We start from the raw sequence: 144179 nt of genomic DNA, 5'->3' as shown, positions 1-144179 counted from the left end.
TTACTCACTGTTCCTTGTTTGGTTGTGGGTTTAGAGTTAGGGTCACTAATTCGAAGGTCTATCATGTTTTGAATACATATAACTGGTATGCACTATGCAAGTATTGAAGTAACTGATAAATATTTTATTATAATTATCTTGAGCAGTATGTCTATATGTATAAGATTCTTATACCCCTTTTCTCGCATAGATATCATGGCTGGATTCCATCCTCCTGGCGACCCGTACTTCCCAAATCAAGGCAATGCTGGATGGCTTGACTATGAGCCGGAAGATGACCATCCAATCCCTTTGGATGATCACCTCGCAGAAGGCTTCTCAGATGGTTCCGACTCCGAGCCAGAAGTCAACAACCTACCCCAAGAGGGTGGCTCAGCTGACCGAGTCTTGCCTGTCATGGTCCGCAGGATTGCTCGGAATATCGAGCAAGGTCGAGCAGCCATCGGCCGAATCGTGGAGATTGATTCCAACTCTGGTGTCAACACGCTCCGTGTCCGCTGTCTTGAAGAAGATATGGATAGGACCAGGAAAACCAATGAGACTCTGTAGCAATAGCTGGCTGCTTCCCGAGCTGAAGTCATAGAACTTCGAGTTCGCCAGAGGGCTCATGAGCGACACCTTCAAGAAGTGGTTCGCCAACTGGCAGATCTGAGGGTTCGCCCGAGGAATTCCCATGGCCATTAGAAGATGTTTAGTACATCTTTTCTTTTGACTCAAGGAATAGCCTTCTTAACTATGCTTTATGAAGCTTTTGTCTGTAAAATATTCCAACTTTCCAAGTACTCTAACTAGGAATCTAAGAACTGTCAACCTGTTCCCTTATGGTATGATGTAAGACCTATTGTTAGGTCATTTTTCCCCCCGAACTTGTTACATCAATAATACCAGTAATATTGACAGTTATCTAATCTGTTGGAAAAATTTGTACTCTTGCGTTTCCTCTACTTTTCTACTGTGTTTTTATTTCAAAACAGACACTCATTTAACTGTTGGACTATATCAATTTAGCCCATGGATCACACTCACTATGCTTACAATTGATTCTTACTATCATGTTCATCTTTTAAACTTATAGTTAAAGGATGCCTCCTCACAAATCAACAAGGCGTAATCCTCCGATTACTCCAAATCCAATACCACCACCACCTCCTCCGTAATTCGATGCGCGCAACTCTAAATGTTGCAGTGGCTGTGGCTGTGGCAACATCCATGGCTCAATATCACTCTACTGATGCCAGCAGAGGTGGAACCCTTGTTAACTCTACTCAAAGTGAACTCCTTGTGCGCTCGAGAGAGTGATACTACAAGGACTTCACTAACTGTAAGTCGAAGCCCTTCAAGGGGACTGGCGGAGTCATTGCCCTCTCGCAATGGTTCGAGAAGACGGAGTCGATCTTCGAGATTTGCTCTTGCCCTGCCGCGAGTAAGGTCAAGTTTGTCGCTTGCACCTTTGAGGAGAAAGCCCTGACATGGTGGAACAGCCATGTCAAGTCACTCACTCTTGTAGTGGCTAACGACATGGGCTGGGAAACTCTAAAAGACCTCATGATCGAGGAATACTGCCCGAGGGGCGAGATCCAGAAGTTGGAACAGGAGCTGTGGAGCCTAACCATGAAGGGCTCCGACATAGTTTCTTATACCGCCAGATTCAGCGAGCTGGTGGCCCTCTGTCCCAACATGGTTCCCACGGAGGGAAAGAAGATAGAGAGGTATATCTGAGGGCTGTTGCCTCCAGTTCAGGGGAATGTTTTGACCTCAAACCCCACTACCTTCGATAGTGCCAAACGATTGGCACAACGTCTCATTGACCATGGCGTCCTTACCCCGTCTGCAACAACAACCCTAGCCATCCTCGAATTAACTGTAGATACAAAATATGAATATGATTTTGTAGAATGATCAAAGCTTAGCAACAACAACAACCCCAACAACAACAACAACCCTAACCACCTGGATTAACTGTAGATACAAAATATGAATCCGATTTTGTAGAATGATCCATTTGTTGTAAAACTAAGCTTCGATTTCATTTGATTTAGGAATGTTGATGCTTGAGAACTTAATCCAATTTTAGAATCAAAATAACAATGTTGAAAATTCGAATCAGAACGAAGCAGAAGATGTTGATGATCGAGATTGAATAAGACAAATTTTGGTATTCGTATCGAGGTTACTTAGGGTTATCCCGATCAGAATGAAGAAGATTAAAGAGGATATAAAATGTTTTGCGACCTGAATGAAATAGACAATAAAATCCCCTTACTGCCCCTCCGCGCCCTTATTCTAACTCTGAAGTTCCATTTAATTGCAAAAATGTCACCGTCTCCTTGTGCTTCCTTATGGTGTAATCTGATTTAATTCCAGCCTGAAATTATTCAAGACGAGTGGTCGAGATTTTGGTTCCGTTGTTTCACAAAACATTATTGTCTCAAATGAACCTAACCATATATATATATATATATATATATATATATATATATATATATATATATATATATATATATATATATATATATATATATATATAGGGGAGGGTTCAATTGAGAAAAAAAAAGGTTGAGAATGGGGGAATCATTCTCAGCCAATCATTTATTTTTGCCACAAAAGCCTCCAACGTACCGACGAAAATGGGAAACGAATGCACATGTTTTTCCAACATAACATATTTCCTTAAACGATGCTAATCATTACCTTAATATATACAAAAACATAGTTTTTTTCGTTTTTTTTTTAATTTTTATAAGCTATTTTTATCAAAAAATGATTTTAAATATATCAAAATTCATTATTTTTTATTCTCTACAAATAGACATCCATATTGATATAGTTTTAAGATAAAATAAAAAATTTATTTTTTTATATTCTCAGCTATCGTTATTCATAAATGAATAACAATGCATCAGGTTTTATAACAATACATTCGTTATTCACTTATGAATAAAAAGTATATTTTTTTTTTTACAATTTAAGTATCATTCATATATGAATATAGCATATAATAAACATAGTATATTCATATTTTAATATTGGACGATGAATTCACTTGTGAATATTAACATAATATATTCACTTGTGAATATTAGATGGTATATTCACTTATGAGTATTAAATGATATTTCATATGTGAATATTACATAGTATTACATGATATATCACATGTGAATATTACAGAGTATATTCACTTGTGAATATTATATGATATGTTCACTTATGAATATTACACAATATATTCACATATGAATATTACAAGGTATATTCACTTATGAATATTGAAGGTGTTTTGACAAATATATATAATTTTTATATGTTATTCACATATGAATAACATACAAACTTGCATATTTGTTTTGTGTTTTTAATAATCATATACAGATTCAGGTGAGAAAACATATTCATATCTGAATATAACGTGGTAATTTAGTTTATGCATTTCATCAAACAATTGGAGTGCAAACAAGTTAACTATTTTAAAAATGTTAAAATATCAAGTTATCAAATCCAAATCATCATATACTTCCGATTTCGACTTCAGATGCGACATCATATCTCTGTTCGATTTCTCAATTTGATTTTGATTTCCGAAAATCCGATTGGGAACCTGTGAGTACCGATTCCAAGTCCCTCAATGTCGACTGTGACTGCGAGTCCAGAACTCCGATTCCAATTTCATGAACAACGAAGAAATTCCGGTTTAGTTGAAGAAATCTGGATGATTATTGAAGGTTGGAGGAAAAATTTTGATGATGAACGAACAGTTATCGAATTCTCTATAGTTACGTATTTGAGATTGAAGGTTATTACGATATTTACAAGTTTGTCACCGTGTCTTTTATGCTTAGATTAAATGAGTGGCTGAGAATGATTCCCTCATTCTCAATCTTTTTTATTTTCTCAATTGAACCCCCATATATATATATATATATATATATATATATATATATATATATATATATATATATATATATATATATACACACACACACGCGCGCGCCTAAAAAACAAAACATACAAAAAAAAAACAATTGAGCTTATTTACAAATAGTCTAATTACTATTAAATTTCTCATAATTACAATATATATATATATATATATATATATATATATATATATATATATATATATATATATATATATATATATATATATATATATATATATATATTGTAATTATTTTGATATGGATATTAAGCGGTATGAGAAATTTAAAAGTAATTAGACTATTTGTAAATAAGCCTAATTGTTTTTTTTTGTATGTTTTGTTTTTTAGGCGTGCGCGTGTGTGTGTGTATATATATATATATATATATATATATGTGTGTGTGTGTGTGTGTGGGTTCAATTGAGAAAATAAAAAAGATTGAGAATGAGGGAATCATTCTCAGCCACTCATTTAATCTAAGCATAAAAGACACGGTGACAAACTTGTAAATATCGTAATAACCTTCAATCTCAAATACGTAACTATAGAGAATTCGATAACTGTTCGTTCATCATCAAAATTTTTCCTCCAACCTTCAATAATCATCCAGATTTCTTCAACTAAACCAGAATTTCTTCGTTGTTCATGAAATTGGAATCGGAGTTCTGGACTCGCAGTCACAGTCGACATTGAGGGACTTGGAATCGGTACTCACAGGTTCCCAATCGGATTTTCGGAAATCAAAATCAAATTGAGAAATCGATCAGAGATATGATGTCGCATCTGAAGTCGAAATCGGAAGTATATGATGATTTGGAATTGATAACTTGATATTTTAACATTTTTAAAATAGTTAACTTGTTTGCACTCCAACTGTTTGATGAAATGCATAAACTAAATTACGACGTTATATTCAGATATTAATATGTTTTCTCACCTGAATCAGTATATGATTATTAAAAACACAAAACAAATATGCAAGTTTGTATGTTATTCATATGTGAATAACATATAAAAATTATATATATTTGTCAAAACACCTTCAATATTCATTATATATATATATATATATATATATATATATATATATATATATATATATATATATATATATATACACACACACACACACGCGCGCCTAAAAGACAAAACATACAAAAAAAAAAAACAATTGGGCTTATTTACAAATAGTCTAATTACTATTAAATTTCTCATACCGCTTAATATCCATATCAAAATAATTACAACATGTAATTAAAAAACAAACAATTTTAAAAATACAAAATATTTAGATAATTGATTTTATCCATCATTTTCCAAAATTTTGTCTGAATCCAAATCTAAAATTTCTATTTGTAAACAACCCTAATTTATTAAATAACTAGATGTAAGACCCATGTATTACATGAGTTAATTAATAAAAATTAAATATAAATATTTAAATATTTATGAACTTTGTATTTATAAGAAAATAAGAAAAATAATGAATTATTAAATTTTTTTATTTTTTAAATTTAAATAAATAAACAAAATAACTAACGGACTTTAATTTGAGAATTTTGAAATAAAAAGGTAAATCCATTAATGAAATTGATATTCATTTATTACTATATTTATTGTAATTATTACATTAAAGTATTATATGCAATGTATTAAACTAGAAAAACTCATAAAATAACACGTGAAAAAGAAATTAATTTAAAATAACCACAAAATGATATTTAACAAATTGAATAAGAATATAACACATAGTAAAAAACCTTTAGTTATTAGAATAGATCTCTATTTTATAATTACGTATAATAACAATATCTTATAAAATATATACAAAAGTTTAGATAGATGTCGTATGAATTTATAATTAAATAAACATAAACATAAACGTAAATAAATATATTTTTTTTACTTTTTTTCCTATTAATCCTCTTATATAATGAATATAATAAAATATCATTCATATTTATTAACATATTTCATTATTTAATTAAATAATTGTATATGAGGATTTATAACAACAACAAATAAGATATTTAATTTTTATATCGATATTCTTAGATTTTATTTTTAGAGTGTGATTAACTATTTCATTTTCTCCTCTCAACAAACTGCTGTTGTAACCTAAAATATCGTGAGCCCCACCACACCAGAACAAGATCAAGACCCTCCCTATATATAAATATTACCCTGCTTTACTCTTCCTAACACACTTTTACATTAACACTTCCCACTTTGTATCCATACCTTCATCTTCAACCATTTAGGTTAACATATACCACCATCAGCGGCGCACGTTAACCATGGATCGCAACGCCGTCTTCCTCACGGCTTTCATCTGCATTGTCATCTCCTCCGTCGGCGGTCAATCTCCCTCTTCCTCCCCCACCACTTCCCCACCACAAGTCGTCGCATCTCCTCCTCCTACCACCACCGCTCCCCCACCTCAAGTCGCATCTCCACCAACCTCCACTCCTCCCCCTGTAGCCGCACCTCCCACCGTTGCCTCACCACCACCAACTACTCCTCCTCCTGTTGCTTCACCACCACCGGCTACCCCTCCTCCTGTTGCATCACCACCTCCTGCTACTCCTCCTCCTGTTGCATCACCGCCACCAGCTACTCCTCCTCCTGTCGCCTCACCACCACCTGCTCCACTCGCTTCCCCCCCTGCTCCTGTCCCCGTTTCATCTCCCACTCCTAGTGTGACTCCGACGGTTGCTCCTTCTCCTTTACTTTCAAGCCCACCGGCACCTCCCACCGGTGCTCCTTCTCCTTCTCTAGCCACCGATCTATCTCCGGCACCATCTGCTACCGATGTGGTACGTACACTTTCCCTTATACTGGCTAGATCTGGTTCTACACTATTTTAACCACAAAATCTTTATTAATATTACTTCCCTTATAATAATGTCTCAACACTCTAAGTAAACCGCGTATATTAGTTAAAATCCACTTGTTATCGTGCGCTAGCATTAGATCTGAGCTAATTTTTTTTTTTAAAATTTCGATTCTCCTTTGATTATTTTGTTAACAACCGTGAACTTACTGAAGTCAACTTCAACTTCAAATCAGTATGTACTGGATCTATAGTGTATAGTGTGTGAGATTCTTGATTTGTGCATGCTCACGGTAGCCATGGGTGGCAAAATTGTGTATCTGGCTAACATGAGCCGGGTGTTGGCATATCGTATCTTGGGCTTTTTGTCTTTGAGGTAGTGATCACGTGTGTCTTGTTTTTTAGGCATCCGAGAATACTTACAAATGACATTAATGAACGGTGTATTGTCTTATTGCACTTGGGCCCCTAAAAAAAGGCTGGTGTAATTACACAAATCAAGAAAAATAAAGTTAAAGCGTGTTGGGAGAAATAAAATTAGCTGTTAGAATTATTTCCCAATACAATAACTATTTAGATATAGTTCATGGATTTGTACACAATTCTACAATCATTTTTTTCTCAAAAGATTTTTATTTAATAAAATAGAGCAAGTGAGATCTAAAACAAAAGGATCATAGATCTCCTTCATATATGTCTTTGTTTCTCTCTCCTGAAGGATAACCATGGGAGATCTTAAGCCAAAAGGATTTCAAATGTTAGTATTAATTAATGTGTACAAACAACAAACATCCAAATTTAATAATCCCTAAAAAGATTTAAAAGCTTTGAGATTAGCCCATAAAGGACAACAAGAACCAATGCTAGATCCCAACTAATTTATTTATTTATTTATTGATAATGTACTATCATAAGTTAAGCAGTTGGAACTTTGTGTACCATTTGATTTTAATGGTATTTTGTAAAAAAAAACGTGTAGTTCGTTAACCAAATATGGTACTTTTTAAAACAATAATGTTTTATAAAAAACAAATAGTTTGTTATGCGTTTATGATATTAACTCTTTTGATCACTTTGGTGCATGATTATGAACAAAAAACGGTGAGATTGGTCATATTTTTGTGATCTGACTTTTGGCATTGATATTGCAGAGTGGCGTAGAAAAGATGGGTTCAATGGTTGGGAGCATTGTTTTTGGATGTGCTCTTGTTTACTCGTTATTCTAGAGATTGATGGATATTTTTATGGAATTGAGATGGGTTCTATATAGTTTTCGGGGAGTATGGTTGAATGCCTTTGCATTGTATTTGGAGTAGCTATATACATTCTTTTGGGGGGATGATGATGTTTCTTGTAATTTTGATTCTGATATTATTGTGGACGACTTATATTGTTTTCATTTTTGCTACTTTATGATCTATTTTGGAAAGGAATTGTCATATGAGTTGTGTGGGTTGAGTACTTGAGTTGCTCGTACATGTTTCTTAAAGTTGCAATCTACATCATACACGACAGTTTTAAATAAGTTCTTTAAAATAATTGTGTTTGTGAAAAGTTGCTCGAAAAGAAACTGAGAGTTTCTGGTTAGAAACGTAGGATCGAATATCAAAACTAATTTGTATAATCTTAGTGCTTGTGTATCAAAATATTTTCCAAAATCTGTAATTCCAACTCTAATACATGTAGTATTATGAAAGCAGATTTGCGATGATTAAAAAAAAACACAATTTGGATTTTGCAAAGTACAAAATATATTACTTTTGTTTTATGTGAAAAAGTGTCTCCGTGAGAGCTAAAAAACCGAGATTAAAATACAGAATACCTTGTAGAGTAACTTTATGTGAAGAAGTTTATCATGAATTTATACAAAGACCGATAGTTACTTTTGGTTATCTAGCGGGAAAAGTTGGTTAGACTTTGGTGTACAGATCTTGTTTTGTGAGCCCCGCACAATGTATCACCGTTTTGATCATGCCTATCTCTACCATTGGACACTGTCATGGATGATGCCACTTGGAACAACATGGGGGTGCTACCATGGATCGTTGTGTTCCCTGTGGTCATTTTAGCTTATGTGAGCATGATTTTGTGCCTCTCAAGCTCACAACACAACTAAAGCTAACATAAACTTGTCTCGCGCAATTTAGAGATTGTTCCGTAGAGACAACATCAACTTGGAGCAAAATATAGATTGTTCCATAGCCGATAAGTGGTTTGATGGTTGTACTTGGTCTTGGCATCCGTGAGCAAAAACCGTACCGCAACTAAAACTAACCGTATAAACCGCAACCGATAAACCACAACCGCAATAAAAACCGATGGTGAAGTTTTCTGTTTTTTAAAAACCACAAATTTGCGGTGCGGTGCGGTTATTAGTTTTCAAAAACTGCAAAAAAACCGCACCGCACCGCATATATTATATACAATTTTTTTTATTAATTATTAATATATTAAATATTAAAAATAAGACAAGTTTCATCGATAAAAGATGAAAAAAATATTAGAAGACAAAAGTGTTGGTTTTTTGTTATGTTTAACTTTGAAAAATAGTGAAGTTAGACAATTTTAAGATATTTATTGTTAATAACTATTATTTTGACGTTTTTAAGATATTAGTTGTTTGTGATTTAAGTTAATTGTCTTATACCTTATGGTTTTTTTTATTATTACAAGTAAATATGTTAAACTCTTAAAACCGTTTGAGCTCTAAATTGTGGTTAAAAACCACAAAAAATAACTGCACCAAATCTATGTGGTTAATAACCACAACACAAAAAAATAAACCGCACCGCAAAAAAACCGCCTAACCGCACTGCAAAAATAACCGCACCGCAAAAATAACCGCACCAAACGGTTTTGAAAATGGATTAACCGCATTTACGGTTAGTGGTGAGGTTTTGACTAATAACCGCACCGAACCGCACCGCGCTCACCCCTAGGTCTTGGTGTCGTTTTATTCATGGAGGGGTTGATGAAAGGGAGACTGAAGAGTTTATTCAACTTCTTGGTAGTTTCTAACCCTCTATTGACAACGATGAGAGCTGGAAAGTGTTGTTGGCTTTATGGTGAATGAGGTTCCCCAATTTATTGATAATGTTAAGTCTCAAGTTTTTACGATTCGTGACGAGTCATGTTGTCTGTAAGGCGTGACTTAAGGCGACAATTTTATATATAATTAGTAATTATATATATATATATATATATATATATATATATATATATATATATATATATATATATGCTTATGTTATTTTATTTTAACTAATTATTGTGTAATTATATGCATCAATATAGACCAATCATTTTTCTTATTTTAAAAAGTAATTTACCTATATTATTACATAAAAGAAAAATAGAATAAGGCCATTTAACTAAAAGAAAGCAATATTGTATATTTGCATTGCCTTAAAATTAGGAAACCCAAATTTAAAAAAAAAAAGAAATTTACAAATTTTAACTGATCTTTGATTATCTTAATTTTTGAATTTTGATTTTTTTAAATTAATTTAGTTAAAATAATTCTAACATAATTTTTAATCATATCCGGTTTTATTCTGACAGAATGATATTCTTTTTAAATGATATTCTATGATAATGCAAACCATAAACTAATAAAGAGTCTTACTTCTAGCAGAATAAACAAGTTTTTAGATACAAGATAAATTTTTTCTATCACATCCTTGAAAAAAATAAAAACTTTATATTTTATTCTGTAATAATGAAGCACTCCCTAATAACAAACAAATATAATATGTAGATTATGCTATTGGAATATACTATTACATATGACAATGAGTAGTGCATTTTTGTGGAAGATCGGTGACCATTGATGATTGTTCACGTCTATCCCACACACATTCATCCAACCTTCGGGCCATTGATCATCATGTACTTCATTCATTCTATGAGAATAATTGTCATGAAATTGAATTATATAAGAATAAAACTATGTGCGAATGCTTTTATACAACAAAAATAAAACAAATTTTAGTAATTCTAAGAGAACTCATGCTACATGTTAAGATCAAGTAACACAAATAACGAACTTATAAATTATTTTTGTGTTCTTCAAGAATTTGAACATCAAGTTCACTTTCAGGCATTTCTACAAACACCTGGTGTGCAATATTCTCAAAGAATTATTTTTGTGTTCTTCAATATGTTAGCTTTGCTACTGGTGGTAAGCTCAGGTCACCTGCTCGGTCATATATCTCCAGTTTAAAAACCTAATAAGAGTTTCCTTTTCACTTCCTAGAGCATAATTTCAAGCTTCTATTCTTCCCAACTATGTTTACACCATTTAAAGACTCAAACAACATCTTACAAAATGGAAAAAGATCATAAATCGGTAAGTAAATCATATATAAAATGCTAGGGGTTTGATTTGTAAAACGAAAAAATAAAGAAAGGGGGATAGAAACCAAACCTGTTATCGATACAGGGGTGTGTAATCGATTGGTTCGATTGAACCCTAAACGACACACCTGATCACTAAAATTTAAACTTCGAAGAAGCAGGGTCAGTCTGCAGGTCCGACCTGCAGCTGAAAGTGTTAACGAACCAACAAAGGGGATGGATAGAGGATCAAACCTGTTAAGAAGGAGAATATTTGATGAACATTGCAACATACATCACTTGCTCTGTAGAGATCACAGAGCTAATTTTCAACCATATGTTGACAACTAAAATTCTTACTTGCAATTTGTAATAGAGATGACGCCCTACGATTATTTATGTTCTGAAAACCCCTATTTAACCTCAAATTAATCGATTCTTATTGAAAAAAGCGCAGAAATCGAGAGAGCCAGAGTTTACCTGTATAGGCGCTTGGGCATGGTACCGTTGGTCGACCGCCTTCTTCTACCACCGACGTCAATGATCGGAACGTCGTGAAAAAATATCGATATAGTAGAACCGTAGACGATGGGGGAAGAAATCGACATTCGAAGTAAGGAAGAAGGACGTGATGATCAGTAAGGAAGAAAGGGAGAAGAAGAAGAAGAAACCTAGGTTTCTTGATGGGTGGAGATCAGAAGTAGATAATGGTGGTGGGTGGACACTCATGTGGAATCTTGAAGAAAAAAAACGATGATTATCGATGGAGGAGGCTGTGGTGAAGTAATCGATGATCTAATTTCATGTACAGATGAGAGGGAGATGAGAAGGAAAAGGTTGGGGGCGACGATGAATAGAAAAGAAGAGGGAAGAGGCGGACGTGAGGATATATATACTAGAAATTGGGTTTTAATTAAAACTGATATTCCTAAATTAAAGGGATATTAATTGATTTATATATTTACCATAATTAATTAAATGTAAGATTACATATTTACCCTTTTGAAATGATTGGCCTACATTGATGCATACAATAACACAATAATTACTTTGAATACATGAACCTAGCTCTCTCTCTCTCTCTATATATATATATATATATATATATATATATATATATATATATATATATATATATATATATACACACACACACTACTATAATTCACTTTTATATACATATATAACTTAAGATGACTTATACATAGTTTTTCATTCAGTTACAAACGAGTCTTTATGGTGGATCCATAATACCGAAATGGGAGGCATCGATACACTCCTTCTAACTGTACCATCATATAGTGATTCGTGTATACATGTGTAAATATAAGGACACAATGATTTTTAAACTCTATGGGACTTCTCAAGAGAGGGAAAAAATTTAAAGAGCCTAATGTGGTTTAAAATTGGACGATCACACCAAATTTGTAGGGTATTAGGATACCCGTCTCAGGCATAATGTGACATCCTCTATTTTCCAGAACATAATTTTTTTAAGCTTTCAAATTCATAATATCTTCATTTGCAGAAAATCCCAGTAAATTACAGCATTTTGAATACAAATGATTGTTTAAAAATATCAAAACTCTAAGGATTCCATAACCAATATATAACATATGTTACAGCGTAAAGACCTAACAGTCCTGAATATAATTGGAGGTTAACTCTTTAATCACTCTGCATCCTATGCAAGTCCTCAACAGTCTTAACACTGCTACTGTAACATCTTGGCATTAAGGTATTTCATTTCAAACCCTAAGGATGAGAATTTATTTCATTTTATACCTTGGATGTGAATTAATTGCTAAATCAAACCCAAATGGCATTTTTGTAGATTATGGGAGTTGGGCACGAACGATGGGCATTCCATGGGAATGGTAGGCGTAGGTTGCCAGAGTGCAAACCCTAATTTTTAGGGTTTGGCCAATATTTAAGCATCCTTAAGTCCCAAAGCTACCTTCTTTCATCAGCCTCCAACCCACCTTCGTCCCCAAGCAAACCCTAATCCACTTTTAGAGCCTTCTTGAGCATTTTTTGTGTGTGTTTTGGTGACCTTGAAGGAGTGAGGAAGAAGAGAAGATCATCTTGGAGGAGTAGGAATCTTTGGATCTAGAGTAGCAACACCATTTAACATCAGTTGGAGGTAAAAAAAACTTTAAACTTGATGAAGTTATGCTTAGATCTAGTCTAGCCATGAAGTTTGTGTTCTTTTGGTCCCATTAGTTTGGTATTTTGAGTATGAGCTACTCCAATCCATTTAAGTTATCCTTTCAGATGTTTGAGGTGTTTAGAAGCATAAAAATGTGGTCTTGATCATTATTCCCTTCCATGCATGAGTTACAAGGTCTTAATGGGTTAAGTAGTTAGGGTTTTTGTGTTTGGGCACTTAATGGCCATGCAAGACCATAATGTTGGAAACTTTTTGGATAAGGACGTTATTTTAGGGTTGTATCTGGATTTTGGGACAAAATATTTTAACGATTAAGCTCTTAATGGATAGGAAAGGACTTAGACACGAACGTTGGGTGTTCCCCAAGAGCGTTGGGTGTTCGTGGTCAACCAGTCCATTTTTCTAGTCAAGCTGTGTACGCTTAGTGTACAAGCTGAGTACACTGGTCGTACTCAACATTGTTGACCAAGTTTGACTTTTGACTTTTTGGACGCTGACTAGGATTTGACCAAATTTAACCAAAGGGTATTTTGGGTATTTTGATATTAAGTTAAGTTAGGCCATGATTTGATTAATTGGTGATAGGTAGAGTCAGTACTCGGAGAAGAGATTTATTCAACTATTTGTTTGGACTGAGAGATGAGTTTTTCCTCACTGTACTTGTGGTTCGAAGGCACCAATGTCGTCCCACTAGATTGTGTACCCTATTTTATAAGATGTTGATATGTTATAGTGATCTGTAGATTGGTATCCTGGTATATAGGATGTAGTATGCGTCGTGGTCTGTGAATCTGCTTGTTTTCCGATAACTGGTTATATATTTATATGTTGTTGGATATATGTTATATGTTATGTATATGTCAACATAGTATGGTTGGATTGAGGTAGTATTGCTTTGTGTGGTAGCTAACAAACCCGGGAGCAAGCCATACATAAGCTGTGGGCCCGGAGGGCAAGCCAAACTTATGTTGTGGGCTCGGGAGCAAGTCAAATATGAGCTTTGGGCCCGTTAGTCAAGCCAGACTCATACTGTAGACTCATGGGTAATCTAGTCTTTTAGCTGTGGACCCAATATATGCTGTTATTTGTGTGTGTGTTGGTACTTTGGGGGAACTCACTAAGTTTTGGCTTACAATTTCAGTTTATTATTTTAGGTACTTTAGAGGATCATGGGAAAGTAAAGGTATGATCATGCACATCTTCCTGTTTTTATGACATTGGATCTTGTGATACTATGATTTTGAATAATACTTTTGAAATAATGGTTTTGTAAACACTTTATGGATGAAATGAGTTGCTTTTGAAAAGTTAAAATTTATTGTGATTTTTGGGATATTACATTGTCTGTGATGCATATAACATGAGTGGGTCAGGTTAGGAAACCTTGTGAAATACATAGGGTTTTCAATCCCACAATATCATTATGATAATAATCCATAATCAACAAACTTGGAAAAGCAACTGTTATCCATAATACACATATATCATATCTATAAACAATCTACTCTATCTCATTTCTCACACACTGATCCTATAATGATATTACAAGATTTATTTAGATGGATCACTGTAAACAAAAAATTGCCTATACAGCTTTGGGGATTCCTTGACAACAAGAAAAGATTAATAAAGGCAACAAATGAGAGGAATGGAGTACTCGAATGAGCCACTGTTCATAAACAACACAAAACAGTTAAGTCAAGGGTGGTCATCTATACTTTGCTAGATAACTTAGACATGCCTAGTAGTGGTCTGATCACAAGTATTATTGAATAGAGTTCTACCCTCCGACGCACCCTATCTGGCTGACTAGAAGATGAGTCAGACATACCTAACAGTGGTATTATACAGATACACTCTATCAAATAGTCTAAAAGATTACTCACGATGCTCTTCTGATCACTTCGTAAATGGAAAATATGACTCACGAAACTCATCTGATCACTTCGTAAATGGATATGATAACCCACAAAGCTCATCCGAAAGGAAAAAGGAGGGGATACTAATTATAGTACTCATGTATGTAAAATGTACCCCACCGGCCATCAATATCATCGAATAAAGTTCTATTATCTGTTCCTCGTTCTCTGATATGTTTCATGTGAGGTATGTTCCATTGGTGGAGAGGGAGAGGCTGGCTCAGGAGTATCTGGATCTAGGACATAGGACTGAGAAGGTGACAGAGATCACCAAGATGTTTACTGAGAGGGATCTCTTATGCCCTGAGTTTGCTGCTTCTGATCAAGCTCAGATTCCGATGCACCCTATCTGGCTGACTAGAAGATGAGTCAGACATACCTAACAGTGGTATTATATAGATACACCCTATCAAATAGTCTAAAAGATTACTCACGATGCTCTTCTGATCACTTCGTAAATGGAAAATATGACTCACGAAACTCATCTGATCACTTTGTAAATGGAAATGATAACCCACAAAGCTCACCCGAAAGGAAAAAGGAGGGGATACTAATATAGTACTCAGGTATGTAAAATGTACCCCACCGATCATCAATATCATCGAATAAAGTTCTACTATTTGTTCCTCGTTCTCTAATATGTTTCGCGTGAGGTATGTTCCATTGGTGGAGAGGGAGAGGCTGGCTCAGGAGTATTTGGATCTGGGACATAGGACTGAGACGGTGATGGAGATCACCAAGATGTTTAATGAGAGGGATCTCTTTTGCCCTGAGTTTGCTGCTTCTGATCAAGCTCAGATTCCGACGCACCCTATCTGGTTGACTAGAAGATGAGTCAGACATACCTAACAGTGGTATTATATAGATACACCCTATCAAATAGTCTAAAAGATTACTCACGATGCTTTTCTGATCAGTTCGTAAATGGAAAATATGACTCACGAAACTCATCTGATCACTTCGTAAATGGAAATGATAACCCACAAAGCTCACCCGAAAGGAAAAAGGAGGGGATACTAACATAGTACTCATGTATGTAAAACGTACCCCACCGGTCATCAATATCATCGAATAAAGTTCTACTATTTGTTCCTCGTTCTCTAATATGTTTCGCGTGAGGTATGTTCCATTGGTGGAGAGGGAGAGGCTGGCTCAGGAGTATTTGGATCTGGGACATAGGACTGAGACGGTGACGGAGATCACCAAGATGTTTACTGAGAGGGATCTCTTCTGCCCTGAGTTTGCTGCATCTGATCAAGCTCAGATGACCCGATACTTGAGCATGCTCAAGACGGATACCAGTCAAGTTGTGTCCACCCAACGTTATGGTACCCTTGTTGAGCTACAGGAGGCCATGAGGAGGAGGTAGATTAAGATAAAGCTACAGGTGAGGGAGCTGAGGCAGGATCCTATGCAGTCACAACCTATGGCAAAGCGGTTCAAGCCCGTTGATTCGAAATCTGGAGGACAGAGGGGCTGCATTTCTGGCATGTGTGGCAAGGTTCATGATGGTGTTTTCCGATCTTCATCTGGATGCGGAAAATATGGAAAGGAAGGGAATTATGCTAAGGATTGTCTTCAACAGGTCCCAGTATCAAGTACCCAGATTTGTTACCATTGCGAGCAAGTTGGGCATATTAAGGCCAAGTATCCCTTGCTCGCTACGAGGCCGGCGCAGGCTCCAACACTGACTACATTGAGGATCACTGATGGATGGCAGGGTAGGATGAAGCCCCTGAGGGCTCGAGGTCATGCTTTCTTGCTCATAAAAGAGGAGGCTAGGGTGGCATCGAACGTTGTTACTGGTATGTTTCTATTTCTCATTCTATCAATTATTTTATGATATGCTTATTTTTATAATTCTGCTAGGTACCTTCTTAGTGAATTCCTTGCCTGCTCTTGTTCTATTCGACTCGGGTGCGAGTCGGTCCTTTGTATCTCAGTCTTTTAGTAGGGTTTTTGATATGACTCTTGGGGAGCTGGAGTGTCCATTGCGCGTTTCTATCGCCAATGAACACACAATTTTTGCATCGAGTGTTTTTCAGGGTTGTGTCTTGGAGATTTTTTGGGTGAATTACCTGATTGATCTGATCTCTATTCCCATGGGAGATGTGTGTGTGATCGTAGGGATGGACTGGTTGAGTATATTTAGGGCTATGATCGATTGCGAGGGTCAGTGGGTAGTAGTCTGAACCCCAAATGGGGGAGAACTGGTTATTTATGGAGAGGGTACAAGATTAGGATCAACCTTTTGTTTTGCCGCCTAGGCTCGACAGTATATTCAACATGATTGTATGGGTTATCTTGCTTATGTGGTTGATACTCAAGTTGGGAAGCAGGTTTCGGTTTCAGATGTGCATGTTGTTAGAGAGTTTTCTGATGTGTTCCCGGAGGAGCTACCGGCGTGCCTCCATAGAGGCTGATTGAGTTCAGGATTGATTTGGTTCCAAGTGTGGCTGTAATTGGCACCACCCGATATGTAAGAGTTATCCTCCAAGCTTCAGGAGCTATTGGGCAAGTAGTTTATTAGATCGAGCAGTTTGCCGTGGGGAGCACCAATTTTGTTCGTTAAGAAGAAGGATGCTTCACACCGGATGTGCATTGATTACCAGAAGTTGAACAAGTTGACAATGAAGAACCTTTATCCCCTCCTGCGGATTGATGACATCTTTGATCAGTTGCACGGTGCATCTTGGTTCTCCAAGATCAATTTGAGGTCATGGTATCATCAGATGAGGGTTAGAGAGGAAGACGTGGAGAAGACCGTGTTTTGGACTCGTTATGGTCATTACGAGTTTGTGGTGATGCCATTTGGGCTCACCAATACGCATGCGACATTTATAGATTTGATGAATCGGGTATGCAGGCCGATGCTCGATTGATCAGTTATTGTATTCATTGATGATATCTTGGTGTATTCCAAGACCAGGGAGCAGCACGAGGAGCACCTTCAAGAGCTTATAGGACTTTTGAGGCGAGAATGGTTGTATGCCAAGTTCTTAAAGTGTGAGTTTTGGTTATGAGAGGTCCAGTTATTGGTACATCTCATTAAATAAAACGGGATTTTGGTTGATCCGCCAAGATTGAGGCCGTGATGTAGTAGGAGGTTCCAAAGTCTCCCTCGGAGATTAGGAGTTTCTTGGGATTGGCATGGTATTATCAGAGATTTATTCAGGACTTCTCCAAGATTACGGTACCCCTCACTCATTTGATGAGGAAGGGTGTGGATTTCTGTTGGGAGCCTGATCAGCAGGCTGCATTGGAGGCAATGAGTCAGAAGTTGTGTGAGGCCCAGTGTTGACCTTACCCGAGGGTGTTGAGTATTTTATGGTATTTTGTGATGCATCTATCACTGGTTTGGGAGCAATGCTTATGCAACATGTGAGAGTTATTTCTTATGCTTCTCGGCAGCTGAAGCCGCATGAGTTCCGTTACCTGACTCATGATTTGGAGTTGGGAGCAGTGGTGTTTGCTCTCAAGGTCTGGCAACATTACTTGTATGGGGTCTGATGTACTATCTACACAGATCACAAAAGCTTGATATATCTCATGGATCAGCTGAATCTGAATACGAGACAGCGTAGGTGGCTTGACGTGGTCAATGATTACAACTGCGAGATTTTGTATCGCCCCAGGAATGCGAATGTGGTCTCTGATGCTTTGAGTTGCAAGGCAGATAGTTCTGCTATTGAGAGTCTATGTATGAGGATAACGATTTATTCTCCCCTTCTTTATCTGATTAGGGAGGCTCAAGCCGAGGGAGCCAATAAGGAGAATTGGAAACAGGAGTAACTTAAGGGGTGAGATTGACAGGTTTGCTACTGACAGTCATGGATTACTGACCCGATATTGATGGGTTTGGGTGCCAGATTTTTTTTTGGGATAAGGGAGAATATACCGGAGGAGGCACACAAGTCCAGGTTTTCGATACACCCCTTTAGCCACCAAGATGTATCAGGATTTGCTGCTTAGTTATTGGTGGTCGTGCATGAAGAGAGAAATAGCCTGGTATGTCGAGAGGTGCTTGACCTGTCGAATGGTCAAGGCTGAGCACCAGAGGCCGCATGGCAAGTTGTAGCCATTGGAGGTTCCTATGTGGAAATGGGAACATATAGCTATGTATTTCATCACCAAGATACCTCCGACGGCTAAGGGATTCGACACGATATCGGTTATCGTGGAGCGTCTAACCAAGAGCGCCTACTTTCTAGCCATTCGGGAGAGTTCTTAGGCCGAGAAATTGGCCAATTTATATATACACGAGATTATTGCTTGGCATGGTATTCCAGTCTCCATTGTAACTGATCAAGATGTTTGATTTACATCTCATTTTTGGCAGAAGTTCTGTAACATCCCAAAAATGCGACCAAAAAATTTCAATTTTAAAGTTACTCAACCCATAAACGAAAACATAATCATTTTCAAAATTCATATCAATGTACTGAAACCATATCAAGAAATCCAAAACAAGTCATAAGAAAATGTTATCAGAGTACAAGTCCCTCCTAGAAGCTATACTGCTGAAAATCATAGTGTGATGCGATGCGATCATGCCGACCCTTTTCCCTTCAAGCTGGAAGTACCTGAAACACAAAATGAAACTGTAAACACAAAGCTTAGTGGTTTCCCCCCATCATACCACATACAACAACATAATGCCGAACATATTTGGTTGTTCGACCTACCCTGCCGAGCATATCTGGGTGCTCGACCTACCTTTCGGTCTATTATAATCGAATACCAGGTCTATTTCACCCCTACCACCACCACATAATATCATAAGAAATTATTCACAGAAACATCAACAAATACTTGCATACCAGACAATTATCACAAAGACAATCATCTAACTATATCATAACTAGTGGGCCGGCCTTGGTGCCTTCGACCCACGAATTCTACGAAGGGGTACTCACCTCACAAGCGAATGTCAACTACTGTTACACACTCTATCAGCTACACCGGGCTACTCCACACCTAGGTAATCATGCAATGCAACCCTTAGACGTACCCTCTTAATCGAGAGTTAACCAAAAGTAAACTCAAGTCAAAAGTCAACATCTAGGGTCAATGGTCAACTATCCTTATTACTCTATCCTCACGTCGTGACCATTCAAGGCTCACGTCGTGAGATCCAACTCGACTCAGACCTACTCAATGAGTCAACTCAGCCTCACTCACCACAGGGTTACAGATCGGGACAAATGCTATGCTTACGTTGTGAGGCCTTATGCCTCACGTCGTGAGACATGTTTTGTCAGCATTAAGCTCTTATTCCTTTAAGATGTGCGTTGGGACTTTCCAAAATACCAAATCTAGTCTCAAGGACCATAAAAATCACAAATTTTCAGTCAAGCATGTCCAATGCATGACTTAAACACTAGCTTGGTCCAAAGGTGGGTATAAACATCAATATTTAAACTTGGAGTCCATAACTTGCACCAAAATCTAGATCCAAGGATTCTAACACAACAAATGACTCAATGGTCCATAAAGTTGCCAACTTTATGGATCCCATGCATGATAAACCAACATCCCATGCAAAGGAGGGTGCCAAAACCTTGATCTAGCAAGCTTAAATGAAAAAATATAGGATCTTTAAGACTTACAGAAGCTCACAAGATCAACAAGTCCACAAAGAAGGGCTTATTTCCCTAAAAGGAGCCACCACAAGAGCTTCTTCTTCTTCAAAGAAATCAAAAACACTAATAAACACACCAATATCACTAATAATGGCTCAAGGGCTCAAGTTGGCTAAATTTAGGGTTTTTAGTGTCTTGGGAGTGAAAGAGGCTGAGGATGGGTGACCCTATCCTCCTCATTCTGTTTTATACTTGATTTTTAGGGTTTGGGACCATCAGGCCTGGCTCATGTCGCGAGGCATTATGTCTCATGTCGTGAGGTTCGAGAAAATGGGTCAAACAGTCAATGATCCTACTCACAACGTGACCACTATGGTTCATGTCGTGAGCCTCTTCCAAGTGCAAAATTAAGATTTATTACCTCAAGGGTTCGGATGCTACAATTAGGTGGGTTGCACCTGATCCCATATCAGCTTGGAAGGAGAACTAAGCATTCCTTATAAGGGGTGTGGATACCTTCCTTGTCACAACGTGTTTTAAAGCCGTGAGGGAATCCGATCCCATAAAAAATCTGCAATTAAGCATGCTAGGGTGAGAACAATTCAGGGATGGGTGACTCGCTGGGAAGTTTTCGTACCAGGTGCCCAAAGCGGACAATATTGTGATACATGTCAGAGGGGGATGTTATAAATGATATCAGACTTGGGGCACAGGTCGATGTGTTCGACGAGGATGTCGAACCCTATAATGGGGTGAAGGTGGGTTGCACCTGATCCCATATCAGCTTGGAAGGAGAACTAATCATTCCTTATAAGGGGTGTGGATACCTTGTCACAATACGTTTTAAATCTGCGAGGGCATTAGATCCCATAAGAACTCTGCAGTTAAGTGTGATCGGGCGAGAACAATTCAGGGATGGGTGTCCCCCAGGGAAGTTTTCGTGCCGGGTGCCCAAAGCGGACATTATTGTGGTATGTGCCAGAGGGGGATGTTACAAGTTCCATGAGGAACTTGGTATGAGGCTACATCTTAGCACCGCTTATCATCCACAGACTAATGGTCAGAGTGAGCGGACCATTTAGAAACTTGAGGACATGTTGTGAGCCTATGTCATAGAATCCAGTAGGAGTTGGGACTCCTACCTTCCCCTAGCAGGGTTTTCTTACACCAACAGTTACCACTACAGTATTGACGTTCCGCCATTCGACCTTTTCTATGGGAGGAAGTGTTGTACCCCAGTTTGTTGGGGAGAGGATAGTCATAGAGTCATGGGAAGGATTGAGGCAGTTGATATGCGTATTTTTATACATTATATCTTAATATTTTAGCATTTATTATTCTCTTTTAGAACTAAAAAGTACTTATAATGCTTTGAATTATGATTTGCAGCTATTCATTGTCGATAGAGCATAAAAGAAAAGACTGAAGCGGAAATCGGGCTTAGAAGCTATAAGAAAAGAAAAATGCTGGAGGAGCCGTTTACGCCCCGCGTAGTGGACATGTACGCCAAGCGTAACAGCCAAATACGAGTTACGCCCGGCGTAATCTTTATGTACGCCCCGCGTAACGGCTGGCATCCGGATAACCTCATCGCGCATTGATCCTCAGTACGCCCATCGTAATCCAACTTATGCCCAACGTATGTAAGTCGGTTACAAGGGTTATAAAAGGCAATTATCAGCTAACCAGAAGGGGGGATTCGACTTCTAACCTAATTTAGTCGATAATTAACTTCTGTTAAGCCGTTTTGAGGGTCTAAAAGGCGGCCGAAAGGCCATTAAGCTAACGGGAGCGAAGATAGGAAGGATTGGAGAGCGGATACATGTCGGTAATCATATGGGTTGTAAAAGTGACCATGTTTTGGATTCCATTGTGATACTATTACGTGTTTAGTTTTTGATTTAGGTGTAAAAACCTTTTACTTTTTGTTTATGATTGAATGAAATCTTGATTAGTAGACTAATTGCTATATTGAATTGTTTATTTATGTTTAATTTATCTTGCCAAGCTTGTTAAAAGATCCTTACGTGTTAATGATAATTATTTGCTGTTAATTATTAAGTAAATTGAGTTGTATGAACATCTGATTGATTGCTTGTCTCTTATGATTTTGATGACCATCGAGATTATAAGTCTAGGAATAACGAATGTGAAACTAGGATTAACTTGGGAATAAGTAAGTTAATGTGTAAGCCTTGTTTGATGACCATCAACAAGAGGTTAATTGAACGACCAATTTGATTAACTACATTTACAAGTCTTGCTTGATACGAACTGAACACTAAGAAGCATGTTAGTTTAATCAACTGATCACTATTTGAATTGACTTGTTTGCTAAAGGATTAGTTATAGTGAACGCGAATCTAATCATTTTAGGAATCGGTGAACATGAATAAATGAATTTGTGTATGCAATTGTCTATGTTTTTAAGGTGTAATTTATCTAAACCAAAGTACCTGAAGAGATTTGCTTTCCTGTTAGTTTATCGAGAGTTGTCAATTAATTGTTCGTTTGAGATTTATTAAACTACTTCTTTACTCTTTTCGTGTGTCTTATAACCTATAATCAAATATTTTAAATTAATTCACCATCGTTCCCTGCGATTGGCACCCGACTTACCTAAGCTATACTGTAATCTGACTAGGTACACTGCCTATAAGTGCATAGTTAGTCTAAGTTTGTTAGGTTATAAATATTAAAATTAGTGGGTACTTTCGTGCACATCAAGTTTTTGGCGCTGTTGTCGGGGAATGGCTTGTCATTAATTTAGTTTATTTGATTATTCGTTATTTGTTTATAGTTAGTTTAGTTAGTTTTTATTTTTTTAGTTTTATTTTCGTTGATATCATTTCCCTTGTTGGGAAGGTTCTTGTTGCTATTTGCAGGAATTTGGGATCGTACACATTGTTTGACTTTACCTTTTGCATGGGTTTCGAGAATGCAAGCGATTAGGGAATTCTTGACCTGCTTAGCCTACTACTTTGTTGATTTGTCCAACTCAATCCATGATGTGTAGTATAGCAAGACGTATTGCGGTGGTTAAGTGGAAGACCGAGCTCTTGCTGTTCTTGACTAGTTAGGTCACTTCTTGTTCTACTTTTAGTTAAAGGTGTGAAGAAAACAAAGGAAATATTCTAACGGGTCCCAAAAGTGGTTGTTTTCACAAACCATTTCTTGCGTGCAAGGGTTTTAATCAACCGTTGTTGTTTGATCTCGACAAAGACAAGTGATCATGACGTCTCATTCTTTTTGTCACTCATCGGAAAGTCATGGCTGTTGTTGAAGCAATTAAAAAAAGAGAAAAAATAATAATAAGCCCCAAATTAATTAGTTAAAAGAAAGGAATTTCAAATAAGGAAAAGGAAATATTTCAGTTCAATTACGCCCAACGTAAGTGTATTTACGCCAAGCGTAATGAACCATTGATCGCGGATGGCTTTTTCTCAAAGTTGGGGTTACGCCCAGCGTAAATCGGCGACAGGTTATATCTGTTTACCTTTGACTTTTTTGTTATTCTTTCAAACTCTCTTCTACTTCGCCGCACTAAGACGATCGCGTATCCCACGAGATTTTCAATTGTGCTTCTTTTCTTGTAGAAATCGACACTAAGGTATGTCATTCGGAAGCCATATCACGTTAATTTGTGTTTTAATTAGTGGCATTAGCTTCATTTAGCATAATTAGAATTCTAGGGTTTATACCCTTCGTCAATTGGGGTCGATTTCATGCATCTGATGTTTGATTATGTCTTAATACACTGATTCGGACCTATACACTAAACCCTGAACTCGATTTGACCTTTAAACTTGTGTATGAACATTCGATTCGAGGATATTGAGCGAACATATAGCATGCTGAATGAATAGCCGTGTATGAACCCATGTGTTTGACCCCTGGACTGTTTATTGCTTGCGTATGTGCTTAATCTGAAAATTTTGATATGGGTTATGACTTTAGAATAAACTGGGGCGAGTGAAAAGTTTACGCATTCTTCGACATATGCCGTGGAAAATACCCCATATTTTTTAAATGTCTTGTAGAATACTCTTGCTGATATACTTGCGTATTGTATGGCCTTTGAGCAAGCAGAAGACAAATTTGCAAAACTGGACGTACGCCCAACATATGCTGGATGTACGCCCAGCGTACATACCATGACCAGGACCATTATTTCATCTGTTAATGCTGTGAATTTTTTTTGGTTTTGTGTTGGTGTTTATTTGTGCAGATTATGGCCCGAAGAACTCAAAGGACCAACCCACCCGAGGATGTGACCGATCACCGTTTCTTACAATTTCCGCAAACTCTAAACGATGCAACCCGGGCACGATATGTCAACAATCTGAGTCTACTTTTCACTAAGGAGATCGACATAGCATCTTCATTTGACTGGGAATTGGTGACCCAAACTGGACTTGCTGCGCTGATCCAGGATTTTTTGCAATACACGCACTCGGACGCGAGTGGCGTGCGTTTGTTCGTATGTCAGGGATGGGCAATATTGTTCAGGATCCAGGAGCCGGTTTATCGGGAATTTTTGATGGAGTTTTACGCTACAGTTTCCTATAACCCTAGGAAGACACCCGATGATAGGACAAACTTTTCCTTCAGACTGGGGGTGTGAGCCAGGAGTGCAGTGTGATAGAGCTTGCCACTCGAGTGGGGATATATATAGTAGATGAGACGAGGAGTGTCCACTACCCAGCATTCCTTGCTAATTGTCTCACGGACCGGCCAGATGACTATAATGAAAACACTTTTTGGGCCGAGATTACAGTGGGAGTATACACGCCATCTACTGCACGGTTGAGGATGATTTGGTCTACTACATACAGACTGCTTCACCGTTTGATTTCCATATCTCTCACGCACCATAAGAACAGTGAGAGAGTGCCTTCGACAGACTTGTATTTCTTATGGGCACTTGTTACTCCAGGGAGGCACCTGAACCTTCCAGTTGCTTTAGCCGCGTATTTGGGTAGGAGGGCCAGGGGACTTCAGGAGGATAGCCCGATTTGCGGGGGGGGGGGATTTTATCACACAATTAGCTCGATCATATCAGTTGTTGACGCATGAGATCATGAGATCGATGATGTTTCATGATATGAGGCCGATGAGCCTTCAGTTATTAGAGTCGATGCTTGTACTTGAGCGGGGCGGATATGGTGTCTTGCGGGTACGACCAGATGACGTGGCGGACGAGGAGGGTGCCGTCGAGCCACAGCTGAGACGGGTCCAGCGGCGTAGACCTGCTCCTTGGGGAGCGCAGCAGGGACCTGAGCCGGAGATTGATATGCGTTACTTAGCTCAGCGCATTGACCGTATTGACATGAGGGTTCAGAACCTTGGTGAGTATGCTGCACACATGGAGAGACAATAGCAGTGGTATGGGGATGCGTTGACCGCATTCTTTGCCCACCAGGGGTTTCAGTACTCGGTTCCTTTCCCTCCACCATTCCAGTCACGACATGATGGAGCCGGTACTTCTGGGACACAGCAGCATGATGACGGGGATGATGAGTGATTTAGTTATCCTTTTTATTTTTTGTGTTATTTTTTGTTGCTTAGTATTAGTATTTTTATTTGGTATGTAATTAAGTTTAATTTAGGGTGTTTTACTTTTGTTTTCCATGTTGATGCTCTTTGGTTGTTTAGATCTCTGCAGAATTTTCGCCCTTAGAAAGCTGGCAGTAAGTTCAGCAGCTAGGTCTGACTGTTGCTAGAGAGAGTCATGTGAGAGTTCGAAGATTATAGTCAAGACCCACAATTTGTCATAAGTGTGGGTGTATATTGATTTCGTGAGCGATTATTTAGAAGATTGGAATTTTTACGATATTTTGACTATTATGATATGGATGAGCTGTTCCCACACCATAGAGTTTTATTTCGACGTGAGGAAGAAGTATCATCCCGGCTGCCACGACATGGTTGACACTTTCCTATGTTGTGGGGGATTTTTCATCGTGAGAAGAGGATGTCATTCTTGACGAGATGACGTGGTTGACACTTTCCCACGTCATGGTTATTACACATTGCATTTGTTTGCAATCTTTTGCACCACATTTTCAAAGTCGGTAGTCTTGATTTTATCGACAAATTCAGAAGCAACAGTTCCAGTTTTCAGTCTTTCAGCAATATTTGAAGCAACTTGTAGCAGCCCCATTCGATCTCGCCACAACTACCCCAGGGGAGTCTGTTCCTTTTTCTCCCTTTTTATGTGCTTAATTAGTTTTATGCATACAATGAGGACATTGTATGAAATAAGTGTGGGGTAGGGGGTTGGTAAAAGTAAACTTTAAAAAAAATGTAATAGTTTGGAAATTGCTAGATTTAGGGAAATTTAAAAATTTAAAAACTTGAAATAATAGTTTAATTTAGAAAAATCTAGTGATAATTAATTTTTTTTGTTAATATTGTATGAGATGATCCGATGAGAACTCAAATGTTTAGTTGAGCCAATACACGTTATAGTGCATTGGTGGCCTCCCTTGTTTTAGTGAAATCATGAAACAAAAACACAACCTCGCTTAGTTTGAGGGATGCAATATGTTTAGCATCATGTACCAGAAATGTATCTAGGAAAATTATTATCGTTAACCAATAAAGGTTGAAGTTGAGCGCCCCTGCTTAAGCATGTAGGTTTTGAGTGAAAAAAGTGAGGTACATGTAAAAAAAAGAGAGAATTGCAAGAAAAGTTTGAAGAATTTTGGAGCAACTAAAATGAAGATCAAAAGATCAAAATTCCAAGAGTTCAAAAATTGAAGATACCAGAAATCAAATCAAACAAGGTGGTGAATTCAAAGAAATCAAAGATCAAATTATCAAGAAAGTGAAGAATTCAAAAAAAGCTCCATAGTGGTATCATAAATTGTAATTCTAGATTATGTATGCTTGGGTTTGTAACACCGAAAATTTGAAACAATTTTTTTCATTTAAAAATAATCATTTAATTCTTAGAAACACTTGTTTAAAATCTCATTCATAATCGAATTACAAAAACATGACTCCATTTCAATTGTATAGAAAACCAGGATCCTCAAACATGACTCTTTCTCTGGTGTGTACAATCAAGCCGGTGCCGTCCCGTGATACTGAAAGAAACCTGCAACACAACATAAAACAAAACACTGTAAGCACGAAGCTTAGTGAGTTCCCCAAAATACCACACACATAACATATATTAGCCGCTCGAGGCTATATCTCTATGGGTCCGTGCACCCAAACTCTATGAACCTTCAGGTTCTAACTCTGTGAACCTTCCGGTTCTAACTCTAGGAACCCTTCGGTTCCAACTCTGTAAACATGCACAGCATAAATCACATAGAAATAATGCAGTACAACACATAACATACATAGCATACGAATACTCTGTCACATAACTCTGGTTACCTACTCAAGGTAAGGTATAATGAGAAGGCTCACCTGGCAAGCAGAAAGCAGATATCCCCACACTTAAATCTCGAACTCGCCACCGCCTAACACGTAAGGCAAATACTCTCATGAATATAACTCTCGAGACTAGAATCAAGCCTCTCATGGCACCCTCTTAAGGGTAAAACACTATTTTACCCCTCTCTTGGCCCAAAGGCCACATCGCTGACCAAACCCTAAAAGTCAACGGTCAACCCTTGGTCAAAATCAAAGTCCTCAGTCAAAGTCAACCCCTGACTGACCCTACTCGCCGAGTCAATCCTATGACTCGCCGAGTTCTCATAATCAGAACTTCACTCAATCCGCGACCCAACTCGCCGAGTCACCCCGAGACTCGCCGAGTCCAACAACTCTAAGTCCACTCGCACACAACTCACCGAGTCATCCCTTGACTCACCGATTCTCGACTCAACCTGGGAATATCGGGACCCTTCGACAAGACTCGCCGAGTCTAAGGCTATCATTAACCTACTCGCCGAGTTGTTCTTCCAACTCGCCGAGTCCCAGCTCATCTTCAAGCAACTCGTCGAGTACACCCATGTGACTCGCCGCGTACCACCGGTCTGAATCCATTCAGAAGCATTCCAGGCCATGCAATTGCTCCAAAACATAGATCTAGCCTCCTACCACTCATCCATCACGTAAAGTGGCAAACTTTACGTGAATCCAAAGAGATCTAGGCCATTTGCACATTGGGCTAGGGTTTGGGGACATGATGGCTCCACAAAACACTCCAACACAGGGACTTTCATGCTCTCTGATCCTTCTCCATTCCAGATCTGAGGTAGCAACCTCAGATCTAACCTCTAGACTTCCAATTACATCCATAGACAAGTTCCCACAATTCCCAAAATGAAGAAACAACATAATAACAGCCCAAGAACGAGATATTACCTCCAAGAGATGCCCCAACTGCAATGTAATTCGAACCCAAGCAAAGCCCCTTGCTCCAAGCCTTCAATCTCCCAAAAATTCCTTCAACAATTACTTCTCCAAGCTCCAATCCACTCAACAATGGTGCTTCTCCGCGATTTAGGGTTTTCTGAGGCTCAAGGGGTGATAAGGAGGTTGGGAGGAAAACATAATGTTCTTTATATAGGGCTCAACCCCGAGAATTAGGGTTTTCTCCAATCAGCGCCTACTCGCCGAGTCCTCCTCACTGACTCGCCGAGTTGGCTACTTAGCACGCGACCCAGTCGCAACTCTACTCGCCGAGTCCATCCATGGACTCGCCGAGTCACTCTTTCACAACTTACTCTTTTAGCCCTTCAACTCTAGTCTTGATATTTCGGGATGTTACAGGGTTGCTCAACCAAAAATACCTTGAGGTTAGGAGGTTTTCTGCAGATGGATTTGGAGGGATGCATAAAATGAGCATTGTTTGAAAGAAGTGGGCGAGTGTTTATGAAGATTGTGAGTATTTAAAGTATGGGGGGGGGGTGCTTTAGGAAAATTTTAGACACAAATGCATGCGTTGCGGTCTTGACATAATGGCTGAGTTTTAAATGGATTGTTTAGTGTGATATTGGTAAAATAAAAGTAAATTTGCTTGGGGGCATGCAAAGGCTAAGTGTGGGGTATTTTGATATATGTGTGTGTATATATATATATATATATATATATATATATGTATATATATATATATATATATATATTTATACATTATATCTTAATATTTTAGCCTTTATTATTCTCTTTTAGAACTAAAAAGTACATATAATGCTTTGAATTATGATTTGCAGCTATTCGTTGTCGGTAGAGCATAAAAGAAAAGACTAAAGCGGAAATCAGGCTTAGAAGCTATAAGAAAGGAAAAATGCTGGAGGAGCCGTTTACGCCCCGCGTAGTGGACATGTACGCCAAGCGTAACAGCCAAATACGAGTTACGCCCGGCGTAATCTTTATGTACGCCCTGCGTAACGGCTGGCATTCGGATAACCTCATCGCGCATTGATCCTCAGTACGCCCAGCGTAATCCAACTTATGCCCAACGTATGTAAGTCGGTTACAAGGGTTATAAAAGGCAATTATCAGCTAACCAGAAGGGGGGATTCGACTTCTAACCCAATTTAGTCGATAATTAACTTCTGTTAAGCCGTTTTGAGGGTCTAAAAGGCGGCCGGAAGGCCATTAAGCTAACGGGAGCGAAGATAGGAAGGATTGGAGAGCGGATACATGTCGGTAATCATATGGGTTGTAAAAGTGACCATGTTTTGGATTCCATTGTGATACTATTACGTGTTTAGTTTTTGATTTAGGTGTAAAAACCTTTTACTTTTTGTTTATGATTGAATGAAATCTTGATTAGTAGACTAATTGCTATATTGAATTGTTTATTTATGTTTAATTTATCTTGCCAAGCTTGTTAAAAGATCCTTACGTGTTAATGATAATTATTTGCTGTTAATTATTAAGTAAATTGAGTTGTATGAACATCTGATTGATTGCTTGTCTCTTATGATTTTGATGACCATCGAGATTATAAGTCTAGGAATAACGAATGTGAAACTAGGATTAACTTGGGAATAAGTAAGTTAGTGTGTAAGCCTTGTTTGATGACCATCAACAAGAGGTTAATTGAACGACCAATTTGATTAACTACATTTACAAGTCTTGCTTGATACGAACTGAACACTAAGAAGCATGTTAGTTTAATCAACTGATCACTATTTGAATTGACTTGTTTGCTAAAGGATTAGTTATAGTGAACGCGAATCTAATCATTTTAGGAATCGGTGAACATGAATAAATGAATTTGTGTATGCAATTGTCTATGTTTTTAAGGTGTAATTTATCTAAACCAAAGTACCTGAAGAGATTTGCTTTCCTGTTAGTTTATCGAGAGTTGTCAATTAATTGTTCGTTTGAGATTTATTAAACTACTTCTTTACTCTTTTCGTGTGTCTTATAACCTATAATCAAATATTTTAAATTAATTCACCACCGTTCCCTGCGATCGACACCCGACTTACCTAAGCTATACTGTAATCTGACCAGGTACACTGCCTATAAGTTCATAGTTAGTCTAAGTTTGTTAGGTTATAAATATTAAAATTAGTGGGTACTTTAGTGCACATCAGTAGTCCTTCATACGACAGAGCTTATTCAATAGATTAGGCAGAGATTTCAGACAGTTCAGAGTCGGTAGAAGAGTTATGTCGACAAGCGTCGATATGAGTTGAATTTTCAGGTCAGTGACATGGTTTTACTGAAGCTACCTCCCTAAAAGGGTGTAATATGCTTCAGGAAGAGGGGCAAGTTGGGGCCCTAATATATTGGACCATTTCACGTGATCACCAGGGTTGGAAATGTAGTTTACAAATTGGATTTTCCTGAGGAGGTCAGTCGGATTCACTACACCTTCCATGTGTCTCAGCTTCGAAAGTGTGTGGCTGATGCTTTAGCAGTTGTTCCCGTGGATGATATTCTGGTTGATGCTCGCCTGAACTAGGCTAAGAGACCAGTGATGATTTTGGATCCAAAGACGAAGGCCTTGAGCAAAAAGGTGGTGTCCTTGGTCAATGTTCAGCGGCAACATCAGAAAGGTTCCGAATTGATGTGGGAACTCGAGTCGAATATGAGGGAGCATTACCCTGAGTTGTTCATAGCAGCGGACTTCGAGGACAAAATCTAGTTCAAGTGGGAGGAGAATTGTAACATCTTAACATTGAGATATTTCATTTTAACCATAAGTATTAGAATTTATTTCATTTTAGACATTGGATGTGAATTAATTGCCAATTTGGTCCCAAATAACATTTTCGTAACTTATGGGAGCTTGGCACGAACGTTGGGCGTAGGTTGCTAGAATGTAAACCGTAATTTTTTTGGTTTTGGACCGTATTTATGAATCCTTAAGTCCCAAACCTACCTTCTTTCATCAGCCTCCAACCTACCTTTGTCCCCATGCAAACCCTAATCCACTTTTAGAGCCTTCTTGAGCATTTTGTGTGTGTGTTTTGGTGGCCTTGAAAGAGAGAGGAAGAAGAGAAGATCATATCGTAGGAATGGGACACTTTGGATCCAAAATAACAACACCATTTGGCATCATTTGGAGGTAAAAAACTTTGAACTTGATGAAGTTATGGTTAGATCTAGTTTAGCCATGAAGTTTGTGTTCTTTTGGTCCCATTAGTTTCGTATTTTGAGTACGAGCTACTCCAATCCATTTAAGCTGTCCGTTCAGACGTTTTGGGGTGTTTATAAGCATAAAAATGTGGTCTTGATCATTATTTCCCTTCGATGCATGAGTTACAAGGTCTTAATGGGTTAAGTAGTTAGGGTTTTTGTGTTTAGGCACTTAATGGCCATTCATAGGGGTGGCAATTGATGACACGACACGACAAAAATACACGTCACGAAACGACATTGAGACAAAATTGAAATTCGAATTCGTGTTCGTGTCGTGTTCGTGTCAAGTGCACAAAACACAACGTCGTGTCGTGTTCGTGTTCAAAAATTGACACGAAATTGACACGAAATTGACACGATTTAACATTTTTTTTCGTGTTTGTCGTGTTATGTATGAATAGATATTAATTAAATAGATTAATTTTTATCTCATGTTATCTTTGTCGTGTCGTGTTTGTCGTTTTTAATCAGTTCGTTTTCGTGTTAGTTAAAAAAAACCCGGGATCGTGTTGTGTCGTGTTCGTGTTACATAAAACATTGTCGTGTCGTGTCGTTTCAAAAAAAAACACGACACGATGGAAAGGAAAGGACATAAACATGAACTCTAGGCGTTCCCTAGGAGCGATGGGTGTTCATGGTCAATCAACCCGTTTTTCTGGTCAAGTTGTGTACACCTAGCGTTCAAGCTGAGTACGATAGGCGTATTCAACACTATTGACCAAGTTTGGCTTTTAACTTTTTGGACTTTGACCAGGATTTGACCAATTTTGACCAAAGGTTATTTTGGGTATTTTGATATTAAGTTAAGCTGGGCCATGATTTGAATAATAGGTGATGGGTAGAGTCAGTACTCGGAGTAGAGATTTATTCAACTATTTGTTTGGATTAAAAGGTGAGTTTTTCCTTACTGTACTTGTGGGTCGAAGGCACCAATTCCGGCCCACTAGATTATGTATCATGGTTTAGAGGATGTTGATATGTTATAGTGATCTGTAGATCAGTATCTTGGTATATTGGATGTAGTATGCGGTAGTGGTTTGTGAATCTGCCTGTTGTCCGATAACTGGTTATATATTTATCTGTTGCTGGATATATGTTATCTGTTATGTATATGTCAACATAGTATGGTTGGGTTGAGGTATTATTGCTTTGTGTGGTAGCCAACAAACCCGGGAGCAAGCCATACATAAGTTGTAGGCCCGGAAGGCAAGCTAGACTTATGGTGTGGGCTCGGGAGAAAGCTATATATGAGCTATAAGACCGGTAGGCAAGCCGGAATCATATTGTGGGCTCAGGGGTCATTCATTTTTTTTGCTGTGGACCCAATATATGTTGTTATTTGTTGTGTGTTAGTACTTTAGGGGACTTCACTAAGCTTTGGCTTACAGTTTCAGTTTATTGTTTCAGGTACTTAGAGGATTTGTAACACCGTAAATTTCAAAACAAGTTTTCGCATTTTATACAAAACACAATTCATTCAATATTCATAAAAACACCATTGTTTGAAACTTGAATTAGTAGCATATAAAAATCCCAAGATCTCATAACATAAAAATCCCGTGTGTGTACTGATCAGGCCGGCGCCTTTCCGCGATCCTCACTAGTACCTGAAACAAATAACACCAAACACTGTAAGCACAAAGCTTAGTGAATTCCCCAAAATACCACACATAACACATATTAGCCACTCGAGGCTATAACTTTGTGGGTCCGTGGACCCTACTCTGTGAACCCTCTGGTTCTAACTCTGTGAACCTTCCGGTTCCAACTCTATAAACATGCACAACATAAATCACATAGAAATAATGCAGTACAACACATAACATACATATAACATACAAATACTCTATCACATAACTCTGATTACCTACTCAAGGTAAGGTATAGTGAGAAGACTCACCTTGCGTATCTCGGTAACTCGTAAATCCCTGAAATCACTAGTGCTCGATCTCCCGAGCTATAGTCCTCCTATAACACAATACATCTCTAATTAACACTTTCCCAACTAAGGTTGACTAACCCTATCAAGTCAACACCGGTCAACTCTGGTCACTGGTCAATGGTCAACTCAACTCGCCGAGTCTGGCGTGGACTCGCCGAGTCTCTACGGGGACCCGATTCCTCTGAGTCCCTTCCGACTCACCGAGTCACTCACCCGACTCGGTTACTCAATCCCTAGATAGAAATCACTGAACAACCCGCACCAACTCGTCGAGTCTGGAAGTAGACTCGGCGAGTGCATTCCATGCACAACCCCAAATGACCTTCTGAGGTCAGATCTGCTCCACTAACTCATATATCCAGTCCTTCCAAGCTTATTTATCACGTAAAGTTCATGTCTTGGCGCTCATAACACACCTAATGACTCATAAATGGTGTTTTGACCTCAAGTACAAAGATCCAAAACCTCCATGGATTCATAAAAATCTTGGACAAAGGGACACTCTGGACCTCCAAGGGTCCAGATCCATAACCTGACTCGCTTAAGAGACCAAGGAAGCACTAGATCTAGCCACAAAAGGGCTCAATAAGCCCTAAATCAACATGAACATCACTTTAACAAAAAATGGTTCGAAAATAGTACCTCAAACGTGATGTTCTGGACCTCAGATCTTCAGGTGGTTGATCCTCTTGATTCCCCTTGGCTATAGCTTCCTTTCCCTTGCTAGATAACACCTCCAAGGTCAACAATGGCTCCTTCTCTCACTCCAAACGCTCAAGCTCACTAGGGTTTTGCTCTGGGGACTGGTGAGCACAAATGACGGCCATAAGGCCCTTTAAATAGGCCCCAAACCCGAGAAATTAGGGTTTCATTAAACAGCGCAGACTCGCCGAGTCTACCAATGCGACTCGTCGAGTCCGGTCATTAATCCGGGTGAGAAATCACGTCTCTACTCGGCGAGTCTACGCACCAACTCGCCGAGTTCTTCCACAAAACTCAAAATAAAAATGAATAAATATAATACCTGAAATTCCAGATGTTACAATTCTCCCCCACTTGAATCTGACTTCGCCCTCGAAGTATCATTCCTGAAATAGCTCCGGATGCTGCTCTCGCATCTCACGCTCTGGCTCCCAGGTTAACTTGGATCCCTTCCGATGTTGCCACTAAACCTATACCAGAGGCAGCTCCTTGTTCCTCAGAATCTTGATCTTCCGATCCACAATCGCAACTGGTCTCTCCGCGTAGTTCAGGCTCGCATCCACCTGAATGTCCTCTAACGGCACTACCGCCGACTCGTCGGCTATACACTTCCTCAACTGAGACACATGGAAGGTATTATGAATCCGCTCCAATTCCGCAGGTAGCTGCAAGCGATACGCTACCCTGCCCACCCTCGCGATCACTCTGAACGGCCCAATATACCGAGGCCCTAGCTTGCCCGTCTTCCTGAATCGGATCACTCCTTTCCAAGGAGATACCTTCAGGAGAACATAATCACCGACCTGGAACTCGATCTCGGATCGACGTCTATCCGCATAACTCTTCTGGCGGCTCAGAGCAGTCAACAATCTCTGCTTGACCCGCTGTATCTGCTCTGTCGTCTGAAGCACAATCTCTCTGCTACCCATAACACGCTGCCCGACCTCTCCCCAGTAAATGGGGGTCCGACACCTCCTCCCATACAACAGCTCAAAGGGTGACATACCAATGCTCGAATGATGGCTGTTGTTGTAGGAAAACTCCGCCAAGGGCAAATACGTGTCCCAACTCCCCCAAAGTCCAACACACATGCCCGGAGCATGTCTTCGAGCGTCTGAATCGTCCGCTCACTCTGCCCGTCAGTCTGGGGGTGATATGCGGTACTAAAATGCAGCCTAGTACCCAACTCCTCGTGAAACTTCTTCCAGAATCTGGAAGTGAAACGCACATCTCGGTCTGAAACAATCGAGATCGGCACTCCATGCCATGATACCACTTCCCTCACGTACATCTCTGCTAATTTCTCTGCGGAAGAACTCTCACTGATAGCAAGGAAGTGGGCGCTCTTTGTAAACCTGTCCACAATCACCCAAATTGCATCGACTCCCCTAGCAGTCCTTGGCAATTTGGTGATAAAATCCATGGTAATCTGTTCCCACTTCCATTCAGGAACCTCCAACGGCTGCAACTTACCATGCGGTCTTTGGTGCTCGGCCTTAACCCTACGGCAGGTTAAGCACCTCTCAACAAACCATGCAACATCCCTCTTCATACAGGGCCACCAATACTCTCTCCTCAGGTCCAAATACATCTTAGTGGCCCCAGGATGGATCGAGAATTTCGACCGATGAGCCTCTTCCATCAAAATGGTACGCGTACCTCCCACAAACGGTACCCATATACGCCCCTGAAATGTCATAAGCCCCCGACCATCGGTAACGAACTCCGATACCAACCTAACAACTCGTTCTCTCTTCTGGTTCTCCGATCTCACGGCCTCAGCCTGTGCTCCACGAATGGTGTCCAACACCGGATCCATCACGGTCAATCGCAAACATACATCTCGCAATGGGACGCTCTCCGCCCTGCGACTCAGGGCGTCGGCTACCACATTAGCCTTGCCCGGATGATACAGGATCTCACAATCATAATCCTTGACCACATCCAACCACCTCCTCTGCCGTATTTTTAGGTTAGGCTGATCCATCAAATACTTCAGGCTCTTATGGTCCGTGTATATCGTACACCGAACCCCATACAGATAGTGACGCCAAATTTTGAGGGCGAACACCACTGTCCCCAACTCTAGATCATGGGTGGGATACCTCGTCTCATGAGGCTTCAGCTGCCTCGATGCGTATGCTATCACATGTCCTCTCTGCATCAGCACCGCTCCCAACCTCAAGATTGATGCATCACAGTATACCACAAAGTCCTCCATCCCCTCTGGGAGGGCTAACACCGGGGCTTCGCATAACCTTTGGCGAAGCGTCACAAAGGAGGCCTGCTGCTCAGGGCCCCATGAAAAAGCGACACCCTTCCAGGTCAACCTAGTGAGTGGCACTGCGATCTTAGAGAAATCCCTGATAAATCTCCGATAATAACTTGCCAACCCTAAGAAACTCCTGATCTCGGAGGGTGACCTTGGCACCTCCCAACTCATCACTGCCTTAACTTTGGCCGGGTCGACCAATATCCCTTTCTGGTTAACGAGATGCCCTAGGAACTGGACCTCTCGCAACCAGAAATCACACTTGGAGAATTTGGCATAAAGCCTCTCCGATCTCAGAACTCCGAGGATCTCCCTTAAATGTTCCTCATGTTGCTCTCTAGATCTCGAATATACCAAAATTTCGTCGATGAATACAATCACCGACCGATCCAACATCGGCCTGCACACTCGGTTCATGAGATCCATGAACACTGCCGGGGCATTGGTGAGCCCGAAAGGCATCACCACAAACTCATAATGCCCATAAAGCGTCCTGAACGCTGTCTTCTGGATGTCCTCATCTCACACCCTCACCTGATGATATCCAAACCTCAAATCGATCTTGGAGAACCAAGATGCTCCTTGTAACTGGTCGAACAAATCGTCGATCCTCGGCAACGGGTAACGGTTCTTGACCGTTAGCTTGTTCAGCTCCCGGTAATCAATGCACATCCGGTGTGAACCGTCTTTCTTCTTGACAAAAAGGATAGGCGCTCCCCACGGCGAGCTGCTCGGCCGAATACATCCCTTTCCCAGCAGCTCCTGAAGCTGCGAGGATAACTCTTGCATATCTGGAGGTGCAAGGCGATAAGGCACCTTGGCGATAGGCGCGGCCCCCAAAACCAAATCGATACTGAACTCCACTTGCCTCACGGGAGGCACACCCAGCAACTCCTCTGGAAATACATCCGGGAACTCACGCACTATCGGAACCTCCTCAACTGACCTCGGCCTCTCTGAATCAACCCGCATATCCATCACATACGCCACAAAGCCCTTACAGCCCTGCTGTAGACACTGCCTCACCCTAGCGGCCGAACAAAACGCTGACCAAGAACGTGTACCCTCGCCGTACACCCTAAGAACTCCCCCACTAGGGTCTCGTGTGGTCACCAGCTGCCGCTCGCAGTCGATAACCGCACCGAATCTGCTCAACCAGTCCATGCCAACAATGACACAGACATCACCCATCGCAATAGGAACCAATTCAATCGGAAACTCAACACCGAAAATCTCGAATACGCACCCACGGATCACCTCCGTGGCATATATCACCCTCTCGTCAGCTATGGAAACTATCAGAGGCCGACTCAACGCCTCACGACTAATACTGATATGCTGACTAAAAGCCAAAGATACAAAAGACCGACTCGCACCCGAGTCAAATAACACCAAGGCAGGTACAGAATTCACAAGAAAAGTACCTACGCATAACATAATATAAGCATAATATCTCAACATCAAAATAAATACATGAAAGAATACATACCAGCCACGACATTGGGCGCTGCGCGGACCTCCTCCGCGGTCAACTGAAAGGCTCTCCCTCGTGCCCTCGGCGCCTCGGCCTTCACTGGCCGACTCTCGGTAGCTCTGATGGCGGCAGGGGTAGATCCCTGAGGTGCTCCTTGAGCCGATCCCCGCAACTGTGGACACTCTGCCTTCCGGTGTCCGGTCTGGTTGCAGTGAAAACACACTGCAAACCCCTTGGGGAAGTCCTGGGCCATATGCCCCTCCTTGCCACACTTGTAGCAAGATCCATCTCTACAAACTCCATCATGACCCTTGCTGCACTTTCCACAAGTGCGGCCCTTCTGGCTCCCTGATTTGGGATCAGCGGGCTTGGCCCGCTTGGCTGCCGGCTGGGACTATGTCGGTCGCCGATCCCTCCCCTGAGCCTCCGCCTCCTCCCTAGCCTGAGTCTCTAGCTCGATCTCCCTCTTCCGGGCATTTTCCTGAAGCTCGGAAACTGTCCGGTACGAGGAGTTCTCCACGAACTACCGAATGTCTCTCCTCAAGATACTCAAATATCGGCTCATACGTGCCTGCTCAGTGGACACGTGCTCAGGGCAGAACATCGCCCTCTCATGGAACATCCTGGTAATCACCGTAACAGACTCAGTACCCTGCTTGAGGGTCATAAACTCCTGGTCCAAACGCTCCCTATCCACCTGGGGAATGTACTCATCTCAGAACATGGCAGTGAACCTCTCCCAGGTCACTGCCGCAAGCTCAGTAGGCGTATAGTGCGCCTTCACAAACTTCCACCAGTCCTTCGCTCCCAAGCAAAGCTGGTTCAGCGCGAACCGGACTCTCAAATGCTCAGGAGATGAGCAAGTAAAGAAACACCCATCTATGTCTGAAATCCATCTCATAGCAGCCACTGGGTCCTAGGTCCCGTCAAACTCCGGCGGTTTTGTGTTGCTGAACTCTCGGAACAGCAACGCATCACCACCCTATGGCCTCGCAGCAGCAACAACTGCGGTGGCTGCTGCAACAGCAGCCTCAGAAAGAGCAGCATAATGCTTGTCGAAAGTCTCAATCAACGTGGTCTTAATAGACCCGAACATCTCTAGTATCTCTGCCCTGATGGCCGCTGCCACCTCCTCCTGGATGATCCGGCGGATCTCCTCATCACTAGCCCCACTGCTCTCTGGCATAAGACGTGTCCTCACCATGATCCACCTCTGAAAAACAACATACGGTATATTAGAAACTCTCTCGAGCATACTCGCACTCGATAACTCATCCCTCCTTGATCCTTGGCATCCCGAAGATTCTTACTTGGACTGTACACCGCCCCGGTGCTTCCAGTAGTATGGGCCCAATACTACTGTCCGCACCGTTTCAGTGTACACCCCAAGTCCTCCTCTTCAAATCCCAAGTTCCAAGTACTCTATTACGCATGATCCACTCTCTAACAGATCTCTCATAAGCTCCTGGCTGCTACCTACTCACTCTCAAGCATCTCATAGCAGCTCACCTCTCCCTAGGCTAAGGCATCACAAATCAGGCCACTCTAGTCCTAATAGGAGTACCTAGCCCACTCTTGCATGAGATTACATCATATCAATATCATACCATATAATATAAGGGTATCTTGGGAAATCACCGTTCGGGCGCGGACTGATCGTACACACGACTCTGCTCTGCATTTTCCAAAAATCTTTTACTCTTTTTGAAAATATTTCTCAAATCCACAGTTTGAGTTCAAATACGCCCGAAGGTGTACTCGAATCCCTCAAACCAAGGCTCTGATACCAACTTGTAACAACGTAAATTTCAAAACAATTTTTCGCATTTTATACAAAACACAATTCATTCAATATTCATAAAACACCATTGTTTGAAACACGAATTAGTAGCATATAAAAATCCCAAGATCTCATAACATAAAAATCCCGTGTGTGTACTGATCAGGCTGGCGCCTTTCCGCGATTCTCACTAGTTCCTGAAACAAATAACATTAAACACTGTAAGCACAAAGCTTAGTGAATTCCCCAAAATACCACACATAGCACATATTAGCCACTCGAGGATATAACTCTGTGGGTCCGTGGACCCTACTTTGTAAACCCTCTGGTTCTAACTCTGTGAACCTTCCGGTTCCAACTCTATAAACATGCACAACATAAATCACATAGAAATAATGCAGTACAACACATAACATACATATAGCATACAAATACTCTGTCACATAACTTTGATTACCTACTCAAGGTAAGGTATAGTGAGAAGACTCACCTTGCGTATCTCGGTAACTCGTAAATCCCTGAAATCACTAGTGCTCGATCTCCCGAGCTATAGTCCTCCTATAACACAATACATCTCTAATTAACACTTTCCCAACTAAGGTTGACTAACCCAATCAATTCAACACCGGTCAACTCTGGTCACTGGTCAACGGTCAACTCAACTCGCCGAGTCTGGCGTGGACTCGCCGAGTCTCTACGGGGACCCGATTCCTCTGAGTCCCTTCCGACTCACCGAGTCACTCACTCGACTCGGTTACTCAACCCCTAGTTCGAAATCACTGAACAACCCGCACCAACTCGTCGAGTCTGGAAATAGACTCGGCGAGTGCATTCCATGCACAACCCCAAACGACCTTCTGAGGTCAGATCTGCTCCGCTAACTCATAGATGTAGTCCTTCCAAGCTTATTTATCATGTAAAGTTCATGTCTTGGCGCTCATAACACACCTAATGACTCATAAATGGTGTTTTGACCTCAAGCACAAAGATCCCAAACCAAAACCTCCATGGATTCATAAAAAGCTTGGACAAAGGGACACTTTGGACCTCCAAGGGTCCAGATCGATAACCTAACTCGCTTAAGGGACCAAGGAAGCACTAGATCTAGCCACAAAAGGGCTCAATAAGCCCTAAATCAACATGAACATCACCTTAACAGAAAATGGTTCGAAAATAGTACCTCAAACGTGATGTTTTGGACCTCAGATCTTCAGGTGGTTGATCCTCTTGATTCCCCTTGGCTATAGCTTCCTTTCCCTTGCTAGATAACACCTCCAAGGTCAACAATGGCTCCTTCTCTCACTCCAAACGCTCAAGCTCACTAGGGTTTCGCTCTGGGGACTGGTGAGCACAAATGACGGCCATAAGGCCCTTTAAATAGGCCCCAAACCCGAGAAATTAGGGTTTCATTAAACAGCGTAGATTCGCCGAGTCCACCAATGCGACTCGTCGAGTCTGGTCATTAATCCGGGTGAGAAATCGCGTCTCTACTCGGCGAGTCTACGCACCAACTCGCCGAGTTCTTCCACAAAACTCAAAATAAAAATGAATAAATATAATACCTGAAATTCCGGATGTTACAGGATTGCGGGAAAGCAAAGGCATGAACGTACCCATATTCCTGTTTTTATGACATTGAATCTTGTTATACTCTGATTTTGAATAATACTTTTGAAATAATGGTTAAACACTTTATGGATGAAATGGGTTGTTTTTTAAATGTTAAAATTTATTGTGAGTTTTGGGATATTACAGCTACCTGTGATGCATATAAAATGAGTGGGTCAGGTAGGGAAACCTGTTGAGATACATAGGGTTTTCAATCCCACAATGTTACTATGATAATAATCCACAATCAACAAACTCGCAAAACAAACTGTTATCCATAATTCACATATATCATATCTATAAACAATCTGCCCCATCTCATCTATTCTCACACACTGATCCTATAATGTTCTTACGAGATTTATGTAGATGGATCACTATAAACAACGAATTGACTATACCACTTTGGGGATTCCCTGACAACAAGGAAAGATTAATAAAGACTACAAATGAGAGGAATGGAGTAATCGACTGAACCATTGTTCATTAACACCACAAGACAGTTAAGTCAAGGATGGTAATATATACTCTACTAGATGACTTATCCATGTCGAGTAGTTGTATGATCACAAGTATTGTTGAACAAAGTTCTACCCTTAGATGCACCCTATTTGGTTAATAGAAGACGATTCAGACATACCTAGTAGTGGTCTTGTACATATACACCCTATCAGGTAGTCTAAAATATAACTCACGAAGCTCTTCTAATCACTTTATAAGTGGAAAGGATGACTCATGAAGCTTGTCTGATCACTTTGTAAATGGAAACGATAACTCACAAAGCTCATCCGAAAGAAGAAATGAGGGGGGGAGGGGTACTAATATAGTACTCATGTATGTAAAACGTACCCCACCAGTCATCAATATCATCAAACAAAGTTCTACTATCCGTTCCTATTTCACACATACCCTTAATTTGAAGCTACCTTATATCAAAACTTAATTGAACTAAGAATCCACTTTAGGTATAACAAGATTTCCATACCGATAATCAACACCAATTTCCTGCCTATGCAATATCTTTTCAATACAGGGTATAAGTAACACTTCTTCCAACTCAACTCGAACTAAGCATGTTTTATATGTGTTATCTAATCATTAGGCAAGACTATAGAGTTTATAATCAACTTCCAGGACTGACTTTTTTTAGGCAACACTCCCATAATTTAGTGTATATATTTATCATAGAGTATCAGATGTTTAATATACACTATGCTTCTTAGTAATGATACTTCTATTATATTATTATTATTATTATCATGTAATAATATCATATATATATATATATATATATATATATATATATATATATATATATATATATATATCTTAACACGTATAGAACCATATTTAGTTCGCACAACTTATGTCATCAAACATATATTCCAATCAATAAGCATATAATTCACATATAAAATTTCAATATATATATATATATAAAATTCACATATAAAATTCACATATAAAATTTCAATATATATATATATATATATATATATATATATATATATATATATATATATATATATATATATATATATATTACTTTTAATAAATACTTGTATTAAAATCATGTTAATGAAAGTAACTATGCACTCACCAGATCGAGGTGGAAGATCCACGGGAAAGCTAACTCCTCAAATAATACTTCAGCTTATCCATTTTAAATAACCTAAATACGAATATTACTATGCTTCAGTATTCGTTTGTATTTAGAGGCTTATAAATTATCTATGGATTCTTCAATAATCCTAAGATATACTTCAAGTTCTATCAGATATGAAACAACCAGGTAGGATTATATCTGTGGTAGGATCTGTTTGGTGTGTGTGTGTGTGTGTATATATATATATATATATATATATATATATATATAATATTGTTTGGAAAATCCACTTTAAACACCTTACTAGATCTAGCATAGACATCACTTCCGTAAGTAGATCAATCGGTATTATGGCTGAAATCACCAAGAAATCTTATTTATAGGTTCATATTAATGACTATTAAAATAAATAATAGTTAGACTTAAAGCCTAGAAATTGTAGCTTAACTTACAAAGTTTTCTGATGGAAAAGTCAAAAAATCATGGGTAGAACTTCAATACTAAACACTTCTATTTTTAAGGCTCTCTAACGCCTCATAGCCTCGCTATAGTGGTTAGAAGCTTAGAAAAATCAGGCTAGGGATTAAAGAAGTTCTCCAGAGAGAATTTGAGTAAATGGTGTGAGAAATAAGTCTTGTTCGGCTTCTATTTATAGGACTCTGAGGAGCTTGCCCAGAGCCATATGTGCACCACGCCTGGTCGAAGTCGCTCCTGCCATATACTACCACGTGTTCAATCATCGTTGGTCCACAATGTTTTATTGGATGTCGCGTCTGACCTTGATACATGTTGACTTGTTGTTAAGCCACATGCTACTCGCTCAATGGACCACATCGTCATGTCAGTTAGGAGAAGAGCCTGCCGCCTCACCATGTGGCATGCTCTCGGGCTGCCACATCGTTATACACAAGTAATTTTTCGTAACTGTTGAAAAATCATCACTTGTGCATACGAGCTCCGATTTCGATGTTCTTTATATCCACATGCATGTATTTTCGAGTACCACAACTTTTATTTTGATTTTAACAACTAATTCTCACTTTTTTTAAATTCATATATTTATAGAGATTACACAGTTAATGTCCGTGCCAAAATCATAAATCCTTCATACGAACTCCATTCTCGACTTCCTATATATCGATGGATTCATATTTACGAGATCTTCAACTCTCGTTTACATTGTTTTGGATAAATATCAAACGATTTTAATTTCTATTTCTGTGTTGCACACTACTGTATTGTGTGGCGCCGAAACATCGAAAACTCATAATTTCATTATACAAAGTCAAATTTACACATTCTTTATAGGCATAATTTCGGAATTCCGATTACTACAACTTTTATTTATATTACTTAGGCTAATAAGAAACCTATCTCTGATTTATATTTTTGTAACACTCGGTTCCCAGATAAATTCCTTAAGTTCTAAGTGGTTAATTATTTTTTTCATAAATGGCCATTACACTGGGCGTATTTAAGGGTATGCGGGGCGTACCTCTTCGATACTTGGACACATGGTTTTCTCCCTAGTATGTTACGCGTACCTAGAGCACACAGGGCGTAATCGAGTTTGAGGCAAACCCTGAATTTTAGGGTTTGGACCATATTTAAACACATTATAACCACAAGGCCTCTCCCATCACCAGTCACCATTGTCCCAAAACATTCCCCTCGAAACCCTAGCCCATTTTGAGAGAGTATTGAGCCTTTTTGAGTGAGTTGGTGGGATTTTGGTTCGTTTTGAAGAAAGAATAACTCTTTGGAGAAGCATTGGGTGGTTTGAAGCTTGTAGATCCAGACTTTGCTCACCTTGATCATCCTTCTAGAGGTATAAAGTCCCGGCCTTATTCGTTCATGTCTTAGATCTAGTTAGTTAGAGGTTTTTTCATGTTTTGGTCCCTTGGGTTGCTTTATGTGAGTATAAGTTACTCTCAAAGCTCAGGATAGTAGATCTTGAAGTTTTTAAAGTCCATAATGCATAAAAATAACATATTAATGGCTTTAACTCAACCATGCATGAGTTGATGTTCTTACTATAGAGTTAGAAGGTTAGTTTTTTTGGCTTTGGACTTATTTGAGCCATGAAAGGGCATCATTTAAGACATTCCTAAGAACAAGATATATGAGTTGGATGTTTATTGTTAAGGCATTAAGTGCTTAAAAATCGATTTTCGGCTTCTGAGGTGTACGTTGAGCGTACCTTCCAGGTACACGGGGCGTAAATGGCTTAACCTGAATTCCTTCTCGATCGTATTCTTATATGTTGGGCGTAACGGTGGCATACACGACGTACTCACCTGAAGTCCATTTGGGCCACTTTGGGCCTTAGGTTAGTTTGGGCCATCGCTTGTTGGGGCAAGAGCAGGAAGGGTAAAAATGGTATTTTACCGTTTATGAGAGGGAGTACGACTTGGACTTTTAGTTGTGGATTATTGACCTAAATAGTGATTAGGCTTGGCTTGAATGTGTTCAGTCTAATGAGCCGTTGTAGCAGCAGCTTGTGTGATTTCCTCTCATGAGATTGATGTGAGTCTTCTCACAGTGTTTGGCAGGTCGAAGGCACTAAATTTGGCTCATTGATTATTGTTTATAAGATGCTAGTTGTTTGTGTGACACTCGCATGTATTGTATGTGTTTGTATGTTTACTGAGCGGGGCTCGATGCTAGGTGGGGCCTGATGAATTTGTTGTGCGAGGCCCATCCCAAGTCACTGACAGATGTGTACCTGTCGGGGCCTGATGGAAGTTGGGCGAGGCCCATTGTATGTATGGTATGTGGTATTTTGGAGGGACCTCACTAAGCTTTCTGCTTATAGTTATAGTTTATGTTTTAGCTACTTCCGATTCGAATGGGAAGGGTCCAGTCTGATCACAACGCATCCACCCGTGTTCAGTATTTTTATGATTTTGGGATTGTACTATGATAATTATTTATACATTGGCATACTTATGGATGGTTTGATATGAATACTTGATGGTTTTTGGCTGATATAAAAATGAAATTTTTACTTATGATTTTTGGGATGTTAGGGTTTGGACCAGAGTTAAACACCTTATAACCGCAAGGCCTCTCCCATCACCAGCCTTCATTGTCCCAAAACAGTCCCCTCGAAACCCTAGCCCCTTTTGAGATATTATTGAGCCTTTTTGAGTGAGTTGGTGGGGTTTTGGTAGGGATCATTTTTAGAGGATGGAGGCTGCCAAATGAGCATCCCTAGGATTTAGTGCCTTTAAATAGGGCACTAATCTCGTAATCTAGGGTTTTAAACCCTAGATGTCGCCATATCATGGCCAAGACCTTTCCCCAACATGGCGGTTCATGGATGCGCTTTTCATAAACCAGGATGTGACGTCGTGATCATTCCATCACCACATTATGGCTTAGTTGAAATCCCAAAACATAATTAATGAAATTAAACTCAGAAGAACCATACCATGAAACGGGTATGGAAATAAAACCTATCCCAAAACTAACTCAGACGACCAACCAACCACAAAAGAAGTTCAAGATATCTAGAGGAAAGGGGATGGAAATAAGACTTATGTAAAGTGAAAATAATTTGGAAAGAATCATCCTTAAGAATGCAGGGTTGGGCAGACTGTGTGCTACTAATATGGAAAGCTAGGGCACATCAATAAGGATTGTAAGGAGCCTTCGAAGATTTTTTTTGGGTGCAGTTAGCTTGGGAACTTCAAGGCAGCATGTTCGAATAGGATCGTTCAGTAGGTCGTGGCTCTTGCTCCTGCTACTCTGAGGATCACGAATGGAGGACATAAAAAGACTTAGGAGTCGAGGGTTTGTGGTAGGGCATTTTAGCTTAAAGTCGTTGAGGCTATTGCAACCCCAGATGTCATGATAGGTATTCTTCATTTCTATCTATTTGATTTTATGACTGTTTTATCTATGTTTATAATTGTATGTGAAATCGGGTACTTTTCTATATGTACCCGCTTTGGTTCTTTTTGATTCAGGAGCGAGCCAGTCTTTCGTATCTTTTGCTTTTAGCAAGAATTTTAGCACTTCTTCGGGTATGCTTGAGTAACCTATGTTGGTAGATATTTTTGACAATAGGTTGGTGAGCGCATATAGAGTTTTCAGGGGATGCATTATTGATATCTATGGCAAGAGATTCCCAATTGACCTTATTATGATGGTTATGGGTGAGCTCAACCTCATCGTGGGTATGGATTGGTTAAATCGACATCATGAATTGATTGATGGTAGACAAAATTTAGTTAGAGTTTAAACCCTAAGTGGAAGAGAACTGGTTATTTATGGTGAGAAGATGAAGGAAAATTTGGTTATTTGTTCTGCAGCCAAGGATCGAAAGTATTTACAACATGGGTGTAATGGTTATCTGGCCTTTGTGATGGATAGTGGGATAGACAAAAGATGATTATCTATTAATGAGGTTCCTATAGTCAGGGAGCTTTCATATATGTTCCCTGACAACTTGTCAGGTGTTCCTCCTGAGTAGCAAGTCGAGTTTCAGATAGATGTGTTTCTAGGCACAACGTTTTTTATGGTGTTGGATTTCATACGCATCAAATACACTCTAAACTAGGTTGCAGAAATCGAAACTACGATATACCTAAGTGTATATGGAACCTATGGATCTATGGTTTCATGGTGGTTAAATCTAACGTATGAAAACATAAAAACATAACAAAGAAAAACATACCTCTTATGTAGCCCTTGATCTCCATGCTTGAGATATTGATCCTCCATGAAGTTGCTTGGATGAGAGGACCCAAACCAAAATCCCTCTAATGGTATCACACTTAATGACACCAAAGAGTGGAATAAAAAATAACTAGAAGAAAGGGCAATTTCACAAACCCTTAAAGCGTTATAAATCGCCCCTAAGAGGGGGACGAAGAAGGGTTGGCAAAACTGATGGGTTTTACACAAAAGAACATTCCTATGTACTCATACAAAACCCTAAAGCTTGGATCTAGGCTTATCTATTATACATGCAATTCATCCAAGACTTGAAAACCCTAATCTAGCATACACTGAAATAAAAAACTACAATAAACTAGTTTAGATGATACCTTTCAATGGTTGCAAGAATCCTTTGATCTTCAAGAAGCTTAGTGTCATAAGTGTAACACCTCTAATGGCTCACAAACACCACAAGCAAGAGAATGATGTAGAGGAGAGAGGATGAGAGGAAAAATTCGGCTCCAAGCTTCTAGGGGATCAAGTGGACGATTTTTCTAGCCCTAGGGGTCCTTATATACTTGAGCTTCTCGGGTTTCAATCAAAACCTTAATTGGATGACTTAGGCCCTAAGTAACTTGAGAAGCTTCAAGAATAAGGCCTCTATGGCCGAAATTAAGATGGAATCATCCTTAATTTCGTCCATCCCCTAATCCATAAGGATTCTCAGCCCAAAATCAACTATCACACAATTGACAGTTCTACTCCCCTTTATTTAATTAATGTCTTTTAGCCACAAAATTAATTCTTAATTAATTCTTGTCTAATATTAATTTAATTAATATGATTTCTCTTTTAATATATTATTCATATAATATATTAATAAACCACAATAACCTCTCTCTTCATAAATCATCCGATCAAGTTGCTTTAGTGAAGGCAACCCAAAAGGACTATGCACAACCGGGTCAAGTACATACCAAATATAGTTACAGGCTTAGACACTAATCCAACAGTCTACCACTTGGATAAGTCTAGTAACTATAGTGCAAGTTCAATCCGATTAGCAATCGTAGCTCTCAAAGATGATGTCGAACTCTAATCTTATCAGTAACATGTCCTTTAGATAAGGGATCGTATAGTCCTCCGTTCTAGATATCGTGCAGACAGTTACATGGAACATAGTCATATTTATTGTCCAGCAGTTTGTTTCTCGATCTCCAATTCATCTGACATAGAACTTAATTGAACACATCAGTATAGTCCTGACCGGGCCTGACCCATAAGTCAAACCAAATCATCGAGGAGCCCAGATATCTGTTTTACCATCTTAGGATAAAAGGAACATATAAACTTCAACTTATATGTATTTACCACTCACTTATCAAATCATGCACAACAATGTGCTTTATAACATCAAGTTACCAATGCGTTTACGCATTATCAATGCATAACCAACTTGCAAATAATAAATCATATATCTGGATTTTAAGATAGTATGATATTATCGTCTTGCAATCACTCGAGATAAATTCCATGAAGTGATGCCAACAAGCGCGGGTCTAATCCAATGCTCAAATCTTATTCATAAGCACCCATGAACATTGCATCAAACTTTTTCTATGTCTAATGCACTTTAGACAATCTACAAACCAATTCATGACAATCTTCTTTCATACCTACTCCCAAAGTATGAGCGACTGTGGAACGTTCGAATACTATTATTATTCAGGAAGTCAAAACATGCAAAGTGAAACAATAGGTAAACAATCAACATAAACTAATATTGTCCTTCAGCCCGATGCTCCTAACGTGCTGCAAGTGCTTAAACCTACTTAGTCCCTTCGTAAGGGGATCTGTTGGGTTATCCTACGATGATACCCTCTTCACTATGAGGAGTCCCTCTTCCACCTAATGTTGAATAAAATGATATTTCGTGTCGATATGTCGAGATCTGCCATGATCCCTTGGTTCCTTTGTCAAGGTAAACACTCCTTCATTATCATAGAAAATATCCATGGGCTCCTTTATGGCTAGCACAACTCCAAGGTCTCCGATGAAGTTCTTCAACCGTATCGCCTCCTTTGACGCTTCGCTAGCCGCTATGTACCCTGATTCGTACGTTGAATCAGCTACAGTCTCCTGCTTAGAACTTTTCCAAGTCACTACTCCTCCATTTAGGGTAAATACCTAGCCCGACTGCGAATGGTATTTGTCCCTGTCGGTCTGAAAACTGGCGTTGCTATACCCTCGCACCCTTAATTCATCACTCCCACCTAGGACTAGAAACCATTCCTTGGTCCTCCGAAGGTACTTAATAATAGTCTTGACTGTGGTCCAATGTACTTTTATAGGGTTCCCTTGATATTTGCTGACCATGCTCAAAGCGAAGGCCACATCAGGGCGGATACAAGTCATCGCATACATGATTGAGCCAACTCCGGAATCGTAAGGTACTCGGCTCTTCTCTGCTATCTCGACTTCGGTACTCGGTCTTTGAGTCTTACTCAACTTGGCATAACTTTGGATTGGTAAATCCCCCTTCTTGGAATTCTCCATACTAAAACGTTTTAGTACCTTGTCCAAGTAAGTATTCTGACTAAGTCCTATTAGACTTTTACTCTTGTTTCTCACTATCCTTATTCCCAGAATATAAATAGCATCTCCGAGGTCCTTCATAGCGAAACACTTCCCAAGCCATGACTTGACTTCATGTAACGTCGGAATGTCGTTTCCTATGAGTAGTATGTCATCGACATACAATACGAGGAAGCTTACTATACTCCCACTGGCTTTGACATATACACATGATTCATCCTCGCTTCGTAGAAAACCAAACTCTTTGAATTTCTCATCGAAACAAACATTCCATTGCGAGATGCTTATTTCAATCCATAAATAGACTTCTCAAGCTTACACATTCTATTGGGGTGCTTTGCATCGACAAACCCCTCTGGCTGACTCATGTAAACATCCTCAGCCAACTTTCCGTGAAGGAAAACAGTTTTGAAATCCATCTGCCATATGTCATAGTTATGAAATGCAGCAATGGCTAGCATCACCCTATTAGACTTTATCTTCGCAATTGGTGAGAAGGTCTCATCATAATCAACTCCGGGAGTTTGAGTAAAGCCCTTCGCAACCAATCGCGCTTTATAAGTGTATACCTTCCCATCCATGTCGGTCTTCTTCTTGAAGATCCACTTGCACCTAACTGTCTTAAGACCTAGCACATTGTCAACCGAATTCCGAACTTGGTTGTCATACATGGACTGAATCTCGCTGTCTATAGCCTCTTTCCATTTTGCAGACTCCGAGCCTGCCATGGCTTCTGTGTAGCTATTAGGTTCATCCAAATATATTAGTGTACTATCACTAAACAACGTATCACCCTCACTTGTTATATGAAAACCATACAACACAAGTGGAACACTAACTCTACTGGAGCGTCAAAGAGGTAAGGATACGTCAATCGGCTGAACCAGAGTTTTCTCCTCGAGTTGAGCGCCAGTGTTAAAGGTTCCTTCATCGCTCGACTCTTGAAGCTCTTCAAGATCGATTTGCCTCCCACTGTCCCCTTGGCTTATGAGTTCTCGCTCTCGGAAAACCCCTCTCTTCGCAACGAAGACAAAATTGTCACTCGGTCTATAGAAGAGATATCCAAAAGTCTTTTGTGGGTAGCCGATAAAAATACACTGCTCACTACGAGGTTTGTCACACCCCCATACCAGAATGGCGGAAACGTTTGGTGGCCGAGGACGTCATGTTAAGGGTCCGTTTGTTTGCTTCTTAATTGAAAAATTAAGAGGTAATGTATTAAAAATTCAGATTCAGATCGTTTGTCTCCATCTTAATTTTTACCTCTTAAAACTATATTCGCCTCTTATTTTTTCAGATCTTGAGCAGTGTCTGAAAATTTAAAAAAGAAGTCGCGTCCCTTATTTTGCCCTAATACCCATTCGCGAGTTTTCTTCCGTTTATTTTCCTTCGCATATGCTCCTTCCGCTGTTCTCTTCACCAGCAAGATCCGGCGTCGCCTTCAATCTTACCCATCGACGCCTCTCCCTGGAACGCCGCCGCCGCCACCACCGAAAGTCCACCCGCCTCCTGCCGATGATTCAGGTATGCTGTTCTTCTTCTGAAAATCGTATTCCTTCTTCTGAAAATCGTATTCCTTCTCGAACTTGGAAATCAAAATCAACAGCATTTTATGTTTATATGTTTCTGATTTGTTAAAAAAACGAAATTAGTTCATTATTATTGTTAAAAAATAGAAATCAGTTCGTGATTTGTTTAAGAAACAAAATCAGGTATGTTATAGCTTCTGAAAATCATTTTATTTTTTCTATTCTTCTATCTTCCTTCTTCTGAAAACTGATTTGTTGCTGCTCCTAAACCTGAAAATAAAATATAGACAAATCCGCTTATGTATTTGTTCCTGATTTCTTCAAAAAACGAAAAAAAAAATTGATTTCCTGCTATATGTTGATGTTATATGCTGATTTGTTAAAACAACGAAAATTATTGTTAAAAAAATTGATTTCCTGCTATATGTTGATGTTATATGATGTTATATGTTGAGTTTGATGTGAAATGAACGAATCTGAATGTTTTCAATGGACATAATGAATATTGACATGTTCTATTATTATGTTTGATTTCACTGTTATGTTTGCAGTCTTTCCTATTATGTTTGGTTTTTTTATATTCAATTGTTTGTGTTCAATGTTTTTATGTTTGATGTTATAGTGAAGTGTTGACATATTTGTGTTTGATGTTATAGTGAAATCATATATGTTCTTGCTGTTATTAGGAAATACGCATTAGTTTTGCTAAAGAGATATAGCCGTTGCTTGTTTTGCAGTCCACAATTTCATAAGGAAATGCGATATTCATGATGAGTTATTTATGGCATTCGAGGAGAACAATGCTCAAGCACAAGGAGGAGAGAATGATGGATAAAACGTACACGATATGGAATGGGGTTCACAAGGCAATGAATACATGGATAATTTGCGTGATCAGATTGCGAATCAATTGGGATAAAATTAAATTTGTAGGATTTTATTGGGATTTTATTATGATTTTGTGGATTTAAAAATATTTATGTTTGAATTGGATTTGTGTTTAATTTTGATTTATGATAAATTTGGATTTTATATGGTGTTTATATTTTTTTTAAATACATATTTAAGAAATTTATTAGGTTATTTTCTAAATAAATAATTGAATTCAATAAAAATTAAAACAGAAGGGTAAAATGGTCATTTTAATAATTTAGCACAACAATTCAGATGTGCCAACCAAACAGCATGTTAAACATTCAGCTCTTAAAATTTTAGACCCTCTTAGAAATTCAGATCTCTTAAGAATTCAGATCTTAAAAATTCAGATCCTGCCAAACAGCCCCTTAGTATCACAACACATACATCATAGTAATCAAAGTAACAAACAACCATTGCATTAATATGAAAGTGTTTACAAAGTATGTGATTCACAAAAGATAGATTCCAAAAGTAAATAACAAAACAAGTCATGAAGCTACTAAACTCCATCTTCTAAATCCCAGTGCGTGTATATGTCTACTAGTTTCCTGAGAATACAAGTTATTTTGAAAGAGTAGATCAGCATTTAAGCTGGTGATGTAACACCTGGTTCCTGGTATGTATTTTAATCTAAGTATTTTTGCATTTTTAGCTGGACTCGGCGAGTTGTAGGCCCGACTCGCCGAGTAGAGGAGAGATTTTGAGCACGTTTAAATTGGCAACTCGGCGAGTCCATATCCTGGACTCAGCGAGTCCGCTTGTCTGGAAGAAACCCTAGATCCACGGGTTTTGTACCCTATTTAAACCATGTTATGAGCCCCAAACTCGCCTCCTTCACCCTCAGAACGTCATTTAGCAAACCCTAGCCATTCATTGAGCATTCGAGCATTTCTTGTGTGAATCTTGAAGTTTTGAAGAGAAGAAGGAGGCTAGATCCAAAGGAGTAGAAGAAGATCCATGATATTGCACCCACTACAGAGTTTATTGAGGTAATAATCGGATTCCTTCTGTTTCTATGATTGATTCGCCATTATGAGCAATTTAGGCCATTTTATCAATTTCTTAGCTTATTTATAGTAGAGAGATCACATTGGGTTGATTAGCCTTCAGACCTAGCCATGTTTCAGTTCCAAAAACATAGATCTAACACCTTTATGGAGCTATTTTTCATGAAAATCCATAGATCTACTCTTTTAAGAGTCTTTTGAGCCTTCAAATCCCTTTTCATGCATATGTACACGTAAAGTTGGAAACTTTATGTGGTAAACAAGCCTTAAGAACCCAAATCTATAAGTTGTATGCAGTGGTTTTGAGCAGAATTGATTGTATAGAAGTTGCATGTAACCGACTCGGCGAGTCGGGTCGCGAGTCCTCAAGTTTTCCCCTTCTGTGTATTATGCCAAGTGGAAGCAGTGAGTTGTAGGTGGACTCAGTGAGTCGAAGATCAGACTCATTCATGAAGGGACTCGGCGAGTCAATGCCCTGACTCGGCGAGTCCAAGGCAATCTTCATATTCCAATAACAGACTCGGCGAGTCACATTCGGAGTGTTCATATGTTGAAGGAGAACTCGACGAGTTGTTCATACAACTCGGCAAGCCGGATGTAGATTGACTAAGTGTTAGTATCAATGAGGAACTCGTCGAGTCTATGCCAAACTCGACGAGTAGTTGCGTGCAGAAAATGAGAAATGAGAGTAGGGACTCGACGAGTTGGCGACCCAACTCGACGAGTCAGGTCAACTGCATGTTGACTTTGACCAAGAGGTTGACTTGGACCAGGGTTTAAATAGTCATTTTACCCTCAGTATAGTTATCAGTATTTGACTGAGTGTAATTATGGAAATTGTAGCCGGGGTGAAACCGGAGCCGCAGCAGACAGATTCCAGAGCAGTTCATTCAGCAGCTAGACTACGAGGTGAGTCTTCCTTCCAGTAGGAACGGGTCTATGGCCACAATGACAGCCCGTTTAGTTAGCAGTAGTTCTGGACCTCGGTCCGATGTAGTAGTTAGATTGCTTGATGTCTTTGTGATTCAAGCATGTTTTGTGTTATGTGTTCCGGACTTCGGTCCGATGCATTATATAGTATATGTGCTTATGCTAGTTGATATGTTTATACTATGCCACGTTATGCTAAGTCAGTTTTCGGACTTCGGTCCGATGCAGGGGACAAGGTCCCAATCTGTTCCGGATTTCGGTTTGATGTAGTTAGTTCCAGACTTCGGTCCGATGCAGGGGACAAGGTCCCAGTTAGTTCCGGACTTCGGTCCGATGCAGTTTCTGGGATTCAGTCCGATGCAGAGGGCAAGGCCTTGGTTAGTTCCGGGCTTCAGTCCGATGCAGTGGGCAAGGCCCAGTATGTGTTTTTATGATATTGTATGGTATGTGGTAGTTTGGGGGAGCTCACTAAGCTTCGTGCTTACAATTTCAGTTTTGGTTTCGAGGTACTTCCGCAAGTAAAGGGAAGAGCTCGGGTTGATGGCATCGCACACACCACGGCTTCAGTTTCTGTCCTAAGAGTTGATTTAGTTTTTCGTAGATATGATTGATAGAGTCTTGATACAGTTTTCTCGTGATACTTTGTTATGGTTTTGAGATATTGACGTATGGGTTTTTATTTATGGTATTGATCTAATGATTTTAGTAACGATTAAACAAAAATTTTTGGGTCGTATTTTGGGATGTTACAGGTGAGCTCATAAGTATATAAGTGATGAAAGTAGTTGTAAGTTCCCTTTTAGAAAGGTCCGCCTGTTCCTCCAGAAAATACTATATTTTCTGATGTGGTGAATGATAAGTAAAAATAACTCCACAATTCCTTCTATGAGTATTAAATGGATACAAGTTATATGCAATTCCGAGTAAACAGATAATCGATTGTGTGAATCTTCCCTAATCCGACAACCAAACAACGAACAGGGAATGAGGCAGAAGTCACACGTCTCATGGTTTGTTAGATCTTCACTGTATATAACCCTGGTGTATTCATTTGGTACTTACGGATTTAAGTGTAATAGTTCTTTATATTTAATGAAAACATTCTTTAAGAAAATCATATATTTCCTTTAGTAAAAATGGTAACCACAATAGTTCCTTCTATAATCACTTAGTTTATACAAGCTATATATAATCTAATATCGAACAGATAGTTAAATTGTTGAATCTGCCCTAAGCCCACAACCAAACAAGGAACAGGAAGTAAGGCGGAAAGCATACATCCAACTGCCTATCATATATTAATTATATATAAGCCATATGTATAAAATAAGGTATTATAGAATTAACCACTAAAGGTCCTTTTAAGTTATACTGGTTTAATCAAATGAATTAAACCCTTTTTACTAATAAGTTTCTAGTTTAGCCTACTAATTGTATGTTTTTCTTTGCCTTGTGGGTTTGATTCTTGTATGTATAAAACAAGGTATTATAGAATTAACCACTAAAAAGTATGTTTTTCTGTAGTAGAAAATGGTATATTGAATGTGTATACTAACCTGAACCATACCTGTTACTCCTTATGATTACTTGGTGTATACATAAAATATATATCGCTAAGATCAAATAGATAGTAGACTGGGTGAATCTGCTCTAAGCCCACAACCAAACAAGGAACAGGAAATGAAGAGGAAAGCACACATTCTACTATCTACTGAACCCGATTAATATATATCCCTGATGTATCTACCGAGGATAAGGCCAAGAATCAAACCCACAAGGCAAAGAATCTGAATCCCAAGGGAAAGAAGGAAATGTTGGCCAAGAATCCCAATCCAAGAGATGCTCCAATGAAACAAAGACCGGTTAGGTCAAAGTCATCTCGGCAACCGGCTTCAAGTTCCGAATCAAGTGCCGAGGCACCCATCGGACCGAACAAGAAATGGGTTAAACCCGAATATAGATGGGTTCCAAAGGTGAAAACTCCCAACTCTTCTAATGACTCTAATAAGCGGGATATGTCATGGGAGAGAGTATCGTGCGTTGATGACAAAGGTCGACCCAGTTTCAAAATGGACTGGGTTCCAAAAACCAACTGATCCCGCTTTGTGTCGGAGCAGCTATGGAGGCATATCATCAGACTTCGGTTTGTTGGTAGTGGCTGCTCCTGGCATATGATTGGGGACATCTCTCAACTGTACAACACTCAGAACATTATTTGAGAGTATGTGTCCTTTGCGGGAAGGGAAGAAAGGAAGGGATCACTCATGGGGTTAGTGCTTAATAATATGAAGAATTTTCGGATCTGTTCTGAGATTACACATGCGGTTCTCAGACCTTCTGAATGCAGATTCAATCGGTGAATTACGGTTTGCGTTTTCTTGTCTATACTACAGAGTTTTTCTTAAGTTGATTCGCTTTAAAGACTAATTTTTGTTTTAGCATAGTTTAAATTTGCGCATTTACTTTCGTTTCTCTCCTATTCACAAATTTAGGGGGAGAAATAAAAAGAAAACAAAAATTAGAAAATTTAACAAAAAAAATCTAAAAACATTACAAAATCAAAAAAAAAAATGGTGTAAACGGAATGTGTTTGAGGGAGATGTTTTGGGAAGTGATATTATCAAGTGATAACAGGCAACCTGAGTCTGTGTAACGTACCCGAAGTTAAAGGGTCTATGCTCTGGTTTGATGCGTCGGTAGGCACGAAAATTTTTAAATGGACTTGACTAGGGAGAGTTGAACTTAGGAAATTTATAGACTTGACAAATCTTGAACTAGTTAGATATGTTCAGCCTGACAATACGACGCTCGGATAGGTTGAGCAGGTTGATATATATAGGAATCTACTCGTCACATTAGTTGAACCCGTACTTAGAACCGTGGTTTAACTTTTCCTAGATGTGCGGATTCTGTCCTTAATTCCGGTTGGATGGGGCGACTGGTAAATTCCGATAAATTAGGTCTGTAGAATATCATTTTCTTTCTTTCCGTCTGTTAGTCATTTGTTGTCTCCTTTGTGTGACTTCCAATCCGACCCGGTACACAACATATACAACTCTATTTCTCTGCATGTTATATATGTGAAATACTTCTTATCTGTTAGCCATATGATGTCTCCTTTGCGTGACTTCTAATCCGACCTGGTACACATCATATGCAACCTTCTACTTCTCAACCCCCTGTAAAGTAATAAGTAATAGAATTCTGAATCTATCCTCTCTCTGAATGGTTGTCTGCTCACCCGGTGTAAGGAGTACTCTGGACGTTCTTGATGGTTGGGGCATATCAGGAAGCGGGAAACACGTTCCAGTACAATTAAAATTGAACACTCAAAGATTGTCTATAGATCTCGTTGCTCAATTTAGGTGGACAGCTATATCCCTGGTCGTCGTCAGATGAATGGTCCTTAAGATATAGTATCTAAGGAATTAGGATCAGATATAATTTTTAGGAACTTAACTTCACCTTGTCTTGTATCAAATAGTATGTCTTAATAAGTCACAATTTTTCGTGTTTAAGTGGACAACAATACCGGCGATCGACCAGACAAAGATGTGAAGATAGAAGGTACCGACAAGTGGATAAAGGTTGTCTAAAAACTTTGATCCCAAATCTCTCTTAAAGTTAGATATGATTATTATTTTTGTTAAATTTGTCATAGTTTCTTCTAATTTAAATATTAGGGGAGAATTAAAAATTAAAAAAAAATCAGAAAAATTCAAAAATCAAAGAAAAAAATCAAAAATTAAAAATCCAAAAATAGTGTTATTTCTGTTTTATTTCTTGTTTAGATATGCCTCCATAGCTGCTCCAACACAAAGCGGGATTAGTTGGTCTTTGGAACCCAGTCCATTTTGAAACTGGGTCGACCTTTGTCATCAACGCACGATACTCTCTCCCATGACATATCCCGCTTATTAGAGTCATTAGTGATGGGTTTTAGCCATAAGAACTTTCCTATGTGCGCATGCAAAACCCTAATGCTTGGATCTAGGCTTTCTAATTAAACATGCATTGAATCCAAGACTTCTAATGACTATTTAGGTGTAATAACAATATTGAAACAGATCTAGAATCATACCTTTGAATTCCTTATTGATCTTGTTGTCTTGGAGCTTCTAGAGTCACAATTGTCACTCCTCTAATGGCTTACAAACACCAAATAGCAAGGAGGATGATTTGAGAGAGAGGAGAGGGGAGGAAATCGGCCAGGGTTTCTATACTTTAGATGAAGTGCCGATTTCCTTATGCCATAGGGTCTATTTATACTTGTAGACTCCTTAAGGGTTACAACCTAAACCCTAATTGGATAATCTTCTCTTAAGGCTATCCAAATTCATTCCTTAGATAAGCAATGGGCGATTTTAAGCTATCCTTTAGCTTCTAGAATCCGTCCAATCCATATCTATATGGATTTACAGTCTAAAATTTAACTATCAAACAATTGACAGTTTATACCCTCTTATTTAATTAATCTCTTTAAGTCACCAAATTAATTCCAATTAATTCTATGACTTATATTAATCAAATAACAATATATTATTCTCATAATATACTAATAATATTTATTGTCTCTTAATAAATCATCCTATCAAGTTGCTATGGTGAAGGCAACCCAAAAGGACTATGCACAACCGGGTCAAATATTTGCCTAATATAGTTGCAGCCTTAGACACTATTCCAATAATTAGAAGAGTTGGGAGTTTTCTCCTTTGGAACCCATCTATATTCGGGTTTAACCCATTTCTTGTTCGGTCTAATGGGTGCCTCGGCACTTGATTTGGAACTTGAAGCCGGCTGCCGAGATGACTTTAACCTAACCGGTCTTTGTTTCACTGGAGCATCTCTTGGATTGGGCTTCTTGGCCAACATTTCCTTCTTTCCCTTGGGATTCGGATTCTTTGCCTTGTGGGTTTGATTCTTGGCCTTGTGCACGTTCCAGTCACCATTGTCTGAACGTGACCTGGAAGGGTTTCTTTTGAAGTATCTCCCACTTGGCGCGTTTTTCCATCCTTGTGCATAGTAGGGAACGTATGCACGATTAGGACAATTTTTGGCAATGTGCCTAGGTGTTCCACAGTGAAAACAAGTCTTTTTCTTCACTGTGAAGTAATTTATTCCTTCCCCTGGTGGCGTATCCTTGCCTTATCTCTTATTGTTCCCAGATGCACGCTTGCAATAGGCACTTTGTTGCGCTGTAATTGGAGGCCTGTATTTCTCAACGACATGTTGATCAGAAGCAGCTGGAGTTCGAAGCAAAAGACTCAGAGTTCAAAGAGATGTTGGTTTGTTCAGTAGTTCTCTCATTGTTCTCATCTTCTGCTATTTTACCTGCACATGAAGTAGACACATTAGTATTTTTCAACCTGAATACCTCCTGACACAAATCCAGCTGGTTTTCCATATTTAAGATGTGCCTCCTTGCCAATTTCTTCCTGTGTCATAGGTATGGATATGTAGTTATGATTGAAAGGTGGAGGAACACTATCATACCCTAAACCCTTGTTTTGATTATCTTTGAATTTTAATTGGGTTTCAAACAAGGAATCGACTGTCTGACTTGACGCAGTATAATTTTTAAAACTAACATCTTTTTTTTCCACACTTAAATTTCAAATTGTCAAGTTCTTCAGTTACAGCAGCAAGTTGTCTCTTAATATAGTCATAATTTTCACACTTGTTGCTATACTCTTCCTGAAGCTTCCTAAAGTCCTTGGTTTTTGCTTCTAATTCAGCCTTCAGGGGTTTCTGTCGTTTCCTGAGTTGAATTTTTTTTTCTTTAATCTTGCTGATGTAATTGAAGAACTTGATGCTTTGAAGTGTGGAAATACAATGAGTTTAGCAAACATCTCGGTCGATGAAGTTTCAGAAAATAATTTGTCTGCTAAGTTTTCTTTTAGTTTTGTTTTGTCTTGAAAAGTGAATTCATGTATAGATAAGACTCATGGAGTTTGTGTTGAAGATTTTCGAGCCAAAGCCTCGTCCGTGAGCATCGAAGAGTTTGCATTCGAAGGAGCAAGAAATGAAGATTATTCTTTCAACATTCAATTTTCAACCCCAGAAGAAAGGTGAAGCTGAAATTGAAGATTATGTGACGGATTGCATTGAAGCCTCCTCAATCAGTCTATTGCTATCTTTGTACCTGCTGAAGTGATCCAGAAGATTTGTTCTCTCTGAAGATTCTCAAACTGAAAGCACCAATTTTCAAGAATCAGTACATCAAGCATCCTCGCCCAATGTGCGTTCAATTCCAAATCTTGAAGAATAGCTCAAGTGCTCAAGATGAAGTCATTCATTGAAGATTCATCAAGTTCATCTTGAAGTCGTGAAGAATTTGAAGATAAATGCTGAAGCAAATCTCACAATGAAGATCAACAAGAAGAGCCAACTACTTTTTAGGGGGGAGCTTGTTGGGTCAATTAATAAAAGAAAGCTATAAACCAAGGGGGAGATTGTTGGGTCAAAAATATGGTTTATACTTTGCTTTTCTGGGCAATTATATTTTTCTGTAATATTTCTGGAGTTTACGGTCATGTTTACGGCACGTCCATATCCCACGATTTTGGAAGTGAATTCAATAGCTTTTTGTTTATCTCAGATTTAGACAAGAAGATCCCAACTATATTCATCTCGGTAATAAGTGTAGTAAATCGCTGCAACTGAGTTTCGAGGGTTTCTCCAAGGATATAATCGAAAATGTTGAAATTTTGTCTTAACATATCCTGACGACTCTCTTTCATGTTTCAACTCCCTCGTAGACCTTAAAATCAATTAAAAGCACAACTAGAAGCTAAAATAAAACTTAAAAGTCAAACCCTTTGATTATAAACCTCAAAAGTCAACCTTAAAAGTCAAATTTAAAAATTTAAACTCAAAAGTCAAACTTAAAAGTTAAATTTAAAAAGTTAAACTAAAAAGTCAAATTTGAAAAAAATAAACTCAAAAATCAAACTTGAAAAGTCAAACTTAAAAGTCAATCCGAAAAGCTAAATTTGAAAGTTTAAAAGTTAAACGAAAAAGTCAAAGTTTAAAATCAAAGATCAAAATTGGAAGTCAAAGTCAAAATTTTAAATAAAAATTCAAAAAATAAAAGTCAAAAATATATTTTTTTTAATTATTTATTATTATTATTATTGTTATTTATTTATTTATTTATTTATATAATTTTTTTTTAATTTTAGATGAAAAATGAATTTAAAATTTAAAAGGAATTGAATTTTGGGTTAAAAGTGTCAAAATAGGAAAACTTGCTGCGAAAAAGACGGGTTATAGTTTAATTTTCGAAGGAATGTAACAAGTGATAAGGTAGCTGAGTTGGATAAGGCGCTTATTTAATGAGCACGAGGTCCCGTGTTCGAATCCCGGCTCCTCCAAAGTCCTGTCCGATTTTTTTTAAATGCGAAGCGAGGGTTGTTCTTCCGAGGCTGCGCTTGCGAGGCCGAGTAAGCTGATGCGAGGACGCTGACCGCAAACTGAGGTGCGAGGCCGTAAACCACCGAGACTGAGTCTGACGCCGTAAACTCCGAGCCGCAAGCTCGGACCGTGAACCTTCGAAACCCTAGCCGTCGGTCGCAAACTCCTCGCAAAAAACACCGATTTTTTTGACTTTTTTGCTCCAAAACTCGATCAAAAACCCTTTTTATGAAAAACACGAAGAACAAACCCCCCTTATTTTTGCGAGATCTATCCAAAAACGCAAAAATATTTTGAAAATAAGATCAAATAATGCCCCAAATCTGACAAAATTGACTGATACAACCTGGCTCTGATACCAATTGTAAGTCCCTAATCTGCCTGTGTATCAATCAGATCCGTTTGATGGTGCGGAATCCCAATCAAACGAATGATGTCAGATCAAATAGAAGAGAAGGAAAAGAAGAATAATATGAATCTTCGTATGAATTGATATGAATTAAAGTTCCAGATACAAAAGATTCACACAAAATGCTCTCTGACCGTAAACTCTCTTCTCTCTGGCCGTAAACTCCTTAGGGTTCATCAATGTATTCCCCTCACCCTAACACCTATATTTATACTTGGAGAATATGGGCTTGGTGGACATGGGCCGTAAATGGGTTTACAGCCGTAAGGTGTTTACGGCTGTAAACATGACCATAAACTCCAGAAATATTACAGAAAAATTTAATTGCCCAGAAAAGCAAAGTATAAACCATATTTTTGACCCAACATTTACGGCCAAAGGTGGATGTGTTCACGACCATGCAAGGGTTTACGGTCGTAAAATCTTGATGTTCATGCATTTTTGAGTCCTTGATTCTTGCTAAAAGGGTGTTTGCTTCACGAGGCTTCAAGAGTTTGTAGTGTATAACAAGAATATGGAAGAATTCTTACGATTTGGAAGCTTTTGGGAGTTCACGGCCACCAAGAACAAGTGTGTGTTCTTGGTGTTCTTGATGATACTTGAGAGAGAAATGAGTGTTATTGACTTCAAGATGTGAGAAATGAAGAACAAATGAAGGAAATCTATACTTATGATGAGGGGTTCACGGCCACCAAGATTTTACGGCCGTAAACTCTATTTTGGACCATGAACACCGTTGATGAATGTTCTTGGCTGAATTAGAAAGTCATAGATTCGTTACTCACACATCCTAGCATCAAGTACTAAGTGTACGAGGCTTAAAAACTCACAAAATAACCCTTAACACAGCTAGAAGGTAATAGATACGAGATTGACTTTGATTGAATTGGTTGGCTTTACCAGATAGAAACTTTCGGGTTGTCACAAGGTTTGAGCTTGTCGTGAGTCTCTTATCTTATGAAAGCCTCGCAACCCCAAACCTTGATATGTCCCAACGAGGGAGCTTTCCTTGTCCACATCTCGTGAGGTGTTTTGGCAACCTTCTTCGTAGGGACTAAGTTAAGGATATGCGCGGTAGTCTCTAAGGCATACCCCCAGAATGAGATAGGTAGTGAAGCACGACTCATCATGGAAAGAACCATGTCTACCAAGGTTCGATTACGCCTCTCAGCCACACCATTCAACTGTGGTGTCCTAAGTGGTGTCAATTGCGAAACGATTCTGCATACCTTGAGGTAGTTGTAAAATTCAAGACTTAGGTACTCTCCACCTCGATTAGATCAAATCATCCTGATTTTCCTGCCCAACTGATTCTCCACTTCTTGTTTAAACTCTTTGAACTTTTCAAAGGTTTCTGACTTGTGCTTGATTAAGTAGATATACCCATATCTGCTATAATCATCGGTGAAAGTCACATAGAAGTTGTTTGCATCCCTTGTGGTGGATCTAAAGGGCCCACACACATCAATGTGTATGAGATCCAATAAAAACTCACCCCTTTCATAAGTGCCAGTGAAGGGTGACTTGGTCATCTTTCTAAGTAAACAAGACCCGCACACGTCATCGTCCCTAAGTTCGAATGACTCCAACACTCCATCCTTTTGGAGTTGGGCTATGCGTTTCTTGTTGACATGTCCAAGACGACAATGCCACAAGCATGATTTATCCAAACTATTAGAAGAATCGATACACAACACATCATTTCCTAAATTTTCTACAACCATCACAGTTTCATATAGTCTAGTACAAGGCAATGCTTCAAAATAGAAAACACCATTAAGATAAGCATTAATAGAACCCTTTTCATTATCAAATGAATATCTAAATCATTGTCTATACAAACCATGAAAAGAAATGATGTTTCTTGCCATATATGGCGAATAACAACAGTTATTTAAATCTAGTCCTAATCCATTACTAAGCACTAAAGAGTAAACTCCATTCTTGGTGACAGGCGACGATCTTCTGTTTCCCATGATCAAGTTTATCTTCCCATGCTCCATATCCCTATTTCTTTTTAGGCCTTGCCAATCAGAACAAATGTGAAAACCACATCTTGTATCAAGTACCCAAGAAATAACATGCGATGAATCATTAGATTTAATAGTGTAAATACCTGCGAAGGACGGCTTGATCTTTCCATCCTTGATATCTTCCAGATACTTTGGGCAACTTCATTTCTAATGCCCTATTTCGTGGTAGTGATGACACTCTGCATCCTTGGGGTTGGAGTTGGGTTTAGCAGAACCAACCTTGGTTCCACTAGAAGAGGTGCCATCATGGGACTTTCCCTTATGGTGGCTCTTTGATGGAGCCTTCCTCTTCTTACCCTTTCCTTGCCCAATAGCCAAGACTGGGGCAACAATAGGAGTAAGAGTTTGTGCAACGGACTTGTCCTTGAGGTTACTCTCGGCAATCCTCAATAGACCTTACAGCTTACTCAATGTGACCTCCTCTTTGTTCATGTGGTAGGTCATGCGAATCTGGTTGAAGCAGGGTGGCAATAAATGAAGGATGATGTCAATCACAAGCTCTTCATCGAAGTTAACATTTAACTTTAGCAGGCGGTCACCATACATATGCATCTTATGCAGATGAGCAGTGACAGACTCTTCATCTCTCATATTGGTCGTGATCATCGAAGTGATGATCTCGTACCTCTCCTGCCTTTCACTTTGGTGAAACTTTTCAACCAAGCCCTGATGCATTTCCTAGGGATAGAAGTCCTTGTAGGACTTTTGGAATTCAGCAGTCATTGTTACTAGCATGATACAATGGACTTTCGTGGCATCACGCTCATGGGCCTCGAAGGCAACGATCTCATCGTGTAACACCCAAAATCAGAAAGTCCAAGAAAGGAAAGAAAACCCTAAGTCTAGGGGGTCAACTCGTCGAGTCCATTTTAACTTGACGAGTCCGAGCGGGATCCGGGTCGAGGAGTAAGTGACCGACTTGGCGAGTCGGAGAAGGGACTCGGCGAGTCCGGTCTGAAGAGAGACCCTAATCCCGGGGGTTGTATCCTATATAAGGGATGTTATGTCCCCTCCTCAGCCTCTATATCATCCTAGAGAGCCTGTAAATCCTGGAATTCGTGTGAGCTTCCACCATTTGAGAGAAAATAGCTTCGGAGGAGGGAATCTTTGAAAGGGACTTGAAGATCAACAGGGTTGCTTCAAAGGAGCGGTGTAGATCCGAGAACTAATTCAGTTTGTGCTCATCTTGGAGGTAATAAGCTGTTATCTTCCCTCCTTTGCATCTAGATCTATCTTGGTTATGAGTTTTGGGGCTTTTATGCCTTGTCCTTGAATCATTTCGAGTTGGAGCCCAGATCTAAAGTTGCTACTTCAGATCTAAGTGTATTTTGGCCTAGAAAATCATAAAGCATCAGTCTTTGGGTTGGTTGTTAAGCCTCTTTGTCTTAAACCCTAGTTTGTAGTGTTTTGAGCCTTGATCTCCTTAGTTATAAGTAAAGTTTGCAACTTTACATGGGGAATGGACTTTGGAAGTATGGATCTATGATTTGGAGCCCCTGTATGGCTCGAAAAGCCACTGAATAGATTAAGAACTGAAGCGACTCGGCGAGTCACATGGGTGGAATCGGCGAGTTGGATGAAGATAGGCAGGAACCCGACGAGTTGGAAGAACAACTCGGCGAGTCTGTTGAAGATTGCCTTGGACTCGGCGATTCTGTTCTTGGACTCGGCGAGTCAAGTTGTGGAACCCCAAACCCTTCGAGTTAAGACTCAGATCAGTGAGTTGAGTGGGGACCCAGGGAGTTGGACAGGTCAGGACTCGGAAATCAGTAGACTCGGCGAGTCATGGTCTGACTCGGCGAGTCGAGTCGCGAATGAAGGAGGTTTCTGAGCTCATGAACTCGGCGAGTCAGTAGGCTGACTCGGTGAGTAGGGTCAACCTGGAAGGTTGACTTTGACCAGAACTTTGACTTTGACCAGAGTTGACTTAGTTGACTTTTGAAGGACTGTCAGACTAAGTATCATTTTGATATTGGTAGTTCAGAGAGCTAGATGAGCAGCGGCTCAGAAGGTGGTCGGTTAGCAGCCAGAGGGTTATCAGCAGAGCTCAACAGTTTAGGTGAGTTTCCTTCTAGTAGGAACGGGTCTAAGGCCACAATGCCGGCCCGTTTAGCCAGCAGTAGCTTCCGGACTTTGGTCTGATGCAGTAGTTAGTATGTTTGATGCCTTCGTGGCTCAGACAAGATTTATGTGTTATGTGTTCTGGGCTACGGCCCGATGTAGTATGCAGTATATGTGTGTTCATGATAGTTGATATGTTTATGTTATGCTATGTTTAGTTAGTTTCCGGACTTCGGTCCGATGCAGGGGGCAAGGCCCCAGTTAGTCCGGATTTCGGTCCGATGCAGGGGACAAGATCCCAGTTAGTTTCCGGACTTCGGTCCAATGCAGGGGGCAAGGCCCCAGTTAGTCCGGACTTTGGTCCGATGCAGGGGACAAGGTCCCAGTCAGTTTCCGAACTTCGGTCCAATGCAATGGGCAAGGCCTAGTATGTGCTTTATATGTTATTGTATGGTATGTGGTAGTTTGGGGGAGCTCACTAAGCTTCATGCTTACAGTTTCAGTTTTTCGTTTCAGGTACTCAGTTTTCAAAAGAGGAGCTCGGAGAGGTTGCAGTGCACACACCATACTCAGTCAACCTGGGAATGTTTACTCTGATAATAGGATTATGTTTTGGATTAATACAAAGAAATTATGTTATGACTTATGATGCGGTTTTATTAAATATGGTTTTAGTAACGTTTTAAAAGAAATTTTTAGTCGTGATTTTTGGGTCATTACACATCGGGAGTGGCAGTGTTCATATCCACCTCTTTCAGCTTCTTATCGAGGACATATTCCTTGTCCTCGTAGTGGGTGAGCATTCTTATGTTACAGATCCAATCATTGCAATGGTTTCCATCAAAGATCACCCTCCCACACAAGTTCATGAGTGAGAATGAGCTGAAGGCGTTAGAGTCGGAAGTGTTGTTGTTCAAGTTCGACATCTGAAAAAGAAAAGAGACAAAGTTTGATTAGATAAGAATCCCTAATTAAACACCCAAATGAAAAATTAGGGCTAGGATCCAACAACATTATTTGCAATTTAGAAAAGGGATGTCGTAATCTAAACAACATATAAGTTGAAGGTAAGTGAATGACGATTCACTAATTTCCACCATGAAAAACAAAGTAAAATTAAGCTTTAAATGTATTGAAAACTTCTAGATCCTTTTGAGATTTATTGAACTTTTCAATGGAATGTTTAAATCTAGATATGCCCCTCAAGTTTGTGACTGGGATGTCAAGGATCACAAACCGGGTGTGAATAACCATGCAAATGTGCATGGGTATCCCCAATATTATAGTCACCTAATCGAAGTGTCGGTTAACCACACACGCTCCATTGTGATCTATGACAAACATCAAGTCACCCTTTGCCACCTTTTCTTAGAGCCCAATTAGTGTGTCGATTAACCACACACTCTCCACTAATGTCTTAGCAAGGGTACAAAGTGTAATTTCATGGAATTGCATCAATTCACTTTTGCCTAAAGTAACTAAGATTGGGAATTTTGTAAAAACATTTAGTTACTTTATTAATTCATTATACTTTTAATGAGGAAAAGCTTGCCCTATGCTACCCGTTCGGCTAACGACCCTCCTCCAATCAAGGAAGCGGTGGATGAGAGTGGACACCCATTAAACGGCCACTTTATAGGCCATAACCTTATACCCCCCCCCCCCTTATAGATCGGCTTCGTGAATGATACCTACTAACGGCAAGACTAGCATTTAAGTTATACATATATAATAATTATTCTTATAATATTATAATAGTATAGGGAGAATTTTAAACTTGTAAAATTCTAGGGTTTGGAATTTAATAATTTCAAAATTAAACTTTTAATTCAAAAATTAAATTCCAAAACTTGAGGGCCAATTTTGAAACATTTCAAAACTAACTAGATCAAAATTCAAATATATAATTAAACAATTAATTATGGTGATTATCTAATTTTGACATAATCCAATTTTATGCAAGATAATGATCAAATAAATTCAAATAACTAACATTTATCATATAAGGAAATAAATATTTAATTAATTTGAAAATATTTTTTTATTTTGGCAAGGATAATCATCCAATATTAATAAAATTCGTGTTTTATCAGTTAGAAACGATTTGGTAATTATTCCACAACAAAATAGGCATAAAATCCCAAAAATTCCTCTGTTTGACAGTCCGACTCGCCGAGTCCCCTTATGCACTCGTCGGGTTCATCCTACTCGTCGAGCCCACATTGGGACTCGCTGAGTCTGTCAGGCAGAAGACCAAAAAAATCGATTTTTCAAGCAAGAATGAAACACAAAGCATCAAATACAACAGAAGCCAATCAAGGCTTTGATACCACTAATGATTGTTACACAAAAGAACATTCATATGTGCTCATATAAAACCCTAAAGCTTGGATCTATGCTTCTCTATTGTACATGTAATTCATCCAAGACTTGAAAACCCTAATCTAGCATACATTGAAATTGAAAACTACAATAAACTAGTTTAGATTATACCTTTCAATGGTTGCAAGAATCCTTTGATCTTCAAGAAGCTTAGTGTCACAAGTGTAACACCTCTAATGGCTCACAAACACCACAAGCAAGAGAATGATGTAAATGAGAGAGGATGAGAGGCAAAAGTCGGCTCCAAGCTTCCAAGGGATCAAGTGGCCGATTTTGCTAGCCCTAGGGGTCCTTATATACTTGAGCTTTTAGGGTTTCAGTCAAAACCCTAATTGGATGACTTAGGCCCTAAGTAACTTGAGAAGCTTCTGGAATAAGGCCTCTGTGGCCGAAATTAAGATGGACTCATCCTTAATTTCGTCCATGCTCTAATCCATAAGGATTCTCAGCCCAAAATCAACTATCACACAATTGACAGTTCTAGTCCCCTTTATTTAATTAATGTCTTTTAGCCACAAAATTAATTCTTAATTAATTCTTGTCTAATATTAATTAAACTATATGATTTCTCTTTTAATATATTATTCATATAATATATTAATAAACCACAGTAACCTCTCTCTTCATAAATCATCCTATCAAGTTGCATTGGTGAAGGCAACCCAAAAGGACCACACATAACCGGGTTAAGTACATACCAAATATAGTTACGGGCTTAGACACTAATCCATCAAAAACTTCAAGCCAAGGTACAAGGAAGAATGAAATCCCTAAGGCCTTATTTATAGCCTTGGATCCCTTACTAGGTTTTGTACTTCTTCCCATGTGGGATAGGAGCCTAACCACAGAACTCAATCCTTTTCCTATGTGGGATGGAGTGATTTTCATCTAACCCTAATTCCCATAAGGGTATGGAATATTCCCGATCAACCAACTATTAATTAATTGAATATTCAAGGCTTTAATTAATAAAACTGTTAATTAATTCCCAAAATATATATATCCAATTAGTATCTAATTAATTATTAAACATAATAATTAATAAATCAATTACTCCTTTATTTATTATACTCAATTTGGGTCTTGAAAGCAACCCAAAAGGGCCTTGTTATTATTAGAAATATTATCAATATTTAATGACCTTGGACACACTTTCCAACAGTCTCCCACTTGGACAAGTCATCAACTATACAAGGACCAATACTTCTCTAATAAGAAACAGAGAGTTAGACATCCAATGCAACTACCGAACTCTTGATCTAATCAATATTCAAACCTTAGATAAGTAATCAGCTATTCCTTCGTTCTATGATATCTATATGAACTCGAGACATGGATAATGGTCAATCTCAGAGTTCAAGATTATGTTTCCTGATATAGATTTATGACGACTACATCTGACTACTAAATTAAACACATCAATTTCAGTCAGGGCTCGGCCAAGCACTTAAGATGTCAACACCAAATCATTGAGGGACCATATATATCTCTTCTCCTATTAAGGAAGAAGGAAAAATAATTTTTGACTACATAGTTTTTGTTTACTTCATCATGTCACACATGGACATACCCTTTATAACTACCCGTTACGGATAGCGTTGGAATAGACCAATTCATAACAAAATCATAGAGTAAAACCGCACATGTATCTAGGTTTGAAGAATAGAAGATATTATCATCTTAGAATTACTTGTGACTAAATCTATGAAGTAACCTCTAAGTGCGGGTTGGTCCAATTCTTAAATCTCGATTAAGTACTCATCAGTGTTAGTACAAAATATTGCAGGTAATCTACAACGAGATGAGCTCCCGCATCCGCTTATCTATTGGCTCGGTACCTGCACCTGAGCCAGAACCTAAACGTGAACCTCCTCCATGTAAGCTCATCTCCATACTAAAAAACAAACATGCAAATGATCAGAACATAACCAAGAATCCTCATCCCACAGGCATTCCTAGATTCTCCAAGACTCTCCCCGATTCGAGTATGGATCATGTGATTTCAGTAGTACAGCCGAATACTACCTTCCACACCTATCCATAATTTCCTCAAGAATTATCCTGAATCCTCTAATTCGCCTTCTCAAACTGATACTCCAAGAACTCGCTAACCAGTGCAACTAAATCCACCGAAGCACTTCCTAGGCTTTCCTAGGTTTCTGACATTACCCTACCATCAGCTGTTGAAGAACTCCCCATAATGTCAGCTAACCACCTCTTGAATACCATCACGTGCAACAAAGTTCAGATAATCCTTCGAGTAAAAGACTCATCCCTACAACAGTTGGACTCAAACAAGAGTTGTGCAACAGGGTCAAATCCATCACTCTGATATTATTCAACGCTTGACACATGTGACTCAACATATCCACTTAATATCTAACTCACGTCACTTAGGAGTTCCACAAAGCACAAAGCAAGTAGTATTCGTGCAATAGCACTCCAATACATAGACTAATTAAGAAAGCTTCTCAAGCTTACTGGCTACCAGCGTTTTCGTTACACTAACATTCTTCCTATATTCTTCTAGGGAAACCACCACACTACTCCCCACCATCATCTGCAGAAGGATATCCCCCAAAAACCCTCTAAATAGCTTAAGAATACAATTACATCACCGACACCATATAACTCTTTGAATGAAAGGTCTCACACCACAACGGTTGGACTCAAACGAGAGTTGTGCAATAGTGTTAAAACCTAACCTTCTAAAATTATCCAGTCTTAATAATATGTAACTTAGTATATTCACTTACTAGTTAGTTGAAGTTAATGTGAGCTCCTAAAAGCACAGAGCATAACCTATACATGTCGTCATATCACCGACTGATCAGTACTAGCATGCAAGTCTACAAGCTCCTACAACATGTATACAAAGGCATCTCTCCTAGATCCTTAGCCCTAATCTAGCATGCAATTTTCATAACATATAACGTAACAACATGTGCGGGTATTCTGGGAAACACTTATGATACCAACTTGTAACGTCTCAAAAATTATGAGATAAAAATTTCATTTTTAATTCAACCAAAACATTAATTATCTTTAAGTCATTCATTATCCTTTTTCTCTACTCAAAATTACTTTATAGGAAAACAGTTATCAGAGTACAATCCCAAAATCATCATAATGCGGAAACATGGATGGATGCGCTACGATCATATTGGGCCCTTCCCTTTCGAACCGGAAGTACCTGAAACCATAACCATAAAACCGTAAACACAAAGCTTAGTGAGTTCCCCAAAATACCACATACCCTACATACCATTGGGCCTATCCCTCACATTGAGCCCAACCCGTATATTGGGCCCAACCCACTATAATGGGCCTACCCTAGCGAAATTAATAGGTCCAGCCCACATAAAAATGAAAAAAGTCACAAAGACAGTTAGCACCTATCTAGCATACATTAGGCCTAGCCCTTCTTGTTCCTTGGGCCTAGCCCGACATACAAATAGGCCAAGCCTTTCAAACAATGGCCTAGCCTCGCATACCTATAGGACTAGCCCAACATATCATGCAAGAGTCACAAAGACATCTAACATATCAGAACCTAGAGGGCCAGTATTGGTGCCTTCGACCCCACAAGAACAATGAGGAGACTCACATCTAGCTGTTGAAACACTCACATAAATCTCTGACTGTTGGTTCGGAAAATCCCCACATTATCAACATCAAATGACATCCAATTATAAACTGGGTTCCAACTTATAACCAAGATTCTAAGCTACTTAGCCCATAACTAGGGTAAAAAGACCATTCTACCCTTTACCTAACTTGGCCCAAAGCAAAGGCCCAACTCAACTACTACCAAGGCCCAAATCCTAAATGATATTCCAAAGCCTAATATGGCCCGATCTTTCAAATTGGGCCCAAAACCCATCATGGGCCTAATTCCAAAGGAGCTAAAAAAATACTAACCAGAAGCCCAAAATAGAAGTCTAATGTCCCAACAAGGCCCAAACTAAGAAAACCCAACCAATGGCCCAAACCGAGAATACCAAGCCCAATATTCCATCTGCTGAGTACGCGGTGTAACATCCCGGAATAGCAAGAGTAGAGTTGAAGGGCTAAAAGTGTTATTTGGGAAAGAGCGACTCGGCGAGTCCATGGATGGACTCGGCGAGTAGAGTCGCGGCTTGGTCGCGTGTTAAGCAGCCGACTCGGCGAGTCGATGAGATGGACTCGACGAGTAGGCACTGAGTGGAGAAAGCCCTAATTCTCGGGGTTGAGCCCTATTTAAAGAACATTATATCCTTCCCCCAGCCTCTTTATTCCCTCTTGAAGTCCATAAACCCTAGAAAGTGTGATTGAAGAAGATTGGAGCGTATTTGGAGCATTGGAGGAGTTTGTTGAAGGAATCTTGTGAGATTGAAGGCTTGGGGCAAGGGGCTTTGCTTGGATTCGAATTTCATTGCAGTTGGGGCGTCCATTGGAGGTAATATCTCGTTCTTGGACTGATTGTATGTTGTTTCTTCATTTTGGGGTTTGTGGGATCTTGTCTATGGATGAAATTGGAAGTCTAGAGGTTAGATCTGAGGTTGCTACCTCAGATCTGAAATGGAGAAGAATCAGAGAGCATGAAAGTCCCTGTGTTGGACTGTTTAGTGAAGCTTGCATGTCCCAAACCTTAGTTATAAGTGAATAAGGCCTAGATCTTTTTGGATTCACGTAAAGTTTGCCACTTTACGTGATGGATGAGTTGTATGAGACTAGACCTATGTTTTGGATCATTTGCATGGCCTGGAATGCTTCTGAGTGGATTCAGACCGGTGGTACTCGGCGAGTCACATGAGTGGACTCGACGAGTTGCTTGAAGATGAGCTGGGACTCGGCAAGTTGGAAGAACAACTCGGCGAGTTGGATGAAGATGGCCTGGAACTCGGCGAGTTGTATGAACAACTCGGCGAGTAGGTTGATGATAGTCTTAGACTCGGCGAGTCTGTTCTTGGACTCGGCGAGTCTTGTCGAAGAGTCCCGATATTCCCTGGTTGAGTCGAGAATCGGTGAGTCAAGGGATGACTCGGTGAGTTGTGTGCGAGTGGGCTCAGAGTTGTTGGACTCGGCGAGTCTCGGAGTGACTCGGCGAGTTAGGTCGCGGATTGAGTGAAGTTCTGATTATAGGAACTCGGCGAGTCATAGGGTTGACTCGGCGAGTAGGGTCAGCCAAAGGTTGACCGTTGACTTTTAGGGTTTGGTCAGCGATGTGGCCTTTGGGCCAAGAGAGGGGTAAAATATTCTTTTACCCTTAAGAGGGTGCATTGAGAGGATTGATTCTAGTCTTGAGAGTTGTAGTCATGAGAGTTTTGCCTTACGTGTTAGGCGGTGGCGAGTTCGAGATTCAAGTATGGAGATATCTGCTTTCTGCTTGCCAGGTGAGTCTTCTGACTATACTTTACCTTGAGTAGGTAATCAGAGCTATGTGTTAGTGTGTGTATATTATGTGTATGCTATGTGTTGTACTGCATTATTTCTATGTGATTTATGCTGTGCATGTTTGCAGAGTTGGAACCGAAGGGTTCCTAGAGTTGGAACCGGAAGGTTCACAGAGTTAGAACCTGAGGGTTCACAGAGTTTGGGTGCACGGACCCATAGAGTTATGGCCTCGAGTGGCTTATATGTGTTATGTGTGTGGTATTTTGGGGAACTCACTAAGCTTCGTGCTTACAGTGTTTTGTGTTATGTTGTTTTCAGGTTTCTTTCAGTATCACGGGACGGCACCGGCTGGATTGTACACACCAGAGAAAAAGTCATATTTTGGAGGATCCTGGTTTTCTATGCAAGTGAAAATGAAGCTATGTTTTGTAATTCAATTATGAATGAGATTTTAAACAAGTGTTCTAAGAATAAAATGATTATTTTAAATGAAAATTTTGTCTTGAAATTTACGGTGTTACAAGTTGGTATCAGAGCCTTGGTTTGAGGGATTCGGATGCGCCTTCGGGTAATTCTGGACTCAAACTGAGGAAGAAGTGAGAAAGGTTTTCAAAGAAATAATTTTCTAAAGCGAATAAGAGTTCAAAGAGAAAACGAGAAAGAGCGGTGTGTACAATCAGCCAGAGCCCGAACGGTGATTTCCCAAAATACCCTTACTTTTGTGTTATGAGATATTTATGATGCACTTTATGAGATATTATTGCATGCTAGAGACAGGCTAGGTATTCCATATATTAGGACTAGAGTGGCCTGATTTGTGATGCCTTAGCCTAGGAATTTCTGTGATATGCGATGTGCTTTTGATTATGTGATGAGTGAGGATATTTGATTGGAATCCTTTAAGGGATTTGAGTAGAGGAGTAATCTAGGGGAGATACCAAGATGAGTACTGTGGTACTTGGAGAAAGATTAGTTAGAGCCCGCGAGGGGAAGAGTTGCAGAGTTCGGTGGTACTTCCGAGGAGGAGCAGAGCAAGCGGAGTTATCACCCAGAGTGAGTCATATATATTCTTCGATGCTCGAATGCTGCTTGCTTCGTGCTTTGTGGAACTCTCGATGATGGGAGTCAGCTACCAAGCGAATATGATGATATTCAGGAGGTAGATGGCTGGCATCATTAGGAGCTCTTCAGCAGCTGATGGCAGAGAAGTGTGGGAATCTGGGAAGAGCCTAGGGAGTAACCTTAGCCAGATGAGTGCACTGGCAGGGTAGAGAATTTCGCTAGGGAGCGAGCGCGCGACGGAATTGGTGAACTAGAAGGTCGAGCAGCTACTTAGGAGCTCCGGGATAGTCCGTGTAGAAAGTATGGGTAGATGTGGCAGGTAGTATGGGCCCGTACTACTGAAAGCAGAGGACCCATACTTGATACAGGGAGTATTCTGAAGATTCTAATGAGCGTATTGAGGAGTGATGTTATGGTTCGAGTACCATACATCGGAGCAGATTGAGGAGTGATGTTATGGTTGAGTACCATACATCGGAGCAGATTGAGGAGTGATGCTATGGTTCGGGTACCATACATCGGAGCATATTGAGAAGGGATGTCATGGGATGAGTACCATGGTTCGTAGTGAATGATGCTTGTGATTATCTTGTTATCCGGTCATGATTGATGAGGTAGAGATTGGACGCTATGGGTTTTAGGCCTGTAGGCCATGATTGAGTTTGGAGAGGTGTCCCTCGAGAGGGAAGTCGAGTGCCTATCAGAGTATTTTGGTAAGGAGTTAGAGGGAGAGGAGAATTTCGGTCTGAGTTGAGCAATCAGTCGATAGAGGAGAGGTCACCTTCTATGTGGGTGGTGCTATTTATGTTCGTGTGCAAGACACGAGAGGCCTGATGTTTTAATTTTGGGTTTGGGGGTAAACCCTGCAGGTCGTTATCGGTGATGATTTCTCCCAGAGTATCAGGTAGCATGTGTGCCGCGAGGCAGTGACTTATCATGAGCAGACAGTCAGTTGGGACTGAGGTAGTCGAGGACCACACCACACCTATTTGAGAATAGTAGGATGTGTTGTAGTGGTATCAGTGGGGAGTTCAGTCGAGTTTTGCAGTGCAGAGAGTTTTCATCTATGTTGGGAGTGGGTCCCTGTCCTTGGGACAATTCCGGTGTTGGAGCGTTGGTTGATGAGTTGAGGTGAGAGGTACGATGATTTTGCGGTTCAGTCTATGAGCCAGGGATGTTATTGAGCAGTTGAGATTCTTAGTGCTAGATTGGTATGAGATTTGGAACGACTAGAGGCAGTCGTGATGAGAAGTTCTTGAGGAGTTCATCAGAGGTTCAGAGTATAGGGGGTTGATTGATTTCCTTAAGGGGGAATTATCGGGCGTTGTGTAGCACTTTCCTGGGGCAGGTGCGATTTCGCTGGTGAAAAAGAGTTGTGGGTTGGTTGTGTGCTAATTGGTGATGGTTCGAACCCTAAGTGGGGGAGAACCGGGTACAGTATGTAAGAAAGCAGAGATTTGTCAAGAGTAGTTATAAGTGGAGTATAGAGATATGCTGTAAGAAATCATGAGACCAGAGATGTCGGTGATCGAGGAAAGGGGTCAGAGTGAGTTAATGCGGGAAGTACTTGATGAGAAGGATGAATGTCTCCACGGCAGGTGTTTGGTGTTGTTGCAAGTAGATAGAGAATGATTAGGCAGCCAACTCCTGGGTCGGTATGTGTATCCTTGTTTGGATTTTGAGCGGTGGAAATGGGTTCGGAGAATTATCAGTGTATTTAGTAGCGTTAGCGTTTTCTTGTATTTCAATTGAGAAATTGGATACACCGAGATTGCAATTTGGAAAATGCAGATCTAATTTTGGGGTTCAGAGGAAATGTATTATTGTGTCTATATGATGCTTGGGGCAGGAGATCAGTGGTTGTGGCAGGATCTTGTGATGTTCTGTTGGGGTATTCTGAGATATCTGGGTATGATATCTGTATTTCGGAGTTACTCGTGAATCTTGAATTGAATCGACTTGTGGTATATCAAGTATCTATGGATCTAGTGGGAGCCCTTCGAGTATGGGCATCCAGGGAGATTATTTGAGAGAGTGGATTTTCGCAAGGGTGGGCATTTGTTATGTTGATTTCCTCCAGAGGCTGTGATGGATATTCGAGTCGAGTATGGGTAGCCACTGATGATAGACTGCGGAGCACGAGCTAGTGGAGTCAGAGGGTGTTGTGATACTGCGGGGAGCCGTAGTACTCACTAGTCAGAGGGTGTTGTGATACTGCGGGGAGCTGTAGTACTCACTAGTCAGAGGGTGTTGTGATACTGAGGGGATCCGTAGTACTCACTAGTCAGAGGGTGTTGTGATACTGCGGGGAGTCGCAGTACTCACTAGTCAGAGGGTGTGTGATACTGCGGGGAGCCGTAGTACTCACTACTCAGAGGGTGTTGTGATACTGCGTGGAGTCGCAGTACTCACTAGATGGCAAGAGAATGTGATGTTGGAATGTTTTCTGAGCAGTTTATGATATGGAAGAGTTTTGGGTTTGAGTAGCCCTAGTATTGAGTCTTTGGAGCCTAGATGTTGAATCGGGGGCGAGACGGGGGTCTCCGTCTCTGTTGGGAGATGCGGTGAGATGCGCAAGGGATATGCGCAGCAGAAACCGGAGATCAGAGCTGAGACGATCCTCGATTGGATCGTATTCTTCTCGCATGAGGAAAAGAGGATTTCGTGACTTGCGTGTCACTGGGCAAGCAGAGTGGTCACGGGGAAAAGGTTAGTGAGATGTTTGGATCATGTTATGGGTGACCTTTGGAGGCTCAACGGTGGAGTCAAAAGCTAACCTGGTGCTCAGTCTCGAAGAGGGATATGAGAAATGAGCTAGAGCTTATCATGAGGTTGTCTGAGGACACTCCAGAGCGAGTGAGCGATTCAGACGCTCGAAGTCATGCTTCGGGCATGTGTATTAGATTTCGGAGGAAGCTGCGGCACGTAATTATCCCTGGTTGAGTTGTCCTATATCAACAGCCATCATTAGTGCATTGGTATGCCGCCCTTTGAGCTGTTGTATAGGAGGTGGTGTCGGACCCTCATTTGCTGAGGAGAGGTAACGCATGGACCCGAGAGTCCTTGCGAGCAGATCCAGAGCATGTGCGATACATGGAGTAGTGGCAAGGTTGTCAAGTGGATTTCCCTAGGTAAGGGAAGAGAAAGGTATGTAACCCCAGAGGGGGGGGGGAAGTGTTGGTTCACGGAAGTGAAGGTAGTAGTGCGAATGGATGATTTAGAGTATGGGGGTTGAACGCTGTGTCTGTTACAGTGGTATGGAATGACATCATGATGAGATGTCTGCTGAGGACGCGGAAGGGATTCCGCGGGTGTAGAGCCAGGTGGCTCGGAAGGGATCCAGGGAGAGAATCATGGACTCTCAGTGTGATTCTGATCAGGGTATTGGGTATGTATCAGTGGTTCATCCTGGGGGGAATGTTTGAGGATATCATCAGTGTATCAGGACTTCCAACCTGTGGGTGTTGGGGCTAGTTCAGCATGTGTATGTGATTGCAAGAGGAGAACTCGTGAGAGTTGCTCTGAGAGTGAGAATGGGTCTCTCAGTCGTTCCGGAATGGATAAAGTGGGCTTTGTATCGGGGATCCGGTGGTTCATGGTTTCCTAACCCTTATGGGTCGAGTGATCGTTGAGATTTAGAACAGAGTTGCATCTTGGGTAATTCTCGGTTATTGAGAATGATGATCAGGGGTACAGTCGATGCCCGGTTCGAGATGGTGATCAGGACACCGTGAAGGAGGGGAAAGTATGTTCGAGTTTCGATATTTATGCCTTGAGAGACCTGGGCCGGTTAAGGCCCGGTGGAGCGTTGTGGGAATATCCTTGGAGTTGAGTTGCTGTATTCGTGCAATAGCACTCCAATACATAGACTAATTAAGAAAGCTTCTCAAGCTTACTGGCTACCAGCGTTTTCGTTACACTAACATTCTTCCTATATTCTTCTAGGGAAACCACCACACTACTCCCCACCATCATCTGCAGAAGGATATCCCCCAAAAACCCTCTAAATAGCTTAAGAATACAATTACATATCACCGACACCATATAACTCTTTGAATGAAAGGTCTCACACCACAACGGTTGGACTCAAACGAGAGTTGTGCAATAGTGTTAAAACCTAACCTTCTAAAATTATCCAGTCTTAATAATATGTAACTTAGTATATTCACTTACTAGTTAGTTGAAGTTAATGTGAGCTCCTAAAAGCACAGAGCATAACCTATACATGTCGTCATATCACCGACTGATCAGTACTAGCATGCAAGTCTACAAGCTCCTACAACATGTATACAAAGGCATCTCTCCTAGATCCTTAGCCCTAATCTAGCATGCAATTTTCATAACATATAACGTAACAACATGTGCGGGTATTCTGGGAAACACTTATGATACCAACTTGTAACGTCTCAAAAATTATGAGATAAAATTTTCATTTTTAATTCAACCAAAACATTAATTATCTTTAAGTCATTCATTACCCTTTTTCTCTATTCAAAATTACTTTATAGGAAAACAGTTATCAGAGTACAATCCCAAAATCATCATAATGCGGAAACATGGATGGATGCGCTACGATCATATTGGGCCCTTCCCTTTCGAACCGGAAGTACCTGAAACCATAACCATAAAACCGTAAACACAAAGCTTAGTGAGTTCCCCAAAATACCACATACCCTACATACCATTGGGCCTATCCCTCACATTGAGCCCAACCCGTATATTGGGCTCAACCCACTATAATGGGCCTACCCTAGCGAAATTTGACATTTTTCACTCATATATGGCTTAAAGGGACTCAAAAGCTCAAAAGGAGCTTAATAAAGGTCTTAATGCTTGTATGGACCAATCTCTTCCATAAAGTTGACATTTTTATGAACATGGGGACTAAATTGAGCCAAGGTCTAGCATCCATAGCTTCTAGAGTAGATCAAAAACTCAACTTTAACTAAAAAGCTCAAAAGTGGACAAAGTACACCATAAAATAGATCTAACACCAAAGACCATGAAGGTGAGAGCTTTTTCCCTAAAAATGCTTGCAAATGACAAAAACATCCTGGATCTAGAAGCTCAAGCTATCCCCTCAAGTGCTCCTGTTCTTCTTCTTCCTCACAATCCACCAATAAACACTCTTTTAAGCTCAAAACTCACCAAATCACTATAGGGTTTCGATTTCAAAGTAATGGGAGTTGGAGGCTGGTCTAAAATGTCCAAAAGATTATATAATGATGCTTAAATAGGGTGAAAACCCTAAAAATTAGGGTTTTCATCTATCTGGAGTACGCCCCGCGTACTCCTAGTATGCCAAGTGTACTTCATGAAGTGTCGCAATCCCATCTGCCTAGTACGCCCAGCGTACTCCCTTGTACGCCCTGCATACAAGGCTTAGCCTTTTAAACCACCAACTTCCGGAAGCTATAACTTCTTTATTCTAAGTCCGATTTTGATGACCCTTATATCCATGGAAAGTTAACAAGAAGCTATACACTTCTATCAACTCATCATCTCCTTAAAACCTCCCGAACTAAAATCCAAAATTCCTCTAAAAACCCGAACTGACACTTTACTGATATACCCCTTGGCTCCAAAACATAGAACGAACTCCCGGATCATCCAGATTACATTACCCGCACCCAAATAGCTCTAAATCCCTCTTTTATAAAGGCCCTAAGCCTTATGATAACCGATCTTCGGGCCACTGCCCCGAATTAGGAAACGATTCAAAACTGGGCGTTACAACTAGTTTCATAGATTTCATGACTTTCTTTTAACATGTTAGAATGCGCTACATTTAAATAAGTCAGAGTGATCTCATGAAATAAAGTATAAACAATTTCAATTTTAATACCATAGACTAAACATTTGGGAGAAGAGTTATCTTTTGATCCTATGAATAGTAGCAAGGGCTCAGTATTCATGATCAAATTATCTTCTCCATGATTTAGTCTTTTTACTTCATTTTAGTCACTGCACATTCTTGAAAATGTCAGTACACAATTCTTAGTAAAACACTCAAGGATTGGAAGTAATGTTCTAATGGCATTATAATTCCATATATTTGATTAAACACCAAACATGGGAGAACTAGTTATCTTTTGATCCTATGGAAAGTAGCAAGGGCTCGTGATCCATGATAAAATTTAACTTCTTCATGTTTCAGTTTTCTCACCTCAAATATATATTTTGGGCATGTATGCTTTCTTAGTCCTTTCTTTTTATGGAAACGAACAACTATCAAAACTTTTCTCAGAATAAGCCTTCATTTGTCCTTGGCGTTTGGGCCTAGATTAGGTATACCAACACTAATCGCCTTCTATACCATGGGCAATTGGCTTTCTTCTTCTTGACACTTCTATCCATGATAGTAAAAATATAAGAGTGTTTTGAAGTTTGAGTTTCTATGATTGCGCATGTTAGTTCCAAAAGGAAACCTCAACATGCTACACAACTCTTTAATAGACATTCCAAGTTGTTCATCTCAGAATGATTGAACTGATCATATTTACATGTCAGCTAGTTGACTAACCCAAACTACTAACTTAAGGAAATTCCATTTTACTTCAATATTTCAGTTTACAATGTACACTTGATAACAGCTCTTTCTAATTGACCAGAATGTAGTGTTTGAAAGAACCTCAGGAAGAGTTTTATCAAAGGCATGATGTTTCCTTTCATTTGTGAGAACTATTCCCAAACTATGAATTTTGATAAGATTGATCACCCTCATAGCTAATCCCTTCAAAGGTTTTATAGTAGTAGATTTTAGTAGATAAGGTTATAGACATCATTTAATATCAATTTCCATTATAGTTTGTTTTACTTTTCCTTGGAAAATAATTACCCTAAAGAAAATTATTAAAGAAGGCTAGAATCTGTATTTGGCTTCATGATGTGTAAAGAGATTCCGTAAACACACGATAAAGTTATTTAGGTAAGCAAAGCCCTTTGCCAATTTCAATCACCACGAAATTCCTAGATCTTTAAGATTCGTTACTAGCAATGGCATGTTAATCTCGTATTATGTTTATCTCAAATTCAGTGATTGGGTGGTTGCAGATCACTAAACAGATGGTGAATCAACCATACAAAATTTCATGGTTCCCGGTTCAAGTTACGCTTGAGATTCGCGAGTTCCACATCATTCTCTACCTATACTCTCAAGTTGACGTGTCGGTAAACCACACGAGCTCCATCAACATGTTATAAAGAAAATATGCAACTTTTATGGATAACATAAGATTCACATTGAATAGATTATGAATTAACCATGCAAAATCGCATGGTCCACGGCTCAAGTTACGCTTGAGATTTGCGAGTTCCATATCATTCTCAACGATACTCTAAATTGATGTGTCAGTTAACCGCACGAGCTCCACCAATAAAATATAAAGAGAATGTGCAATTTTCATGGATAATATGAGACTCACATTCTATTAATAAAATGGGATTTGTTTTATACTTGTATTTAAAGTACTTTTAGATTGATCATTATCACTATCAAACCCTTTCGGTAACTTCATTCTCAAAATGCAATAGGGCGGTGAGGGTGGTAAGCGCGAAGCATATTAAAAACTGACCTCATTAGGAATCATAGAGACCTGCTTAAATCCCTACATCAAGATGGGTGAGCCTAGTCATGGTAAGACTGATAATATCAATATTTAAACATGGGAGGACACATGTTCTAACTTTCTCATACATATAATAGATACAATTCTAATATGTATAAATACAAGCGGTAAATTTAAAACACTTTAAATTTAGTTGTCTATTATTAATTCTAACTAATTGCAAGAACTCAATGTAACAATTAATAAATCATGAGGGATTAATAATCAAATTTATAAATCTATATTATAAATAATATTAAATATTTAAACTCACTATTTAAATAGTAAATAAATATTCTAATTTAAATAATCACATTCAAATAATATTTATCAATTTTCCATATTTAAAACATTTTAAATTTGATATTTATCCATATTTAACAACCTTCAAATTTGAAAAATGAAAAAAATAGGGAAACCCTAATCCGGGTTGCTCACATCGTGAGCATAAACCCCTCACGTCGTGAGTAGCGACAAAGGGCTTTTTCAGTTATGAATTTTCCAACTTTTCTTCTTTCATTCAATTTCAAACAAGCAATTCCAAAAAAATATGAATCTAGGGTGAATGTAATCATGAACCAATGGATTTGATACCATTGTTGGGTTTTCTACGCATCAAATACACTCTAAGCTAGGTAGTGAAAAAATCAAAACTACGATATACCTAAGTGTACGTGCAAACTATGTATCTATGGTTTCATTCTAATTGTATCTACCTTATGAAAACATAAAAACAAAAGGGAAAAAAGCATACCTCTTATGTAGCCCTTGATCTCCATGCGTGATATCTTGATCCTCCATGAAGTTGTTTGGATGGGAGGACCCAAACCAGAATCCCTTTAATGGTATCACACCCAATGACACCAAATAGTGGAATAAAAATAACTATGAGAAGGGGTCAATTTCACAAACCCTAAGAGGGTTAGAAATCGTCCCTAAGAGGGGGAGGAAGAAGCGTTGGCGAAACTTCAAGCCAAGGTGCAAGGAATAATGAAATCCCTAAGGCCCTATTTATAGCCTTGGATCCCTTACTAGGTTTTGTACTCATTCCCATGTGGTATAGGAGCCTAACCACAAAACTCAATCCTTTTCCTATGTGGGATGGAATGATTTTCATCCAACCCTAATTCCCATAAGGGTTCTGGAATATTCATGATCAACCAACTATTGATTAATTGAATATTCAACGCTTTAATTAATAAAACTGTTAATTAATACCCAAAATATATATCCAATTAGTATCTAATTAATTATTAAACATAATGATTAATAAACCAATTTCTTCTTTATTTATTCTACTCAATTTGGGTCTTGAGGGCAACCCAAAAAGACCCTGTTATTATTAGAAATATTACCAATATTTAATGACCTTGGACACGCTTTCCAACATATAGTTTTTTGGGATGAAAAAAAGATTTTTAGAAAGTATTAGGGATTGTCTTAATGGATTAAGAATAGATTAAGACTTTGAATCTGTAAGAAAATCTATGACACGACCAATAGGTGACCACTATGTGGTGGGCATGCTCATCGCGATGGTCATGGTCTAGCCGGACCACGACGTAGTCAGTATCTTGCCACATCGTGGTGGAAGCTGACCGTTGAACGTTAACTTTTGACCAAGTTTGACTTCTGTTAACTTTTAGTAAAGGGACATCTTAGACCACCCAGTTAAGGGCAAAATGGTATTTTAACTTAATAAAGAAGTTAAATGAGGAAACTTACTAGACAAGTTAGTAAGGTTTCATACCTTAATTATTGAAGTAGGGTTAATTATTTGTGCAATGGTTCGAGACAACATTGGTTTCGCTTAGCTTCTGATGAGAATTTGTCGTATTAGTCTTTGAGGTGAGTTCTCACAAACTTACTTATTATGTAGATTATATGTTGTGTGCCAGACAAACTAGATATAGAGCTCTTGGAGGGAATCTAGTGTATTTTGGATTATTATAGAGCTCATAGAAGAAAGTGATCATTACAGGTCACTAGAGATAGCCCGCCTAGAAGGAATATGGTGATTGTGGTCGGTTATGTTAGCATGCTAATTAGATTCTTATTACAGTTATTATTTTCTATGTGTTCAGTTATGTGGTATGTGTAAGGTTCAGATTGCAAATCTTTTATATAGTAGATAAGTGTTATGATTACTCAATAAATTATAGGATTATAGTTGCTACTTTTGTTTAGTTGTAGGTCCTTCAGGTATGAAGGGCAAGGAGTTGGCTTGATTTGGGGGATCTGCACATTCTCAGGGGCGGAACCTATCTATGTTATTTACTTTATTATTATTTTTTTGAAACGGCAAACTATCCTACTTCTAATCTAATATTAAACACCACCTATGTCTCATAGTGAAACTTGAACCCATGACCTCTCATTTGAGAGAGTCACTCATTACTGCTAGGCCAAAGTGTGACAACCCAAAAGTTTCCATCCTGTAAAACCATCCACAGCAATCGAAGTCAAATTCGTTCTGCTAACTTTCAAACTTGTGGGATAAGTTTGAGTATTTCAGGATTTACACTTAAAGAGATATCAGGAGAGAGGATGCACTAGGGTATTGTGCAACTCTATTTTACCAAAACTCGTAGATATTAGAGTTCAATGCCTAATTAAAATATTTTCTGCCAAAAACCCTAGGGGTATATATATGGTTCTTAACCATATTTATTCATTTGCTACATTTCCATCTAGAGACAATCCGATTTCTCTCTCAAGGATCTTCACCCGATCACCCCGAATTATAAGTACTTCAACCCTAGAGTGTATTAAAGTGTAATATATGCCTAGATAACATGAAAATCAACCAAAACACCAAGGAAATGGTGTTCACGGCCCAAGATCTTCTTGGACCGTGAACACTAAATTTGAGGGCCAAAGTGTGCCCAATGAACCTCCAAACCTTGGAACTGAAGCTAGAGACTATCCATGACTTGTTTAAACCTTAAAATAATTAAGAAACAAGGGCTAGAAGTGAGTTCACGACCAAGGATGTTCTTGGAATGTGAACTCCATTTTATGGTGACAAAATGCCCTAAATGCCTTCCTTAAGCCAAGAGACTAGCCTAGCACTTTACCTTGATGTGTTTAGGACTCAAAAAAATCAAAATACCATCACCCATAGGTGATTATGGCCGCAAACACATGACCAAATGGTCCATGGGCCGAAAACTCAAGTTAGGGGTGTTTTAATGCCACAAACACTTCCTAAGGCTTAGACTTGAATTTAGGATGCTTCCTTATGACCTTTAGGGCCCTCATAACTATAAATGGCCATGAGTTTACTGTTGTAAACTCATTAGGGCTGTAAACACCTCAAAAACTCCAAAGAAGGTGGTTTTTCCTCATCCTAGGGTAGAGCTAAGGTCCCTAAATCATTCCCTATCCTTCAAGCTTGCACTTACACATGAGTAGCCATGCGTTTATGGCCGTAAACTCCTTTGGGCCATAAACCCATGGTAGTAAACTCATGTGAGTGCCATTCTACCTTCCTTTGTTGAATCACATGTGATTCCAACACTTGGTCAAGGTCTTTCCTAGACCCAGAAGGTGTTTCCTTTCATATAGTTGTTTATAAACACTATATTCATGTCAATATGTGTCCTTATATATCATTTGGGACTTATTGTGTCTCGGGACTTCATTCGTGGAACTTCTCATCCTTACACGCATACCCGTTTGAATCACCCACATCAGGTGAGTTCATACCCCGTAATGAATCATTTAACTATTTTAACTGTTTTAAGGGGGGGAATACAGGTTGAACACAATGTTAATTGTGTAAATGTTTGTTGTTAAATATCCTTCAAAATATTACTTATGTTATTTATAAGTTTTCAACACATTTCAAAACTCGTTTAAAGTTAGGTTACTTTATAGTTATACAAAACTCCATTATTAAAGTTAAAGCATAACTTATTAGAGAAATGAGTCATTTCAGTAACAGTCCAAGTAGAGCATTAGTAAACTATTAAAGGTATAGTTTAGGAGAATGCTATTCATTACTTCTAGTACAATGCAGCACACAAAGAAACAATACCAGAACATAACAAACAGTGAAGAGAATCAAACAATACCAGAACAGAACAAACAGTGAAGAGAATCAAACAATACCAAGACAGAACATAACAAACAAGTTAGGTTGCTATAGCATGAGAACACACAGACAGGATCTAATTATACCAATGAATCACTAACGCATTAGTGATAGTTATATTGGGTATACATGATCATATAACTTTAATGTGAATTACACGGCTTGCAAGGAATTGTTGGGGTCGCGTTTGGTTCCCTTAATCTCTTTACATTGAGAGCGTTTAGTAAGGGTTCTAGCTTTCACATTATGACTGTAATAAACCAAATATGTTTTTAGGTTATTAGTACTTCCGCGGGTCATTATAAACGACATCTTTGTACTTACTTCTCCCATTACTTTCATAAAGTGTCGGTAACACTTGAAAGTTGATCTATTTTCTACTCGAGATAGTTATAAACTAGGGAGAATATACTTCTACATTTGACAAAGGAACAGTCGGGTTTAACTCAGAACAGAAGATGCCTTGGTAGAAGGCTACGATTAAAGGTTAGGATCATGATGCTAACTTTATGATTCCTTAATGTATACGCTATAGGATACATATATGCTAGTAGATTCCGACAGCTAATAGGATGTGTGCTCTTCGCTGTAATTCCTGTTCCCGTTGGATGTGGGCTTGCACCGAGGTCACCCAATCTATTATCTACCCGAATCTATATATATATATATATATATATATATATATATATATATATATATATATATATTAATATATATAGTATACATTAAGTCATCATAAGGGTACCAGGTATGGATCAGGTCATAGGACACAGAGTCAACGCATAGTTATTCTAGTACAAAACTTACTTATCAAAGACAGTATTTTTGGTAGACAAAACTAGAGATTTCCCAGAAAAGGGCTTAATCCGTTTTATTAAGCCAGTACAGTTTTAGAGACTTTAGGTGAGTTAACTCTATAACACCTTAGTTTATACACCATGTGTATATATAAAACTAATATCTAATAGATAGCTAAATGCGTGTTTTCCCCCGACGTCCTGTTCCTGTTGGATGTGGGCTTAGGGCAGATTCCCCCAATTAACTATCTACCCGATATCAGATTATATATTGCAGTATAAACAAAGCTATTATAAAAGTAATCACCGTAGTCATTATTTTACTATAAGAAATATAGGTTTTCTTAAAAGAACTCTCCACTAGATATAAAGGAACCGTTATAAATAACTCCATGAGTAACAAGTGAATACACCAAGGTTATATATGACAACGATCTAACAACCAATAGAATGTGTGCTATCCACCTTACTTGTTGTTCCCCGTTGGGTTGTGAGTTTAGGTCAGATGCGCACAATCGATTGTTTATTTACTCTAAGTATATATAACTTTTACCCACTTAGTACGCATAGAAAGGCTTGTAGTGTCATTTTACTTAACTTCCATTAAAGTAGGAAATATAGGATTTTCTAGAGGAACATGCAAACATTTCAAAACAGAACTTACAGTTTACATCACTTGTGCATATACATTTTCAACCACATTTTGCAGCTTACTCACATCACTAAAATCTTATGAACTCAACAGCTTAATTGCTGATCAACTCTTTCAAATAACTTGTATTCTCAGGAGACTATTAGACAGGTGCTCGTGCAAGGACTTCAGAAGATGGAGCATTATAGCTTCAAGTCTTGTTTTGTTATTTGTTTATGACTTCTATGTTTTGTGAACACATACATTGTAAACACTTTCTTTCTAAATGAAATGGTTGTTCATTACTTGCTTACCATATACATATCTTGTGATACTAAACATGACGTCCTCTGCCCCTGAACGTTTCCGCCGTTCCGGTTTTGGGGTGTGACAGATTGGTATCAGAGCATTGTTTATAGTGAACTAAGTATATCGATCGATAAAAGATATACGTCTATAAATACAATGGGGCTTAAGTGCTCTGGATAAAGATATATTTTAGAGTATAACTACAATTTATAAAAATATACCTACTTGCTCATACATGTACATAATAGAACTAGGGTCACGAGGAGAACAGAATTAAAAGTATTTAAAGGTTGGGCACTGTCGTCAACCCGAACAGTTATGTAATCATAGCTAGGATCAATATAGCCTGATCAACTATATTCACTCAAGATGTGACCGACATGTGTTTGGGAATGATGTGGTGTTGCAACAGAGTTAAAACTTACCGAAACACCAGTCAAGAGAACGCCAGAACAAGTACAATTAGAGTTAGAATACTATAGGAGTATTTTGGTCCAGATAAATAACTTATGTGATAATTTAAAAGACCCTTGCGGATAGGTCTATATTCTTACAGGGTGTATTCATAAAGTTTTATATATAATCAAGATCTTATAGACATAGAATCTGTGACCGATGCTTCGCTATCTATTCCTTTTAAGGAAGTAGTGTTGAGGTGGGATCAATTATTCGAAGGTCTATTCGATCTTCAATTATATACAATACAAACTGGTGTACCTTGTACAATTATAGGAGGATTTTGTAAGGAACACCCCATAAAGTTACCTTAAAGCTCATAGGTTCTTTAGTCACTTTCATTCTCGCACGACAAGCCCAGATAAACGTAACCACTTCCTCATAATAGACAACAGAAGACTTCAGGAGGAACAAGGACAAATTCAAGGAAAGATCAGCCGAAGTAACCAAAACGTCTTACGCGTCACACTAATAAATATTAATTAGGTTAATTTATCGAGCGAGTGGAAACACTGATCACATTACATGTGTTAGAATTATTTTCTTACATGCAGCTGGTAACAGTTATTCAGGAAACAGATTTAGAATTATTTTCTTACATGCAGTTGGTAACAGTTATTCAGGAAACATATATTCATTCGAGGATAGTTATTTCAAATTCATAGAGTTTATTTGGTATAGACTCATTTATGAATTGTTCCTAGAACCCTGTGGAAGTCAGGACCCGATACATCCAGAACTAGGATAACCTTGTATTTTGAGCTTTCGGCTTGTGTCCGTTGCTATAGACTTATTCCGTCTCATCTTTGTTTTCTTTTAGCAAAGATGCCTCCTCGTAGATCACCCAGACATGCTACTCCGATAACTCCAATACCTTCTCCACAAATGGATGCAGCAACTCTGAACGATGTAGTGGCCGCGGCTGTGGCAACAACCACGGCACAATATCACCCCATCAGTCAGGTGGAGGTGAAACGCCTACTGATTCTACTTAAGGTGAGGTCCCTGTGTGCCAGGGAGAGTTCTCCTACAAGGACTTCACCAGATGCCAACCATTATCCTTTAAAGGGACTGAAGGAGTCATTGCCCTCCTGCAATGGTTCGAGAAAACAGAGTCGGTTTTTGAAATCTTTTTATGCCCAGAAGGAAGAAAAGTGAAGTTTGTTGCCTGCACCTTTGATGGCAAGGCCATAACATGGTGGAACGGATATGTTAAGTCACTGACCCTATCAGTGGTAAACTCAATAGGTTGGGAAAGCCTAAAAGAGTTAATGTGGGAAGAATATTTCCCATTAGGCGAGATTCAAAAACCGGAACAAGAGCTGTGGGATCTCACTATGGTCGGCTCAGACATAGTGACCTACATGGACCGGTTCAGCGAACTAGAAGCTCTATGCCCCGAGATGATTACCTCGAAGAGCAAGAAGATAGAAAGATACATTTGGGGTCTGACTGCTCCGACCCAAGGAAATGTGTTCTAACCTAGCCACGTTCGATAGTGCTAAACGCTTGGCTCAGCGACTCATTGATCATGGAGTCCGCCATAGCGTAAAAGTCCCTATTCCCGAGTCATCTAGGGAAGAGGACTATAATCAGAATTCAGGGAACAAGAGGAAGAAGAAACAAACAACACAAGACACCCCGCAAGAGCAACGAGCAAGTACTATGTACGCCGCTACGATGCCTACTATTTCAGCACCTGCCATTCGTTATGTTGGAAACCTTCCGAAGTGTGGAAGATGCAACTTTCACCACACTGGAGTGTGACGGGAAATGTAGTGTCTGAACTGCCACATAAAGGGACAAAAGACCCGTTACTGCAGGGCACCAGCTCAACCGATCTCCCAAGTCCTCGGAGATGAAGAAAACCAAGCATGTTATGGCTATGGTGAGAATGGACACAATCAGAGGGACTGCCTAATAATGAAGAACTCAGGAGCGAATGGACCTATTCTGATGATCACCGCAGGAGAATCTACCTGTAGCACCTGGTTCCTGGTACGTAAATCTTATTTGAGTATTTCTCTTCGTTTAGCCTTGGACTCGGCGAGTCACAGGTCCGACTCGTCGAGTAGATGCGGGACCCGGGACACGTTTAAGTTGTCGACTCGGCGAGTCCATATCCTGGACTCGGCGAGTCACAACTGTTGGATGAAACCCTAAGTTTCAGGGGTTTGCACCCTATTTAAACAACATATCCGCCCCAACCTCGCCCCCATTCACCCTCAGAGCCCTGTATCTCTCTCTAGCCTTGCTTCCTTGTGAGTTTGAAGTGTTTTTGTGGTGTTCTTGAAGTTTTTGAGGGAAAAAGAAGAGGGAATCAAGAAGAGGAGAAGGAGGCCAAGCATCTCTGTGTCATTCCAACGTTTCCCCTAAGGTATAGCTCGTTTCCCCTCTGTTTTTAAGCTTATTGTCCCTTATAGCTCCATTAAAGTCCTTTTTGAACCATTTCCAAGATTGTGCATGCTTGAGGGTTTGTAATAAGTTGATTGGCCTCTAGATCTAGGCAAGATTGAGCTCCAGGAGCTCAGATCTGTTAGCTTTATGGTCCCATGTTGCTTGTCCACCCTAGATCTACCCTTTTGAGGCATTTTGAGTCCTAAAATCCATATTGGTGAATATCTACACATAAAGTTGGAAACTTTACATGTGATTCGTGTCCTAGAAGTCCAGATCTGTGAATGGCATGGACTGGAATCGAGCAAATCTGTGTATTTAGTGGGTGCATGGCAACGACTCGGCGAGTCGTTCATGTGACTCGGCGAGTCTGTTCGCGAGTCTCCGAGTTTGTCACCTTTTCGTAGTGTCGAGTGAGCAGTGAGTCACGGGGTGTGACTTAGTGAGTCGGAAGCTAAACTCATCTATGGAGGTACTCGGCGAGTTAATGCCCTGACTCGGCGAGTTCAAGGCAATCTCCTTAGATCAAGAACAGACTCGGCGAGTTGTTCATACAACTCGGTGAGTCGCAGCATAAGTGTTCTTCGGATGAAGATGGACTCGGCGAGTTGTTCATACAACTCGGCGAGTCTTAGCATAAGTGTTCGTCGGATGAAGATGAACTCGACGAGTTGGTCATACAACTCGGCGAGTAGGATGAAGGACTTGAATATCAGTTTAGAAGGTGAACTCGTCGAGTCGTCGCCTAACTCGACGAGTAGGAACGGGATTCAGGGCAATCGTTTGGGTAGGGACTCGGCGAGTTGGAAAGCCAACTCAGCGAGTCGGGTCAACTGAAAGTTGACTCTGACTTTGTTTGATGACATGATCAGGGGTAAAATGGTCATTTTACCCAAAGGACAGTTAGCAGTGTTTGATTGAGTATGTTGTGGGAATTGCAGCCGGAGGATTTCCGGAGCAACAGCAGCAGCAGTAGACAGTCAGTTCCCGATCAGATCAGCAACTACTTCGAGGTGAGTTACCTTCCAGTAGCGGTGGGTCTACGGCCACAATGCCGGCCCACCAGTAGGAGTTATATGTAGATGTTTGTCTCTGTGATATTCATCTAGGAATTACTACTACCTGTGTTATGTTATGTGCTAGTATGATATGATGCTATGTGCTAGTGACAGTAGGGGGAGATAGTCCCCGAGGTATCCGGTCGGTAGGACCGAAGGGGAGGCCAGCACCCAGATATGCTAGGCAGTATCCGGTCGAGAGGACCAAAGGGGAGGCCAGCACCCAGATATTCTAGGCAGTATCCGGTCGAGAGGACCGAAGGGGAGGCCATCACCCAGATATGCTAGGTAGTATCCGGTCGAGAGGACCGAAGGGGAGGCCAGCACCCAGATATGCTAGGCAGTATCCGGTCGAGAGGACCGAAGGGGAGGCCAGCACCCAGATATGCTAGGCAATGTCCGGTCGAGAGGGCCGAAGGGATAGGTCGGGCACCCAGATATGCCTGACAATATATGTATGTTATGAGATTATATGGTATGTGGTACGGTGGGGGAACTCACTAAACTTTGTGCTTACGGTTTTCAGTTTTGGTTTCAGGTACCTCCTCAGCTAGGGGAAAGGAGCCGACGCGGTAGCAGCATGTCACACACACACTTTCTGGTTTCCGCATTTATTAGATTCTCTGGGATTTATACTCTGATGTTTGATTGGTTGTATGATTTGGCTTTTAGACATGGTTTACGTTGTGTTATGGTTTGATCAAACAATGTTTTAATTATTAATGTTTTCTAAAGTAACGTTTTAAAACGAAATTTTTGGACGTGAAATTTGGGTCGTTACAAGTTGGTATCAGAGCCCTGGTTTGAGGGATTCGGACACACCTTCGGGGGTGTCTGAACTCAAATTGAGGGATTAAAAGATTTTCTAAAATAAAATGTTTTCAAAAAAAATTGAGAAAAGAGTTTCGAGAAAGAACGAAGTGTGTGATGTGCGCGACCGGCCGAGCTCAAGTAAGTATTCCCCAAAGTACCCATACAAGTTTATGTTATGTTTATCAGCTTTTGTAGAACAGCATGCTAGAATAGGACTAAGGATCTAGGAGTGATGCCTTATTTGCCTGCTTTATGTGTTTCAGTTGTATGAGAATTGCATGCTAGTTATTGAGTAGACAGCAAGTAGGATAGCCTGGTTAGGTTATACCTGATAGTATGAGCTTAGCACTTTATGCTAGTATAGTTCCTGAAAGCAGATAGAGTTGATTGAGATTGTTACCCTTGTTTGAATGTTGCTTGCTTCGTGCTACGTGGGACTCTGAATAATGGGAGTTAGCCATTAGGCGAATGCGTCACGTCACATGTGATCAGGGTTGAATAATCTTAGAGTGCCGGATTTGATCCTACTGTGCAGCTCTTGTTTGAGTCCAACCGTTGTAGGGACGAGTCGGGTACTCGAAGGATTATCTGAGCCTCGTCACATGTGATGGTATTCGGGTAATGGCTAATTGGCATTACAAGGAGGCCTGCAGCAGCTGAGGACTGGATAGAGTAGAATCAGAGACTTCCCTAGGGTAAGCCTAGGATGAGTATAGCAGTGATCACCAGTAGTGAAAGGGATCTGGTGGAGTCGATGCATTCCTTGAAGAAGGTACGGATAGATGTGGAAGGTAGTATGGGCCCGTAATACTGAAAGCAGAGGGTCCGTACCCGAACCAAGGAAGGCCAAGATAAGACCAGGGAACTTGTAAGTAGCAGTGATCCCTCAGGAAGTATCAATATCTCTAATGTTTGTTGTGATGTATTGCAGAATGGTGGTACTTCGATCGAGGCCAGTAGATGGCGGTTTAGGAGAGGGGTCAGGTTCGGGATCAGGTTCCGAGCCGGTTGATGAGGGACTACGCGAGTTCATCGCGTCAGAAATCACCAAAGGCATCCTTGAGTCGACCCCCATTCTCTTTGGGTCAATCAAGGAAGGGATCATGGAGTTGATGGAGGATCGCCTTCGGGCATTCCGGAGTGATATGGCATCTAGACAGTCGGGATCTCGCACACTGTCCTTCAAGGACTTCAGGGGCAGTGGTGCGCCGGATTTCCATGGGGTGAAGGACCCCATTGCTGCCAGGCGATGGATTGCAGACATCGAGTCTGCACAGTTGACTAGCTTCTGCCCCGAGGGGTCGAAGGTGAGGTATGCAGCAGGGTGTTTACGGGACCGAGCCCGGGATTGGTGGGAGTCAGTGGTTGACTCGTTGGGAGCCTCAGCTATCGAGGTTATGACCTGGTCGGACTTTGTGACCAGGTTCAGGGTAGAGTTTGCGCCGGTTGTCGAGCTTCAGCAGCTGGCCAGGGAGTTTCTAGACATGAGACAGACGACGGAGACAGTGGTGGAGATCACCGCCAAGTTCCGGGAGAGGGCTTTGTTGGTGCCCCAGTATGCTGGTGACGAGGACATGAGGAGGACTCGTTATCATGATATGCTACGAGCTGACATCCGGGAGCATGTTAGCTTTTCGGCTTGCCCTACCCTGGACTCCATGATTGCCAGGGCGAGGGAAAGGGAGATAGATTTGGAGCACATCCAGAAACGGAAGGCAGAAGAGGGTCAGTCAGGAGGGGCTTCGGGGAAGAAGCCCAAGGGATCAGATGTAGGGCCGAAAGGCTAACAGGGACGGGGACGCTGCAGGAAATGCGGCAAGGCGCACGAGGGAGCGTGCAGGATGGGATCATCAGGCTGCTATAAGTGCGGCAAGTGTGGGCACATCAGTAGGGATTGCACTGCTCCGGCAGCAGTTATTCAGACATCAGAGTTGCTATGTTTCCACTACAACCAGAGGGGCTACAAGAAGGCCAATTGCCCCCAGTTGACAGTTTCAGCGCCGGTGAAGGCGCCAGCTCCAGCGACCCTGCGGATCACGGATGGCCGGCAAGGCAAGGCAGAGGCTCCAGTGGTGAGGAGCCAAGCATTTCAGCTGACTACCGAGGAGGCACGCGTCGCACCCGATGTGGTGACGGGTATGATTCTTTCCCTCTATCTTATTTTTATGGTGTTATGTTATTGATATGTGCTCCGTATGTATATGTATACATTAGGATCGTTCCATGTGAACGGCCTTCCAGTTCAGGTGTTGTTCGACTCGGGTGCGTCCCGATCATTTGTTTCCCTTGCGTTTAGCAAGAAGTTTCATGAGTCATCGGGCGAGTTAGATTGCCCTTTGGAGGTGGAGATTGTTGATGATCGATCGGTGCGAGCATCGACGGTATTTCGAGATTGCGTGCTGCGTTTGTTTGAGGATCACTACTTGGTACATTTGGTTCCCATTCCGTTGCGTGGGAACAAGGTGATTATAGGCATGGATTGGCTGAGCCCTAATGGGGCGGTGATAGATTGCGCGCAACAGCTAGTGCGGGTCAGGACCCCAGGCAGGGGAGAGTTAGTAATTCATGGCGAGGGGCCGCAGTATGGACCCGCAGTATGTTCAGCAGCGAGGGCGAGGCGCTACCTTCAGCAGGGATGCGCAGGATATGTCGCGTATGTGATGGATACCCGGGAGGCGGGAAAGGCAACAGTGAGCGAGGTTCCGGTGGTTCGAGACTTTGCAGATGTTTTCCCAGAGGAGCTTCCTGGGATACCCCCGGAGCGACAGGTGGAGTTCAGGATTGACCTTGTCCCTGGTGCAACTCCGATAGCCAAGGCGCCGTATCGGTTGGCTCCTCCCAAGATGCAGGAGTTGTCTACACAGCTACAGGAGCTGCTAGACAAGGGATTTATTCGTCCGAGCAGTTCGCCCTGGGGAGCCCCGATTCTGTTTGTGAAGAAGAAGGATGGGTCGCATCGGATGTGTATAGATTACCGGGAGCTGAACAAGGTAACGGTGAAGAACCGTTACCCGCTCCCGAGGATTGATGACCTCTTTGACCAACTTCAGGGAGCATCTTGGTTCTCCAAGATTGATTTGCGTTCGGGTTATCATCAGATGAGGGTCAGGGAGGAGGATATGCAGAAGACCGCGTTTCGGACGCGCTATGGCCATTATGAGTTTGTGGTGATGCCGTTTGGGCTCACCAATGCTCCTGCCGCATTCATGGACCTCATGAACCGCGTATGCAGACCGATGCTGGATCGGTCTGTGATAGTCTTTATCGATGACATCTTGGTTTATTCCAAGACTCGGGAGGAACATGAGGAGCATCTGAGAGAAGTGTTGGAGACCCTGAGGAGGGAGAGCTTGTATGCCAAGTTCTCCAAGTGTGAGTTTTGGTTGCGCGAGATGCAATTTCTCGGACACCTTGTCAACCAGGACGGGATTCTGGTCGATCTGGCCAAGGTCGAGGCCGTGATGAGATGGGAGGTTCCGAAGTCTCCATCTGAGATTCGGAGTTTCCTGGGATTAGCAGGCTACTATCGGAGATTTATTTAGGACTTCTCCAAGATAGTCGTACCCCTGACGCAGCTGACGAAGAAAGCCATAGTCTTTCGGTGGGGACCTGAGCAACAGGCTGCGTTTGAGACGCTGAGGCAGAGACTGTGCGAGGCGCCGATCTTAGCCCTGCCAGAGGGCGTAGAGGATTTTGTGGTATACTGCGACGCGTCCATTTCTGGGTTGGGCAAGGTACTGATGACGAGGGGGCATGTCATTGCCTACGCTTCAAGGCAGCTCAAGCCTCACGAGGCGAACTACCCGACGCATGATTTGGAGTTGGGGGCGGTGGTTTTTGCACTCAAGATTTGGCGGCATTACCTCTACGGGGTTCGATGTACCATCTACACGGACCACAAGAGTTTGAGGTACCTCATGGATCAGCCGAATCTGAATATGAGGCAGCATCGGTTGTTGGATGTGGTAAAGGATTATGATTGCGATATCCTCTACCATCCGGGGAAGGCCAATGTGGTGGCCGATGCGCTTAGCTGCAAGGCGGCGCCGATCAGGGACGTTTGCATGAGGATGACTGTGGTGACTCCCCTGTTGGAGCGAATTCGGGAGGCTCAACAGGAGGCTATCAAGGAGGAGCATCGGAAGAGCGAGCGTGTGGTGGGTCAGGTTTCCTCCTTTGATTATGATAGCCGAGGACTATTGACACTACACCGTAGGGTGTGGGTGCCGTATCACGGAGGCGTGCGCCAGATTTTGATGGAGGAGGCGCACAAGTCCCGATTCTCTATTCATCCCGGGGCGACGAAGATGTATAGAGATCTTCGTCTAGATTATTGGTGGCCCTGCATGAAGCGAGATGTGGCATGGTACGTTGAGCGTTGTTTGACCTGCAGGAAGGTCAAGGCCGAACATCAGAGGCCGCATGGCAAGATGCAGCCGTTGGATATTCCACTGTGGAAATGGGAAGATATCACGATGGATTTTATCACGAAGCTTCCCAGGACCGCGCGTGGAGTGGATTCGATTTGGGTCATCGTGGATCGATTGACCAAGAGTGCTCACTTTATCCCGATTCAGGAGAGCATATCGGCCGAGAAATTGGCCAACATCTATATCAGGGAGGTCGTGGCGCGGCACGGGGTGCCAGTATCGGTTATCTCGGACAGGGAAGTGCGTTTTACTTCCAGATTTTGGAAGAGATTTCATGACGAGTTGGGCACTCGTTTGCATTTTAGCACCGCCTTTCACCCGCAGACGAATGGTCAGAGCGAGCGGACCATCCAGACTCTGGAGGATATGTTGCGGGCGTGCGTGCTAGACTTCGGTGGTAGCTGGGATACCTATCTTCCCCTGGCCGAGTTCTCCTACAACAACAGCTATCACGCGAGTATCGATCACCCTCCCTTCGAGATGTTGTACGGACGGAGGTGCAGGACCCCGATATGCTGGGGTGAAGTTGGTCAGAGAGTCATGGGGAGCACCGAGGTGGTGCTCAAGACGACCGAGAGGATCCAGCGGGTTCGGAGCAGGCTTCAGACTGCTCAGAGTCGACAGAAGATTTACGCCGACAAGCGTCGATCTGACTTGGAGTTCCGAGTCGGGGATATGGTTCTCCTGAAGGTGTCGCCTTGGAAAGGCATCATTCGATTCAGGAAGCAGGGCAAGTTGGCCCCGCGATTCATCAGACTGTTCAGGGTCGTAGCCCGGGTGGGCAAGGTGGCGTATAGGTTGGATCTGCCAGCCGAGCTCAGCCAGATCCACAGCACTTTCCATGTTTCCCAGCTGTGAAAGTGCCTAGTCGACGATTCAGCGGTTGTGCCGTTAGAGGACATTCAGGTTGATGATAGCCTGAATTACATTGAGCACCCAGTCGCAATCCTCGACAGGAATTCGAAGGATTTGAGGAACAAGAGGGTGGAGCTAGTGAAGGTGCAATGGCAGCACCGCAAGGGTTCGGAATGGACTTGGGAGCCGGTGGACGAGATGATGGAGCATTATCCCGAGCTGTTTCAGGATCGAGCAGCAGACTTCGAGGAAGAAGTCTAAAATAAGTGGGGGAGATTTGTAGCACCTGGTTCCTGGTACGTAAATCTTATTTGAGTATTTCTCTTCGTTTAGCCTTGGACTCGGCGAGTCACAAGTCCGACTCGCCGAGTAGATGCGGGACCCGGGACACGTTTAAGTTGTCGACTCGGCGAGTCCATATCCTGGACTCGGCGAGTCACAACTGTTGGATGAAACCCTAAGTTTCAGGGGTTTGCACCCTATTTAAACAACATATATGCCCCAACCTCGGCCCCATTCACCCTCAGAGCCCTGTATCTCTTTCTAGCCTTGCTTCCTTGTGAGTTTGAAGTGTTTTTGTGGTGTTCTTGAAGTTTTTGAGGGAAAAAGAAGAGGGAATCAAGAAGAGGAGAAGGAGGCCAAGCATCTCTGTGTCATTCCAACGTTTCCCCTAAGGTATAGCTCGTTTCCCCTCTGTTTTTAAGCTTATTATCCCTTATAGCTCCATTAAAGTCCTTTTTGAGCCATTTCCAAGATTGTGCATGCTTGAGGGTTTGTAATAAGTTGATTGGCCTCTAGATCTAGGCAAGATTGAGCTCCAGGAGCTCAGATCTGTTAGCTTTATGGTCCCATGTTGCTTGTCCACTCTAGATCTACCCTTTTGAGGCATTTTGAGCCCTAAAATCCATATTGGTGAATATCTACACGTAAAGTTGGAATCTTTACATGTGATTCGTGTCCTAGAAGTCCAGATCTGTGAATGGCATGGACTGGAATCGAGCAAATCTGTGTATTTAGTGGGTGCATGGCAACGACTCGGCGAGTCGTTCATGTGACTCGGCGAGTCTGTTCGCGAGTCTCCGAGTTTGTCCCCTTTTCGTAGTGTCGAGTGAGTAGTGAGTCACGGGGTGTGACTCAGTGAGTCGGAAGCTGAACTCATCTATGGAGGTACTCGGCGAGTCAATGCCCTGACTCGGCGAGTTCAAGGCAATCTCCTTAGATCAAGAACAGACTCGGCGAGTTGTTCATACAACTCGGCGAGTCGCAGCATAAGTGTTCTTCGGATGAAGATGGACTCGGCGAGTTGTTCATACAACTCGGCGAGTCTTAGCATAAGTGTTCGTCGGATGAAGATGAACTCGACGAGTTGTTCACACAACTCGGCGAGTAGGATGAAGGACTTGAATATCAGTTTAGAAGGTGAACTCGTCGAGTCGTCGCCTAACTCGACGAGTAGGAACGGGATTCAGGGCAATCGTTTGGGTAGGGACTCGGCGAGTTGGAAAGCCAACTCGGCGAGTCGGGTCAACTGAAAGTTGACTCTGACTTTGTTTGATGACATGATCAGGGGTAAAATGGTCATTTTACCCAAAGGACAGTTAGCAGTGTTTGATTGAGTATGTTGTGGGAATTGCAGCCGGAGGATTTCCGGAGCAACAGCAGCAGCAGTAGACAGTCAGTTCCCGATCAGATCAGCAACTACTTCAAGGTGAGTTACCTTCCAGTAGCGGTGGGTCTAGGCCCACCAGTAGGAGTTATATGTAGATGTTTGTCTCTGTGATATTCATCTAGGAATTACTACTACCTGTGTTATGTTATGTGCTAGTATGATATGATGCTATGTGCTAGTGACAGTAGGGGGAGATAGTCCCTGAGGTATCCGGTCGGTAGGACCGAAGGGGAGGCCAGCACCCAGATATGTTAGGCAGTATCCGGTCGATAGGACCGAAGGGGAGGCCAGCACCCAGATATGCTAGCCAGTATCCGGTCGAGAGGACCGAAGGGGAGGCCAACACCCAGATATGCTAGGCAGTATCCGGTCGAGAGGACCGAAGGGGAGGCCAGCACCCAGATATGCTAGGCAATGTCCGGTCGAGAGGGCCGAAGGGGTAGGTCGGGCACCCAGATATTCCTGACAATATATGTATGTTATGAGATTATATGGTATGTGGTACGGTGGGGGAACTCACTAAGCTTTGTGCTTACGGTTTTCAGTTTTGGTTTCAGGTACCTCCTCAGCTAGGGGAAAGGAGCCGACGCGGTAGCAGCATGTCACACACACACTCTCTGGTTTCCGCATTTACGAGATTCTCTGGGATTTATACTCTGATGTTTGATTGGTTGTATGATTTGGCTTTTAGACATGGTTTACGTTGTGTTATGGTTTGATCAAACAATGTTTTAATTATTAATGTTTTCTAAAGTAACGTTTTAAAACGAAATTTTTGGACGTGAAATTTGGGTCGTTACACTACCCCGGAGTCGTCGTCAAGTAGTGGTACGTTTTCAAAATAGTAATTTCAATTAAAATTAATTTATATTCATATAAGATTAAAATTTGGGATGACACTGAAAAGTAACTATAACAACTCACATGTTGAAATAGGTCGTAATATTCAAGAGAACTAAAAGATCCCTTAGAGAAGCTATTATGACTCACCATATACATCAGGGTTGTGTGCAACTGAGATGTTGCAGACTTAGAGTGAGTGACTCCGCTTAGGTCCCCTTTCCTTAATTGGTTGAGGATTTGAGGCAAAGATGCTCAGTCGACTGCCTGGCTCATCTTAAGTATTCACAACTTGTATATGACGGGCAATGGTAGTGGTACCATGGGGGATCATGGTATAAAAGTATCCCTTCAGTAAGTAAAGCACTTTTATTTGTATGTATGCGCACATAGCGGTACGATACATAGGAGTGTTAATTTCAAAATAGAAAACAGGAAACTCGAGAACAGTTACAAGGAGTACATTGTTGAACATACTTGGAGTACAGTACCAAGAATATGAGGGATACATCGTCGTTTATCAGACGTTTCTTTCATTTGACCAAAACTTTGTTCGGTATAGAGTCCGTTGTTTTCTTTCGTCATGAGTTGGCGTGGTCCTCACCATACTGAGTTCATATGTTTCTATCACCTAGATCGGCAAGTTCTCGAAACTTTCATCATTCGTATCAAAAGTCTGACCTGAATCAGAAATTTTATCTTTCGCATTCTAAACCCCCAAAGTACTCGTGTGAAGAGTACTTTGTCCTCCGAAGCCTTATCGTCAGACGTCCGCAGACCGTCATGAAATACCACTAGTCCAGCAGACCAAGTTCGAGCATAAAGGCTATGGACGAATACAGCCTGCCTATTATTTTGAATGTGTACGCAAGGGTGGTATATGAGTGTGATTAAGCAGATCTAGTATGTGTGTTTCCACTCTATCTCCTATTCCCCGTGGGTTGTGGACCTGGGGCAGAGTCGCACATCCGACAGTCCTACTAATCTTAATCATATACGGCTTGTATAGGCGAGGTAATGATAGATGGACCAAGTATGAATCCTATCAAGAACACCAGGGCAAAGTTGGCAGGTCTACGAGTGAGTATTCTACAAAGTAGAAGAGCTCAACCCCAGTAGTAATGTTAAGAGAGCTAATTTCGGAACGAAATTCATTCTAACGGGGGGATGATGTGACAACCCAAAAGTTTCCATCCTGTAAAACCATCCACGGCAATCGAAGTCAAATCCGTTCTGCTAACTTTCAAACTTGTGGGATAAGTTTGAGTATTTCAGGATTTACACTTAAAGAGATATCAGGAGAGAGGATGCACTAGGGTATTATGCAACTCTATTTTTCCAAAACTCGTTGATATTAGAGTTCAATGCCTGAATAAAATATTTTCTGCCAAAAACCCTAGGGGTATATATATGGTTCTTAACCATATTTATTCATTTGTTACATTTCCATCTAGAGAAAATCCAATTTCTCTCTCAAGGATCTTCACCCGATCACCCCGAATTGTAAGTACTTCAACCCTAGAGTGTATTAAAGTGTAATATATGTCTAGATAACATGAAAATTAACCAAAACACCAAGGAAATGGTGTTCACGGCCCAAGATCTTCTTGGACCGTGAACACTAAATTTGAGGGCCAAAGTGTGCCCAATGACCCTCCAAACCTTGGAACTGAACCTAGAGACTATCCATGACTTGTTTAAACCTTAAAATCATTAAGAAACAAGGGCTAGAAGTGAGTTCACGGCCAAGGATGTTCTTGGAACGTGAACTCCATTTTATGGTGACAAAATGCCCTAAATGCCTTCCTTAAGCCAAGAGACTAGCCTAGAACTTTACCTTGATGTGTTTAGGACTCAAAACAATCAAAATACCATCACCCATAGGTGATTACGGCCGCAAACACATGACCAAATGGTCCATGGGCCGAAAACTCAAGTTAGGGGTGTTTTAATGCCACAAACACTTCCTAAGGCTTAGACTTGAATTTAGGATGCTTCCTTATGACCTTTAGGGCCCTCATAACCATAAATGGCCATGAGTTTACGGTTGTAAACTCATTAGGGATGTAAACACCTCAAAAACTCCAAAGAATGTGGTTTTTCCTCATCCTAGGGTAGAGCTAAGGTCCCTAAATCATTCCCTATCCTTCAAGCTTGCACTTACACATGAGTAGCCATGCGTTTACGGCTGTAAACTCCTTTGGGCCGTAAACCCATGGTAGTAAACTCATGTGAGTGCCATTCTACCTTCCTTTGTTGAATCACATGTGATTCCAACACTTGGTCAAGGTCTTTCTTAGTCCCAGAAGGTGTTTCCTTTCATATAGTTGTTTATAAACACTATATTCGTGTCAATATGTGTCCTTATATATCATTTGGGACTTATTGTGTCTCGGGACTTCATTCGTGGAACTTCTCATCATTACACGCATACCCGTTTGAATCACCCACATCAGGTGAGTTCATACCCCGTAATGAATCATTTAACTATTTTAACTGTTTTAAGGGGGGGAATACAGGTTGAACACAATGTTAATTGTGTAAATGTTTGTTGTTAAATATCCTTCAAAATATTACTTATGTTATTTATAAGTTTTCAACACATTTCAAAACTCGTTTAAAGTTAGGTTACTTTATAGTTATACAAAACTCCATTATTAAAGTTAAAGCATAACTTATTAGAGAAATGAGTCATTTCAGTAACAGTCCAAGTAGAGCATTAGTAAACTATTAAAGGTATAGTTTAGGAGAATGCTATTCATTACTTCTAGTACAATGCAGCACACAAAGAAACAATACCGGAACATAACAAACAGTGAAGAGAATCAAACAATACCAAAACAGAACATAACAAACAAGTTAGGTTGCTATAGCATGAGAACACACAGACAGGATCTAATTATACCAATGAATCACTAACGCATTAGTGATAGTTATATTGGGTATACATGATCATATAACTTTAATGTGAATTACACGGCTTGCAAGGAATTGTTGGGGTCGCGTTTGGTTCCCTTAATCTCTTTACATTGAGAGCGTTTAGTAAGGGTTCTAGCTTTCACATTATGACTGTAATAAACCAAATATGTTTTTAGGTTATTAGTACTTCCGCGGGTCATTATAAACGACATCTTTGTACTTACTTCTCCCATTACTTTCATAAAGTGTCGGTAACACTTGAAAGTTGATCTATTTTCTACTCGAGATAGTTATAAACTAGGGAGAATATACTTCTACATTTGACAAAGGAACAGTCGGGTTTAACTCAGAACAGAAGATGCCTTGGTAGAAGGCTACGATTAAAGGTTAGGATCATGATGCTAACTTTATGATTCCTTAATGTATACGATATAGGATACATATATGCTAGTAGATTCCGACAGCTAATAGGATGTGTGCTCTTCGCTGTAATTCCTGTTCCCGTTGGATGTGGGCTTGCACCGAAGTCACCCAATCTATTATCTACCCGAATCTATATATATATATATATATATATATATATATATATATATATATATATATATATATATATATATATATATATATATATATATATATATGCGTAGTATACATTAAGTCATCATAAGGGTACCAGGTATGGATCAGGTCATAGGACACAGAGTCAACGCACAGTTATTCTAGTACAAAACTTACTTATCAAAGACAGTATTTTTGGTAGACAAAACTAGAGATTTCCTAGAAAAGGGCTTAATCCATTTTATTAAGCCAGTATAGTTTTAGAGACTTTAGGTGGGTTAACTCTATAACACCTTAGTTTATACACCATGTGTATATATAAAACTAATATCCAATAGATAGCTAAATGTGTGTTTTCCCTCGACGTCCTATTCCCGTTGGATGTGGGCTTAGGGCAGATTCCCCCAATTAACTATCTACCCGATATCAGATTATATATAGCAGTATAAACAAAGCTATTATAAAAGTAATCACCGTAGTCATTATTTTACTATAAGAAATATAAGTTTTCTTAATAGAACTCTCCATTAGATATAAAGGAACCATTACAAATAACTCCATGAGTAAAAAGTGAATACACCAAGGTTATATATGACAACGATCTAACAACCAATGGAATGTGTACTATCCGCCTTACTTGTTGTTCCCCGTTGGGTTGTGAGTTTAGGGCAGATGCGCACAATCGATTGTTTATTTACTCTAATTATATATAACTTATACCCACTTAGTACGCATAGAAAGGCTTGTAGTGTCATTTTACATAACTTCCATTAAAGTAGGAAATATAGGATTTTCTAGAGGAACAGGCGAACATTTCAAAATAGAACTTACAGCTTACATCACTTGTGCATATACATTTTCAACCACATTTTGTAGCTTACTCGCATCACTAAAATCTTATGAACTCACCAGCTTAATTGTTGATCAACTCTTTCAAATAACTTGTATTCTCAGGAGACTATTAGACAGGTGCTTGTGTTGGGACTTTAGAAGATGGAGCATTATAGCTTCAAGTCTTGTTTTGTTATTTGTTTATGACTTCTATGTTTTGTGAACACATACATTGTAAACACTTTCTTTCTAAATGAAATGGTTGTTCATTACTTGCTTACCATATACATATCTCGTGATACTAAACATGACGTCCTCCGCCCCCGAACGTTTACGTTGTTCCGGTTTTGGGGTGTGACACAAAGGCCCTTTGGTTATGTTATTTACGTTATATTAGGAAGTTTTAAAACTAAAACTCAACCTCCACATTTTTATGATGTCTATGATACTTTGATTGTGTTTTCTGTGGTTTGAAACTCTTAATATGGAAATGACATGCTTGATTTTCAAGAAAAAAAAATTAAGGGTACTTTTGGGATGTTACATCTTCTCACTCTACTTTGTAGAACATTATGTTCCTTGGAATGCTTGTTGTCTTTGTGACTTTTGCGTGAATGTTTGTTGAGCGATGTCTGATTATATGTTTGTTGGGTAATGCTAGTATATATGTTTGCAGGGTGATACCCATTGGGTGAGTCCCGTTTATATGTTAGTTGGGTGAGGCCCGTATGTTTACTTGTTGGGTGAGCCAGTTGATTATATATTGTATGCGATATTTTGGGGAACTCACTAAGCTTTGTGTTTACAGTTTTGGACTACATGTTTTTTAGGTACTTATCATATCGTGGAAATGTGAAAGTGTGACTATACATATACATTGGATATTTTGTGATTTGAGATTCCACGATGCTTTTTTTTATAACTCCCTTTATGGATTTTGGTTTATTGAAAAAAAAAATTTACCTTAACTGTTATTCTATGATAATGGTGTATAGTATGTTAAAAATGAAATTTTTGTTGTGAAAAATAGGACGTTACAAATAATAAATTACAAAGTTGTGATAGCTTGGGTAAATGTTGGCAAGGCTTGGTGTGATCTTATGCCAATTTTAGGTTGGAGGCTCTTTGAGTTTTTCGGCAATGTATCGCATCAGAATTTATCAAATCTAATTTCCATGTACTAAGGTTTAGTGTTACTAATTGTTGTAAAATAAAATGAAGGGCATGATAATATCTTAAAGATATTAAGATCTTAAGATCTCGATATAGATGTTATTTCAAAATAGGTCTTATTGATATTGGGAATGAAATAGGATGTTAGGATTGCAATCCTAATATCATATGTTCGGAAAATTAACATAATTGCATATCTTACCTAATAAATGAAAATAATTTTGTCACTTGTCATCATTTTATGCATTATGTCATATGTCATATTGTGGTTAATTTAAATTTAAATTAAATTATATCTATGTATCATTTTATAGATTTTTTTTTCATTTTATTAAATTTCATATAATACTCAAATGTAATAATAAATTTATATATAATTCATTACTACAAATTTCCTTATAATTTCTAAATTTCTAAATTGAATCTAATTATTTTAGTTGTTTATTTATTTAAATTATTAGTTTAAATTTAAAAACCGATAAGCACTTCAATTTTAGTAATTAAATATTTTTATTTTTTTCTTATAAATTTAAATTTTCTATATTGTTAGATATGCATGTTTGTTTATTTTTTTTTGGATAAACTCATATAATAAATGAGTTTCACAACTAATATGTATTTTATGTTGAAATGAAAAATGCAAAAACTGAACATAGTTGCATATATGTATTTTATGTTGAACTGAAAGATGTCTGATGATTCAAATGTTTATAATAGTTTACATTAGTTACCTAAAACTAAGTTACTCTTATTTGATTAATTTTTTTAATCACAATCCAATATGTTCATCATTCAATATTATTAATCAGTTAGCCAACATAGTTTGACCCAATATAGACATGTTACCTAGTCGTCTCATTTTTCCCATTTTAAAAACCCGCATAAAGTCTACTAATATGTTAGTCAATGAAAACAAAAACCTAGATAAAACTCGATATCAAATGATTATTGGCCTAGTGGTATTAGATATTTAAAAATATTTATCTATCATAAAGGTTGATGGTTCAACTTTCATGATGGACATATGTATGGTTTGAGAGTAGGATTTTAAAAAAAATGTGTCCGCTAGCCGTTCTAAAAAAGAAGGTAAAATTCGGTTTGATGATGGCCTTGCCTAAGAGATATTTGATCCGATCTAAAATTATTGATACAAATCAAACCAAATAAATTATTATTTGAATTTGAAGTTCATAGTTACTTTAAAATCGAAGGGATATGATCCAAAATTAGCCCGATAGGATCGGTCCATACATGCACCCTTGCGTTTAACGATAACAAGACCATGTTAAAATCGGGTATCCACCTAAACTTCATGTGCAACCTTAGCCTCAACGTACATCTCTAAACACAACTCACTCCATAAGCAACACTCACCTACCCTTTATTCATTTCTTTTGTCACCCCTCCCTCCCCACTATAAAACACACTCTCTACTTCACTCTGCAACTACCAAGAACCACCCATCTACTTCTCTATTTCCAAAATAAACCCTCTAATTTTGTCAAGTTTAGCAACAAACTCCCTCCATCGACTTTTCTTTAGCTATTTGGTAATTTTTGTTGAGTTTTGATTTTCAACCCTTAGGCCAAAAACCAAATGAGGAAAATTTTCTTGCTTGGACTTCTCATTTCCCTTCTTGTCACCTCTTTCCTTCAACCCTCTATGGGAAATCCAGGTATTTTCACATTTATGTATATTTTTTTTAATGCTTTATCATAAGTTATTAGTATTATTGTCTAAAGTGGTATTACATAGTGTGTTTTTATACAATAATAGTTCATATGCTTTTCAATCATTTTTTTTTTCTTTTTGAACAGTTGATTAGTGATATGTTTTTCAATCAATTCTTATGACTATATTGTTTGTGCTTTATTTAGATCATAAACATGCTTTCTCGAGACTTACGAATGTTTTTTTTTTCTTTTTTATCTTGTCATCAAATAAGAAGTATATATGATGGCTTAAATAATTAATTAATGACCAAAGTTTTATAATACTATGGATAGTTTACAGTTTCTTGTTGATATGTAGTTATTTTTTAGAAAATTTAGTATGCTAGGTGTGATTTAAGTCTCTTTTTTGGCATATCACTTGTAGACTCCTTTAGATTCACATTCATCACAATGGTTTAGTTACATTTAGTCTAGTACATATATTTTTTAAAACTATTAAGATTGTTAATCAAATGCCGAATAATACCTACAAAACAACAAAACAGCATACAACCAAAAAATCATATAAATAATGAAAAATGATGAAGCCACCCATTAAATAACTCTAACTTTATGCCAAAAAGATACATTTCATAGTTGTTTATCATACTTCCAGAAGGAGAAATATCGTACTTTTCATCATTAGTTCTAGTGGTTCCTTGGTATCATGACCATTTAACCGCGAGTAAAATATATTCATGCAAGATATAAAATTGCAAACTATAAACAATCACTAACTAAAATTTTAGTGATGCTTAATGTGTAGCATATGGCATTATCTATATTCATGAAACTTATGACATAGCATTTACATGGAGCTGGATGTCAAGAACGTGTTCATAGATCTATATTATTATGTTTTAAGACATGCATTTTAGATCATTATATTTTTTTTAATACAAGAATAGTTTATACGTTTTGATATATACTGAGACGATTTCTTGTTCTAATGGAAATATTTTTGTTTTTTAGCGTTGCTAAAAGCGTATTGTAAAAGCAAATGTAAGGGAAAATGCTTAAAGTCGGGTTTTCTGGAGAAGTGCATGAAGTACTGCGAGATATGTTGTGAAGAGTGCAAATGTGTGCCTACGAATATGTTCGGTAACAAACACGAATGCCCTTGCTACAAAGACAAGAAGAACAACAAAGGCAAACCCAAATGCCCTTAAATTTCAATTTCATTGTTATAGGTAGAGACGAGACAAACAGCAAAAGAAAAAGCCAAATGCCCTTAAATTTTCAAATTATTGCATCCCAACCATAATATGATCTTTTATGTACTGGAATTTAGTGTCTCTTTTGTTATGAGTATAATAAATGGATAACATTTTCTGGTTGTTAAGATCATAAGGTTCTATTTGCACTTTCGTATGGGATGTGTGGTTTATTGCTCAATAATTAAGAAACATTTTTTTTTTTTTTTGAAGATTCTATCTTTTAACTATTCAAACAAGTATTAACATTTAAAAGTTTAAATCAATAGGCAAGTCTTTAAGAGGTCTTAAGAAAATTTACATTTGAGATACCGACCTAGTATTGGTCATGTATAAGTAATGGAAAATCGAGGGTATGTTTGGTAACAAGTTTTTAAAATTTTTTATTTTAGTTTTAGTTTTTTTCTTTTTTTCTTTTTTAAGATTGACATAAAAAAAATAAAAAAACTTTGTTCTAAAATAAATATTTAAATCCTTTATTTTAAACTAAAAACTTCTGATCTAAAAACTAATTCAATTGTAATTTTGAGACGTGTTTTTAATTTTTATATCGATCGTTAAGATTTAGAATAATTAACATTTTATATATAAATGTAAAAGTTTTTATTTCATAGATAATGTCAATAACATGTAGTATGTAGTAAGAATTTTAAAAAATATATTTGTGATTTTCCTGACAAATAAGCATCCTGTTTTTTTAATATTGATGATAATGTGGAAGATTGACACACATCCATATATATATATATATATATATATATATATATATATATATATATATATATATATATATATATATATATATATATATATATATATATATATATATATATATATATATATATATTACGGACTTTTTTATATAATGTTTTTTTCTCAAAAAAGTGACAGTAAAAAAAAAATCGGTTTTATATGCATTTTTTTTGCGAATATTTTTCTATAGGACCGATTTGATACTTGAAGTTTTTTTCTTTTTTGAAAAAAAAAAATCACACAAAAAAAGTTTGCATTTTAAAAGTGGTGCGTCAAAAAATATAGGCCTGAAAAATATATATATATATATATATATATATATATATATATATATATATATATATATATATATATATATATATATATATATTAACAAAGAAACCAATCCAAAAATTCAAAATTTAAAGCGATCAACGGCAAAATAAACGGTTGTAGACTTTTACAATGGACGCAAATGAACTAAATTATAACAAAACCTATTTTTTTCGTTTAATTTTTTTAGACCATGTTTTTTATCAAAAAAAACGAATATACCATTATTTATGATTTTTCGTCCTCTTTCCATAGAGATTAATATTGGTATATAAAAAATAAACTTTTTTTTTTCAAAAAAAAACTCACTTCGTTTTCTTTGTGTTTTCAAAAGTTTGAGATCTATTTTTATCAAAAAATTATTATTATATTAAAATTCATATTTGTTGGTAATTGTTAAACATAAATTCATATTAATATTAAAAAAATGAAATTTCAGTTCAGATTCACATTGTGAATCAACTCAGATTCACATTGTGAATATTCATATTTTTTGTAATCTTTAAACATAGATTAATATTGATGTAAAAAAAATCGTAATTTCAATTCAAATTCACATTGTGACTCTGTTCAGATTCATAATGTGAATAATAGTAAGTCAGATTCACATTATGAATTCCAAAAACTAATATATATATATATATATATATATACACACACACACACACACATTTCATATTCATATTGTCAATAAACTCGTTTGCTGATTTTACAAAACTAATTTATAAGTAATCAAAACGTTCAAATATTATAAAATTGCATGTAACACCCCGTTTATAAAATAAATAAATAAATGTATAGAAGCCCTAAAATGAATAATAATTGAGCGAGGCGTTAGTTTCGAGGAGTTAAAAGTCATAATTACAGAAGTCAGGGTGCGTTTGGTAATAAATGGATTTAAATTGAAAAGATCTGAAGGCTTAAGGGGCTTATTGGTAATATAGGGATCTATAATGAAAGGAATTTATGGGATCAGGGTTTAAAAGGTAAATTTTGGATTGATGCCGAAAATTATATGGGGAGGAGGGACCAAAAGTGTATTTTTGGCAGTGTAGTTTGATTTGGAGTTATGGGATATATCTGATCCCTCATCCTCTCATCAAAGGGGTGCAGCCAAAGAAACCAAACCCTAGATCGTGATTTCTCACAGCCGCCATCATCAATTTTGCTCTTACTCCGGTCACCCATGGCTGCCAACGACAGCTGCTCCCAGCCAACGTTGTCGCCGCCTAGGGAAGCCGCCTACGATCCAATTCCGTCGTCGATTTAGGCCACGGTCAGTTGTTGTGGACGAAGACAAGGATTCGCCTCCTTCCACCGTTCCGTCCGCCACTGTTTCATCACCTCTCCGACCACCGAGCGCCATCTCCGGCTGCTAGCGCTGTTGTTGCTGCAGTATCGCCGCTGGGTCGCCTCTCCGTGTTTCTTTCTTCTTCTTCTTTTACTCAGTCAGCCATGTCGCCGGTATCGATAGGATGGGACACCGCCATGGTCGTGGTGGGGTACTGCCGACGACGTTGTGAGCATCAAGAACCACCGGGAGCTGCTACCCGCCTCCTTATGTCTGCCGCCGCCTTTGCGGTTCTTCTAAGTTGCTCCGGTTGTGCTCCGCCATCCTTTCCCGTCGTCACAAGCTCATTGCCGTCGGAAGATCTCACGAATAGTATGGACTAGCCACTATCACCACCGTGAGGTGGTGGCTGCCATCGCAGTGTGCCATAAGGTGGGTGGCTAGGGTTGTGTTGTGTTTGTAAAATTAGGATTGTTGGCCGGAAATCAAAGAAGTCCACTGCCACCACCGTGAGGTGGTGGCTGCCACCCTTTACCACCGCCAGCCACCACTAGGGTGGTTGTGTGTGTGTGTTAGTTAGTTAGTGTGTGTTATCCTTGAGTAAAGCATTGTAATTGTAATTTCCAAAAGATTAATGAAAAGAAACTCAAACCACCACCGTAAGGTGTGTGTGTGTTAGTTAGTTAGTGTGTGTTATCCTTGACCGCCACTACCCGAGGTGGTAGTGGGTGGTGCCCCACAAGCAAAACCCTAATGGACCTAGCCAAAACCCTAATGGGCTTAAAGATTAATTTTGGGCCTATTGGGCCATGTTTGAGTGGAAAACCCTAATTAGGGTTTAGAAAACCCTAATTGTGAGTAATTGGACCTTAGACTTATTTGGACCCACCTTTGGGCCATTGGGATTGGATTGGGTATTAAGCCCAAATTATTCCATGTCATGTATCTAGTAGAGTAAAAGGACTTAATGGATAAAGTCCTTAATGGGTTAAGTAAGAGACACTTAACCCTAATCGTCATTTTATGTGAAACCCTAATTTCACTTGGGCTTTGTGTCAGGCCATCCAAGGATAATTAAATGGACTAGAGTAATTTATTGGGCTTTAGGGTAAGGCCCATATGAAGGATTGGGCCCAATTTGGAAAATTGGGCCATAGTTGGGGCCTAGATGGTTGTATGATATTGGGCCCTAGAATGAGACATGTTGGACTGGACTAATCAATTGGGCCCTAAGGGAAGTCCATGTAGGGGTTTGGGCCCAATTTGGAAAATTGGGCCATATGTTGGGCTTTGATCCCTAGTTTACTTTGGGCCTATGGATTGGGCCTTAGGCTTGGGTAAGCCAAGCTAGGGGTAATTTAGTAATTATCCAAAGTATGTATTTATAGTTATGTGTTAGAACCCTATTATTAATTGGGTGTTATTTTGGTGTTAACAGTTCGAGAATCTGTCATCTAGCAGCTGGGGATGAGTCTGCGGGACTTCAGCAGTGTGGGATTGTGTCTACGGGACTTCAGCAGTGTGAGGTGAGTTTCCTTCTAGTAGGAACGGGTCTACGGTCACAATGCCGGCCCGTTTAGTTAGCAGTGATTCCGTACTACAATCTGATGCATTAGTTTAGTATGCTTGGTGTCCTTATGATACAGGCATGGTATGAGTTATGTGTTCCGGACTATGGTCTGATGCAGTATGCAGTATATGTGTTCATATTATACGCCATAATTATGTTATGCTATGTTTAGTTACTTCTGGACCTCGGTCCAATGCAGTAGTTAGAGTGCTTGATGTCTTTGTGATTCAAGCATGTTTTGTGTTATGTGTTCCGGACTCTATTCTGATGCAGTATGTAGTATTTGTATTCATGCTAGTTGATATGTTTACGATATGCTATGTTCAGTCAGTTTTCGGACTTCGGTCCGATGCAGGGGACGGGGTCCCAGTTAGTTTCCGGACTTCGATCCGATGCAGGGGACAGGGTCCCAGTCAGTTCCGGACTTCGGTCCGATGCAGTTTTCGGACTTCGGTCTGATGCAATGGGCAAGGCCCAATATGTGTTTATATGTTATTGTATGGTATGTGGTAGTTTGGGGGAGCTCACTAAGCTTCGTGCTTACAGTTTCAGTTTTGGTTTTAGGTACTCAGTTTTCAAAAGAGGAGCTCGGGAAGATTGCAGTGCACACACCATTTGTTCAGCCTGGGATGTTTATACTCTGATATATTTGACAGTTGTTATGATATTTTGAGATACATTGTTTATGATTCTTATATGACGTCGATGAATACGGTTTTATTACTGATTTAAAACAAAATTTTCAGACTGTATTTTTGGGATGTTACATTGTATGGAAAATATATTCAATTCATATATAAATTTGTAATGTCGGGATTTGTCAGGTAATATTGTCGCTATTTATTCAAGTTACATTGTGCATATATTGGATTTTGAGGGTTGGGGCGTACGCTGGGCGTACAAGGTGTATGCACGGCTGTTGAAACATATAAGTGACCATCTTAAACTTGACAGATCCAAAGCCATCTCCAGATGCGCAATCATTATCTCAATCTCAATCAAGAACTGCATCCACAGTCTTCATCTTACTACTTAGCTTTAGTTTTATCTGTTCACTTTTGTCTTTACATCTCTTTGTCCAGTGTTCCTTGCATGGCCACATTAGAATAGATAGAACTTGTAACCTTCGAGACTCTATAAATAGAGTTCTCTTTCTAAATGAAAACACACATCTCTTGAATCTCATATCTTATCTTACCATCTTCCTACTATCTTCTTACTCTTACATCTTCAAGCATCTTCAGAATTTCTGATTGTAATCTCTCTTCGGAGCAAGTCATTCTTGACTTCATCACTAAGTTTGATCGCATTCACTAACTTGGATTGATTGCAATCCTTGTTAAGAATCAACTTAACTGTATACTTTATATAATACTTGTTGTCGTTTATATTTCCTTATATTACCGCACCTAACTATCTAATTATCTAACTATCTAACCTTTAACTTATTATTGTTGACCATTATGATCCTTTGAGTTAAACTTTATTCCGCAATACTACTTGTACTAACGTTTGTTCAAGTGTGTTTCTCAAGTTTTCCTCTCAACAACGGCTTATGTAAGGTGCTGTTTGTTTTTCTGAAGCCAAAATGTCTGCAGTCTGCGGACCACATCTGCAAGCCTCTGCAGCAGAAGAGTTGGACCAAACGTCTTCAGTCTGCAATAAGAAGACTGTTTGTTTTTTAACGTCTGCAGACTGCTGAAATAAACTGAGCTTTAAATAAATTGATTTTACAAACTTAAAATGATTTTTCAACACTAAAATTTTAATAATAATAATTATACAACACTGAAAATAAAATTTATGCAACTAAATTAGTTTTACAATAAAAAAAAGTTTGGTTTTACAATAACAATATCATTTAAAACAATTCAATATATATTGTGCATCAACGACCACATTATTATTTTGAAACGAGACATTGGGTTCATCATATCATGCGAAATGCTCATCACCCAATCCTTTTTTCCTTATAAAATTATGAACTGCGAAAATTAGTAATTTATTAGACAATTCTTATTAGAATAGAAATTATTAACATACAAAGATTATTAATGACTTATATAATTCATATTAGAATCGAAATGCAATGCTTTTATAAAAACTTTAATATGACTCAGTTTTTTGGTCTCAATAGGCATATCACTTTTTTTTTAAAATTTTGGTCGCAATCATAAAAGTAGAAATATAGTTTTTATGTTCTATTTTTTTCTTTTAATATTATTGAGAAAAAATCAATAAACAGATATATATATATATATATATATATATATATATATATATATATATATATATATATATATATATATATATATATATATATATATATATATATATATATATATATATATATATATATACATTAATAATTAAATAAGCATAAAAAAAAGAAGTTATAATCACTTATAAGGAAGAAATCTAAAAGGTGTTTTCTTTCAACATAATAGATGTGGGAGGCGGCGAAAGAAAAAAAAATAAGTATGTTTTTTTTTAAAGTGTTAGTTTAGGTTTATTGAACTTGTGAAGACGTTAGAAGACATTGATCCATGTCTGCGCCAAGAAGACCTCGCGCAGACATTTTTAGATCTGCACACTTTCAAAAAACAAACAGTCTGCGAGAGCATATGTCTGCGCGTGGTCTGCACGGCGCAGACAGAAGTGATCACGCAGATCTGCAGACAAAAAACAAACAACACCTAAGTGAGGTGCGGAGCGGGAAGTCCCTATGCGTACGTTGGGCATACCCAAGCATAAGTTGGGCGTAGGCTGATCAGATGCAAACCCTAAATTTTAGGGTTTGCATCTTATATAAACATCTTATAACCCTCCAAACCCTCATCCCCTCAGCCTCCAGTGTCCCCAAAGTGTCCAACTCGAACCCTAAACCCCTTTCATGTATCTTGAGCTTCCTTTGAGCATTTTGGTGTTATTTTGGTGGTTTTTAAGAAGAGGAAGCTTGAAGAAGGAGCAAAAGCTTGGAAAGGGCATGTAGATCCAGAAGTTTGGCATCATTTCTTACCCATTGGAGGTATAAAGCTTTAAACTTGGTCATTGCATGCTTAGATTTAGTTTTGGGATGTTTTATGTCAAATTTTGGTCCTATGCTTGAGGTTCTTTGAGTTTTAGATGTTTCTCTCCGAATGAGTTGTCCTTTTTGGTTCTTGGAGGTGTTTAGAACCATAAAAATTGGACCTTGATGGTTTAGCCTCAACCATGCAAGTGCTAGATGGCCACTAAGTGAACTTATGGACTTAATGTGTGTCTTAATCCCCATCTATGCAGACAAAACCATAAAGTTCATAACTTTATGGTGTAGGACATTATTAGGAGCCTAGAGCTGCATTCTGGACGTTAGGACTTAATGGATTAAGTCAAAAGAAAGAAATTAGGGTGGCTGGTAGGAACTCTGGGCGTACCGGGTCATTTTCCCACCTCTAGTCAAAGTCAGACTATGTCAGGCGTACTTGATGTGTACGCTGTGTGTACTTGTTTAGTGGGTTGTTTTGGTCCGTGAGTGTTGGGCATAGAATTTGTGGGCCTCAAACCCACAGGTTGACTGAAACCCTTGGACCTGGGATTGGGATTATTATATTGGGCCATATTGGGCCTTAAATCCTAATTATTTGGACTTGGACATTTTATTATGAAAGATGGGCCTTGGGAGGAAAGGGCCCAATAGGACAATTATTAGGGAACCTTTGCTTTATGTGGAAGAATTGGTCCTTTGGATTTATATTTGGATCCAGCTAATTAGGAAGTTGTTATGCTTTAGGGATAAGAACCCCGAGTCATCCATGGAGTACGATTCGGCATTCATAGTTGACGTGAGTCTCCCTTCGTAGAATCCATGGGTTGACGACACCAAGGTTTGCCCATTAGTATTGTTATAGCTTAATAGGTGTCTTTGTGATAATTATTAAAGTGGTAGGTATTGTTTGTTGTTTATGTGAGATATACATGATTTTATATGGTAGGGTAGGGGTGAGATAGACCCCGTAATCGGTTGGAATAAGACCGAAGGATAGGTCGGGCACCCAGATATGCCTGACAAGAGTAGGTTGGGCACCCAGATATGCCTGACAATGGTAGGTTGGGCACCCAGATATGCTTGTCAGGGTAGGTCGGGCACCTAGATATGCCTGGTTGTTTGCTATGTTATATGTGGTATGATAGGGGAAACTCACTAAGTTTTATGCTTACCAGTTCAGTTTGTGTTTCAGGTACCTCCAGCTCGAAGGGCAAAGGGTCGGCTTGATCGCATCACATCATACTATGATTCCGCATTTGTTTTATTCAGATAATATGTGAAACATTGGATTTTTGGAATTTCCTTATGAATGAAATGATGTGTTTAAAAATGAAAATTTGTTTTGAAAATTTTACGTTGTTACAAGTTGGTATCAGAGCCTTGGTTTGAGGGATTCGGATGCACCTTCGGCGTATCTGAACTCAAACTGAGGATTTGAGAAATTTTTCACAATAAAAACAATTTTTCTAAAAGAGTAAAAGGGTTTGAAACAAGCAGAACAAAGCAGTGTTTATGATCAGCCGACGCCCAAATGGTGATTTCCCAAAATACCCTTACATTATGTGTTATGAGATATGATATGATATGTTATGCATACTAGAGTAGGCTAGGTATTCATATTAGGACTAGAATGGCTTGATTTGTGATGCCTTAGTCTAGGAGATTACTGCTACTATGAGATACTTGAGAGTGAGTAGGTAGCAGCAAGGAGCTTATGAGAGGTCTACCGGAGAGTAGCCTGTGCATAGAGAGATTAGAGTACTTGTGGTCTAGGATCCTAGGAGGAGGACTTGGGGTGAATATTGATGCGGTGTGGACGGTAGTATAGGGCCCGTACTACTGAAGACACCGGATCATTGCACAGTCCAAGTAAGGACCCTTAGGGTACTAAGAAACAAGTACGGTTGAGTTATCGAGTGCGAGTATACTCGATCGAGTCTCTGATATTTTTATGTTGTATTTCAAAGACATCATGGTTGGGACACACCACAGACCAGAGACGAGCAGCGTGAGTGACGAGGAGCTTCGTCAGATGATCCACGATGAGATGGATGCGGCTATCCGCGCAGAGATACCGGAGATGTTTGGATCTATCAAGACCACCCTGATTGAGACGTTTGACGAGAGATATGCAGCGGTTACTGGGGATGCGGCTGCTACAGCTACTGCGGCTGTAGCTGCTGCAAGACCTCAGGGGGTGACTCGTTGTTGTACCAGGAGTTCAGCAACACGAAGCCACCAGAGTTTGATGAGACGCAGGATCCGATTACTGCGATGATATGGATTTCTGATATCGAGGGATGCTTCTACACCTGCTCATGTCCGGAGCATCTGAGGGTTCGGTTTGCACTGAACCAGCTTCGCTTGGAGGCTAAGGACTGGTGGAAATTTGTGACGGCGGACTTCACTACTGCAGAGCTTACCGCGATGACCTGGGAGAGCTTCACCATGATGTTTCGATATGAGTATGTTCCCCATGTGGAGAGGGAACGTCTAGCCCAGAAGTTCTTGTCCCTCAACCAGGGAACTGAGTCTGTGACGGTGATTACGAGGATGTTTCATGAGAGGGCGTTGTTTTGCCCTAAGCATGTGTCTACCGAGCAGGCACGTATGAGCCGGTACTTGAGCGTACTGAGGAGGGATATCCGTGAGTTCATGGCGAAGTCGTCATACCAGACATTTGCTAAGCTCCAGGAAAATGCCCGGAAGAGGGAGATTGAGCTGGAGACTCAGTTCAGGGAGGAGGCTGAGTCTCAGAGGAGGGACAGGCAACCGACGCAGGCGCAGCCGACAGCCAAAAGAGCAAAGCCCGCTGATTCGAGATTTGGGGGTCCGAAGGGCCGCACTTGTGGGAAGTGCAGAAAGCGCCATGAGGAGGTGTGCAGAGTTGGGGTATGTTACAAGTGCGGGAAGGAGGGGCATTATGCGTAGGTACTTTTCTTGTGAGTCTGAGATATTGTGCTTATATTATGATATGCGTAGGTACTTTTCTTCAGTCTGAGATATTATGGTTGGTATGTATTCTTTCATCTATTTATTTTGAGTCTGAGATATTGTGCTTATATTATGATATGCGTAGGTACTTTTCTTGTGAGTTATGTACCTGTCGTGGTGCTATTTGATTCGGGTGCGAGTCGATCTTTTGTGTCGTTAGCCTTTAGTCAGCACATCAGTATCCGCCGGGAGGCGTTGAGTCGACCTCTACAAGTTTCCATAGCTAACGAGCGAGGAGTGTATGCCACTGATGTGATTCGAGGATGTGTACTCGAGATCTTCAGTGTTGAGTTCCCGATTGCAATGGGGGATGTTTGTGTCATCGTGGGCATGGACCGGTTGAGCAGATATGGAGCGGTTATTGACTGTGAGCGACAGTTGGTGACCATACGAGACCCTAGTAGGGGAGTTCTTACGGTGTATGGATAGGGTACCCGTTCTGGGTCAGCGTTCTGTTCGGATGCTAGAGCGAGGCAGAGTCTGCAGCAGGGTTGTAGTGGGTTTGTGGCCTATGTGATGGACACATGAGTGGCCGTGGAGAGGCCGAGTTCGGTTGATGATGTACCGATAGTGCGAGATTTCCCAGACATTTTCCCCGAGGAGTTGTCGGGTGCGCCTCCCCAGAGGCAAATGGATTTTCGCATTGATTTAGTTCCGGGAGCGGCGCCTATTGCCAAGGCACCCTATCGCCTTGCGCCGCCAGAGATGCAGGAGTTATCCTCACGGCTTCAGGAGCTATTGGGGAAGGGATTCATTCGACCGAGTAGCTCGCCGTGGGGAGCGTCGATCCTTTTTGTCAAGAAAAAGGATGGTTCACACCGGATGTGCATTGATTACCGGGAGTAGAACAAGTTGACGGTCAAGAACCGTTACCCCTTACCGAGGATTGATGATCTGTTCGATCAGTTACATGGAGCGTCTTGGTTCTCCAAGATTGATTTGAGGTCTGGATATCATTAGATGAGAGTGCGGGATGAGGATATCCAGAAGACGGCGTTCAGGACTCGTTACGGCCATTACGAGTTCGTGGTGATACCTTTTGGGCTCACCAATGCACCGGCGACGTTCATGGATCTCATGAACAGGGTATGCAGGCCGATGTTGGATCGCTCGGTGATCGTGTTCATCGATGATATATTGGTGTATTCGAGATCCTGAGAGCAGCATGAGGAGCATTTGAGGGAGATCCTCAGAGTTCTGAGATTGGAGAGGCTTTACACCAAATTCTCCAAGTACGATTTCTGGTTACGAGAGGTCCAGATCTTGGGGCATCTCGTCAACCAGAATGAGATATTGGTCGACCCGGCCAAGATAGAGGTTGTGATGAGATGGGAGGTGCCGAGATCCCCCACCGAGATCAAGAGTTTTCTGGGGCTGGTCGGCTATTATCGTAGATTTTTCAAAGATTTCTCCAAGATTGTCGTTCCTCTCACCAGGTTGACCCAGAAGGGCGTGGCTTTTAGTTGGGGTCCTGAGCAGCAGGCCTCATTCGATACACTTCGCCAGAGATTATGTGAAGCCCCGGTGTTAGCCCTTCCGGAAGGGATGGAGGATTTTGTGAGTTATAGTGACGCATCGATATCGGGATTGGGTGCAGTGCTACTGCAGAAAGGGCACATGATAGCATACATGTCGAGGCAGCTGAAGCCTCATGAGAGGAGGTATCCCACCCACGATTTGGAGTTGGGGGCTGTGGTGTTCACCCTCAAGATTTGGCGCCATTATTTGTATGGGGTTCGGTGTACCATATACACGGACCACAAGAGTTTGAAATATTTGATGGACCAGCCCAACCTAAATATGCACCAGAGGAGATGGTTGGATGTGGAAAGGATTATGATTGTGAGATCCTGTTCCACCCGGGCAAGGCTAACGTTGTAGCTAATGCCTTAACTCGTAGGGCGGAGAGTGCCCCGATATGATACGTCTATATGAGGTTGACGGTGATGACTTCAGTGTTGGACACCATTCGAGAGGCCTAGGTAGAGGCCGTGAGACCAGAAAACCGCAAGAGAGAGTGGATGATCGAGCAGATACCTGAGTTCTTTACCGATAGTCGAGGGCTTATAACCTTTCAGGGTCGGATTTGGGTGCCGTGTACGGGCGGGGCACGTACCATTCTGATGGTGGAGGCGCACAGTTCGAGGTTCTCGATCCATCCTGGAGCCACTAAGATGTATTTGGACCTAAATAGAGACTATTGGTGGCCCTGTATGAAGAGGGATGTTACGTGGTTCGTTGAGAGGTGCTTGACATGTCGCAGGGTTAAGGCCGAGCACCAACGTCCGCATGGAAAGTTGCAACCACTTGAGGTTCCCCAGTGGAAGTGGGAACAGATTTCCATGGATTTTATCACCAAATTGTCAAGGACCGTGAGGGGTGTCGATGCAATTTGGGTGATCGTTGACCGGCTGACGAAGAGCGCTCATTTCCTTGCTATCAGTGAGAGCTTTTCTGCAGAGAGACTGGCAGAGATGTATATGAGAGGGGTGGTATCGCGGCATGGAGTACCGATCTCGATTGTGTCAGATCGAGATGTATGTTTCACTTCCAGATTCTAGAAGAAATTTCATGAGGAGTTGGGTACGAGGTTGCATTTCAGCACCGCTTACCACCCACAGACGAATAGACAGAGTGAGCGGACAATTCAGACGCTCGAGGACATGCTCCGAGCATGTGTGTTGGACTTCGGAGGAAGTTGGGACACATACTTACCATTAGCTGAGTTTTCCTATAACAACAACCACCATTCGAGTATTGGTATGCCTCCCTTCGAGTTGTTGTATGGGAGGAGGTGTCGGACTCCCATCTGCTGGGGAGAGGTAGGACAGCGAGTGATGGGTGGCACTGAGATAATGCTTCAGACGACTGAGCAGATACAGCAGGTCAGACAGAGATTGCTAACAACCCGGAGTCGCCAGAAGAGTTATGCGGATAGACAACGATCCGAGCTCGAGTTCCAGGTTGGAGATTTTGTACTCATGTAGATATCTCCTTGGAAAGGAGTGATCCGGTTCAGGAAGAGGGGCAAGTTAGGGCCCCGATACATTGGTCCATTCAGGGTGATCGTGATGGTGGGTAAGGTAGCTTACTATCTGGAGCTACCCGATGACTTGAGTCAGATCCATGATACCTTCCATGTATCTCAATTGAGGAAGTGTATAGCCGATGAGATGGCAATAGTGTCGTTAGAGGATATTCAGGTGGATGTGAGCCTGAATTATGTTGAGAGGCCGATTGCGATCTTGGATCGGAAGATCAAGGTTCTGAGGAATAAGGAAGTACCCCTGGTTCAGGTCCGGTGGCAACACCGAAGGGGATCCGATCTGACTTGGGTGCCGGAGTCAGAGATACAGGAGCAGCATCCTGAGTTATTTGAGGAGCGAGACTTTGAGAATATTTGATCTACTCGACGAGTTGGTGCTATAACTTGTCGAGTAGAAGCGGGGTGGCCACGTGAGTTTAATGAATTACTCGACGAGTCCAAGAGTAGACTCGCCGAGTAGGCACTGTAAGTGGAAACCTTAAATCCCCGAGTTTGGGACCTATTTAAAGGCACTTATAGCCTCATTTGCGACCACACCTCCCAGAGAAGAAACCCTAATCGCCCCTTGATCTTGTGAGAGAGTCTTGAGCCTTACTTGAGAATTTTGAGTGCATTTTGGTGAAGGAAAGGAAGATTCCAAGCTAGGATTGAGAAGAGGCTGGTAGATCTACTACTTATTTGTCCAAGAGCTTCTATTGAAGGTATCAAGTTCAAACCTTTCCCTTTTATTTGAGTAGATCTCTCATTTTGAAATTAGGGCTTCTTTTCCTTTCATTTTGGGACTTTAAGGATTTGGGGTTCGTAAGGAGGCTTGAACTCCAGATCTGGACCTTAGGAGGTCTTTATCACCCAAAGGTTCCTGCTTTATTCAGCCTTGTTGGTATTTATGAGTGAAAACCCCATTTAGATCATGTTCGTGGCATTTCATGCCCAAAATGCCATGCATGGACGTAAAGTTTATGACTTTACGTGGTAAATGAGTCCTTAGAGTATGGATCTGGAGTTTGAGGAAGTATTTCACCTTAAAATCGTCTGAATGCGAGAAGAGTCTTAACAGACTCGCCGAGTGATGAGCCGACTCGGCGAGTAGCTTAGGGTTTGTCCCAATGAGTTGAATCATGCGATAGCTCAACGAGTGGTGGTTGTCGAGGCCAACAAAAATAATAACCCTAAATATTACACACTAAAATAGTGTATAGTGGTAAAGGGATCGAATCCACGGAGATTGGTTCAATTTATAACTCTATGAAAAATCTCTTTGTAAAAATACTTGTAAAATGACAATAAAAATAAAATGGGGGTTTTGATGTTTTGAAATACTTGAAACAAACTATAATTAACTATCATTTAAATAGAGAAATGCAACAAAAATAAGAGTTTGATGTAAAATCAATAAGGGAGAGATGGTTGACTTAAAGTTTCTTCACTTTGACTTTTGATGAACATATCATTAGAATCCAATGGTGCAATACTTTGATTTAAATCCTTAATTTGGCTGTAGTAATCCAAGGAGCTTGAGATTACCTAGACTTTTCTTAATTGTTGAAATGGCTAGAGAAGCTCATAACAATTTCCTTAGTCAAAGTCACTAATTCCAAATAGCATGTAATTAGTGAAAGTCAACTAGCATTAAGAACCAAAAAGTCACCAAATCCAAGAGGAGTCAAATGCTTTCACCACCATGTTGGAGGAAATGTTTTTATGATTGCGTGAAGCAAAAACAACACAAAAATCATTTGTTGCTTGCTAATTTGAGGATCCTTTACTTAATCAAGAAATTAGCCAACTAATCACCACAAACACATTTAAACTCATGAATGAAAACATACTAGTAGTGATAACATGATAAAACACAAAACATTTCCATAAAGATTTAAGAACAAGTTCATGGATTCTTCAATATTCAACAAAAATTCAAAGGATTCAACAAAAAGTCAACCAAGATTAGTTTAGCCAAGCATGGCTAAACTCAAAGGAACAAAGTTAGATGAGATTATACCAAACATTTCACAATAATCAAGAGATGAAATCAAGATGTTCTTGAGGTGTTCTTGGCCTTCAAAAGCACTCCAAACTCCAGAGAGAACAAGTCAAACTCGGACCTTCAAGATAAGGCTAAAGAGGCACACCAACCTTCCCAATATAGAACTCTAAACAAAATCCCGAAATTGCCCTTGTCAGGAATCCACGCGGGCCGCGGGGAATCTTACGCGGGCCGCGGGCTCTGACAGGTATTTTGGGCTTCTTCAAGTCTTGGGCCCCCACAGCTAATCCATTAGCCCAGTTCGAATCCAATCAGCTCCTAGCCCATTTTTCTTCAATATTTCTTCAATTAAAGCCCAATTTGTCTTTCCATATCACTCAAAACTTCCGCAAACTCTTAAACATCGATCTTGCACACTCAAGAATTCTCTCGCGCCCTTTCAAATTTAAAGTTCAACACTTCTGCGCCTTCAAGCAATCGACAAGCCTACTCCCTGGATCACCTCCAAAGCCATCAAGCATGATATCCCCACTGCTCTTCAAGTCCAAACGTCTTCCAAAAGATCCCGCACACTCCCGCTCCTCTAGTTTCCTTAAAATCTGCAATAATGCTCAAGAAACTAGAAAGTACCCGAATTGGTCATAAAAATAACAAAAAGGAAAATATGCATGGAAATTAACTATAATGCGAATGGAATGCGCTAAAAAAAACTATAAAAAGAAGTAAATAAAATGAAGCTATCAACGAGTTAGGGGTTAACTCGACGAGTTGGGTCTTCTTGAGTTCACTGAGAATCGATGGGACTCGACGAGTCGCACGGGTGCACTCGACGAGTCTGGTCAGAGTTGTTGACTTTTGTTGACTTCTAGGGTTGGTCAGCCTTTGGATAACTGGACCATTGGAGGGGTAAAATGGTATTTTTTCCCTTCTGTGTGATTATAGGAAGGGATTAGTCTAGCATATGAGAATCGTTATTAATTATAGATGAATTACTTTATGTGATTAGAGGCGGAGGCTAGATCGGGGATATCAAGCACGAAAGTTTACTAGACATCATACGAGGTGAGTCTTCTCACTATACATTACCTAGAGTGGTATCTATGTGTAGACCGGAGGGTCTTATGTGCTATGTGTATGTATGAGATTATGTGCATTTTGATATATGTATGCTATGTGTTGTATAGATCGGACCGGAGGGTACAACGATATAGACCGGACTGAAGGGTCCAACGATACAGACCGGACCGAAGGGTCCAACGAGCTATGACCGGACCAGAGGGTCCAACGAGCTACGGGAATGGAGGGTCCCGCTGAGACACATCGATCGGAGGGTCGTACTATAACCTCGAGTGGCGTATGTGTTGTATGTGGTATTTTGGGGAACTCACTAAGCATTTATGCTTACCGTGTACGTGATATGTGTTTCAGGTACCAGCGAGGATCGCGTGAGGCGCCGACATGAGTCGTACACACCGGAAGATTTTATTTATTGAGATCTTGGGATTTTTTTTATTCAGATAATATGTGAAACATTTGATTTTTGGAATTTCCTTATGAATGAAATTATGTGTTTAAAAATGAAAATTTGTTTTAAAAATTTTACGTTGTTACAATTCAAAATGTTTTAATTTTGGACTAATAACATGAAAATCAGAAAGTATAGGGTTCATCTGTGTGATTTCTCCTTTCGGTGTTGCCATTTTTTATATTTTAGATTTTGATTGTTGAAAACTTTCCACTTTGTTGCCTCTAAATCAACGAAGGTGTTGCAGGATTTGATATATTTGTTTGGATGCATAGATGGTTAGGTAGATGCAGGAGGGGGAAAGAATTAAGTTCTACAAGCAAATAAAAACTGATCATATTACAATTGTAATTGGAGAAAGCATTTTTTACAAACTCTTGACAAAACTTTGAGTTTCAGAACATCCACCTTAGATACCTGATGTAATTTTCTTTTGCTATCGCTTACATTTTTTGTAGTATATAAATTGTACCTTGATTAATTTTAATTATTGCAGACCTTTTTTATATTTTTAGTTTAGTAAATGATTATATTTGGTTTGTCTAAATGGCATGACTACATTTATATTAATGTAAATGGCTAATTCGTTGAATGTTTATTTTTAGTTAACATAGAAGTTTTGTAATCAACAATTATGATTTTACATAAATAAAAAAACATAAATCTTTTAATTAATAATTTATTTAAAATAATTTATTAATAATTATGATTTTTTACCATAAAAATTTAATTATTTTTGCAACCGTGGTTTCCACGGGTTATAACCTAGTATATATATATATATATATATATATATATATATATATATATATATATATATATATATATATATATATATATATATATATATATAGGTAGGTTCCGTTGAGATTAAAAATAAAATAGAGATCTCGAGATTCAATCTCAGCCACATATTTCACATCTGTCGCTCTAACCCTTCGGCGTACCGGCACGGCAGGTCTGGTGTAATCATAAATGATTACACAGTGTCACATGTTCCTTTCTCATCCGCCACCATCCCCACCACCGTAACCACCGCCGCCACCACCACTACCACCACCTCTGACACCAATCGACCCTACCATTGTCACCTCCATTACTTATACCACCGCCACCTCTGTCACCACCACCTCTTCTACGACTAACTGTAAAAATTATTTATGATTACTCAATGTGTGAACAGACATATATGTATAATCATTTATGATTATGTATATACGTATAAACATGTATAATCCTGTATGATTATAGCTCTCTATCATATACTCATTTATGATTAGGCATACGTCGTTGTTGTTGGTACGCTGGAGCATTAGAACGGCAAATGCGAAATATATGGCTGAGGTTTAATCTCAAGATCTCTATTTTTTTTTAATTTCAAGTGAACCATCCCATATATATATATATATATATATATATATATATATATATATATATATATATATATATATATATATATATATATATATATAAACTAAAAAAATTCAAAGCCATCTTCTTAAAATTTGTAGTTAGATCAATATAGTATTTTTTTTTTTAGAACATAAAAATGATAAATTTAACATTTGTAATGATAAAAACATGAAAAATTAATGACTAATGAGAAATTTTGACATTTTTTATTATATTAGAGTACAGGAATGAAGAATTAATGTAATCAAATTTAATAGTTTTTGGTGATTATATTATAAATTTGAATTAACAATATATGTTATCCATTCCATTTCAACAAAGGTTGCGAACAAATCAATAATTATCGGTGATTATTGGATATATTTGGTTTAACAAACTTTTCCTAGATAACTACTTGATATAGCCAAATTGAAAATTATACGTTCACATACTTAAACATTCATGATATTTCATGATCTCAGAATCAAACAGCATGCATAAAAATTTATAATAGCACACTATATATATAAAAACACCTCCATTAATACGAATATTATATATATTATACTAAACCACATAACACCAACATGCACCACTTATTGTGTACGTTAATACTTAATATATCCATATTTGCCCTATATACGTTCAAAGAGCAGAATACGATAAAACAACCTAGATAATAATACGACAAAACAACCTAGATCATAATAATACCTATAATACCAACATATATCTTATAACAAACTCCATAAACCCTAGCTTCAATCCCTTCAACGCTTCCTAGTACGTACTCCACAACATCCATGAACAAGTGGTGACGTGGCACAACAAACATCTTCATCATTGATGACCTGGCACTTTCGGCCTACTGCTTCTTGCCAATGCAAGAACCCTCTTTCCATGTGGGTGACTGTGTAAAGACGCATACTCTTTCTGAATTTTATTAATCATCGTCTCCAAAATGCCATCCTTCATTATATATATAAAAATCAAGAGTAAATTAGAAATTTTGTGTGTTGTGCTTTACTCAAAATGCCATCCTTCAATTAATTTATCACATGAAGTATAAAGTTTCGAAATAAAATCTTTAAAGACAAAACTAACCTTGGCAGTGTGTAAAGCCGATTGTGCAACATAGTTCCCAAATGGATGTGTAATCAACGACAAAAAGTTATGACTGTTTATAAACTCCCTATTAATAGCAATCACCACATCATCAGAAGCATCCTTCAAAAACTTCTCAACTACATTACTCGCGAACTTGTTCATTCCCAATGACACAAAGTTACCAGAAAGCCTCCTTAAAATTTCACCGGTTGCTTCTGGTATTTGCATGCCTAGTATATGTTGCACTACATAATTCCTGAAAATTTATAGTAATATATAATATTTATATATAAACAATTACAATAAACTATTAACAAGAATATACACAAAAAAAAAAGGAGAGTAAAGCAAATTACCCATAAGGATGTTCGGATAGATGAAGTGAATTCTCTATAATTGGAGAAATGAGACGGTCTTTAGTTACTCCAACCGCAAGTGATACACATTGTTGTAACACGCAACATCCACTTTTATCGGTAGCAATGTCGATACAGTTATCAGCTACCACATCCAGAATTGGCTACATGCAATGAAATAATTAGGTTTACTATTTTTACAAGTATAGACATTATACTTTATTTTATACTCAAAATACGAATATTTTACATATATTTACTTAGAATTGAAATCATAATTGTATTATTTACTCATACTAACAATAAGTAACCATAATGGCAACCTATATACTTACAATTTTTTTACATTTTTTTTAAAGATAACAACAATATATATGTACTTACAATTCCTTGCTCATAATACCAAGGTAGTAACATTTTTTACTATAGAATGCATGTAGATAAAAATAATGTACCTTGCTATTATCTATAAAGAAAAGTATAATGTACAATGCCATTATAGCAACGTCTACACTTGATAACAACATATTTTACCCATAAAATATAAACCATAATGGCAAATTGAGTACTTTTTTTCGTAATAGCAACTTCAATTTTCTTTTTCTTTTTTTACTTAATGATGTCAAACAGTTGCTATTAAGATTAAAAATATGGTGTACATGGTAAAGTACATTGCTATATTCCCTGAAATTTGACCTAAAAACAATTGCAAAAAGTAAATAATTAATCATGTATGTGATATATATACCTGACATTCATTAACATGGAACAATTTCAAGCAATTTTGAATGACATGATGACCATTGGTGTTCTTGGACAAAGTGACAGTGATCCTTTTAAGTGCTGAAACAATTAAAGATCGCTGTTCTGAAGTGGTAAGAAGTTCAATCAGTTTCTGCATAGCTCGAGTCCTGAAATTAATGAAAACCAATTAATATAATAAATTTTATAACAAAAACTGATAATTAATCAAATTAATAAATTAATATATACCCATGAGAATTGAGGCAGATAGAAGTGAGATTTCCATTATCACTGATAAGAGTAACAACAATGTGAGTCAATTGTCTCTCGTTGATCGCTTTGAAAAGCTTCTGAGCAAGATAATTCATGGAAGCATCCACCATTAATTCACGAATATGATCTTTAATTTCATTAAAAATCATCTCAACTTCTTCGGACTTTCCTTCTTCACATTTATTCTGCAAGAACTGACACCCTTCTTGATCTTTAGCCACCAAATATATCAACCCTCTCATATCCTTCAAACTCGCCGGAAACCTAGGTCGCCGACTTTCTTGTTGCCGGGAAAAAGGGTTGTTGTTATTAGGGTTTTGTAACTCGTAAGCGCTAATCCAATCTCTAGAGCGATTAGTGTTTTCAACCACCAAGCTATGATTCTGATCTCTCCGGTGGGGATTACAGCAGATATCGTTGCAGCCGGTGTTGTTCCGGGTTACTGGAGCTCGCAGTTGCGTATAGACGAAAGAGTTGTTTCTGATATCAGAGGCCGGAAGGGTTGAAGGAGAAGGCAAGTACGGAGGTATCTGGTGGTGGTTTGGTGACGATATATTAAATCGGCTGAAATCGATTTCAAGATTCCGGTCGTATTGGGTTTCCGGGAAACCACTAAGCGGTGATCGGTAGCCATAGCTTGGAAATCCGGGAATGATATCACCGGCGCAGTACAACTGATCGCAACTGTTGCAGGAGTGATCGTATTCGTAGGGATTGTACTCAATAAAATCGGGCAACAACGGCGGATACCGATCACGATGGTTCAAAATCGAACGGACTGGATTGACTCCCATCGCCGCCGGCAGCTGTTGATGTTGTTGTTGTTGTTGTTGTTGTTTGTTTTGGAAAGAGAGAACGCCGTGATCAACAAGAAACCCATCGTTGTGGTTTACAGGCCGCATGGAAGAAGTAGAGCCCATAGCGGATGATCCGGATCCGCCGTTCACGGTGGCGGGTGACGGCTGAAAGGAATTTGTAGGGTTTTGACTGATGAACAACCAGTCAAACTCTTCGTCTCTTTTTGATCTTGAGCCGTTCTCCATTTGTAACTGAAAACGGAAGAGAATCAAAAGAAAGGGTTTATGAAAGGGAAGAAAATTAAACGAGATATCATTAAAGCGAAAAGATTGTGGTGTGGGTTAAGGGTATATATAGCCTCATGCATGCAAAATATTCTAAATTTTGAAATAAATAAGTAATTAATTTAAACTTTCTTAACATATATCTCATTGAATGTTATATTTTAAGTTAAATTTAAATACATACCATGTATATCGGTTATTTAATAACAAATATTTTTTTCCCATTGGACGAAAATGCCCTATGGAGATATACATATATATGTACGGAAGATTTCCATATAATAACTAATTGCAATCTGTATTTAAATTGAATTCAAACTTTTACGATTATCTAATTAAATTTTAGATACACGAATCATGGAGATGGAGATAATCACATTGAGTATATAATAATATAATAATAATAAACAAATACTTATGTAATTGTAATACCAACTCATTTCAATTTTCTTTAGTTAATTGATTGTAGATATTAGTAGTGTTCAAACCTCATACTATAAATTTTAGGTACCAAAAATATCGGATATTAGATTTAGAGTAAATTACATGCATGTTTGGTTTCCGAATTTGTACCTAATATAATACCTTTAGTCCAAAGGTTTTGTTTGTTGCAAAGATGGTCCTTAATCGAAGTTATATTATCAATGTTTGATCCTTCCCTCTTTACTCCATTTGCCATATGTATGTTGAGGGTATTTACGTTATTTTTACTTATATATGTCTTAATATGATTTACTTATTCACCCAAAAGAAAGGGTTAATTTCAAGTATCATCCCCAAGGTTTGTGATTAAACATTATAGATATTCTTGAAAGAAAATACCATGGTTACTTGAGTACATGTTATTTGAACTTCAAAAGGTGTGATTTTGTCAATGGCGTTGCCAATGTCGAACATTAGAGTTGGTGGTAATGAATTAAACTTACATTATAGTAGATAACATCTATGGGTATCTTGGGGAAAACTTATTTGAGCTCGACCGATTGCATGTATCACACCTTGTTTTTTATAAAAATCCTTAGTTTTAAAAGAAATATTTACCTACCAAACTCTCGATTTGAGTTCAGACACACCTCAAAGTATGTCTGAATCCCTCAAATCAAAGCTCTGATATCAACTTGTAACATCCCAAAAGTAAGATCTAAAAATTTCATATTTAAAGTTACTAATATCGTATCCCAAAACATCATCAATTTCAAAAACAATGTAAACAAATGATGATCATAGTATGTAATCAAAACAAAACATAGAAAAATATTATCAGCGCATAAGTTAATGAATTAAACTTGCAACCGATGTATGGTAAATTGAATATGGGTTCTGATGTTGAGTGTTTTTAGTTTTGTATTATTGCTTGAGTTGAGATTGTTTGTTTGAGTTTATCTACTAAACAGATGATAAACCAAGCATGTTCACAATTAAGATGCATCATCGAGTAAGTTTCTCCAAATCTCAAACAAGAAATTATAGATGTGTATACGTTGACTTTGTAGATTTTGTTGATATTGGTGCCTTCTTAGTAAATGATTTAGATCTCATAATGGAAAAGTTAGGACCCAATGATAATGTCCTTCTATAATCTATATATAATCTATATTGTCACTTCTTAATACCATGAAAATATTTGGATTATGGCAAAATGGCATTATATAGTAAGGATTACATCATGTACTTGTCCAAGTATATTGATTACAACACACTTATATAGAAATATACACTGAACATGGAATTTTATGTGTTCAATCTTACTTTCTGACACCACCTAAGTCTAACATCAATAAAAAAGTAAAAGGTCATGACAATGTTTCACCTTAATTAACCTTAAAATTGACCATCAACGTTGGTTAGCTGTAAGTTCATGTAATATCCTTAAAATGGACCTATAAGTTTTTCCAGTGAAAAAATATAAATGTAACATCTGGTTTAGAAGGTGCTCGGTTGCGACTTTGGAGGCCAAGGGTATAAGCATAATCTGCCGATTCGGCCTTTTATGGGTCTTGGGTCTTATTCGTAAGGTTGTAGGGCTCGGGTGTGGAGCTAGGAGCGTAGGGTTTCTCATCACCTTTTCGTGGATATGAAGTTCGTAGGAAACAAACTTAGAATGAAGAAGTTATAGTACTTTGAAGATATTGGCATTATTGGTCCTTAGTAGAGAAAAGTGGCAAGGAGATCCCATGTATGCAAGGTGGCCAACTCAAGAGTACGTCCAACGTAAGTTGGGTGTTGGAGACGTACGCCCAGCGTATGCTCAGAGTCCCTAAACCCTAATTTTTAGGGTGTGCCACTATATAAAGAACATTATACCCTCAAGGGTCAGCCTCCTTCTCACCCTTAGACAGTTTTCACGAAACCCTAATCTTCTTTGAGTGTTCTTGGACCTTGGATGGATTTGTGAGAGCATTTTGGTGTTTTGGATCCACCCTTCAAGGAAGCAAAGGTCAAGGCAAGGTGTTGGTGCAAAAGAGAAGTTTCAGATCTGGAATTTCTGCTTCACTTCAAACCTTTTCAAGGTATAAAGTCATGAACTTGATGATTAATCTCTTAGATCTCTCTTAGATGAGTTTATGTGTAGCACCCGGTTCCTGGTACGTAAAATTTATCTTAGTGTTTTTCTTTTTAGCCTTGGACTCGGCGAGCCGTAGGTCCGACTCGCCGAGTAGGGACGGGATCTGGAACACGTTTAAGTTGGCGACTCGGCGAGTCCATATTCTGGAATAGGTGAGTCACCGCTGTCTGATGAAACCCTAAATTTCAAGGGTTTGCACCTTATTTAAACCCCTTTTTCCGCCCCAAGCTCACCCCCATTCACCCTCAGAGCTCTATACCTCGTTCAATCCTTGTTCCTTGTGGGTTTGAAGCATTTGGTGTGTTTTCTTGAAGATTTGGAGTGGGAAGGAGAGTAGATCAAGAAGAAGAGGAAGAGGCCAGACATCTTTGAGCTATCTATGTGTTTTCCTTAAGGTATAACTCGATTTCCCCTCTGTTTTCATGTTTATAGTCCCTTTTAGCTCCATGGAAGTTCTTCTTGAGCCTTTCCCCAAGCTTGTTTGTGCTTTATGGGTTGTAATAAGTGGTTAGCCTCTAGATGTAGGTGAGATTGAGCTCCAGGAGCTTAGATCTACTGTCTTTATGGAGCCATATTGCATGAAAGCCCTAGATCTACTCTTTTGGTGCATTTTGAGCCCTAAAACCTTTATTGGTGATTATTTACACGTAAAGTTGGAAACTTTACGTGTTATTCATGCCCTAGAAACCCTGATCTATGAATGGCATGAGTTGGATCCAAGCAGAATCGCGTGTATAGTTTTTGCATGTGGCCGACTCGGCGAGTCGTTCATCTGACTCGGCGAGTCGAGTCGCGAGTCCCCGAGTTTCCCCCTTTTCGCATTTGCGGGTTGGGAGTAGTGAGTCATTGGGTATGACTCAGTGGGTCGGAGGCCAGACTCACTCATGAAGTCACTCGGCGAGTCAATGCCATGACTCGGCGAGTTCAAGGCAATCTTCTTGTCTCAAGAACAACTCGGCGAGTTGTTCATACAACTCGGCGAGTCACAACTTAGAGTGTTCTTCGGATGAAGATGAACTCAGCGAGTTGTTCATACAACTTGGCGAGTAGGATGAAGGACTATTGGCCTTTGGTTAGAAGGAAAAACCCGTCAAGTCAATACCTAACTCGACGAGTAGAGACGGACTCATGGTCAAACAAAGGGGATAGGGACTCGGCGAGTTGGCAAGCCAACTCAGCGAGTCTGGTCAACTGGCAGTTGACTGTGTTTTGACTCTTGATTTGTTAAGGGTAAATGGTCAATTTACCGTGAAATCGGTTAGCAGTATTTGACTGAGTATTTTGTGGTAATTATAGCCGGAGGATTTCCGGAGCGGCAGCAGCAACGGACAGTCAATTCCCACACAGATCAGCAGCTATTTCAAGGTGAGTTACCTTCCAATAGAGGTGGGTCTATGGCCACAATGTTGGCCCACCAGTAGGAGTTGTATGTTGGATGATTGTCTTTGTGATATCATCTAGGTTTGCTACTACCTAATACGTTATATGATGGCATGATATGTTATATGTGATAGTAATAGAGTTCGGTTGTTAGGACCGAAGGGTAGGTCAGACACCCCAGATATGTCTGACAGTATGTGATGATATGATATATGCTGGTATGATATGTTATATGTGATAGCGGTAGTAGGAGGGGAATAGTCCCCTAGGGTCGGTTGTTAGGACCGACGGCTAGGTCAGCACCCCAGAATGGTTTGACACGGGTAGGTCAGCACCCCAGATTGGCTTGACACGGGTAGGTCGGCACCCCAGAATGGCTGTACCGGGTAGGTCGGGCACCCCAGAATTGTCCGGCAGTATGTATGATATGTGATTGTATGGTATGTGGTATATTAGGGGAAACTCACTAAGCTTCGTGCTTACAGTTTTCAGTTTTGGTTTCAGGTACCTCTTCTTTGAAGGGGATGGAGCTGGCGCGGTAGCGGTACATCACACACCTGCTTGTATTCCGCATTCTGATATTTTCCTGGGAAATTGTACTCTGACACTTTTATGATTATGACGATGTTTTCCTTCGTGCAACATCTTTTGTGAAATGAAATGATCATTGCATGTTTTATTCCTAAATGTTTTGCTAAGTACATGTTTTAAAAACGAAATTTTTTACTCGTATTTTTGGAATGTTACAAGTTGGTATCAGAGCCCTGATTTGAGGGATTCGGACACACCTCCGGGGGTGTCTGAACTCAAATTGAGGGGTCAAAAGATTTTGAAAGAGAAAATGTTTTCTAAAAGGTTAAGTAAAGTGTTTTAAGAAGGAACGAAGTGTGTGATGTGCGCAACCGGCCGAGCTCAAGTAAGTATTCCCCAAAGTACCCATACAAGCTTATGTTATGTTTATTAGTTTCAGTAGAACAGCATGCTAGAATAGGACTAAGGATCTAGGAGTGATGCCTTATGTGCCTGCTTTATTTGCTTTAGCGTATGAAAAATTGCATGCTAGAATTGAGTAGACAGCGGTAGGATAGCCTGTTAGGGTTATGCCTGATAGTATGAGTTTAGCATTATATGCTAGTTCAGTTCTCTCTATGGGAGCGGAGTTGGAGATTGTTTCCTTAGTTCGAATGTTGCTTGCTTTGTGCTTTGTGGGACTCTGGGTGATGGGAGTTGGCCATTAGGTGAATACGTTACGTCACATGTGACAGTGTTGAATAATCTTAGAGTGTTGGGTTTGGCCCTATTGCGCAGCTCTTGTCTGAGTCCAACCATGGTAGGGACGAGTCTGTTACTCGAAGGATGATCCGAGCCTCATCACATGTGGTGGTATTCAGGTAATTGCCAATTGGCATTGCAAGGAGGCCGTCAGCAGCTGAGGACGGGGTAGGGTGGAGTCTGAGATTTCCCTAGGGCAAGCCTAGGATGAGTATAGCAGTGATCAGCAGTAGTAAAAGGGATCTGGTGGAGTCGAGGCAGTCCTTGAAGAAGGTACGGATAGATGTGGAAGGTAGTATGGGCCCGTACTACTGAAAGCAGAGGATCCGTACCCGAACCAAAGGAGGCCAAGATAGACCAGGGAACTTGTAGTAGATGTGATCCTTCAAGGAGTATCAGTATCACTAACGGTTGTTATTTATGTATTGCAGAATGGTGGTACTACGATCGAGGCCGATAGATGGCGGTTTAGGAGAGGGGTCAGGTTCGGGATCAGGCTCCGAGCCAGTAGATGAGGGACTGCGCGAGTTCATCGCGTCAAAGATCACCAGGGGTATCCTTGAGTCGACCCCCATTATCTTCGGGTCGATCAAGGAAGGGATAATCGAGTTGATGGAAGATCGCCTTCGGGCATTCAAGAGCGACATGGCATCTGGCCAGTTGGGATCTCGCACACTATCCTTCAAGGACTTCAGGAGCAGTGGTGCGCCGGATTTTCACGGGGCGAAGGACCCCATAGCTGCCAGACGATGGATTGCAGACATTGAGTTTGCCCAATTGACTAGCTTCTGCCCTGAGGGGTCGAAGGTGAGGTTCGCAGCAGGATGTTTGAGAGATCGGGCTAGGGACTGGTGGGAGTCCGTTGGCGACTCGTTGGGAGCCTCGGCCATCGAGTCTATGACCTGGTCGGACTTTGTGACCAGGTTCAGGGCAGAGTTCACGCCGGCTGTTGAGCTTCAGCAGCTGGCCAGGGAGTTTTTGGACATGAGGCAGACGACGGAGACGGTGGCAGAGATCACCGCCAAGTTCCGGGAGAGGGCATTGTTGGTACCCCAGTACGCGGGTGATGAAGACATGAGGAGGACCCGCTACCATGACATGCTACGGGTTGATATTCGGGAGCATGTCAGCTTTTCGGTTTGCCCTACCCTAGACTCTATGATTGCCAGGGCGAGGGAGAGGGAGATAGATTTGGAGCACATACGCAAGAGGAAGTCAAAGGAGGGACAGACAGGAGGGGCTTCGGGGAAGAAGCCCAAGGGATCCGATGGTAGGCCGAAAGGCCAGTCAGAACCGAGCCGTTGCAGGAAATGCTGCAGGCCTCATGAGGGGGCATGTAGACTGGGATCGTCAGGCTGCTATAAGTGCAGCAAGCCGGGACATATCAGCAGGGATTGTACCGCCCCTGCACCTGTGATTCAGACGTTAGAGTTGTTGTGCTTCCACTGCAACCAGAGGGGCCACAAGAAGGCCAATTGCCCCCAGTTGTCAGCATCAGCGCCGGTTAAGGCGCCAGCTCCAGTGACCCTGCGGATCACTGATGGCCGGCAGGGCAAGGCAGAGGCTCCAGTGGTGAGGAGCCGGGAATTTCAACTAACTACCGAGGAGGCACACGCCGCACCCGATGTGGTGACGGGTATGATTCTTTCCCTCTACTTTATTTTTATGATGTTATGTTATTGATATGTGCTCTATGTATATGCATTAGGATCGTTCCATGTGAACGGTATTCCTGTTTAGGTGTTGTTCGACTCGGGTGCCACCCGATCATTTGTTTCCCTTGCGCTTAGCAAGAGGTTTACTGAGTCTTCGGGTATGTTGGATTGCCCTTTAGAGGTAGAGATTGCCGATGATCGGTCGGTGCGAGCATCAGCAGTGTTCAAGGATTGTGTTCTGAGGTTATTTGAGGAGCGCTATTTGGTGGATTTGGTTCCCATCCTGTTGCGGGGGAACAAGGTGATTATAGGCATGGATTGGTTGAGCCCTAATGGGGCGGTGATAGATTGCGCACAGCAGCTAGTGCGGATCAGGACCCCGAGTGGGGGAGAGTTGGTGATTCACGGCGAGAGGCCACAGTGTGGGCATGTAGTATGTTCAGCAGCGAGAGCTAGGCGCTACCTTCAGCAGGGATGCGCGGGGTATGTCGCGTATGTTATGGATACCCAAGAGGCGGGTAAGGCGACGGTGAGCGAGGTCCTAGTGGTGAAAGAATACGCTGATGTGTTCCCGGAGGAACTTCCTGGAGTACCTCCGGAGCGTCAGGTAGAGTTCAGGATCGACCTAGTTCCTGGTGCGGCTCCGATAGCCAAGGCACCCTATTGGTTGGCTCCTCCCGAGATGCAGGAGTTGTCTACACAGCTGCAGGAGCTACTAGGCAAGGGGTTTATTCGGCCGAGCAGTTCACCCTGGGGAGCCCCGATCCTGTTTGTGAAGAAGAAGGACGGGTCGCATCGGATGTGTATAGATTACTGGGAGCTGAATAAGGTAACGGTGAAGAACCGTTACCCACTCCCGAGGATTGATGATCTCTTTGACCAGCTTCAGGGAGCATCTTGGTTCTCCAAGATCGATTTGCGATCGGGTTATCATCAGATGAGGGTCAGAGAGGAGGATGCGCAGAAGACCGCGTTTCGGACGCGCTATGGCCATTATGAGTTCGTGGTGATGCCGTTTGGGCTCACCAATGCTCCTGCCGCATTCATGGACCTCATGAACCACGTATGCAGACCGATGCTGGATCGGTTTGTGATAGTTTTCATTGATGACATCTTGGTTTATTCCAAGACATAGGAGGAGCACGAGGAGCATCTGAGGGAGGTTTTGGAGACCCTGAGGAGGGAGAGCTTGTATGCCAAGTTCTCCAAGTGTGAGTTTTGGTTGCGCGAGGTGCAATTTCTCGGACACCTTGTCAACCAGAACGGGATTCTGGTCGACCCGGCCAAGGTCGAGGCCGTGATGAGATGGGAGGTTCCTAAGTCTCCATCTGAGATTCGGAGCTTCCTGGGATTAGCAGGCTATTATCGGAGATTCATTCAGGATTTCTCCAAGATAGCCGTTCCCCTGACGCGGCTATCGAAGAAAGCCGTAGTCTTTTGGTGGGGACCCGAGCAGCAGGCCGCGTTTGAGACGCTGAGACAGAGATTGTGCGAGGCACCAATCTTAGCCCTGCCAGAGGGCGTAGAAGATTTTGTGGTTTACTGTGACGCGTCCATTTCAGGGTTGGGCGCGGTACTGATGAAGAGGGGGCATGCCATTGCCTATGCTTCGAGGCAGCTCAAGCCTCACGAGGCGAACTACCCGACGCATGATTTGGAGTTGGGGGCAGTTGTTTTCGCCCTCAAGATTTGGCGACATTACCTCTATGGAGTCCGGTGTACCATATACACAGACCATAAGAGTTTGAGGTACCTTATGGATCAGCTGAATCTGAACATGAGACAGCATCGGTGGTTAGACGTGGTGAAAGACTATGATTGCGAAATCCTTTACCATCCGGGGAAGGCCAATGTGGTGGCCGACGCGCTTAGCCGCAAGGCAGCACCGATCAGGGACATCTGTCTGAGGATGACAGTGGTAACCCCACTGCTAGAGCAGATTTGGGAGGCTCAGCAGGAGGCTATCAAGGAGGAACATCGGAAGAGCGAGCGTATAGTGGGTCAGGTTTCCTCCTTCGATTATGATAGCCGAGGACTATCGACATTACACCGTAGGGTGTGGGTGCCATATCACGGAGGCGTGCGTCAGATCTTGATGGAGGAGGCGCACAAATCCCGGTTTTCTATTCATCCAGGGGCGACAAAGATGTATAGGGATCTTCGTCTAGACTATTGGTGGCCCTGCATGAAGCAGGATGTGGTTTGGTACGTTGAGCGGTGCTTGACCTGCAGGAAAGTCAAGGCCGAACATTAGAGACCACATGGCAAGATGCAGCCGTTGGATATTCCAATGTGGAAATGGGAAGATATTACGATGGATTTTATCACAAAGCTTCCTAGGACTGTGCCTGGAGTAGATTCGATTTGGGTCATCGTGGATCGATTGACCAAGAGCGCCCATTTTATTCCGATCCAGGAGAGCATCTCGGCCGAAAAGTTGGCCGATATTTACATCAGGGAGATAGTGGCGGCACGGGATGCCAGTGTCAGTGATATCGGATCGAGATGTGCGATTCACTTCCAGGTTTTGGAAGAAGTTTCATGATGAGTTGGGCACTCGTCTGCACTTTAGCACCTCCTTTCACCCGCAGACGAATGGTCAGAGTGATCGGACCATCTAGACTTTGTAGGATATGTTGCGGGCATGCGTGCTAGACTTTGGTGGTAGCTGGGATACCTATCTTCCCTTGGCTGAGTTCTCGTACAACAACAGCTACCATGCGAGTATTGACCACCCTCCATTCGAGATGTTGTATGGACGGAGGTGCAGGACCCCGATACGCTGGGATGAAGTTGGCCAGAGGGTCATGGGGAGCACCGAGGTGGTGCTCAAAACGACCAAGAAAATCCAGCAGGTTCGAAGCAGGCTTCATACTGCGCAGAGTCGGCAGAAAAGTTATGCCGACAGGCGTCGATCAGACCTAGAGTTCCAGGTCAGGGATATGGTTCTCCTGAAAGTGTCGCCTTGGAAAGGCGTCATTCGATTCAGGAAGCGAGGCAAGTTGGGCCCGAGATACATTGGTCCATTCAGGGTTGTAGCCCGGGTGGGCAAGGTGGCATATAGGCGGGATCTGCAAGCCGAGCTCATCCAGATCCACAGCACCTTCCATGTCTCCCAGCTGCGAAAGTGTCTCGTGGATGATTCAGCGGTGGTGCCGTTAGAAGATATACAGGTTGATGACAGCCTGAATTACATTGAGCGCCCAATCGCGATCCTTGACCAGAAGTCGAAGGATCTAAGGAACAAGAAGGTGGAGTTAGTGAAGGTGCAGTGGCAGCACCGAAAGGGGTCCGAATGGACTTGGGAGCCGGTGGAAGAAATGATGGAGCATTACCCCGAGTTGTTTCAGGATCAAGCAGCAGACTTAGAGGACGAAGTCTAAAAGAAGTGGGGGAAATTTGTAGCACCTGGTTCCTGGTACGTAAAATTTATCTTAGTGTTTTTCTTTTTAGCCTTGGACTCGGCGAGTCGTAGGTCCGACTCGCCGAGTAGGGACGGGATCTGGAACACGTTTAAGTTGGCGACTCGGCGAGTCCATATTCTGGATTCGGCGAGTCACCGCTGTCTGATGAAACCCTAAATTTCAAGGGTTTGCACCCTATTTAAACCCCTTTTTCCACCCCAAGCTCGCCCCCATTCACCCTCAGAGCTCTATACCTCGTTCAAGCCTTGTTCCTTGTGGGTTTGAAGCATTTGGTGTGTTTTCTTGAAGATTTGGAGTGGGAAGGAGAGTAGATCAAGAAGAAGAGGAGGAGGCCAGGTATCTTTGAGCTATCTCTGTGTTTTCCTTAAGGTATAACTCGATTTCCCTTCTGTTTTCATGTTTATAGTCCCTTTTAGCTCCATGGAAGTTCTTCTTGAGCCTTTCCCCAAGCTTGTTTATGCTTTGTGGGTTGTAATAAGTGGTTAGCCTCTAGATCTAGGTGAGATTGAGCTCCAGGAGCTTAGATCTACTGTCTTTATGGAGCCATATTGCATGAAAGCCCTAGATCTACTCTTTTGGTGCATTTTGAGCCCTAAAACCTTTATTGGTGATTATTTACACGTAAAGTTGGAAACTTTACGTGTTATTCATGCCCTAGAAACCCAGATCTATGAATGGCATGAGCTGGATCCAAGCAGAATCGCGTGTATAGTTTTTGCATGTGGCCGACACGGCGAGTCGTTCATCTGACTCGGCGAGTCGAGTCGCGAGTCCCCGAGTTTCCCCCTTTTCGCATTTGCGGGTTGGGAGTAGTGAGTCATTGGGTATGACTCAGTGGGTCGGAGGCCAGACTCACTCATGAAGTCACTCGGCGAGTCAATGCCATGACTCGGCGAGTTCAAGGCAATCTTCTTGTCTCAAGAACAACTCGGCGAGTCACAGCTTAGAGTGTTCTTCGGATGAAGATGAAATCGGCGAGTTGTTCATACAACTCGGCGAGTAGGATGAAGGAGTATTGGCCTTTTGTTAGAAGGAAAAACCCGTCGAGTCAATGCCTAACTCGATGAGTAGAGACGGACTCATGGTCAAACAAACGGGATAGGGACTCGGCAAGTTGGCAAGCCAACTCGGCGAGTCTGGTCAACTGGCAGTTGACTGTGTTTTGACTCTTGATTTGTTAAGGGTAAATGGTCAGTTTACCCTGAAATCAGTTAGCAGTATTTGACTGAGTATTTTGTGGGAATTATAGTCGGAGGATTTCCGGAGCGGCAGTAGCAGCGGACAGTCAATTCCCACACAGATCAGCAGCTATTTCGAGGTGAGTTACCTTCCAATAGCGGTGGGTCTATGGCCACAATGCCGGCCCACCAGTAGGAGTTGTATGTTGGATGATTGTCTTTGTGATATCATCTAGGTTTGCTACTACCTGATACGTTATATGCTGGCATGATATGTTATATGTGATAGTAATAGAGTTCGGTTGTTAGGACCGAAGGGTAGGTCAGACACCCCAGATATGTCTGACAGTATGTGATGATATGATATATGCTAGTATGATATTTTATATGTGATAGTAATAGAGTTCGGTTGTTAGGACCGAAGGGTAGGTCAGACACCCCAGATATATCTGACAGTATGTGATGATATGATATATGTTGGTATGATATGTTATATGTGATAGCGGTAGTAGGAGGGGAATAATCCCCGAGGGTCGGTTGTTAGGACCGACGGGTAGGTCAGCACCCCAGAATGGTTTGACACGGGTAGGTCAGCACCCCAGATTGGCTTGACACGGGTAGGTCGGCACCCCAGAATGGCCGTACCGGGTAGGTCGGGCACCCCAGAATTGTCCGGCAGTATGTATGATATGTGATTGTATGGTATGTGGTATATTAGGGGAAACTCACTAAGCTTCGTGCTTACAGTTTTCAGTTTTGGTTTCAGGTACCTCTTCTTTGAAGGGGATGGAGCTGG

The 144179-nt window shown here is 40.2% G+C and overlaps 2 protein-coding genes across 2 annotated transcripts; one reads left to right on the top strand and one right to left on the bottom strand.

Annotated features, from left to right (window-relative positions):
* Window positions 1-6108: 6108 nt before the first annotated feature.
* Window positions 6109-8182, top strand: LOC111920551 (classical arabinogalactan protein 9). Its single transcript, XM_023916134.3, has 2 exons — window positions 6109-6736; window positions 7905-8182. The coding sequence occupies exons 1-2, from the start codon at window positions 6218-6220 to the stop codon at window positions 7977-7979; spliced, it is 594 nt and encodes a 197-aa protein (XP_023771902.1). The 5' UTR covers window positions 6109-6217; the 3' UTR covers window positions 7980-8182.
* Window positions 8183-52412: 44230 nt separating this feature from the next.
* On the bottom strand, window positions 52413-131868 carry LOC111920540 (pumilio homolog 12). The gene is made up of 7 exons (XM_023916123.3): window positions 130802-131868; window positions 130557-130719; window positions 129809-129972; window positions 129450-129708; window positions 129197-129314; window positions 128036-128098; window positions 52413-52591 (listed from the first exon to the last, which is right to left on the bottom strand). Exons 1-7 carry the CDS (start codon window positions 131866-131868, stop codon window positions 52413-52415), a joined length of 2013 nt encoding a protein of 670 aa, XP_023771891.3.
* Between the last annotated feature and the right edge of the window lie 12311 nt (window positions 131869-144179).

Source organism: Lactuca sativa, chromosome 9, assembly GCF_002870075.4.
Source record: "Lactuca sativa cultivar Salinas chromosome 9, Lsat_Salinas_v11, whole genome shotgun sequence".
NCBI lineage: Eukaryota > Viridiplantae > Streptophyta > Magnoliopsida > Asterales > Asteraceae > Lactuca > Lactuca sativa.
Note: the sequence above shows the minus strand (reverse complement) of the source record. Positions and strands in the feature narration are given on the sequence as shown.

Bases quoted from the DNA above. Each gene is read 5' to 3' on its own strand.
- LOC111920551 (XM_023916134.3), top strand. From the start codon at position 6,218: ATGGATCGCAACGCCGTCTTCCTCACGGCTTTCATCTGCATTGTCATC. The intron at 6,737-7,904 runs GTACGTACACTT...TTGATATTGCAG, and splicing joins CACCATCTGCTACCGATGTG to AGTGGCGTAGAAAAGATGGG.
- LOC111920540 (XM_023916123.3), bottom strand. From the start codon at position 131,868: ATGGAGAACGGCTCAAGATCAAAAAGAGACGAAGAGTTTGACTGGTTG. The intron at 129,709-129,808 runs GTAATTTGCTTT...ATAAATTTTCAG, and splicing joins CTATCCGAACATCCTTATGG to GAATTATGTAGTGCAACATA. The intron at 128,099-129,196 runs GTCATCAATGAT...TAATTTTTACAG, and splicing joins CAGTAGGCCGAAAGTGCCAG to TTAGTCGTAGAAGAGGTGGT.